The 138,343-nt window shown below is 39.7% G+C and overlaps 1 protein-coding gene and 1 pseudogene across 4 annotated transcripts; one reads left to right on the top strand and one right to left on the bottom strand.

Moving 5' to 3' along the window:
• Positions 1 to 23,511: 23,511 nt before the first annotated feature.
• Aftph (aftiphilin) lies at positions 23,512 to 84,211 on the bottom strand. 4 transcript variants are annotated; one of them, XM_063229515.1, is made up of 10 exons: positions 84,024 to 84,211; positions 58,475 to 60,399; positions 47,220 to 47,371; positions 44,260 to 44,386; positions 43,807 to 43,863; positions 41,503 to 41,625; positions 36,619 to 36,679; positions 35,014 to 35,097; positions 30,866 to 30,989; positions 23,512 to 24,643 (listed from the first exon to the last, which is right to left on the bottom strand). In XM_063229515.1, the coding sequence occupies exons 2-10, from the start codon at positions 60,365 to 60,367 to the stop codon at positions 24,499 to 24,501; spliced, it is 2,766 nt and encodes a 921-aa protein (XP_063085585.1). In that variant the 5' UTR covers positions 60,368 to 60,399; positions 84,024 to 84,211; the 3' UTR covers positions 23,512 to 24,498. The 4 variants fall into 4 exon arrangements, 3 of the variants coding, with proteins under 3 accessions (XP_063085585.1, XP_063085586.1, XP_063085587.1); XM_063229516.1 differs by lacking the exon at positions 35,014 to 35,097; XR_010040584.1 differs by lacking the exons at positions 35,014 to 35,097; positions 36,619 to 36,679.
• A 39,285-nt stretch (positions 84,212 to 123,496) lies between these two features.
• LOC100727850 (ras GTPase-activating protein-binding protein 1-like) lies at positions 123,497 to 124,839 on the top strand (annotated as a pseudogene).
• Positions 124,840 to 138,343: the final 13,504 nt, after the last annotated feature.

The following is a 138,343-nucleotide window of genomic DNA, read 5'->3' as shown; positions in this document are numbered from 1 at the left end:
CCTCACCCCCACGCGGGCCCTTGGCCTGTTCTGTCTTCAGCATTTACCATCTTAAGTTACGCGGGTATTCATTTGTTTTCACTTGCTTTCCTTCCTCAAGCACACAAAATCATACTCCTGATGGTAGAGAACCTTGTCATGGTCAACAAGCCTCTCAGAGGCCGGATGAGCCTGGACCCCAGATGCTTTATACCACCCAGGGAGGGGAAGTAGCCCACACGCACCCCAAAGTTGACTGATGTCTTATCTCCCCTGGCTCTCTGGTCAGGAATGGAGTCTGATTTACCTGACACAGAACAAGAGGGGAACCTGAGGTTTCCATCCCTGAGTGCTGAGGACCAAGTTAATAATCTCCACAATCATGTGGCTGGGCAGTGGCATGAACTGTTTAGAAAAGGGATTGTGACCAAGCAGGCAGAGGACACCGGTGAGACCTAGCTCTGCAACAGCTCGTTGTTTCCTTGGTAACCATTTCCTCCAGCCCATCCCATTCTTCACAGCAGAATAGCTTTCCTTACAATCCAGGTTCCTCCAGCGCCTGCTCTGGTCCATAGCCTTGAGCGGCTTCCTACTGCCCTAAGGAAGTAGTCAAACCCTTTGCCCCACCTCGGCCACGTGGCCCCGCTTGCTTCTCCTGGAGTTCCTGGTGAACAGTGCCTGCCCTCCTTCCCTTCCCCTCTGACCAACCCTACCCATCCTTTGGAGCTAAGGCCAAGCCCTGCCTTTTCTAGAACATTCCCGGCCACTTACAATATAAGCTCCCATGTATCTTCTGTCCTGCTAGGATTTGTTTTCTCAGCCTGAAGGAGTTTTTGGAGGATTCCTGGAACCTGCTTCAGAGCTCAGGCCTTGGAAGGACAGGAATTGAGCCCAAAGACTGAGGCAGACTTAGTGTGACTTGTTGGAAGGGGAACGAGGGGCGACCAAGGGGCTCCTGGTGGGAGAGGACCGTTGTGAGCAGTGTGTCCTCCGTGGTGGGTACCAGACCCCAAGAGCTCACCGGCTGGGCAAGGTCGGGTGTGGTGCCCTGGAGGAGGAGTCCGTGCAGATCTTCTCCTCCCCTTCTCCCCTCCCAACCCTCAGTGTGGAGCCAGCCGGTTTGACTCAAGTGGCAGGAAAAATGTGCCCCCCCTTCCAAGCTGCTGCACATCTGTGCCCAGACAAAGCCAGCTATTAATCCTAGCCTTTGTGTGAGTGTTTGGGTGTTGAATTCCACTTGGATCTGCCGGCTTTTGGAAGGGGAGATTGGAGGGGATTTAACAATGACAAAAGGAACCCACTGAGTGGAGAGGTGGGGGGCTGGAGCGCTAAGAAAACCAAGTGCATTCACTCTGGGTCTGGTGCGGGCTCCTGGGAGCCCAGCTTCCCAGTGGGGCTCCCACATTCCCAGGCTCTGAGTCACAGAAAGGGGGCCACACCCCAGAAGAAGTGCACCAGCTCTGCTGGCCTGACCAGGGCCTGCCTCTCATACCAGCTGCAGAGGCCCCACCAGAAAGGGGAGCCCATTGCCCAGGGAGCTCAAAGTGGGGACACAAGAGACAGGGACCAGAAAGAAGCCCAGAGCCCCAATCAGGGTGAGGGTGCTAAGCCCTCAGGAAGGAGACAACACCACACCCAGGTGAGGGCCTGAGGCGGAATAGTACTGGAGGCCTGGTTGAGTCTCTCGGGACTTTGTGACTCTTTGGGCCCAGGCAGCAGCTTAAGCTCCAGCGAATATCATCTGTACAAGTTCTAACTGGCTCCACAAGGCCACTGTGTGTGTGTGTGTGTGTGTGTGTGTGTGTGTGTGTGTGTGTGCGCGCGCGCGCATGTGTGCACGTGTGCCTGTATGCACACGTGCGTGTCTTTGAGTGTGTACGCGTGTGTGTGTTAAAGAAAACCAGCTGGCTGTTCTGAGGGGAAGATGCCCCTCAGCCCGGCCAGGTGTTACCTGATTAGCTTACTTAGCAGCTCTGGTCTGGTTGCCAGATTGGGAGGCGGGCAGCCTGGGGTGTGACCTGCAACACTCGGATCTGTCCCACCCCTCCGGTTTCGTTAATTTCATTAAAAAAAAAAAAACCAGTGAGACTCCCCATCTGCAGGTGCTTGACTCTAAGGCTTCAAGAGTTGTCAGGTTGCATCCCGAAGCACAAGTGATTTAACTCTGAGGGTGCAGGGACACACACACTAAGCCTCCTCTGCCACTCCGCTGGTTCATTGTTTTATGATACAGCTAGCTGAGCTCTTGTACTGCAGGGCTGAGCTCTGGGCTGGCTGCTGGGCAGTAAATGCAAAACGTTGTCTCCAACTGATGCACAGCTTCTGGGTTTATTGAACTATTTTCCAGTTGGTGCTTTATTCTCTATCTTAATTAACTCTAGAAGTAACAAGTAAGCCAGAGTCATTCACTCCTGTCCCCCACCCTCAGCAGTGGTGAAGGCAAGGCTGGCCCACCTGCTCTCACAGCTCCCTCCTGGCCTTTGGGGAAGGGCGCTTGGAGTCACCGGCTGAGCCTGTGCTGTCAAGGCAACCCTACTCCAGAGGGTTGGCGAAAACGGTGCGGTCAGTGCCTCTGCCTCCCAGATGGGGCCTTTTAGAGGACCATAAAGCTACTTCTGTTTCCCCATTTTATCTGAGGGATTTCTGTGCCTGGCTGTAAGGCCCAGCCCTGCACTGCCAGGGCACCTCTGTCCCAGTGGAGGGTCTGGGCTACTTCACCAGGCAGGGGGCACTACCGGTGAGCACGGTGTGAGGACTACAGGTGAGTGGAGCTGGCTTTCAGGCCCTGTGCGGTCTTAAGGGCCAGCGATCAACGAATAATGGTCCATGAGTTCTGAGGCCTTATGTGGCTCTGACCTATCCTTTGGTGGACTTCATGAAGGGAAAGGACCATGAGACGGAGGGTCAGGGGAAGGAAATGGGACACAGGTGGTGGGGAGGCCCATGGCAAAGGCGCGGCGGAAGACCTGGTAGAGTGGCCTCCCGGCAACAGGTCCAGGCAGAGCCCTGCTGGAGTCCCTGCACTGGGGCTTGGCTTCCCGCTTTCTCTTCCATGCCAGGATGGGCCAGCTGGGATTTGGGTCAGAGAATCCCTGCCCAGAGTCTTCCTGGTACCCCACCACCGGCAGGGAGGGATCTGGTTTCTCAAATCAAAAAGCACTCAGGGTAGAATGCACGCTAAGCCTTCTCCACTGCACCATCTCAGTAAAACCTGCAATCACCCCAGTGGCCCGAACTGTTACTATGACCACTGAGTAGGGGGCTGGAGCTCTGACCAAAGCCACATGGATAAACGCAGCTTGAGCCAGGTCTCCCAAGCTGGAGGGTCCCACCCTCTTCTGCTTTGCCAACTCCAACGTTCTCAGCCTCACAGTTCAACAACGTGGAAAAGGCCAGAAAGAGGAGGGAAATCCCATTTGAGCTTCTGTCATGGCTACTTGGTAAAAGATGACAGGCAAAAATGAGGCTGGCTGGGGCTGGGGATTTAGCTCAGCGGCATAAGCGCCTGCCTTGCAAGCAGGCAGTCGTCAGTTTGATTCCCTGGTACCGATAAAAAGGAAAAAGACAAAAAAGAAAAACGAGGCTGGCCGGGCATGGTGGCTCATGCCTGTAATCCCAGCACTCGGGAGGCTGAGGCAGGAGGATCATTGCAAGTTCAAGACCAGCCTGGGCTACAAAGTGAGCTCAAGGCCAGCTAGAACTGCATATCAAGACCCTGTCTCAAACACACACACACACACACACACACACACAAAAGCAATGAGGCAGGCCAGTAGGGGGATTATGTGGGAATTTCATTCCTCCAAGATAGTGACCATCCTTTCCCAGAAAGACAATTTTTTAAAAAAGGTTTTTTTTTTTTTTTGACAAAACTTAAATATCTTGTGTAGGGAAAAGCTAGAAAATCCAGAGAAATAAGAATAAAAATATGAAATATCTTTGTACTACTCAGAGGTGCCAACTACTAAAACCTCATGTAGATATACTCCCCCCAAGACAAGGTCTCCCTATAGCCCAGGCTGGCCTCAACTTGAGATCCTCCGGCCTCTGCCTTCCATATGATGGTGGGATTACAGGTGAGTACCACTGTGCTCAGTTCTTGCATATATTTTGGGAAGTTCTCTCCTAAATATACAATATACTTTCATACTGCTTAATGTTTTATTTTTTATGGTTTAATTTTAAAAAAAAATGTTAATATTAGTTGGAAACTTTTTTTTCCCACTGAGTAATTTATCTAAACATTTTCCCAAGTCAGTACATATTTATTCATATTTGATGTCTACTGTGTGGGGCGCTACTCTATGTCTGTGCTATAATTCATTGAACTACTGATAATAATGGTCCTAACGTTAAATATTTAGGAATTTTCTTTCTTTTTATTTTGGTTTTTTTGGGGGGGTGGGTATTAGGAATTGAAGTCAGGACCTAGTACTTGCCGGGAAGGGGCTGAGTCACTGAGCTCTATCCCCTGTCCCTCATTTTTTTGTTTTGTTTAATTCCTACTATGAGTAAAACTTCTAGTTAAAGCTCAGTCCACTTTTATCTATAATCTTAATGTAAAATTGATGGATCAAAAAGTGTGTGCCAAGCTGCCCTGCGGTTTACAGGTTACAGGCATTAATTGTCATCAGTCTGAACTCCACCGCCCCAGGCCCACAGTACATGCGCACACACACCCTTGTTACTGCTGGGAACATTCTTTCACTGTGTGTGTGTGGGAGGAAAGTTGATAATTTGATACATGAAATGCTATCTCATTATTGTTTTATTTAGTATTCCTTTAAGTATTAATTGGGGTCAGCAGACTTTCACGTGGCTGTTAGCCATTTTTATTTTGTCTTTGTGCCTGCCATTCCTTTGTCCAGTATTCTATTGGATATTCTTTTTAACGCCACTGACTTATTTTAGGTGAGTAGTTCTGGGCCCTAACATACTCAAATCACCTGCAAGACTTTTTAAAACAAGGAAGGAAGGAAAGGGGAGAGTTTCATCCAGGATAAATGTTCAGTGGAACCTCAGCATCAGGTAGATTCTGGAGCAATCTTGTGCCTCTAACTTGAGTCATGGTCGAGGACCCCTGTTATAAATTAAATTTCTCCCACTGTCTGGCTCCGAAGGCTTTCGCTGCAGCTCCATTCTCATTTCTTTGATGCCCAGTTTTCTCTTGTGAAAAACGGGCAGCGGAACCGTGAAGCCCCACAGTGCTTCCCCCAAATCCTGGGCGCCTAAGGAGGAGGTGGGGTTTGGGGAAGGAAGGGCAGCTCCAAGGCCAGGCTCTCTGCAGGTGGCCTGGGAACCCTGAGAAGAGCTGACCCAGGTGGTGAGACTTCATGTAGACAGCCGGGTGGAGCCAGAAAGAGGGGCTCAATGGTTACCTGCACCTCTGCAGGCCAGACGCACAGTGATCTTGTCCTCTCTGGGCTTCCGGGCCGAGGACTGGTGTCTGCCCAGGGCTCTTCATCCCTTCCAGAGAAGTCAGAGGAGTCCAGGCCCTAAGAATGGAATCCTTTGGGAGAGAGTCTCCCCCAGGCTCTGAGGCCTGGCTCGTGATGCAGGGGATCCCTGAGTGCTGTCCTGGCGCCCTCTCCACTGCCAGAGCTCTCACGGGGTCTGTGACATTCTCAGACTTACTTAAATCCACTTCTGAGAACCCACAGAATCTGCTCCCTGTGGTCTGTGCTGCCAGCCCCACTGGGAGACCGGATAGCTTGAAAGGGTCTTTCTGGGGTTCAGTTGGGAAGGTCTCTGGAGACTCCACGCTGGTGAGATGCTGCTCCAGGGTGCAGACTGCTGAGGCCTTGAAGAGGGACAGCAAACGTGGCTGCCGTGCCAAAGGTGGAAGAACATGTCCTGCAGCCTGAGACTCAGTGTTGTTGGTGTTTCAGGTCTGCAAGCCTGAGCCTCAGTTTCTCATCTGTGTGGTGGAGACCATCGTGCTGATATTTAAATTTGCCAAGAGGGCTAGGAAAGCAGTCTGTGATGTCCAAGCCAAGGCACCCCTCCTGCTCTCAAACCTCCTTTTCATCCCTAGTCACCCCCACTTACTTTGTTGCTCAGGGGCGCAGGAGCCCCCACCCAATGGCCTCAATGGCCTCTACCTTCCCCTGCCTCTCCCACCCCAGGGGACCCACAACCCCCAACCCCACCTCCTCTCCCCACTGCTCCCCACAGGTTCCGCGTCACCTCCCGGCACCCCTGCAGCTGTCCTGCCCAGACTTTAAATATTCCACAGTACACTTAATCGCTATTGAGCTATTACTTTGTGCCAGGGTCCATGCTCTGTCTCTATTAATTTACTAATTGTTCACAGAACCCTTTTATTTTCCCATTTTTCAAACGAAGAGAGCCAGACTAGCTCAGTGGAACTTGCTCGAAGTCAAGGATATCAGGGAGCAGGGCCAGGGCTCTGAGCCCAAGATGCTGCACTGCTCTGGTTTGTAGAAGAGACGCCGGCCTTCTCTTGTGTGCCTGCCCCGAGGAGCCTCCTTTCCAGGGGCTGCTCTCATGTTGGGATTTTCTGACCACTTCTTTTTTCCTTTGAAGATGAGTTCTTCCCCCAGGACAGAAGGGGTGTGTGTGTGTGTGTGTGTGTGTGTGTGTGTGTGTGTGTGTGTTGTTTGGTGGCCTAGGACTCCTGTGTTCAAATGTTCAAGTGATCTCTTACCCCGGCTTCCTGTGCCACCTTGCCCTCCTGTGCCATCCTTATTTGTATGTTTGTTTGTTTGGTACCAGAAATCGAACTCAGGACCTTACACTCATCAGGCAGGCACTGTGCCACTGAGCTATATCCCCCTGTTTTTCCCTTAAATAAACAATATATATTTTGCATAAAGTGGGCTTCACATAGTACCATTTTCAGTGCTGACTTTCACCCTACAGTGTAGGGGATATGCAACCTTTGAAAATGGTTTGTTGGGCTGGGGATTTAGCTCAGTGGCATAAGCGCCTGCCTGGCAAGCGTGAGGTCATGAGTTTGATCCCTGGCTCCACAAAAAAAAAAAAAGAAAAGAAAATGGTTTGCTTATTTATTTATTTGTTGCACTGCTGGAGATTGAACCCTGAGTTTTATATAACCAGTCTACCCCTGGTGTAGACAAACATGCTACCCTGTGAACGTGGGGACTTTTGATGGCTGTGTTAATTTCTCAAGTGATTGTGTTGTGCTTCTTTGCATTACTTTCCTGTTGTTCATTTAAAGCCTCTGATTACTCTCCAGGAGAATCTCCTGCATTGGAATTGTTGGGACAGACCCCATACAATTGGTTCTGAACAAACACTTGCTCTGTCCACCCCACATCTGTGGGCACCACTTAGGTATAACCACAGATCAGCCAGAAACCTCCCCCAGCCTCGCCCTCATCCCCGGTCCCCTGGAAAGGCTCGGGGGCAGGTGGTAGGATCACCCTGTGGGTGGCACTCCAGATCTTCCTTTTGGAATTTTTTTTTGTACCAGAGATTGAACTCACAACCTCGGGCTTGCCAGGCAGGTTTTTATACCAGTGAGCTAACTCCCTGGCCCACATAATCCTTTTTGATCTGGACTCCCATCAGGATTATTCCCTTGAGTTAAGAACAGTGTGGCTCAAAGCCTGTAGGTTGCAAAATGGACTTCCAGCAGGAGACATTCTGTACTGAGCCAAATAATTCTTAACTTTTCTTGGTCCCTAGGTTAACCTCTGTCACCAGTACAGACTCAGGCCTCAGTTTATAAGACACATTTACAAAGAGATGCATATGTTAGGTTTAACTGTCAGTAGGTAAGAAAATTCAATTATATTCTGAGGGGAGGGGAAGGCAACATTTACTTTTTAAATTTTTCTGCATTTTTCTAGGTCTGAGAAGTAGTTTCTTCCTATGAGTTGGCCTTTAGCGAGCTCTCGATCTTCAGGCGCATCCCAAACCTTGGAGAGCCGTTCATCCGGCCTGTGGAGGGCATCCTTCTGGCACGGCTCATGGTTCTCTTAGCAGCAGACTGGCAGTGTGCGCCACCCCAGCATACAAGCCCCTGAGCAGGAGAGCCAGAGCGCTTTGCCAGCCCTGTTGTAAGCAGTTCGAGATTTAATCTAAACAAATGCTAGGTGGATCAATTCTTTGAGAAAATTTGTATCAATCACCCCTTCACTCCTGAGTCTTGCTCAGGAAAAGCCATTTCTATTAAGAACTCAGGGCTGCCTATAGGAGCAGCTGTGTGTTTCACCAGCCGGGCACCATTGGGACCTCTTGGCATCTGAGCGAACAAAGACACCTTTGCTGCCCTCCAGGCGCCCCATCCAGCCTCCCAGACGGTGGATTCCAGAGCAGAGGCTCCAACTTCAGCCCTGGAGATGGGCTTGGAGGGCCTGGGGTCCCCAGCTGGAGCCCAGAGTTCGGGGTGGCCACGGAGTTTGTGTTTCCTGGGCGGGGTTTGGGGGTGGCAGCTGCCGCGGGTCGCAGGACCACGCCTAGAGCTGATCCAGGAGGCCAGAGAGAGGGACGGGGTCGGCATGGGGGTGCAGAGGCCCGGGGTTCAGGCGCCCCCACCGCCGTCACTGCTGCTCCAGGCGTCTGCACCGCGCTGGGTCTGAGGCACGGTGCAGCCGCCCAGGCAGGTTAGGGTCGCACCGGGGGACCGGCCAAGAGTAACGGGAAAGGGCGGCTCTGCAGCCATGGGGACTGGACCCGGCGGACTGAGAGATGGCTGTCATCTCCTTTCCTCTGCGCCTTCAAGCTGACTGGGTCCTTGCCTCTCAGACACCGCTGCCTCGGCTTCCTGTTCTCCTTCCCACAGGGGACAGAAGGCTTCAAGGGCACAGCTGTGCACTCCAGCTTCCCGCAGTTGGTGACTTTAACTGCTCACTTCACCTCCCTGACCTCAGTTTCTCCTTCTACAGGTTGGATGAGGGTGATTTCTGAGGCTCCTCCAGCTCCCGCGGCTTTGATTGTCTACCTTCCACACTTCCCTGTGATGAGCAGAGGGTCACACTGGTCTGGTCCCAGAAGAGAGGTAGAGTCAAAGCCAGGCTTCGGCTGAGGAGTCAGAAGAAAGGCAGGCAAGATGCAAGAGAGGCGGTGGAGGTGCCCGGTGGGCCGGGTGCCCCTCAGTCCTGGCCTGCAAGGCCTTCTTGGGAATCCCCTCACTGTCTGAGTTGTGGGTTTGCAGAAATATGTTTGCCAGGTAATGAGGGAAGGGACAGGAAGAAACATGCAGGCTCAACTGGCAAATCTAGCTGGGCAGGAGGCAGCCGTGGCTGGCCCTCTACTGGAGGCTGCAGGTTAGCGTGGCTCGGCTTCCACATTGCCTTTGGCTGCTGGGCCTCAGGATGCCCTCCCTGCTCAGGGACATGACTGCCCTTTGGGTTTTTAGCTCCTGAGCAGAAAGTCTGGCCATACACATGCACTTCCAAGACTGACTGGGTGCAAATGACATTATTTTCAGCTTAAACTCACATTCCTGTAGATTTATTCAGCATTCAAAAAGCTGGCTCTGTTTTGAGATGGAATCTCACTAGTAGCCCAGGTGGCCTCAAACTCATCATCCTCCTGCCTCGAGTGCGGGGATTATAAGTTGTTCCACCATACTCAGCTAGTTCTTAGTTTGTGAATTTGGCAGCAGCTTCCAACACAGTAACTCAAAGGCTGTCATGTGCCTGCCAGTCCATCCCTGCTCCCCTCCACAGAAAGAAAATATCCTCAAAATACCCAGATAGTGCAGGGCAGTGAAACAGAAATACCTCTCCACGTAGCTTAATGACACGTGTGTGTGTTAGTGTGCATGTGAGTGTGTGTGTGCACATGCGTGGTTATTACCTATTTGTTCACAGAATCTAGGTAAAGGTTAAATAACTAGCAAAAACAACAGGGATGCAGTTGCACCCTGAAGGTGGTCTCTGATCATTGCTCCCGAGTTTAACAACTTGACTTGGTTTTCTGGTTTTTGCTCTTAGTGTAAGTGGCACTGGGCATTGAACCTAAAGCCATGCCTGCTGATCCAGCACTCTACCACAGTGCCACATCCCCGACCCAGGATTAAGAATGCAAAGTTTCATGGCACGTTTTCTCCAAACATCTAGAGCAAGGGAATGTTGAGCCTAATTTGACTCCTTCACCAATTGGTTATGTCCAGGAAGTCAGCCCCATGCCGGACCCATCAGCAGGGCCCAGGGACAGACCCGTTCACATTTTACTTATTCTGCAGCTTCCATACCAACAAGGCTTTGGAAAATGGAAGAGAAACGGAGAAGAAAGGCGAGCTCAGCATGCTGGGTCAACAACGCAAACCACACAGAACATTCCACGGAATTCCCCCTTGAGGCCTGCTTTCTAGTAATGGCTCCAAGACACAAGACCCATACCCGCCCCCTCCCCCAGGTCTGATGGAGGCCATACAGTTATTACAGGGAACTTACTAGCTGGCTCTGCAAAAGAGCCGGGACCAGAAGGATGGGGCCAGCGTTTCTAAAGGACTGGCCATGTGAGAACCACATCTATTTAGCAGAAGTATTTGTTCAAGGGGACGCCATGGCATTGGCTATTCTGTGAAAGGCCCCCTCGAGTTCTGCAGTGTGTGGCCCCAGTACCTGCTTCCTGAGGTACCTGCTCGCACCTGATCTCTCTTGTAAATTGCCTACTTGTGTGACTCCTCTTGAACCCAGTCTCCCCTTGCCTGAGTCCTGGCACTTCTGATATTCACTCTACACCTGCAGAACAGTCAACAGGCACCTGTTCAGCACAGGTAGGACAGCCGGCCCAAGGAGGGGCACTGGATGTGGTGGGCAGGGAGCTGCCCTGTTGTATGTACGGAAGACTCTCCTCCCTGACATTCCCTGATCGGTGCAGAACAGGGAATGAGAATGTGTGTGTGTGTGTGTGTGTGTGTGTTGAGCTTGAAACCCGGGCTCCTTCTTTACCTCTTGGACCTTAAGGCACCTCTCGTAGGCTGAGGGCCCTGGAGATCCCTGGCTGATCCCTGGGTCCCATGAGCTGTCCCCAGGCCTGTACTGAGCTTTCTGGCCTTTCACCTACCCACGGCACCCTGCTTGATCCTTCCGTGGTCACCTGGCCTGGAGCAGCCTCTTGCCTTCTGAATTCCTTTGCTTCTACTCTGGCTCTCAGCCCTCACAGCTGGAGGCATGCAAAGCATGGGACCACCTTGGGCAAGTTGCCCAACCTCCGTGTTATCACGTGCAGCTTGGAGATGGTAACAGGAGAGATCGGGTACCATGGTGTGGCTCGGATGAGAGAAAGCTTGAAAGGTCTTTGGGCACATGCATCTAGAGCCGGGGCCTTTGGGTGTACATTGGTCTGCCATGGACTTCTGGGTGAGTTACTTAATCTCTCTGGGCCTTGGTTTTATTATCAGTAAAGTGAGATGGGACTCATGGCACTTATGTCATAGGACTGTTGGAGAGTAAATCAGCTAACATAGGGGAAGTGTCCCCAGTAGTGGGCTGGTGTTTACTACAAGCCAGGTGGTATCTCGCTGTCATTGTTATATCATTCATGTGGTGCTGGGTGTACAGGGAGCCCTCAAGAAATGATAGCCTGAGCCGAGTGTGTTGTCACACACCCCTGTAGTCCTAGCACTTAGCAGGACAATCACAAATGTGAGTCCTTTCTGGATAATTTAGCAAGACCTGTCTCACAATAAAAAATAGAAAGAGGAGGCTGGGGGTATAGTTAAGGGATATAGCAGCAGCCCTGGGTTCAATCCCCGATAATACAGAGAGAGAGAGAGACACAGAGAGGAAATGTATGAGTTGGGTGTGGTGTGCAGACCTAAAATCCCAGCTACTCGGGAAACCAAGACAACAAAATTGCAGGTTCAAGCCCAGCCTAGTCAACTCGTGAGACCCTGTCTCCTAAATGAATAAATTTTAAAACAGAAAGGAAGAAAGGGACAAGGCTGGTGTGTAATGGCAGAGCACTTGCCTAGCATGCTCAAAGACCCAGTCCTGCGGAAGCAAAAAGAGAATCCAAAACCAAATCCACGGGCCCTGCTCCGCAGTGGCCTGGGTGCCAGTGTGAGGTGGTGCAGAGCAGGACCCAGCACGACTTCATCAGCCCCGGTACCACCACAGCTGCCAGGTACCCCTCCAGGCTTTTGTCACCTTTCTTTTTGGGGTGTGGGGGCAGGTCACAAACTCCCTCAGGGAATGAATGCGAGCTCCAGACCCTCTCCCCCGAGAGTGCTAGAAGCAAATATTCCCAGCACGTTACACACAGTTTCACAAAGGTTCCAGCACCCCTGAGAGCCAGAGTGAGAAGCCTCACCCAGATGATGTGTGTCACTGTCTCATTTGCTGATTTTGCCCTGACAAAAACAAAAGCGAGCCTTCCTCCTCCTCCTCCTCCGTCAAGGGTGTCACCAGCTTCTCCTGGGCCTCCCTACCCCCACCTCCCCAGGGGCCTCTGGCCCAGTGCCCACCCCAAGCCTGGTCCTTGGCGAGGCATTGAATGCAGCACCTGTTCAGCATTTGAGGCTAAGAAAGAAAGTGGGGAGGGCACAGATTTAACATTTGAGAAGTCAGACAAAAGGAATCATCCTCCAAGTCAAGCACCATAATTCACAGGGCTCTTATTTGCCAAGCGGGACTAAATGGTATTTGTGGCCAAGAGGCCCTGGATTCACCCTGACTGTAGAGATCCAGGAGTTGCTCAACTGCTCAAAGTCCAAGGGAGGAGAGGTCCAGGCAGCCTGGGAGCTGCAGATCACACGGTCTGCAGCACAGACTTTATTATTGTTGACTAGATGTAGTTTTCCCCCTACTTTTCCCTGCATAATGTTAAGTATTTTTTGAGATTTCTAGTGTGTATTTCTGGGACAGTCTGGCCTCAAATAGTATCTGTTTACCTGATGTCCATTATGTGCTTGGGGCCAGGGTAGTTGCCTCAGGGCCCATTCATTCATTCATGTCAGGCTTATTTGGTGTATTTTGTATATGAAAAGCTCTTCTAGGCATTGGGAGTACAGTGGTGAATAAGGCAAGCAAGGTCCCTATTCTAGCTGGTGTTGTGGTACATCCCTGTAATCCCAGCACTCAGGATGCTGGGCCAAGAGGATTGCAAATTCCAGGCCAGCCCGGACTCCATGGCGGTAGTGGGGAATCCGTGTCTCAGCATTTGTAATCTTGGCAAGGGCACTGAGAATACAATAGATGTAAGAAATACATGTTGGATGGCAGTGTGTGCTCGGAAGGAGAATCCAGCAGAGGGGGTCCCAAGAGGCCTGGGGTTTACCTAGTGGACAGGGATGGCTCCTTTGACCGGAAGCCAGAGGACTGAGGAGTAAGCCCTCCAGGGGTCTAGGGAGGCCCAGCAAGGAGGAGGTTTTCTATCAGGGGCCCAGCCCTGGATGTTGGGACAGTCCAGGAGAAGGGACAACCTCAGTGCTTACTGCAGGGGCCATCTCGATGGCAGAGTTGCTGAAAAACCCCATACATACAGGTTATATGATCGGAGGAAATAGAGGGGAAACAGAGATCAGTTAAATGGCACCAGGAGACCATCAGATAAATCCAGAATATGGGACATTCTACAAGACAACTGGCCTGATCTCTTAAAAAAAAAAAAAAAAAGAAAAACCTCAGTGTTGTGGGTGTGGTGGTTCACGCCTCTAATCCCAGCACTTAGGAGGCTGAGGCAGGAGGACTGCTCCAAGTTTGAGACCAGCCTCAGCCACATAGGAGTTTAAGGCCAGCCTGAATATAGCAATCAACGTAATGAAAAATAAAAGAGTAAAAGGAGATGAAAAGAAACGTGTGGTTAACTGAGACGCAAACTCCTTGATTAGACCCTTGGGAGAACTCGGATATGGACTGCATCAAATGACGTTCAGGACTCATCACCTCTCTAAGGTGTGAGGTCATCTTTGGATATGATGTTGGTGTGGAGGAGGACATATGATGATTTCTATAATTCATTCCGAAAGCTCCAGCAAGTAAAAGCTAGGCTCTCTGAGGTTTGGGTTGGCTCAAGGGAGGAGAACGAGGTGCCCCCGGGACATGGCAGCTGTCCTGGGATTGGCCAGGCACTGAATGCTGGGCAGACCCTGGGCTGCGTCCTTCTGGTGTTCCCAAGGAGAAAGCACATCAGCACCCGCCAGCCCGAGGCAAGATGGGCTCTGTCTGTGTCCTCCCCACAATGTTTATAGCCCCCCTTGCCTTAAGTTAAAGCCAGAAAAAGCACTAGAAATTTAGGCTCACCATATGACAGTTTAAAATGTCGGCAAATTGCTAAGAGTCACCTTTTGTGGCAGTGCCCGGAAGGAGCCCTGAGACCTCCCTGGATTTCAGGGAACACTGCCAAACCCCCAGCCCATGTTCCCTCCATCCATCCTATCAGGGCCACTGCGTGGAGCTGAACCACCTCGGTAGCTTCATCAGCCAGCAAAAATGCAGGCTGCTCACGGCGGCGGCTTGATCAGAAGCTGCCGGCCTGCCCGGCCACCTTCATTCAGCTGTGCCATGTACACCTTTATGCCCTAAACAGCTCCCGAGTCCAGCAACAGACACGGTAGGCCCTCCTTAAGAACTTGGCAACTTAAATAATAATAATACTAATAATAACAATAATATCCAATGTTTTTAGAGCTCTATTTCCAAATGTGTAAGTTTGGCATGTGTACCATCGTCCAAATGTTGGTCCCCCAAATTTATACGTTGACGCTGCAGCAGCCAGTAATTGGGAAGGGGTGACTGGTGAGCCAGAGCCCCATGGATGGGATCGGCACCCTTGGAAAGGTAGCCTGAGGAGCCTTTCCTGTTCCTGCGTGTGAGGTACAGCAAGAAGGTAGCCCTGGGGTGGCAGAGCGGCTTCCCAGATACTGGATTCTCTGGCACCTTGATCTGGGATGTCACCACTGCTGGCACTTTGAGCCATTACTGTGTCTAGGTTTCTTAGTCTGAGATATTTTGTTATAGCAGCCAGAATGGACTGAGACAGTGAGCTCTTTTACGTCTCCTGAGAGGGCTGGTTTGTAGTTTTACTTTACGCCCCACCCTCATTCTCCAGCCCATTCTGGTGGTTGTGACATTCAGGACCAAGCGCCAGCGATCTGGTACCTGGGAAGCCGCTTCGCTACCCGGATGCTGCACCTCACACGCAGGTCTCACGACCAGGATGGGCAGTGCCAGGTTCAGATTCTGGCAGCCTTATTCTTGCTTGTCTTCTGGGTGCAACGCTTGGGCCACATCTTCTGTGCCCTCAAAGGCTCAGGATTCCTTTGGGCCAGGGGCTGGCACGGCCTAGGAAATCCCTGAGCTGCCTCAAACACAAAACCCAGCGTCCTTAGGTTCTTTGTTCCCTACTCAGCCCCACATTGAAACAATTATCTAAAATAATAGCTCATCCCTTTTCTTTCCCAGTGCTTTAGAAGTACACCACAAGATAATTAAAACTCGGCCGGTTGGCAAGTGTCACCTTCCAAGGGGGTGCCTGGGAAGACCCTTTCTCGAAAGGTCACCGGGTGGAGGGACGGACTTGGTGGCTGACACTTCCCTCCAGTGGGGAAGATGATTATGTCTTTAAATAACTTCGGATTTTTTTTTTTTTTTTTTTTTTTGCCAGTTATTAGGGAAAGGGACCTAAAGTAGCACCCCGCCAGCATCTGCAGTTAGGACTGTCACTTCATCCTGTCTTTGCTCCTCTTTTGGTGCTGGATTGCCTGTCATTTCCCCATCAGTGGAGCAGATAAATACCAGCTGTCACCGGTGGGCTCTGCCCAGATTTTCTACCCTCGAATGCATCCTTTCAACAGGTGTCTGGTGACACAGGGCCCAGGAGGTCCTGTCTGCCTCACAGATGTTAGATTCTAACCACAAAACCAAAAAAACCTGGGGTGGGAAAGAAATGTCCAGATTTTACTGAAAACGAAGCTCTCCAGGGCCGCTGACTCAGGAGTTTTCTTTCCAAACATCTGAAACAGCAAACAGATTGTAAATGAGGGGGGGGGGGTTACAAGATAGTAGCTGAGGGGCAGAGGTGCCTCCTGCTCTTCCGGTGGCTGGGCCGAGGCTGCACCAGCAGGACACTCACAGCCCAGAAAGGGGATTAAGTGGGGGCAGGGGAAGGGATCAAGATGCAATGGGGCATGAGATGAATGTTAGGTTAATTGGAAAAAGAGTCAAGCCTCCGCTTTGCGCCAAGGGAGAGCGTTTTCTTTTGACAGGGGTTGACCACTCATCTGGGCCATTCTCTTGAGCCAATGAATTAATGATTTCAACTAAGATCTAAGTTTGAGCTTTCGAGGCAAAAATAAAGTCAAGCAAACTGTAACCCTGGTCAGTGCTCTGGGTGATGTTTCCCATGACCAGAGCATTAAGTGGGGAGAGTGACAGTCCTCAGGAACGTGGCTTTCCTCACACTGAGTGAAAATACTGACTTCAGACAGTGTCTGTCCAGTTGAGAGCTAAGGCTTGAGTTGGTAATGGAGGCCGTCCCCTGTGGCTAGCTTTGGCAGTCATCCTCCTGAACGTGGGGTCTTGGGGTCAAGATGAGGGGCTGAGCCCCAGAACCACAAAGTCAGAAGAAGCTCCCCTATTCTGTCTGCCTCCACTGCCAGGCCAAACACAGAAGACACAAGTCTTGCTTTGGGTAACAGACAAGAGAAAAAGGACTGCGGTACAAGGCTGGACAGCAGTGGGCTGCTGGGCAGGCTGGCTGTCACAGGGAGCACGCTCTTAGGTGCCTGTGGAACACTGACTGCAGGTTAGGGCTCGCCTGTGAGCTAGTGATACCCTTTTTGAGGGGTCTTACTCTGAGCCTTCCCTGGGCTGCCCAGGGTCTGAGAGGCATCCTACGGATTCCCCGTGACTGTCCACTCTGGACATCCTCCAAGGAATGGTCAGGATGGACACAGGTGTGACAGTCTTTCCTGCAGAGGTGTATGCTTTTCAAATAGGGGCCGCCTGGTGGTGTGGGGTGTAGGACTGTACCCCAAGACAGGCTGAGATCATCCTGTATGCAGTGCTTACCTGCTGCTTGCACGAGGTGGGACAAAACAAAAATAGCATTTGGTAACAACGGAAAACCATAGGGTTGGAGTCAGGATTTGCTTCAGAACTTGGGAGAATTATTCAAGTCTGCAGTTTATAGAACAGGATTTATATTGGGAATATTAAAAGCATATATATGTGAGAGTGTGTGCTCATGTGCGTGTGCATGCACACATACACTTTTTAGTTTTTCTTTGCTTTTTTTGGTACTGGGAATTGAACTCATGACTTGCTAGGCAGGCGCTGTGTCATTGAGCTATATTATATCCCTGACTATCAAGAGTATTTGTAGATGAAGGCAAAGCATGGGTTCTAGGGCTTCTGTGTTTCCCTGAGGGGTTTATGCATCAACTGGTTTAGGAAGCATCAAGATTAAAGTCTGTCCATGTGCCAGGCACTGTGCAAGGACCAGGGGCACAAATGTGAGCCAGATACAGCTCTGATCTCATGGAGCTCACAGCCTGAAGTTCATGTTCAGGGAAGCAAGGTGGGTGGCAGCATGACAACCGCATCCTGCTGAGAGGCTGGTACTCTGTGTCCAGTGTCAGGCTCTGCGGTCGTCCTGACATGGGGGTGAGACTCTCCTGCCTCCTGGTTGTGATCTTGGAGTAGTTCTGGAATGTTCCCAGTCTTGCTTTTCCTTACCAATAAAACAAAGGTAAGTACAATGCTATTACCTCTTAGAATTACCGTCAGGGTTGAAGGGAGAATGTGCAAGATCCAGCTTCTGGTATTTAGTCATGCTCTTCATGAATGTAACAAGTTTCACTATGAGTGTTACAGGGTCAGAGGGTTTGCAAAGCATTCTGGGAGGTTTGGCTGCCAGCTCTGGTCAGTGAGGGCGGTTCAGAAAGCCTTCCAAAGGAAATGGTATCTGTAAGAGGGTGCGACAGTGTTCTCCTGGGGGAGGGGCTAGCTTGGGCCAGCCCTCAGGGGCATGTGGTAACCAACAAGAGCTCCCCGTATAGAGAAGGGGCAAACCCAGGACCTACAAGGTGCAAGAGGTTGATTTTGTCTAGGGGGATGGGAGTTGGGTGCATGAAGGACATTTAACTGGGAAAGAGCATTCATTCTGTCAGCATAGTGGAAGATTATATTGGGATGAAGAAGGTCATGCGTATTGTACTGGGAGGAAGATCTTGTGCAAGCTGTTACTGTCAACAGTCAGACTTAAAGAGAGGAGATGGGTATCTAGGGCTGATTGACAGGACTCCAGGAAGAGGAGTGGGGTAAGAGCGGCCATGGATATGGGCTGTGGGCAGCGGAGAAAAGGTCTGCCAAGGCCAGGGGGATAGTGGGCAGCTCCAGGAGGGCCAGGGGAGCCACAAAGAGGGGGTGCAGCTCCAGGGAGAGGCGAGGATGAGGATCTCCATCCAGAGCACTTGTTAGGAGTTTTGCTGAGGATTCTATAGAGGAAACAGTGTCGAAGCCGAGCACAGCCCTTTCTCAGGTGGTCACAGGAAGGGGACATCAGGTTTCCTCATTTTACTGCTTGACCTTTTTGATCTTTCACGATCTAAGCCACTGACTCAGGAGAGAGCTGGTGAGGTAGCAGAGGACCTTGATGTCCCATGAAGGGAGAGACCAAGGGCGAGGGCCAAACGAGCCAAGTTTATATCTCACAACGTCATTTAGAGTTTACGGTAACCACCACTTTATGCCATAAACCCTCATTTGGAAAGCCGAAGCTGAAGAAAGGGACCAATTTTTGAAAGAGATAAATTTATTTATTTTTTGGCTGGACTGGAGCTTTAACCCTGAGCCTTTGCACCGTGCTATGTATCCCCAGCTCCTTTCCATCTTAAAATTTTGAGACATGGTCTCACTATGTTGCTGAGATACAATGTGTAATCCTAAGATTACAGGCATGTATTACCAGGCCTCGCTGAGTGAGGTAAATTCAAAATAAAATACTATATAAAGTGATATGCAATATCATCTTCAGAGATGGTCCAGGCTGAAAAGGTAACTGAATGGTGGTTGACTGAAATAAAACATATGCCTTAAGGGCTGTTTTAATATTCTGGTGGCCAGGCTTTTTGACTTACTACTTTCAGGAAGACAAACAATCATATTCTTCTACCATGAGCTTTTTTATTTATTTTTATTTTATTTTTTGTCTTTTTCATTTCCATCGGTACCAGGGATCAAACTCACGACTGCCTGCTTGCAAGGCAGGTGCGTATGCCGCTGAGCTAAATCCCCAGCCCCCGAGCTTTTTTATTCTCATCATCATGCCATGATACTGACCTGGATGAATGATAAAAAATTATTATTATTGTCTTTTTCATTTTTATCGGTACCAGGGATTGAACTCACGACCGCCTGCTTGCAAGGCAAAAAAATTATTTTTTAAAAAATTATTTACTGAACATTTACAGTGTTCCAGGAATGATAAGGGGTTACCCTCCTTTATTGTTTTATCCTGGGGAGACATTGTCTTCTGCCTCTTACATCATCCTTATACCTCCTTTGAGTACTGAGTCACATAAACTCCCAAGTACGTAAGATTTTAGGAATCTGGATTTTTTTTTTTTTTTTTTTTCTGTACTGGGGATTGAACCCAGGACCCTGTGCATGCTAGGCAAGTGCTCTACTACTGAGCTACACCCCCAGCACTACATGCTGTTTTAGAGATTACCTATGGAAACGCTCAGGATAGCCCCTGAGATGCCCAGATGTGTGTGACTGAATTCCACAGGGCTTTTCCTGTTATCATGGGCGAGAAGAATAGATGTAGATGTCACTGGGCTGAGAAGCCATTATACCCAGTCTTTCAGGCACACTGGGCAGAGTGTTGCAGAGGTTTTTTTCTGGTCATTTGTGTTGGAGGCTTGAGTCACAGAAGGTATTTATAAATCTGTAGGTGACAAAGTTGAGGCAAGAGGAAGCCTGTGTGCTACGTAATGAAGTAGAGATGTGACGGGATGAACACTTAAGACAGTGGTCTACAGTGGACGTCGTGGAGGTTGGAAAAGGATGAATACAAAACTCTACTTTTAGTTCTAAAAACTCAGTGATACAAGCGGATGCTAGAGAACACCCCAGCTTGATGGCAGTCGGGGAAGGGGCTGCCCACACAGTGAGTTGCCATAGTCATGCAATTTAAGGCTACATTAAAAGCAATGTTTGAAATAAACACGAGCCCTGTGCCAACGGTGAGGCAACATCTGCTCAACCCTGGAGAGCACATTTTAAGAGGAATTTGGCAAACTGGACAAAGTCTAGTGACTGATGTGTACGGGAAGGAACACAACAGTGATCTTCAGATATTTATGGAAGAGGGATTAGCTTTATCCCAAACACCTTGAGAGTGGTAACTTGAACGAACAGGAGGTTACAGGGAACCAAGTTTCCACACAAAGTTAACGATCAGCGCTTCCAACAAAATACATGTGAGGGGCTGTCTTCAGTGGCCTGAGTCCAGTGAATCCCTGCAAATGTTCAGGCAAAGGCTGAGTCAGCCACTTACTGAGAGGAGAGAGGTAGAAGAGTGTAAACAAAAAGTGAGTTAAGAGAACTGGGTTCAGGTCCTGTCTCTGCTTAAAATGTATAAAATATTATGCTTATCAGCCCTATAAGGCTGTCGTTGTCTAAAGCTTTTCTCTACCTTAGTTTGTCTGTGGGCGGTGTGCCACATGAGCCCGCTCTCGGGATCAAACCCAGGGTGCAGCACGGGCTCAGCATGAATACTAACACTGAGCTATAATCCCAGCTGCTACCTCAGTGCTGGGTTCTCCAGGCTCCAATTCCGCATTTCATGGATGAACTGAGGCTTAGAAAGGGATTTGCCCAAGATGTTAGAGCAGCTATTGGTACAGCCGTTCCACACTCCTCTGACCTCCTCTCTTTATTTCTACCCGTGATATACTTTAGCACTTTACCTCCACGTAAACGCCTTACTGCCCTTGACAGATTCTTTTCCCTCTTGAAAAGATTTGAGGTACAGCAAGCAGCCTGAGACAGTAATCCTGGAAATAGTTTTCCTGTGCATGATTTTTCAGCCACACGCTGTTCACACAGGCTGACGTAGAATGGTGCCTGTAGACTTCTGGTTGCTCAGACCATCTATTGCTCTTCTTTCCTATTTCCAGAATCCATCTACTTTAAGATGGCCACCAAGAATAAAGGTATTTCCTAAGCTTTTTTGCAGCCAGATAGGATGCCACAACGAAGTTCTAGCCAGTAAAGGTAACTGGAAATACTCGGTGTCTCACAGAAAGCACCCCCACTGGAGGAGAACGCCTTCCTCGTCCTTCTCCCATGACCAGCAGAATGCAGGCAGATGGCCATAGCCTGAACAATGACCTCGGACCACGTAGAAGCTGCACGCTGACTCGAGCTCAGTCTGGACGACTCTGTAGGGCCCTCACTAGTCCTAGGCGGGTCCAGTGTTTCACTGGAGAAAAACTGCTTTTGCCATCATCATCCTTCTCATCAACTGTCACTGGTTATGAGACTATGGGATTATTTAACATATCACTAAAGAAAAGAAGAAACAATCCTTCCAATTGCATGACACATTCCAATTTCAGAAAACTAAAAATGTGGCAAAATTCTGTCTTATTATATAAATGTGGTATTTTGGATTTTTGTTACAGCCAACCTTAATCATAATTGATTCAAGACACATGAATGAGGTCTGCGGATTTAGCTCAGTGGCCTAAGTGCCTGCCTGGCAAGCATAAGGTTATGAGTTTGATCCCCAGTATATATATAAAAAAAAAGAAACATGAATGAAAAGATGACTTTCTAAAGAAACACACACACACTCACGTCATGTAGAGGGAAGTTTCTTGGTAAGAAACGACTCAGAATAAGAACAGGGACCTGACTCAGTTTAAGGATGTTTTCGTCTGTGCTTCCCAGTCTGCTTTAGATTTAACCTCAGCAGTCACTTACGGTGATTTGGACTTGGCCATAAAGTGGGGCAGGACCTTAAAGATAAGAAGCTGGTTTTAAAGTATAGAAGACATAAAGTTGATGGCTAAACCAGTATAATCTGGCCATTGGGGATCCCACTCCTTGGCTTTTCCCCCTCCCCAACTCTGCAGGGTCTTCCTAGTTCACTTCAAGAAAGGGAAGTGTTCCAGGTCCTTCCAGAAGGGCACTAGGAGCTTCCTGGCTTAATTTGAGCAGGGTGGAACATGAAATGGACCAGCTTTGGTCCTTGGTACTGGTGCACTGACTTTAACCTAGGGCAATCCCATATTAACTATTGTGACTGATATAGCAAAACCCAATATAACAGGAAGTCTGGCTTATTTAGAAGTGGTTATAAGAAAGATCCATTCTATGAATCATTAAGATAGGGTCATTTTCATCCCACTCAATCCCACTCAGTCATTTTAAAGTGCAAGATATTGCATTGTTAAGTGGTTGTTTCTTCAGGGTCTCCAGAAGCCTTTGCAGGGTTTGCTGGTAACACACTGTGCAACCATTTACTGACAGTCTACACATGACAAGTTCTTCTTTTGGAGGTGATAAGTTCTTTACATCTTTTAATACATCAATTCCATGAGTTGGTAGTGGTCTTATTTTGGTTAACGTAAATCAGGCTCAAAGTTATTAACTTTCTCGTAACACAACTGTTAGGTGGGCTTATTACCATTTGGCTGTCAGGTACTACAGAAACAGACCCAAAACTTTGGCTACTGACACATGTAAAGTTCGCTTAAGGAGCTATCTTATCTTCTTCCATCAGAAAGGTGAACACCTGGCACTGAATATGACTATTCTGAGGGACAGGCTTTTCTGAAAAGGAGGGAAAAAAATGTGGGGGAAAAGCATCCCATCACGCCAGGCCATTCTTATATTACATTCCGGCGGGCGAGCATCCAGTGGCCTGTGTAACAGCCTGCAGCCAGACTTCTGCTGACAATGGAGGTGCAAGAACATCCCCGAAGTGGGTGAGCTGAGCTGCTGTCAGCTGTCTGTCTGTTCCTTAGGAAATATATACCATCTAATAACATCTAAAACTTTAGAGATTTTCAGCTCATCTAATTTCATGCATATACTTTCTTGGAAAGAAAAAATATTTCTTATAAATCTTTATTTAACTGTGCCAATATTCTGAAGAACACATGTTCTTTTAATGAATCATGGGAATCTCTTTTACAATCTCCTGTTGTATGTATAAAAACAGCTAGCTAGGCATGGTGGTGCACGCCTGTACAGCCAGCGCTCTGAGAAGCTGAAGCAGGAAGATCACAAGTTGGAGCCTGGCTTGGGCAATTTAGTGAGACCCCATGTCAAGCAAATTTTTTAAAGGCTGAGGATATAGCTCAATGCAAAGGTCCTGAGTTCAGTCCTACTGAGGGGAAAAAAACAGGTTTGACCACTAAAAGTACTGATCCAATCTTTGTAGGACAGATTCTAATCTTCCTAATTTTAACAAAGCAGAATTCCTACCAAATATATCGCCTTTATTCATTAGTTTATAGTACTAAAACTCCATGTCTAAATGTATTATATTTTCCTCAGAAACCAAATAAAACTTTATTATCCGAATGCATCACATTTTTCCTCAGATATCAAAGTACAAAGACACCAGACTAAATTTCTTTTAAATTATTTTATTTTTGTGTAAGCTAAAAGGAAATTTACACACTGAAATCTCAAAAGACCTGGGCATGCACATTAACCTTGTCAGAGGTTCCTCTACATGTCTTTCTTTTTTCCATAGGAATTTCCCCAAACATTTAAAACCCATCGTTTTTACTGTATTTACAGCCTAAACCATAGCAATCTATGATTATGTCATTTTACACTGTGCAAAATCCTCAAAAACTAGTGGTATGACAGAACAACAACAAAAAAAATCAGTAACAATTTCATTGTAAGACATTCATATAATTTGGTCCTTCTCTAAATTAAACTGATGTAAAAACAAGACACAATCTCTTTAAACCCCTCCAATCAAGTGCCAACAATGATCTATATCCTATAACAAAAGAGTAACTGATGAAATGCCTTGAAAAAGGTCAAACAGCAATATGCCAGGTTGAAAAGATTTAAAAAAGAGCCCAAAAATGTTAACAAATGCCAGATCTGAAACAAACCCTCACACACAAAATTAAAAAAAAAAAAAAAATCAAACAGGGACTCCGGAGCTTTTATGACAGCAAAACTATTAAAGATAGGATATGAAAAATTAAGAGGCCACTCAATGCAATCCGAAAAGACTGAAGGGGATTTCACAGACAGTGGAGATTTGAGTTTTTAATTTTCTTTTTTTATTTCAAAAGTTTTATAAGAAGGACACCACCAGTGTATTTCACAAAGACATAAATGTATACACCCCAGCAACACAAAAAGAATAAATCTTCAAAAATGTTCACCCCCAATTATTTACATTTTTTTCTAATATAAATTTAGGACTTCGGTATGTAAATAAATATACATTACTATGTATATCTTTCTAGTGTGGCTTACCAACAAATCAGCTGAACTTGACTTTTTTTTATTAAGAGCAGGTATGCTTTTGATGGTGAGGAAGGGATGGAAGAGAAGAAGAGCAATCGCAACTGTCCAGTTCACAGCAGTATCAGTCTGCTTGTCCTTGGGAGCTTGTGGAAGGTGTTAATGTGGCTGGGAACATTAACACCTTGGCATGCATGAAGGTCAAGTCAGGAAGGCTGGCGATCACCTTGATAGCTTCTTCACTCAAGTGTTCTTCTCTTTTTGGTTTCCTATCAACAAATGAAAAAGGACAAAAGTGTTACTAAGATTTCTACACAGGTCAAACGGAAGAAAGCCCACTCTGAAGCAGCAGTTGGTGACTGCTGAGGCATCTTTTCCTCTGCTACTCCTCAATCTTTTAGTTCTTCTGTGTTCTGTGCTCCCTGCACCAGATGCCAAATCTCTTACGAGGAGCAATGCATGACCTCTTTCGGCGTGTACAGTACACTAATGCTAGGTATGCAGATACTTGCATGTATGTGTATATGGCTCACAGCTTTTTTTAAGGGTGAAAGCATCTACCCAGACATAACTTTAAAAAGCAACAAAACAGAAGTATAGTGCCAAAGCCCTAACAACACCTCACCCACCTGAATTTCTCTCAGCCCCCTGTAAAACTACCAAAGTTATCTACACATAAAGTGTGTGTGGCATGAGGCACCATGAGTCATTCTGACGTTAGGCTTTCTGTATCTCTAGTGGGGAATTCCAGGATAAAGGCTTCAGCCGGATGGGATGCAGGCAGTGGCAGGAGGGCTGGATGCAGGTGGGAGGCCAGGGGAAGCCATTTCCAAACCCTCTGAATCCTGTAGATCAGGGTTTTTTTTTTTTTTTTGTACCAGGGATTGAACTCATGACTGCACACTTGCAAGGCTGGCACTTATGCCGCTGAACTAAACCCCAGGCCCAATCAGGTCTGTTTTACTATACCTACCATGTGTATGAGTGAGCAGTTTGGAACCTAGCACAGTTATGAAAATCTCTTGGTAAGCAGGGCTGTCCTAGTAGATAAGCTGTAGAAAATGCTAAATGAGCCTCAAATGTTGCTCAAATTGAGCATGGTACTGTAATCCAAACTCTCTCCACCCATGTTAAATATACTGAAGGAATAGGTATAATATAATAGGTATAATAAGTTATTAATTTTAGACCAAAGATGATTTAAATTAACTGTGGAAAACCCAATTCGCTTTCATGATAAAGGACAGTTGGTACTCTGTTAGATATAATACGTCATGTCATTTCTTCACCTATTTTCTTTGTCCTTGGGATAGGGAGCAGAAGTTGGGGGTTAGGCACAGAGAGAGAGAGAGAGAGAGACAGACAGACAGACAGAAAGACAGTCTATTTAATATGTAGACTTTTCTGTTGTTATCTGTTTTGAATGGAGGCTGAAATTAGACTACAGAATGAATGTAAAACCCAATAGCAGTCTTCCAGGACTAAAGTTCTTCAATAGGTAAACAACTTCAGGCATATCAGTAGATCAACTAATATGAAACTCAATTCTAGTGTTTCTCAGAAGAGTAGACTAGCAATCAACATTTTTTTGTTTAAAACCAACATTTTCAAATGCACTTAAATGGTAGCAATACTGTCAGGTGAATGTTTGATGTGGAACTGGATACTTGCATCATTTCAAAGTCCAACTAGCTATTTTACTCTCTAGTCTGAAAGCAAAAAACTGGAAGCCTATAAGGTCAGTCTCCACCAAAGGTCAGTCTTAGCATCCCTAACGATGCAGACCGCTGGATACTAGGTGTCTTTTGATGTGACATGACATCTATGATGTCGTTTAGCCAAAATGTTAACTCTGCACTTGTAAGCCTTAAAGATATAATTTACAAGAAATCAGGGAAGCTGGGTGTGATGGTGCATGTTTGTAGTTCTAGCTGTGGCAGGAAGATCGCTACCAGTTAAAGGCCAGCTTTTACTACAAAGCAAGACCCTGTCTCAAAAGGAACCAGGGCAATATAAAGAGTGTTACTTGAAGGAAGCAAACAGATGCAAAGAAATCTAGAGCTTAGGACATTCAGTAGGATTCACGGTCCTTTAATGAAGTAATATTATTAAACAAAAAGCAAAAGGAATGGGAGAGAGACCCTATGTTAAAAAAAAATTTAAGGTTTATAATGGCCAGGTATAATAATCCTGGATTGAACACTGGTTTGTACAAAGAAGGAAGGACACAGCCGGCACAATGTGACTAGAGCTGGGTATTTCATGAAATGAAAATGCACTGAAATTAACAGACGTAGATCACTGACTACAAGTGTAGGTTCAATTAAGTATGGATTATGAAATCTCATTTTTGGTTAAAAAACACACATGTATATGTCCTTGGAAAAAGACCTGAAAGAATATTAAATGATCTGAATGTTAAGAATGTGATACTTTAGTTCTAGTTTCCTTTAATATGCCTTATTTTTTCTATACTGAAAAAAAAAAGCTACTTAAAACAATAACAAAATTATACCTAGCTGGACTTTTCCATTTGTGGAGTGCAGGTGGGTATAAAAAGGAGAAAAAAGAAGCTTCTAACAAGAAACAGTTGGTAAACATTATTCTAATATTTTTACCAATTTGTTTTACTTCAGAGATACAACCTCAGGAAACATGAAGGTGTATTTTAAAATTTCAAAAAGCTTACATAATTTATAGTTTGTGCATTTATTTGTAATCATTGCAAATTTATGAGAGCTAGTCTTAAAATGTAAGAAAGAAAAATGCTTGAGTAGAATTTGAAAATAGTTGTATCATGACCTTTTTGTCAAAGTCAAAGGCAATGACCTAACTTTGTTCTCCATACTAACTAAGCTCTACTCTTTTTGTTAGTGGAATACAATTGAGTCGAGAAATAAACATCTATGCTCTTTTTTTGTTGTTTATAAATAAGCACGCCAAGACTTTTCAATGAGGGAAAGTCAACGAACTGTGGTGGGCCAAATGGATACCCATATACAAAAAAATTAACATGGATCCCCTTCCTCATACCATATACAAACATTAATTTAAAATGGATCAAAGATCTAAATGTAAAGGTTGAAATTACGTAAAACTCTTAGAAGAAAACCTACATATACACGTTCCTGACCCTGTTTTCCACAAAAACAGCAGCAAGAGAACAAAAATTTATATATATTTGTCTTTCAAAGAATATTAAGAGTAAGGTAATCTGCAGAATGAAAGTAAGTACTTGCAAATCATATGTCTGATAAAAGTAAGAAAAAGTCTAGTATGTACATGTAATAATTCCACATGAAGAATTTGTAAATATTATATTTTGCAAAAATGTACCAAAAAAAAAAAAAAAGGAAAGTGGTCAAGAGATAGGTGCTAGAGGGGAGAGGGTGAAAAGGGAAAGAACATGAAGAAAGGAATTAAGATGTACTATGTACATGTACATTATGTTCTGACATTGAACATAAATGTTATTTACTACATACATGTACACAAACTTTAAAAAAGGCTAGTTAGTAGTTATAATACACAAATAACTCATGAATCGTCTAATAAAAGATAGGCAAAGGTAATTATTAGGGAAATACAAATCAAAATAGGTATCATTCCATACTCACTAGAAGGACTATAACCAAAAACTCAGACAATAACAAGTATTGGGGTGGGGAGGTGAACAAACTGGAATACTCATAAATTACTAGTAGGAATATAAAATGGTGCATTACTTTGGAAAAGTTTGACAGTTCCCAAATAATTAAACATAAGCGGAGTGTGATGACCTATCCCTATAATTCCGGCTACCTGGAAGACTGAGGCAGAAGGACTGCAAGTTTAAGGCCAATCTGAGCAAAATGGTGACATCTTCTCTTCAAAAAACGTGGTAGTGGAAGGAGGGCTGGAGATAGAGCTCAGTACCCCTGGGTTCAGTCACAGCACCACAAAACAGAAACAAGGTGCAACAGATCTACTCCCGAGAGAAATGAAAATATTTGTCCACAAAGAAACTTTTATGTAAGTGCTCTTAGCAGAATTATTCACAGTTAAAAAGTAAAGGCAATCTAAATGTTTACCAATTGATAACATAAATAAAATGTTATTTTGTCATACCACCTTAGAAGGAACTATATACTGTACATGCTATATGCATGGACTTGAAAACACAATGCTAAGTGAAAAGAGTCATTTTCAAACCATATACATTCTCAAAACAGAGTTGGTAACTTGCTTTCATTTTATTTTAAATATGAAGCTGGATAGGAATCAATGCAACATAATACTGCTTCCAGGATGTGTGCTACAGTTTTAAAGGTAAATGTAAAGGTCACGTATTTATTTTTTTAGTTCACAATAATGAAAATTGAGAGTAACTTCAAAGTGACAGGGATTGAGAACATTCCCTAGTGCATAGCATGTTCCAAGAATGAGTTAAAACATTAGAAGAGCAAGTTAAAATGTGGTTTAGAGCTCCTCCTAATGGCACACAGAATGAATTCTCATTACTAGGACTTAGAAAATTCTAGTTTGGATGTAGTGACCGCAAGGTAAAAAGGTACACAGTGAGCAGTAAGGTCATTCAGAAATAGCAGGAGAAAAGCCTATATAAAAAAAATCATCATGTTTCCGTTATTAAAAGTCAAATGTGCATATATAGAAAAAAATTTTATATGAGGAATTTCTAACTGGACGTGTGATACACTCCTGGAATCCTGCAATCTTAGGAGGAGGAGGATTGCAGATTCAAGAACTGGATAAACTCAGCAACTTAGATTTCTCAAAACAAAAAGGAGGGTGGGAGCTGGGTTTGTAGCTCAGTGAAAAGACCCTGGGCTCAGTGCCCTGGACTGAATGAAAAACAAAACAAAAACAAAACAAAACAACAAAACAGGAAAAGGTTTCAATTTGAAGACATACTTGAAAAGAGGATAAAATTACAAAGCAAACATTTCTCCAATATTTATTTTCATTAGTAGATGTTTGCAGTACACAATGATTATCCTCACTGTGGCAAGCTGACACAGCTACATAAAACTCTTAATTCTTTTTACTTCCACTCAGTTTCCCTTCTCTCTTTCCTCCTTTCATCTCTTGGTTTCCTTCCCATGTGTAAAAGACTCCCCTGTTTCCCATGATTTAATCTTTTATTTTGCTCTCTATTTATATTTTGAGTTTCTCATATAAGAGAGATCAGGTGATATGTAGGCTTATATGTCTAATTTATTTCACTTTATCATTATGGTCTCAAGGTGCATCCATTTTCCCACAAATGACTCAAATTTATCCTTCTTTATAAATACCATATTTTCTTTATCTATTCATCTGTTGATGGACATACAGGCTGCTTTCAAGATTTAGCTGTTATGGGTTGAGTGCCTTTAACTCTTTTAAGAAGATACCTAGAAGGAGAATAGCTGGGTCAAAGAGAATTTTTTTTTAGTTTTTTTAAGAGTCCAATTTTGAATTTAACATGTAAATATTTCAAGAGAAAACCATAATACTCTCTCAAAGTGGGCAGCTAACAGGTAAATATTCTTTTTTAAAACACTGAGGAATTATGAATGTGGAAAGCATAGCTGGCATGCTAGTCAACCTATATTTGCACTTGCAGTAATGATGCCAGGCTCATAATGATTATATGTCTATTAGGAACTGGTTTATTCTTTTTTTTGTTTGTTTGTTTTTTTCCTTTTTATCGGTACCGGGGATCGAACTCACGACTGCCTGCTTGCAAGGCAGGCGCTTATGCCGCTGAGCTGAATCTCCAGACCTGAGGAACTGGTTTATTCTTGTTAATATATCAAAGCAGTGGGTTACTGCATTGCTTAATTATGTAAAACTAAATGTTTCCTTGATCCTAAATATAAGCCCAAGTGACAATCCTTGTATTTGGTTTCAATACTGGGTGACAATCTTTCAAAGGCCATGTTCCTAAAGAAGTTCTCAGGAAGCTTGGTAAAGGACTTCATGTCCCAAGTCAGAAGTGCACATCGGTGGAAAATTAGGAAAATACTGTATCAGAGTGACCATATTTTATCCTGAAAGAGGAAAGATTAGCCTAGGAAACATCAGGCATTCCAAAGATGATCATGATAATTAGGAAGGGCAAATGGATAATGTTTACAATGGCTTCATGATCTCAATACTTAATCAGAATTATTCTCTGTAATACAGGGGGAAAAAAGACAAAAGAAAAGCTCATTTAATGGCTAGGGATATAGCTCAGTGGTAGAGCACTTGCCTGGAACACATGAAGTCCTGGGTTCAATCCCTAGTGGCACAACACAACACAACACAACACAACACATCTGTCAACTCCTTCTAGGCTCTCTGCTCTAATAAAGCTTGTAATTAAACATAATGTGATACTGTTTGCTGGACTTAGGCATTTTTTAACATATAAATATGAATTTTAACACACTGAAATACTGCCAACTTTCGTGCCTTTTTTTAACTGAGAACTGAAAATTATGGTGTAATCAACACTAGCTATTTACCTGGTAGATGTACTCGTCTTCTCTACTGTGGACATGAGTCTCGCAAATGCGTCAGTCACCTTGAGATTTGAGGTGGAGATTTCCAGCTTAGAGGTTGTTAACTCATACAACTCTGGATCCACACCTTATAGTACAAAATGACAGTCAGTGATGGCAAGCTGCATGAGTTCCTCAATTTGCCACAATACACAATGTGATAGCAATATTCTATAAACATCTGAGTCTGTTACAAGTACCACTATCTTAAGAACACTGAAATACTGTTATTTATTTTTTTAAACTATAAGCTGTCCTTTTTGGACTATGTATAAAACAGGAAAATGATTTTAACATTCCACTTTAGAATACCAATTAATCTAAATTTACATAGCAGATGCCTCCTAAATACCTCTAAAATATCTCTTCTGTAGAAAAACGCCCCCAGTTTTGGATTAGTAATATAAAAATTATCAATGTTCCATAAATAGAATACATATAATTTGTTAAATGACATTCTTCAATTTAAAAATGGCCTATAAACCTCATTTCTTGAACTTTCTTATTTCCCTACCTCCCAACCATTTTTCTTTGTTATTTTCTTCCACTGTAAAAGATTTGGAAGTTAACATAAAAATCTCAAACATGATAAATGATTTCTTATTTCCAGGAAATTCATATCTCCAGGGTTATATTTCTATCTTGTGCCTGAATCTGAGAGTCAACAGTTCAAATATCTAAGTAGAATAATTCAAAATACACTGAAAGCATTAGATTTATTGTGAAATCTATATAAAAATCTATCCCACTTGATTCACTAAAACAATTTTAAAAATATTTCACATTAGTATACATAAAATGCTGGCAAACTGAAAATTTTGAAAAAGTTTAATATTTTAAACTCAAGCTAAACTTTGGACAATGGAGACACTGAAATGAAAAATTCAGAATATGAATCCTATACTGTTGTTGATGTCAGCAAATCAGAACAGAAATTTTAGTAGTTTCAGGGTATAAGAGAAAATTAGATGGTAAAAAAATAATGTTTCTTAGCTTTTAAAATTTCTGTCTTTTTTCCCAGACAAGATTGTACTATGTTGCTCAGGCTGGCCTTGAACTCCTGGGTTCAAGCAATTCTTCTGCCTCAGCCTCCTGAGTAGTTAGGAATAAAGGTGAACACTATTGTGCCCAAGTAATTATTAAAATTCTGAAAAAAAAAAAGCTCGAAAGATCACATAAAATTATAGTAACTTATATAGTTATATGATCTAGTTCCCTCCTTTTTGGATATTTTGAGGTTAAGGGAAAGATTAAGAACTACCTTCTATTAACCAGCTCTGTAACATAAACACAAACCTCAGATGTTTACAGAAATTAAGCAAAAGCAGTTTTCACAGTTACCAAGTCCAACAAGGGAGGAAGGCTATAGAAAATGTTGACTCTCGCAAGTTTTGAATATTTCATTAAGGTATAGTTTCAAGATATACTTAAAAAGAACTTTGGTTCTCCTATACTAAGTATGTACATTGCAGTTAAAATGTAAAAAAATTGTAGATGTTTGCAATTGGACCAAATGAACCCAATGCACTTTCCTCTTCCGTTGTTCAAGATTAGATTCTGAGATACTAAAAAATTTAAACTGATGCCTACTGTACAATGCAGAAACAACTGCATTCTGACTGGCAAGCAACAGGAAAGTGCTAGAAAAACTTAGCTGGGTTTATAAAATACTCGCCACTTTGAGGTCAAACAGTAAAATGGCAGATTGAAAAAAAATGCAGCAGTATAAACTGGTGTCCGCCCGTAATCTCAGCACTCTGAAAGGCTGAGGTTGAGGTAGAAGGATCACAAGTTTCAGTTTAATCTGGGCAACTCAGCGAGACCCTGTCTCAAAAATTTAAAAAAAGGGCTGAGGATGTAGATGTGTTCAGTGTGATGGTCCTGGGTTCAATCCTCAGAACAGGGAAAAACAAAAACAGAAACTGCTCCCTCTCTAGCCCAAAATGATAAAAACACAACTCACCCTCAAATCTACAACTATTGTTAAATTTTTTAGAAACAAAGCAACTACCTATCAAACACTAGTAATTAGGGAATAATTTTTTAATGAAAGTTTTTTTAACAGAACCTTAATGAGGCATAGTTTAGTTACATAATTAAAGCTAGCCAACCAAGTTCTATGCCAACCTCTTAAGAATCACACACAAAATAATTAAATAACTGCAAGTTAAGACAAAATGACTTTCCCAGAAACAAGTCAGAAAAAGTGCAAGCAAGTAGTGAAATGGAACACTAAGGAAAGTGTTGATACCTGTAGCTTGATGGTTTTAACAAAACCCAATAGCAATAAAAAGAAGTCAAAACAAATTTATTATAATCAAATTTATACAGCAACTAGAGCATATTAATGAAAATTATGAACAGAAACAAGATCCCAAAGTAATGAGCACTACATTGAGCATGTTGATTTCATCTGCATTCTAGCTCTAAGCTTTTGAAACCATTTTCTGTTCTTGAGACTGTACTGAGTCTGATTATCAGATCATCTTTGTACTTGTTTGTATGGCCAGGATATTTGTGCTCCTATCGATGGTTTTTAAATGAATTTGAAATGTAAGCAAAAATTAAAACTAAACCAGATCTTAAGATATCCCCCCCAAAAAGTGACCTCATTTAAATTATAATACAATTTATGACAAAACAAAGCCGAGAACAAATTTGTAATGAGATTGATAATTAACTCTTAAAAATATAAAGGTGGTATAAAATTTTTGGTTGCTTCCTCCACTCCCATTAAGTACCATATTATGAAATGTCGCACTACCCTATCTCACTCAGATCATTCCACAGATCAGATGTATTTATAAGTAATTTAAGTAACAGCAAAATAAAATATCATCTTGAAGTAAAATACAAAAACAAAAACAAAAAAACCAGAGAGATTTGTTTTTCGTAAGCTTCCAAAATCTTAAAAATGATAGCTAGGGGCTTAGATTTGAAGACCCCAATCATTTTATTCTGGAAGGCCTTAAAGCTTCTCTGTAGCAAGATCAGGTTTCTCTACAAGATTTAAGAAAAGGCATAATGGAATCCCAGAGTTACCCTTGGCTGGCTTTGCTAGTCCCCCAACCCCGTCCCAATAGTTCTTTACGGTTCCTAACTGCTGGAAGTGGATGACTGGGTAGCCTAGCAGAACTGAACACAAGAAGCAATTCACAGGAACCAGGCTGGCTGGAAAACTGGGCACGGAAAGGGATCCCTACCAGGTGTTCTGGTTACTGGCATCTCTGTTAGCACCCCATGGTCATCAGTGATCAATGGGCATGATTACCAGGATCACAAGTTGGGATGACAGGGACTCATTAAAAGTCATATTAAATAAAATGTAAACATAAAAATGCCATTATAATTTTAATCTTTTATTCAGTCAGAAAATAACAAAATACATTAATCCTTTGGTCCATGAACTGAACTTTTGCAGGGCTGAACATTAATTTAACAGGCACTCCAGTAAATTTTAATTTCTAGCTTCTAGTATCTCACAGCAATTATTTTCTACTACTAATTTTTGTTAACATTTTGTTTCTCCATAGAAAACAGTACACTTCTGATTTAAAGGCTACATAAAAACAATAAAGTTCTATGTGGGACGATGTAACTATGTGCTAGTCTCCAATATTCTGCAACCTAATTATTTATATATATTTAGGAACACTAACAAACAACTAATTAAAACATTAGACTTTAATTTGTAAAGGTTGCATTATTACAGGACTACAATGTAAAGTCATTATTGTGTACTAAAATATTGTTGTTTCTCTTTTTCAAATGGCTTTACAGAGTTTTTAAAAATAAGGATACAAAATATCACTTTTCCCACTTGAGGGGAGGGCCCTGCCTTTAACTGTCTAAGGCCATTAGGGCTGCATTACTTTCAGAAACTACCTTCAGTTTTGAATATTACACTCTCAGAACATTTGCTTTAAAATATATTCTATATAAGTCATTTGTAGTAGTCAGATATTAGAAAATAGCAATAGAGTAAAGAAAAGTATTTAAAAAGACACTGTAGAGAATACAATCTACTTATTTCCTTGTTTATAGGAAAGTCAAGTGTTGTGGTCATGCTTTTAGTAAATTAACTAGAATTGTGGTTTTAACACTCTGCTGACCTGGGATTGTGGTGCTGCTGCTAGAGCTACTGTCATCCACGGGCCCAAAGAAATCAAGGTTCAGAAGAGTGGAACCTCCACTAGCTTGAAATTCAGTGACCATGTTGGTAGGCAGCCACACAGAAGGTAAGCCAAGGGAGGAGGGGTTATGTGTAAAAAGGGGTAAGACACACACTTGAACATGCAGGTTATAATTAGTAGTCATTACACATTTTAAAATCAACATTAAAACAATGTGTACAGTATTAGTTTTTCATTACTAAGGACATTTTTAAACAGTTTAATTCAATGTACATTTTCTCATGTACAATGTAAAGAATATAACACTTGGTAAGGTTTTTAGTTAGGAATTCAGTTCTTTCAATCAAAACTGGAAGCCATACCAGAAAGACCAGGAGAAGGCATACCCGTTAAAGGGAAACAATACTTTAATTTAAATCTAACATGAAATTAATGTACATTCTCAAATCAATCTCTCATGTTAGTAATGTTGGTTTCTAATTAATGATAAAAAAATGACAAAGTCATCAGTTTTAGGACAAAATACTAGTAATTAACTCAGTTTAAAGTAACGTAATAATATCATAACTGCCCTACCCTGATGTGCAACCTCAAGATGTACTGTTCCCCTTTAACTCTGAAACAATCAGAAATAGTATACAGTTTTTTAAAGACGTTGTTTGTTAATAAAAAGCATGATGATTTGACTAAAGACACCAGACAACAGCAAAGGTGCATCCAGGCTTTCCTTCAGCACTGTATTGTTCAATTGGATGCTTTCCAGATATCCTAGGACCCCACTATTAGGAAAAACTGATAGCATTTTAGGCAATGGCACTAAGAATTGCCATTGAAGTGATCACAACAGGAATTCTAGACAACAGCTCAAATAACTCAAGCACAGAAAGAGGAACATTATATACCAGGGTCCACTTAAAACTTGTGAATGCTAGAAACTAGCACTGTATGTTATTTTAAAGACCCTGTATCACTAGAAGTTACTTCTTTTTTTAGCATTGTCTTTTAAAAAACATAAGCAAAACCAATGCTCTATGGAACTGTCTTCAAGCATTTCAAGATAAGTTTTAGAAAAGGACCACGAAAATCATTCATTTTTCCATTTGCATATAAGTACTTTATAAAATATTATTAAATTTGAAAACTACTTTGAGCCAGTAAGTATGGACTTATTTGCACATTGTTTTTGGTTAAATAATTGTGCTTTGTGTTTGAAGCAGCCTCTAGCCACAAGACTTTGCATTCAAGAAAATTCCATGAATTAAAACTACAGAAAAACTTTTCAATTAAATAGGTCTTAGCTAATATTAAACTATCTAGATACTTGTAAAAAATAAAGCTTATTTTTATTTACGTAAAGAAACTAAAATTTTGCCTTGCTACTACTATCTATAGTCAGACATTAATAATGCTGATAATAGTAACAGCTTTGTTTCTTAGGCAATTACTAATCAGAAAGAAAGCCTGAATTTCCAAGATAAGAAGTTATATTTAAACAAAAAGGAAATCAGCAAAGCGAAGTCTGTCTGAACTTTGCAGCTTTCTTAACTCTAGCTCTGGTGCTAGAGGCTCTACGGAGAGACGTACCATCTAAAGGGTTAGTAAGGCCACTGCTACTCCAGTCAAACTGGACGGGCGGTAGAGACTCCTAGAGTTGAAACCAAAAAATCAAAATTAATCAGTACAGATTGTATCAACATAAAGAATACTTAAAAATAAAAACAAAAAATAAAAAGTATTATACCAAGATCATTAGGCAACAAAGTACCTAAAGACAAAACTAGGATAACTTATAATTTTAGAAAGTTACCTGCAAATATTAACAAAAACTAAAATTGCAAAATTTACACACTGTACAGTTCATTGAAACTAAAAATGGATTTTTACAATTTCTAACAAATTTATGACTGATTCTATGCCAAGATTTCAATCTATTCTGAAATCTTTCTTAGCTTGATCATAATAAAAACATTTTAAAACTCTATGATTTTTTCATGAAAGAGTTACATTTATCTTAAATAACTAGTCATTTAAAATTTCTTAAAAGACAAAATATAATGCCACAGAAAAGGTACTATTGAAAGTGAGATTTGGATTAAGACAGAATAACCTCTAGGTAACTACTTATATAACCTTGTAGGACTTGGTTCATTTACCTGGTCTCCTTAAACAGAAAATGAGAAAGTTCAAAAGTTTAACGTTTTCTAATTCTTTATAATTTTTCAAACTGCAAAATAAATTAAATGAGATCTACTTTTTCTTTTTGTTTTTTTTTTTTTTTTTTGAGACAGGGTCTTGATATGCAGTTCAGGCTGGCTTTGAACTCACTTTGTAGGCCAGGCTGGCCTGGGACTTACAGTGATCCACTTGCCTCAGCCTCCAGAGTGCTGCAATTACTGGCGTGTACCACCACACCCAGAGAGGCTTGAAGTTTTTTAAAAGACTTCTAACATCAACACATCATTGTGCCTTTTTTGGTATGCTTTACTGGTTTTTTGTTTTTTTTTTCTTTTGAGACAGGTCTTGCTATGTAGTTCAGGGTGGTTTTGACCTCACAGTATAGCCCAGGTTGGCCTTGAATTCCTGGTGATCCTCCTGCTTCAGCCTCATGAGTGCCAGGATTACAACAGTGTGCCACCACGCCTGGCTGCTGTGCTATCAAGGCAGGCTCTATTAAAACTTTTTATTCATATTTTTGGGGGAGGGTAGGTAAAGATAATATTCTGTGGAGGACACAGCAGCATGAATTGGTTATTTTGGAAAGCCTAATCATAATTAAATGATAAAATATATTAACAATGATAGGCAAATTCAGTATTTAATTGCTAAAAAGAGGTCCAGTCTGAGGTTAAAGGGGAAGATAGAAACCAAGTAAAATGCTAACGTTAGGGTTCCCAACGATAAAAGATGGTAAGAGAAAGTAAGTTTTTTGTAGGATGGGAGAGTTCTACATGCTGCTGATGGAGGTGGTTACCTAACTCTGTCCACATGATAAAGTGACACAGAACAATGTATGCACAATGCACCCAAGTAATAACCCTTGATTTTACACTGTATTATTAATATGCAAGATGTAACCAGGGAGATGTTAGTGAAAGATACACAGGACTTTTTATGTACCATATTTGCAATTTTCTATGAATTTATAATTATTTGAAAAATGTTGAAATATAACTTGAAGCAATGTGGTATGAATGATTTCTGCACAGACAACAGCACGAAGGAAACAAGGTCAAATAAAAAGAACAAACAACATGGAGATTAGGGACAGAAGAACTAGAGTCTGATTCCAGGGAGATCACTGAGGATAGTCTTCTCAAAACAGTTTCTTTTTTTTGAGACAAGGTCTTGCTGTGCAGTTCAGGTTGGCCTTGGACTCACTATGTAGCCCAGGCTGGCCTCGAATTCATAGTGATCCTCTTGCCTCAGCCTTTCAAGTGCTGGGATTAGAGGGATGCACCACTATACCCAGCTCCTTTCTTTTTTAATTAAAAACAGTGAATCATGGTATTGATCAGTTTTTTCTTCTACCTTTAAAGTTCTGATTCACAACTAAAACAGTCCTATCAAGCAGCCTAAGCAAAGAAGCTGCTAATAGTGAATAGCTATTGGATAACAGGTAGTCAGAAAATTCACTGGTTAGTAGTGAATAAAGTATGGTTTAAGTATTGCATTTTTTTTCACGGCCCTGGGGATAGAACCTAGGACCATGCTAAGCAACTACTCTACCACTGAGCTACATCATCAGCCATTTTAAATTTTGAGAGAGTGTTGCTAAGGTGTCCTGGCTATCTTTAAATTTGTGATTTTCCTGCTTCAGCCTCTCAGATAGATGGGATTACAGATGTGCACTAGCAAACTCAGTCTCCAATATTGATCTTACTAATAGAAATGCACCATAAATAGTGAGACCTTAAATTAGTGGATAAAGATAAAACTATCTTTTTATCAGAAGGAATCATTGACTAATTTTTACAGTTGAGCCATGTTTTCAGGTAAAAGTATCTTAGAAAAAAATACCGTGAACTGTTACTAATAAGCTCTTAATTCCTAAACCAGAGATGCCATGGATATTACATTGATAAATTCAAGTCAATTTGAGGGAAAAAAAATAAACACAATAAAACTTGATGAGTACCAAAACTGAGATCGAGCAGGCAGATCCAAAGCATGTAGTCATAGTGGGAATTATACAACTGTGTTAAATTTGAAAGCCACCATCCAATAATGCTTACCAAAAAAAAAAAGTATTGAATATGTTTTATGAAAAACAAACAAAAAAAGAAAGAAAAACAGACAGACAGATGGACTGAACCAGGTCTATACTAACACAATTTGCTATGCTTCTAGCACTACAGGTTGTTTCATTTGAAAAATACCACCACTGGGAAGACATAGAGTGTACGGCCAAAAAGGTTATGTATATGTATTATGCCAAAGACTAGTGATAAGCTAGACCACTTTATATAAAGAAAATCTTTATAATGCATTTTAGATGCAGGTATGTTTTTCTTTTGTGATCCTGCCTCAGCCTTCCAAGTACTGGGATTACAGATGTGCACCACCATGCAATGTGTTAACTATTTTAATCTGAGAAGGACAGAGCCAAGCAAGGATCTCACAATTCAGCGATAGGGGTCATGCATCTCAACACAAAAGTACTACACATGTTCTCAGGTCATTTGGAATATGCTTTTAGTCAAGTCTACATTAAATAAGAAAGATGACAAGATATACTATATGGATATAACAAAGTATCTTCTAATAAGATCAAATCAAAATGGGGCAAATGTTTAGCAACAACTATTTCTATTAAAATATATACTAACTTAATGTGGTTGAACATGAAGATTTAGTTGAAGGGATGAGAAAAGGGTAGGGAAGCAAGGAAAGCTCACAATAAATGTCTCAGGAAGAAAGCTGCATTTTTAGTAAACATACCAAGTAGTTATCTTCCTTTACCTAATCTGTAGGAATAAGAATGTTTGTGGAAGTAGAAATAGTAATGGGCTATGAGAAAGGTAATTTTGGAATCTGTATAGACAGGGCATGTACCTGGCAGCAGTTAATAGCCAGGGAGCAATATGACGGCAACAAAAGGAAGCTAAGGACAGATTCTACCTCCTAATGCATTTTGCCCAAGCAACCTTGTGCCTATCCATCAGTAAACCCAGGCATTGTAGAACAGGTTCCTTAGCCCACTAAGCGCCAGTAATAAGCTAGCTTTACAGTGATAGTTAAGCCATGCCCCAAAATAAACTACAGTGCACAGCAATGACATTACATGTTTCTTACAACACAGATGAGACAGTATTGGACCTATACTTTACACACTATTTCTACAGTATGTTCTCCAAAACACTATTATGATAGGAGTTAAGATTCCCCTCTCTTTGGCATCCCCCAACCCCAAGGACCTGCAGCTGAGAACATTTGAGAATTAAACTAAAATTGAATAGGATTATTTACTGCACTATTCTTCAGAAACCTTCATGTTTTTGTTGTGAATAGTATGTTATAAAGTATAGTATTTCCCCAAGTGACTTTGCCCTGGCACATCACTTTAGTAGACCACTGCTGGGGATCTGTGTGTAAGGCAGTACATATTTTAAGAAAGGTTCTACATTTTTATGTTAGATGCAGCTGATAACATTTAAGAAATGATACCCAGGCCAGAAATATGGTTTAGAAATGTTCATGTTCACTGAAAAAGGTAAAGCTTTTTTTTTTTGTACTGGGGATCGAACTCGCAACTACGTGCTTGCAAGGCAGACGCTTAGGCCGCTGAGCTAAATCCCCAGCCCCCAAAAATGTAAAGCTTTTAAACAATGTTTAACAAATACAGAATCAATTTCTGATTTGGTGTGGGAAGAGTAAGCAAGCCAAATTGGCCTGTTCCCCCCGCCCCAAGATAAAAAGTGAAAGAGAAGACTTTAATATTAAACATACTGGACTAGAATAGAATTTGTGCTTAAATGTGCCAGAGGTAAAAACAAAAAAGATAAGTCAAGTTTTGTTGCTTTCTAAAATTTCAGAGATTTCTAGGAAAACATTACGGCAGAATTGAAGGGCTGGTATAAATGCATTATTTCCTATTAGTTTTAAAATCCAACACTTTCCAGATTTGTTTTAGTAATTATGATCATATAGTGTTCAAACTGGAAGAGACGATAGAAGTACCTAATACTCTTCATACTCTTCATTCATTTTTAGGTCAAGAGACTAGGACTTAGATTAGCTTAGGCAGCTATGGTCATCCTGTTCTCAAATTGTGTATTTCTGTATTTAAAACCTAGAGATAATTTGCTCACTGTATTCCAAGTGATGTCAGTTAACAAACAAAATTGTGTCATTAAATCAAGTTTTTAAAAATATAAAACTGAAAGCTATGTATTAAGGAAAAAATCAGTATGTATATACATATGTGTCTAGACATGCATAAACACAGTGAACCCATTTGGATATTTTTACCTGGAATTGATCAGATGTACATGTGCTCATCTCTGGTGTCACGGTGGTTGTCTGACCAATGGAAGCAATTTTTTCTGCAGCAGATAGTGGTTTTAATGGTTCCTTGGTGGGTTCTAACATACCCTGCAAAAAGCACATTAGTCATTATTCAGAAAGGATTAACCCATAAACTTTTAAAGAGAATTAATCTAGCAGAAAGAAGAAGAAATAAAAAAGCCAAGTCATTTGGAAAGTACTAAAGACAAAAAAGGTCCATTCAAAATTTCATTTACAGAAAATTTTATAGTAACATAACAGGAACAGTTTCACAATAACCTTGCATTTAAAGTCAGATGTCTTGAAGAGTATAGATATTACTGTTATGCAAAGGTATTAAATGCAGTTTGGGAGGGGATGTAGTAGAAATACATCACAACTAGGTTTAAGAATTCAACATTTTTATGATGCGTAAGACTGAAACTACAGAAAAGAGCAAACTTTGTACATAATGATGCCTGGAGAAATAAGAGCACCAGAATCTTAGTATTTAGTTTCCTGATTGGCAAAACAGCCAAGTAGAAGCGAAACCATTTTACATGGCTTTGTTACAAATCTAACACTTTCTCAGGATGGGTACAGAAACAAGGAAAACCCCCGCACATTCTATTAACACTCTAAAGTATATAAAATAAATAACCCAGGCTAATGACCTAAAAAACGAAAGTTTTACATATTTAAAAATATCATTGGAAAGTTGGGTGTGGTGGTGGTGCCTGTAATCCCAGCACTCAGGAGGAAGAGGCAGTAGGTCACTATGAATTTGAGGCCCACCTGGGCTACATTGTTCAAAGTCAGCCTCAATTACATAGTGAGACCCTATCTGAAAAACAAAACACAACACTTGAGTTTAAGACCAGACTTGCTACATAATGAGACTCTGTCTCAAAAACATAGAAAAGAGAAAGGAAAAAAAAACAAAAAACAAAAAAAAAACAAAAAACAAGAAAAAAAAACAGACATAGAAAAAATAAATAAATAAAAAAGAAAAAGGAAAGAAAAAGACTTCAATAAAAGCTAGAAAAATGAAAGGGAAATACATAATCTAAATATATTCATTATACAGGCTCTCCCTGATGTTGTTATGCAAACAAAGGAAATATAGCTGACAAACAATTACTAGTGCCTGCCAAGCTTTCTAATTTGAACTATCATTTAGCCAGTGGTTCTCAAATTATCTTTAATTTCCAACTATTATGTCAGTTTCTAGGAAATGAGATATGCAAATTCTCAAACCACACTTTCTTGAATAAGAAAATTCTGGAGATGCTACCCAGTAATCTGTGTTATCACAAGTCTCTCAGGTGCTTTATGATCGTTTCAGGTATGACCCTTCCAGATAAGATCAAAGATACTCAACAGTGGCAAAAATTTAGGTGGTATTAAAACTTTACACTAAAAAGAGTAAGTTTCCAAATGAAAGACATCACCAGATAGACATTTACACTGATTAAATAAACTGACATAGAAGAGTAGAGGGATCATCATTAAGCTGTTTTAAAAATGCAAGGTAACTATTTACAAAGGAGCAGAAACTGACAAGAAAGCTCAAGTACAGAAAGTTCCACTAAATGCAAAAATGTTCCAATTCAATACCAATAATTAGTATTTATTCACGGAAAAGGTTTGTAGATGAAAAGGTTAAATCTCATAGTAAATGTACTTTCACATGTACTTAGAGTGGCAAAACTTAAACTCAGTGCCAGGAGTTATTTACTACCTGTTGTATCTGAAAAAACAAAATTTAACACATTGCAACATATTAATGGAAAAACTAAGAATGAATTATATATCCTGCTAACTCACTTCCATTTATTATAAACTAGTATTTCCAAACTTTTATGTATATCCATAGCCTAAATATTGCATTATTTACTATTAATAACAACTGGATTAAAACAAGAATCTTTAAGCCTTTAGGTATTTCGGCTTCATTTTAAAAACAGGTTTACAAAAGAAAAAAAAAAACCTTCAAAGATGCATTTTATAAAGAGCTGTAAGCACGTATCTATAAGACTGATTAGACTGAAAAATAATTTTCAATCTAAAATGCAACAGTATCTATAATTTATGTAATATAAAAAAATGCCGAGATAAAGATTTGAAGAGTTTTATGAAATCAAACATTATGATACATACATACACACATACTTACGATTTCAACATGCAATGCCTCTTAACATATACTTCTAAGTCTTGCTGTCCATGATGGTTTTACAGAGTAAACACAGTAATGATAAATACATGCAGACACATTTCTGTACTTACCAGCCCTGCTGCATACATGGGCACTATAACAGGCTGCTTCTTATTGCCAGTGAAGAGCTACGGATGTGAGAGAAAGAACATATACTGAGAAAATAGTTTAGAGAATGGTTTGTCATGTAGTGAAAGTCTCCAAAATGTTTACAGTGCTTATTACATACATTATAAATGATGAATCAAATAGTGTTAAATTGCCCATAAGGTTATAGTCCAATTCTTTTAGTTAAGGGAAAACACAAACAGCTTTTTCTAAAAATAATAAATACTTCTTGGAGAAACATTTAAGTAGACTGATGTTTAAAAATCACCACAGTCAAAATAAAGGAACACTTGAACCAACAAAGATTCATTTTTCTGAAAAGCAGCTTATCAGAGAGAGCTTGAACAGAAGTATTAAAAAGTTTTCAAAACACCCATAGATCGATTAAAGAGTTTTTCAAAGTATAACAAACTCACAATGTTTCGAGTATCTATTCCCAAGGAACACAAAAGTTTCTTGTTGCTATGGGAGCCACCCCATTGGTATCTCAAACCATGTGCATCATGGATATCTTGTAGCTCTGTCCACACATCCAGAAGTTCCCTGCAAAGGACAAGATGAAGACACCAACAGGTTACTCAAGAGCTTTTACCAGGAATTCTACTTTTAATATGACTATGACATATTACACATTTCAAATAAACGTGTTTAACATGAGTATATTACTGTTATGTGAAGTCAAAAGCCAACATTTAGCCATTTAAAAAGAAACTAAGTTAAACGCTTAAGAAACAATATGAACACGTACTATCCCTTTTGTATTATGCAACCAAAAAACTTCATAGGAAGAAATTATTCAGCATTCTACCATCTTAATATAGATATGATTTGTGTTTTCTCAGAGTCTTGAGAGTCATTTATTTAGTTTTCTATGCCTTCTTCAGATCTGAAGCATGTCCTAACTCACATATGTAAAGTAGTTGCCCTTTATGTATGCTTCCACTTTCTGTGGCTTCAGTCACCTGGTCTGAAAGTGGTCAGTCGTGGTCTGAAAACACTAAGGTAAGATTCAGGAAATAAGTAATTCCTACATTTTAATTTGGTACTATTCTGAATATTAACTTTACTTCAACTTAGCATATAGTCATTGGTATCATCTTGCATTATCACAGAAAAAAGGCAAATATTGTACAATGAAGATATTTTGAAAGAAAGATTACTCACACAAGTTTTATTACAATGTTACTTTATATATTTCATTTATCAGTTACTGTTTTAAATCTCTTTCTGAGTCTAATATATAAATTAAACTCTATGATAGGTATGAATATACAGAAAAAAGTATAGTAAGTATATGCATAAGGAGTTTAATATAACCTGAAATTTCAGGCATCCACAGGGTTTTAGAACATATTTCCCTTGGCTATGGAGTAAGTCACAGACTACTGTGACTTTTTCAATAGCTGTGAAATGTTCTATTATGCTGATACACCATCATTTATTTAGCTACAACACTATAGTTCTGAAGTTATTTTTATTATTTGGTTCTGACTGCTAGTATGGTGTTATCTATATTTTATGGCATGTGTTGTTATATGGGTATATTATTTTTTAGGAAGCATCTTTGGAGGTCAGGCATGGTGGTGCACACCTATAGTCTAGCACCACTCTGGAGACTGAGGCAGGAGATTTGCCCTGAGTTCCCCGTCAGCCTGGTGATATACAGTGAGTTTAAGGCCAGCCTGAACTACATAATGAGACTCTGTCTAAAAAAAAAGAAAAAAAAGACGGAAAGAGATGACTGGGTACAAACAAACAAACACCTTGTATCCACACACAGTTTCAAGATAAAAAACCAAATTTGCTGTTTATCTTCTTTCCTCAGAAATCACCCACAACACCAAGAAACTGAAAAACAATCTCAATCTTCAATGAAATCAAGGGATACTTAAAATCTTGTGGCACCGAGGTCACAAAAAAGATGAAGGAGGTGTAACTGACTTGGATGAATGCAAGGAAATATCAGCCGAGGAAAAGGATGCTTCCAGAGGTCAAGAGTGATAGAAAGCAAAAGAATGGCTCAAAAATAACTTTGAAATTAAAATCAGAAAACCAGTCCAGACTCTCTAACATTCGTAAGTAACAGGAGCTCCAAAAAGAGAAAACAGACCATGGGGTGAAAGTAATTGTCAAGGTTGTAATACAAAGAAATATAAAATGATGGTCCTACCCCTACTCATCAGTACAATAGGTGAGAAAGATACTTCACTGTGAAATCTCAGAACATTAGCAACAAACTTACTACACTGTAATGTAGGCTTACCATCAGAGTAAAATAAAATAAAATTTTATTTCTCATGTATTTTTCCTTCAGGGGCTTATTAGAAGATGTGCTCCAATGAAATGAGACCTGACTGAAGAGAAATCTCCAGAAAACACATATAAGAGGCCCAGACTGAAACCATTCTAGATGAGAACAAGACTATAAAGGGGGTTTCTATTGGAGGGGAGAGGGGCAAAAACTAAAAACAAATAGAAAGATGGCCTGACAGGCTTGATCACAAGTTGTGATAAGAAAACACCTGTTTGGAATATTTGCAGAGACTTTACCAATTGAGCATCCCTAATTTGAAATGCTTCAAAACTGAAAAAAATTACTTTTGAGACTGGAAGTGTGTGTGTGTGTGTGTGTGTGTGTGTGTGTGTGTGTGTGTGTGTGTATGCTGCCCAGGCTAGCCCTAAACTTCTGGGCACATATGGTCCTCCTGAGCAGCAGGACAAAAGGCATGTGCCACTGTGTCTAACCAACATTGGAAATTTTCTGAGTATCACACATTAAGGTTCAAAAAATTTTGGCTTTCAGTTTACAGATTTTCAGAATAGGGCTCCTCAAAGTCCAAAATAAAGTTGTATAAAGGAAATGGGATTTTAGTAGTGAACAAAATTTACATAATTATAATACTCAAAATACCAAAAAAGAAAATTAATATAAAGCAGCAATTTAAATACATTGGGAATATAAAGGCAGAATAGCATTTATCATACAAGGTAGTCCTCCCCCTCTCTGCTTTTTGAGGCAGGGTCTTGCCATGCAGCTTAAGCTGGCCTTGAGCTCACTTTGTAGCCCAGGCTGGTCTTGAACTCACAATGATCCTCCTGTCTCAGTGTCCCTAGTGCTGGGATTACAGAAGTACATTACCACGCCCAGTCAATCATACAACATAGTTAAAAGTATAACACTCACTGATTAGAATACTGATTTGTATCAAAAATAGCTCAAAAGCAGAGAAGCAAGAAGTTTTTTCAACATAAACTAGCACATGAAGAAACTTCAACATAAACTGAAGTTTTAAGACCATTAAGGTCCTGATCATAAAGTTGTAAACTAGCCTTAAAACAGCTAAAATTACCAGACCACACACTATGTACTACTTACCCACTTTCAGCTAAGGCCTCGCTTGTTTTTTTTGGCAAGGTGCTTGTCTCTAGCAAGTGTTTCAGGGAAGTAACTTCCTCTTCAGCATCAGGGACAAGTATGGAAGGGAAACATCCTTCGAAAATTCGTTCCAGGCGGTTTAGTAAAGCTGTCTGCATCAAAACACACCCCCCCATGCAAGTTTATTTTCATTAATCCAATTTTACTAATGTCGTAGTCTAATCATTAACACACATACACAAAAACACCTTGTCTACTGCTGCAAAAGAGGGAAACCAGCACTCATTTAGAAAAATACTAAGTGAAAAGAACATAACTACTCATAGAATAATTACTCTAAATGGTTACCTTAAATGATCATAGTGACAGTATAGTAGCTACAAATATAGCTATACATTGTTACTGGTACTTTACACATATTATCTTAATTCATTACAAAATTTTACAAAGAGAAATTACTAATCTATTGTATAGTGAGAAATTAATCTCACAATCTGAATAATCTGCCCAAAGCCAGATCCAAACAAAACACTAGAAAGCACTCATATTCTTTCCACTGCTTCTGTGTTCTAGATTTAAGAGTAATGAGACTGGATGCTTATGAAAATTATGGTACTGTAGCTATAAGAACCTTTTTCTTGATTATAAACACTTAAATTGTGAATTTTTGATGTATCTCTGTTGCCAATATTACAACCCAAAGTAGGAAAGAATGTCTCAACTTTTACTGGTAAGTCCAACAGCTCACTTATCATTTTGATGTTCATTTTATCTTCTGGAAACTCCATTTCTCTACTCTTTTTTCTAGCATACATATACATGATTTTGAACAAAAACTACCTTCCCCAAGTAAAGCTGTATATTCCCTAGAGTATTTCTACTAACAGATAAATTTGTTGGCATTTTGAAATTTTTTACTAATTCAAACTTTCATATTTAGGTCACTGTTTTGATGTCATCAGGAATACAAAAATGCAAGCTGAATACTAATTTGTATTTTCCCAACTGTATTTTAGATGTAACAGTTTAAAATTCAGCCCAATCATTATTTAAGCATCAAATAGGAATACAAACTACATTAAATGTACTACTGAATTGGTACCCAGTGTACAAGAAAAATGCTACAATACCTCCTGCCAAGTAGTATGTGCTATATATAGGCAGCAACCAAGAAACAGAAAAAAAATAAAACATTTTTATAAATATATTTTTCAAATCAAAATTTCTTTTAGAAGCTGTACCAGAGCAAAAATTGAATACAGCATAATTAGTCTCTGGGTACGCTTCAGTTAACTTTACAAAAGTTACTCTAACATCATTATATTTGTGTGTGATGGGAAAAGGGTTTCACTCTCAATTATGAACCCTAAAGTCAAGGGTAGACTCGAGATCCCAAGGCTTGTGAAACCTGAGTGCGTCAAGGGGACCCGGTACCTCCTCTCTTCAACAGAGGGGATAGACAGATACTACTTTGAAAGGGATCATGTAACTACCTAATTGGAAACCTGATGAGCATGTTTCTCCTGGGCAGTAAAGGTAAACAAAAGCTCACATCTGACCAAATTTTATTTCTTTGTAAATTAAACTTTTCTTGAATCCTCTTTGTTATTCTTTTAAAAGGACAGGAAAAATGTTTATCACCAAAAGAAAGAAATGGCCCTAAAAACCATTCAGTAAAGAATATTACACACAATTACCAGGTCTTAGGTACAGCAGTAAACAAATTCTTGAGTGAGTGTAATATAAAGAAGGAAAAGACTACATTAACCTAATCACCTCAATTTTTTATTCTTTAAACCTTTTTCTATAAAGACATAAATTACATGGGAAAAAACTGTGTGTGTCTTTGCACACGTGTAACGACACGTGTAATACTGCAGGATCAAACCCAGAGCCTTGAATATGCCAGATAAGCACTATACCTCAAATCCTCAGCTGTTTTTATTCCGAGATAGGTCTCTAAAATGCCCCACTGGCCTTCAACTTGGATCTTGAGTAGTGGGGATTACAGGCATATGCCACCATGCCCTAGGCTTACATGGAAATTTTAAAAGAAAGTTTCATGTATCTTTAGGATTAGATAGAAAACTCGAATGCTTCAAGTCTTTGGTTGAATGAGGTAGAGCAGAAGTCAGTCATCTTTTTCACAGACAGCCAGGTAGTAAATATTTTGATTTTTCAGGCTATTTGTAAACAAGTATAAGTATGGGTATGCTGAGTGAAACTTTATTTACATAAATTGGCAGCAGCTGATATTGTCCTCTGGACCACACTTTGCTAACCTCTGAGGTGAAACAATAAATAAATATCAAATAACTATAATGCACAAAATATTTCCTGCTGCAAGGGAAGCCCTCAATTCAGCAAGACAGTGTATCAATTTCCAGCTATCTCTGAGACCAATTTGATGGTAAAATCATCCTGCAAATATAATTTCTCACTATAATGTTGTTCATGACAATAAGTAATGTCACATTTCATTTATTAGCCTGTGGATGTAGCTCTGCAGCACAAGTACCTGCCTGGCAAGTGCAAGGTCATGAGTTTGATTCCCAGTACCAAAAAAAAAAAAAAAAAAAATCATTTCATTTATTAGTAGTTAATTACAGTAAGTAAGTGGCTGATATAATTATATCACTTTAATAGAGGGTTGGGACAGCCAGGAGCTAAGATCCAACTTATATTTACGATCTGTAGCTATCAGGGTCTGTCTCACAGGGCAGATGATGAATTAAAAGGATTAGAAATCTGACACCTTGTGAATGTCAGAAGTGGCAACTTTTGTAACTACTACAGTTATTATACAGGTATACATGCAACACTGGGCTGCTGAAGAATAATATAATGAAGTCAAAGCTCACTAAGTGAATTCTCTTACCACTATTTAACATTCTATATCATAATGAAAATATATGTCTCAGTCTAGCAATTCTTATCACAGTAGTATATAATAAAAAATTAAATCAAAATATTCTGCATCCTCCCCAAGATCTTTCCATTAAGTGAGGAAAACACTGGTTTTCAAGAGTCTATTTTTAAAGCGCTCCTTATTTAAAAAAAATCGGTTACTGCTATTCCTTGTAGGATTTAAACTTCGGATACTGGTGGTGGTTTAATGGCATTTGTGTGTTAAGTCTTGACTGCATTGTGAAACAAGGTGTTAGAAGTACACAACAGATGTGTTTTAAGTCTTTGCTTTCCCAAAAGCACAATATGTTAAAAGTTAAAAAATGTGATGGATCAGAGTTCAAATAATTTGCTAAGTAGAACAGGTGCAAGAATACTACTAATATCATGCTCAGGAGAAATTAAGCTGCCTTGCAATCCAGACAGGTTTCTTTCAAGAACAAATATTCTAAGAGACTAATCAGGAACTAAAAAACAAAACCAAAAAAACCCTGTGGCTCTGAACATAAAAGGTAGTATCATATTGAAACTGTAATCAACACAGTAAAATATTACATCTGAATATATCCCATTATCTATAAGTAACAGAGAAATTTGTTTATATTACATAAATTCATGTTACTCTATGGCTGGCTATCATAAATTTACTTCTGATTTTGATTCACTGGGGCACCACCCAAATTTTAAACTCTTTGTAGCTCAGAAAAAAGACTGCATTGAACAGGGACACTAATATATTTCAGAGTGTGTGGACTTACATTAGGTATAAAATTTCAAAAAGTATATTACATCTAATTAATGGTAAGTCAGGTGGTCTAGTGTCCTTTTGTAGTAAGATAGCAAGTGTGGAGGAAATACCAGCTTAAGGAAGGGTGGAACTAAATTTCACAAAAAGCAAAAGATGTTCTCTGAACATATACTACAAAAGCATGTTATGGAAGCATTGTAGTTGTTCAATATGGATGCAGAGCTGTGTATGAGACATTATTCTAAATATATATATTAACCCATTTAAGTCTCAGAAGATACATGTGAGGGTGGTAAGAATATTATTTCTATTTTCAAGATAAGAAAAATGGAACAGAGATTAAATTAATTTGCCTATGATCACATAAATATTAAATGGGGAGATTGAATATGAACTCAGGAAATACAGTTTTCAGAACAGGTGCTTTTCTTTATGTTATTATCAAAGCACTTCTAAATTCAATTTCTGGAAATTACAGAGGTTTAGAAGGCAAGGACTACTCTCATTCTTGAATCTCTAGTAGTTAGGTTCCTGCATAGGTAGTAGAGGAATGTTAACTAAAGCAAAGCCCAACAAAACTGTAGCACATTAAACCTGGATGTACTCTAAGGTTTATAAAGACATTAGAAGTGGAAGAATAAGAGGGGAAAAAATAACTTCACCTTAAAGCTGGGATCATTATTTATGAAAGTATATCTTAATACAAGCCATCTGAATCATTTTTATACAGAGGCAGGGTATATTTATATAATAGTAACATGTTCACAACAATAGCTGAATGCTTTCTATGTATCACTATATGTTTGACAACGTATATATATATACTTGATTACTTTAATAAAAGAAATCTTGCCAGGTAAGTATTATTGTCTCATTACAGCTGCACAAACTGAAGCACAGGAAGATTAAGGTCATTAACCAGTTTTACTGCTGATATAATGCAAAGCAAAGATTTGATCTAAAGTCTGACTCTGAAGCTTACATTCTTTTTACTGAGTCAAGCTTTTCTCACTTTGTTTCTCAAACATTTCTAGCCATTAGATAAGGCATCCTTGTTAATCGCACAAGTTTTGACTATACTTAAAAAGCAAACAATTTAGGGGCTGCGGATTTAGCTCAGCGGCATAAGCATCTGCCTTGCAAGCAGGCAGTCAAAAAAAAAAAGCAAACAATTTCATCTAACACATACATATTTCATTTTCAACAAAGTTACTTGTAAATTTTTACTAAAGAGTCAGTACTGTACTCTAAATGAAATTGATGTTAACAAGTACACACATATTACATTTTAAATATTTAGCTAAGAATATAAAATAAATGGCAAAAAACTAGATAAAATATTATTTACACAAATTACTTGAATTTTAAATGTCTCTAATTTCAAAGTACAAAGAAGAGAAAGTCTCCAGTTCTCCTGGAATATGGAATAAAGAAACTGGTGACTGGTTAGCTGAATGGTAGTGCACATAACTCAATCATGTCATTCCATTCACAAATATACCAAATTCTAAGCCTGGCAAACAGTGGCGCACTTGACCATTAAACATTTTGAGAATGAGGGCTCTGATAAATACAGGGTGGAAACTGCATGCTCTTCAAGATAGCTGCCAGACCTCCTTTATTTTTCTCTATTAGTGCCCACTGTTACGACAGAGTAAGGGTGGTCTGCTACTTGCACTGAAGTGCACTTGTATTCAAAAGCACTCCTACCTGTCAAAACCATCCTAAGAAGGGGAACTAGCCTTAAGCACGAGCTTTTGCTCTCAAAATAGCTTGAAGAGAAAGTATATTGTCAGGAGCCAGAACTAGAGTTATTTCTACACAAATTCTGATTTGCCTCTTACTTGTTTTCACTGTTAACCAAACAATACAGGTAACAATGCAATTTCCTACGACTCTGAAGCCTATTTTTTCAAAAGTTCACTTTTGAGATTATTTAGTAAATGGTTAATGCTTTCTACCAGCATGACTAAGACCTTTGTTTTTAATCACTTTACTGAATGCCTAGGACTGACTTACACAGTAGGCACAGAGCTTAGGGCCCACAATACATTTAGGGGGCCCAAGAAAATGTTTTCCTATCTAGTATGAATATACTAATCTTTATAATAGCTCATAAAATACAATTCTAAACATCTTATGGGGAAAGGGTTCATGAAAGTCATAATAAGACCTTGGCTATACCACACATTTCAAAGGTACACTAGATTTTACAGCTTTTCTCTGTCAGGTTAGTTTCTTATTTCTCATGTATGTATTTCCTACAAGGATCTTTCATTACCTTGAACATCGCTATAATTATTTTTTAATTTTTTCAAACCAAATTAGGTTTCTGGGAAAGCAAAAATTATTAACTATCCAATGGTATGGTTCAATTCATGAAAGGGGGCAAAGCAAAAGTGTATAAATTTGTGTTTACTCATTATCAGTTATGTTCTATTTCTATGTCTGACGATTGAGGAAGAAAGTCCTGGAGTATATAAATAGTCATTTTATTTTATCTATTGATGCAACTAAACCACATTTTCTTTCTTTCTCTTTTTTTTTAATACCAGGAATTGAATTCAGGACCTCACGCTTGCCAGGCAGGCACTGTGCCACTGAGCCATATCCCTGTAAGCCACATTTTCTAATGCAGGGCTTCTCAAATGATACTGTATGTTTTAGTCATAAACCAGTTACAAGTCTTCCAGAAATCCTGAAAGCTGTATAAGGACATTCTGTGTTTTCTCCTGTGATGGTTAATTTCATACATCTGACGAGGCCAGGGATGCCCAGATATTTGGTCAAATCTGACAGTGGTTCTGGGTGAGACTGACACTCAATATGGCAGATTGACTAAAGTAGCTGGGCAACACTCAGTTGAAGACCTGGAATAGAACCAAAATGCTGAGTAGAAGGGAACTTTTCCTGCCTGATTTCCTGAGTTATCAGTCTTTTCCTGCATACCAGCTCAAAATGAAAAGCTGGCTCTTCTTGACTCTCAGTGCTGCAGTTCTGGGAACTTACACTGTTGGTCTCCTGGTTCTCAGGCCTTCACATTCACACTGGGACTGCATAAACTCTCTTGGGTCTCTTCCTTGCTGCGTATTCTGGGACTTCCTAGTCTCCAACAAATTCCTCTCCTACCTATAGTCTACCTATAGGGATACACATACATCCTACTGGTTCTTTACCTCCTCACACACCTCTATTTTGTAACGGCTATGTCAAAGTTTAAAAATACTTAGTATACTGCAAATTTAATTCAACTTTTCAGAGGATTATGTAAAAACAGCATTTAGAATCCCAATTTCTGGTTTTTATAAGACTATGTGTATCTTCTTTAAAATATCTTCTATTTTAGCTAACCCTATAAATTGCTTTAACATCTTTCCAGTTAGTTTTTCTTTCTTGCTTAGTAACAGAAGTTGATTAACATCAATAGCTTTAATACTGATAACGTTAGGTCTTGCACTCAGGTGGAAGTCTAAAAGAAACATAAAATCCACCAAGCAATTTAATCTTCCATTTCAGAGGATACCTTATGCCTCACCACTATTAAATATTAAGTAAGATATCAAGCGCAATCTACACTTGTGTACTTATCAATCCCCAATTTCAAGCTATATAAAGAGTGGCCAATTGTAATATTCACCATGCCCCAGAAAGATGATTTGCGTCTGCACAATTTCTGGAAAAAATCTAATAAAATAGTTCTATCTATTTTTAAATTAAAGACCAGAATGTCAAATTTTCTGAGAGAAAAACAGCAAAAGAAAATGTTACTTAACGTAAGCAAAGAGTCATAAGGCCCAAGTCTTAAGTCTTAATTCCTTCATTTTGTTGCTCATTTCTGTTTTTAGTCTTATATTCAAATATGCAGCCACGGAAGGAAGGATGTGCACAAATCTTAGGTAGATGATTAAATGAAGATAAAAATGTGGAATTCGTTACATTTAGTTTGAAAATGCAGACTTTCTGGTGATAAATCAGTAACTTAATCTGAAAATAGCACAAGCCAAAATACTGGTGATTTTCTTCTTTTTTGTGATACTCTCAATTTTTAAAGCTCTTACATCTTCAGTTAATGACATTTTTCCAGAAGTATTATCACTTTCATGACTAATAAAAAAATTACTCCTTTCCTATAAGTAATTTTTAATATGGGAGAGTATCGGTACCTAAATTCTCCAGTAACATCCATAGCAGTATTTTAAAATTTTACAAAAATTTTTAAATGCAATGGTTATCGTATTATAGATTTTGCTGTGTACTTAAGAAAAAGGCATTTTAGGGGCTGGGGATTCAGCTCAGCGGCATAAGCACCTGTCTTGCAAGCACATGGTCCTGAGTTCGATTCCCGGTACCAATAAAAAAAAGAAAAAGGCGTTTTGGTTACTTTAATTAAGATTTCTTTCTGAAACATTAAAAGGTTAAAAAAAAAAAAAGAATATTGTTAAAATAACACACATAATTGCCGGGGGGAGTAGTGGTACTGTTTTGAAAGTAAGAAAGCTTTTGTTGTTGTTTTGGCTTTGTATTATAATTGGTTTTGTTTTTTTGGAAACAGTCTCACTATGTAGTTCAGGCTGGCCTTGTACTTGCAGTGATCCTCCTGTCTCAGCCTCCAAAAGCTGGGATTACAGACACTGGCCGCCCTGCCCAGCATTTTGGCTTTATTTTAAACCTTAGCCCAAAAGGTGAAAAAGGGTTCTGACTGCTCCCCTTTGAACAACAGAGATCTTTCTGCTTGTCTCTACCACTTTAAAGAATGTAAACAAGAGAACGAAACATATTGAATTCTGTTCTTAGGGAAAAAATCATTTGCTAAATGGAGAAGAATATCTTCTTATAATAACTTTCATGTTATTGATCCATCCAAGCCTTGATTACATCCAGGCTTGAGTCCATAGTTAAGAGTCAATAAAAATTTTTTTTATAAGCTTAAAAGATTTCTTTTTGTTTGAATTCCTCCATTTAAGTAATAAATTAGACCCAATAAGGAGCCATTCATTAAATTTTTAAGATATCTCTTTGGTCAACAAAAAAAGGTGGGGGAGGGCCTAAAAAATGGAACCTGGAGAATGTTACAGACATGTACCCTCTGGGCAGCTGCTACATATCAAAAATAATGAAAAGCAGAGGAATCTGAAATGAGGACTATACCGTTTGTCTGAATTCACAAAACAAGAATTGTTTCCTATGTTGTTTAATCAACTGAGTATTAAATAAAAATTCTCTAAAAGGCCCCTTACAAGGTTCTGTCAAAACGTAATTTGGACTAACTCACTTGGTGACATTCTGCTCAGGACTCTAATTGCATAACATTCATACTACAAGTCTCCGTCACAACTGCAGGATAAGAATGAAAGTCACTATTCAATCTTTATCCACCTCTGACTCAGTAACTTTGTAGGGCTTACCCATCTCCCTGTAACTTTCTCCCCACAAATTTCTTCTAGCTTCTTCAGCAGAATCTCTCCCCTCCCCAACATCCATATCCAAATTATATTACTGCATTGAACAATTTGACAAAAATGAAAGCCTATGGCTAAAACCAAAGTATCTCAAAAAATCCTAATGCTTCTTGCCACTTTTATGAACTTTCTGTTTTACTTTTACAAAACAGATTCATATTATAAAATTTTTGTATTTTGGATTTTTTACTTATCATCTAAAAACTATGGAGTTTTTAAAAAGTTGAGTCAAGACTGGAACTCAGATCTGTTAGCTTCCATGAAGCTTATGTTTTATCTCCTATTCCTAGCTATCAAATTATATATAACTCCAATCAACTTGCATGATCCAAGAAACTCCTATTTGAAGCAGTCTACCTTTTATTTGACACGCAGAATCGAACTCAGGACTTTGCACTTGCCAGGCAGGTACTGTGCTGTTGAGCTACATCCCTGGCCTCAAAGCCATCTACTTTTAAAAGCTCATTATCTGATGATGTTAAAAGTTCTAAGCTACAAAGTAAAGATCATTCAATACCTGTGTCACCCTTTACTACTGCATTGAGATGAAAGTAAATAGGGAAAAGATTAGGTCAAAACCAAGAGTCTTCATTTTGCATTATAATTAGTTCAGTTCTTGTTTAAAATTGTAAGGTTCTGTCTCAATAATAAGTACATTAGCCACATATGTAACAACTGAATAATAGATACATTAGCCACACATGTAACAACTGAATTAGCAAACTATTCAGACAACCAAGATCAACTGAAAACAATTAGATGTGTATATCAACTGGTCATACCGTACTTCCTCTAATATCTTAATGTGTCAAAGGTACTAAAATAATGGTGTAAAACCATATTGACTAACACCAAGTCTGGAAATACTTCCAATTGAAAATGGATTTTTTGGAGCCAGGGATTTAGCTCAGTGGCATAATCATCTGCCTGGCAAGCACAAGGTTGTGAGTTCTAGCTCCAGTACCCCCCCCCCCAAAAAAAAACAATAATAAAAAAAGAAAATGGATTTCTTAGCAAAGTTAACTGGAGAAATAAAGTGTGCAGACTGTAGTATTTTTAAGCCTGTGAACTTGCTGTTATATATATTAATCATCAATATAAAGCAGTGATTTTCACCCTTGTAGCACTAGGGAAAGGTAAAATCTATCACAGGGTACAACTCAAGACTGGAAAACCAGTGGAATGTCAGGCTACAGCTCTAGGGTATTTTAGGTCAAAATAAATATCAGTGAAACTTTACTGAAAACTGCAATCCCAACACTCTCCGAGGCTAAGGCAGGAGAATCACAAATTCAAGACCACCCTGGGCAATTTAGTGAGACTTTTTAAAAAAAAAAAAAGAAGTAAATAAAAAGGGCTGGGGCTCTAGTTGAGGGCAAAGGCCCTGGCTGTAATCCCCAGCATCCCTTCCCCTCAAATGATAAGATCTGAATTTACTTTTTTTTCATAATTCTTTTTCTATCTAATCCAATAGAAATTTCAGCACAAGATGAGGCTTCAAATTCTGTTTGGTCTCTCTGAAAACAACATTCTCGTCAGTTTTTTGGATCTTTCTTTTTTTCTCAGTACTGGTGATTTGAACCAGGGCATTCCCAATGAAATGCAGGCCATCCCTTTTTTATTTTTTAGGCAGTCTCTCTCAGGATGGGCTTAAACTTGAGATCTTCCTGTCTCAGCCTCCTACAGGCATGTGCCACAACGCTGGTTATATCCTCAATAAACTGATTTCAACAGTCTTTTTTTAACCTAAAACTAAAAACAAACAAAAAAAAACCCCCTTTAAACCTCAGTTTAATTTTCTTTGAAAAAATACTATAAAAGTAATACTGAAGGATTCACCAGAAATAGCTATTAGTAACTTTTTATACAAATGTTAATGACATTTACCAAAACTCCAACTTGATGAATTTCTGCAACTAATGAACTCATGGGGATAAAAATTTTTCCAAGCTTTCACACAAGACTATCCTTGCTCAAAGAGTTGTGAAAAATACACAATCTACAAATTGGGCAAGCCTCACACATCATAAAGACCCCTTTAACAAACAGATAGTCATTTGAAAAATACTTTTTAAAAATCTAAAATACAAGTCTTCATAACACTTAAAATATCTCACAAAATAGAGAAAATTAGTAAGTACCTGAACTGAAGTGGCTGATTCCTGTAAATTATCACTAGCAACTGTTCCTTTGGAAGCTGCTAAGGGGACACTGTGCATCTTGGGGGTTCCTGGAGTCTCAATATTTTCATCTGTCCTATGTGACTGCCAGACTTCCTTTCGATGGTGAGCTTCAGTAGCCTGTTGGTCTTCAAAAGCAGCCCAAGAACAACCATCTTTTTGCTCATCCTCAAAAGCATTCCAATCTACAACTTGGCTAGGACCAGCTGAACTGAAGTCTGCAAAATCATCAGAGTCTTGAAAAGCATTGCAGTCATCTTGAACATTTGGCACAGAATCAAAGTCTCCAAACTCACTTTCTTGCCCATTTTTCAGCTTTGAAACAGGTTCAGTGCCTGTTCCACTTGACCTTGTCATCTGACATTCCTCTGATAAAGTATCAGAAGTCTGTTTTAGGTCTGAGTCAGTAAATATCATTTCCTCTTGGCAAGAAATAGCACTTGTATCCCCAAATTCTCCAAAGTCATCACCTGGTTCACTGAAGTGTGGAAAGTGCTCTAAAGACTCTTCAAAAGTGACATCGCTCATTGAATCTTGAGTACCAGTAATGAGGGGTGGAGTGGTACCACTGGCTGTGCCAAAGTCACCAAAATCATCCTCATTGGTATCATTGCAAGTTACAAAGTCATTACTACTATCACCATTTTTTACACTTACAGAATCATCCAAAATATTTTCTTCTGTGGGATCAGTGCTTAGGCTTTGGAAGTTAGTAAACTTTTTTTCTTCTTTGGAAGAACCAATTTCGACAGCATCAGAAGTTTTAATAGAAACCATGCATAGCTCAGCACATTTAGCAGAAAATAAATCAAGTTCTTCTTCAGTTTTACACTGTTCTCTGTTAATGGCTTCTGAATTACCAGATGAGTCTACCAAACTCCATGACTTTGATACCAGTGTTGGGAGGCCTTGTTTTTCAACACTGAAACCTCTGTTAGACACTATACTTATTTCTGAAACACAGATCTGATCCTCTCCATCAGTATCTCCTTTATCATCAAAGCTTCTACCCAAAAACACTTCTTTTATAGAATTCACTTCATTGACTCTGTTAATTTTGTTGTTTTCCTGAACAGTTAGTATATTGCTATTATTTAAAACTGCACATTCTATTTCTTCTAGTTGTATCCTTTCCTTTTTGGAAAATGTGGCAAAATCTGCAAATTCTTCAGCAGGACTAGGCACAGAGTCTAAATTATACTCAGTGCTATGTGTGCTAACAGGCTTCTGTCCCTCTGAATCAGCTACATTGTCCAGATCATTTGTTCCCTGAGGATTTACAGTTTCCAACCCTGCAAACCCATTTGTTAGAACCTCCGGACAAGGAAGTTTTTCCCCATTGCAGCTCTCTAACTGCTTGCTTTGATGAACTATGTTTAAATCAGTTCTAAAATCTCCTAGAGAAAAACTTCCAGGTGTTTCAGCATTCCGTTTCTGTTCCACTGGTTTATTTAAATCTCCTGAACTTTCCATGTCATCAATGGAAGTATCTAAAGTTTTTGATGAAATTATTTCTTTGCTGGTGGCAGAAAGTAAAACATTAGACTCTCCTTTCACAGAAGCAGAAAGTTCAGCAGTGATGTCCTTATCATTACCATTTTTCACAGACTTAAAGCTTGTAAGGCTATCTACATTTTCTGAGAAATCATGAATTGGCATAAAATGATTTGAAGGTACAAACTCTTCCTTGGGACGAGTATAATCTGGTGTATCAAAATCGACAAAGCCTATGCCAGAAGGGCTAACTTCTGAAAATCCACCAAATTCCCCAAATTCATCATCATCCTCCTCCTCTGCTCCATTATCTAGTGGTGGTGGGGATGAAGAGTACATTCGAATTATGTCTGGCTCCATTTTTCAGTTGCTTTCAAGTAATTAATTCATACCTGAAAAAAAAAAAGATTTTTTTTGAGAGGACAGATTGTATATAACAAGATCTTTCAAAATTCAAAGCTAAGTAAAACAGTGCAAATTCATACTCTTTCTTTTGTATTTTTAAAACTCTTTTTTCCTCTTAGGTGAGATTATTTTATAATGTATAATTTTTTTTTTTCTTTAACCATGTTACCAGAGGTGTGGTAGTATATTAATGAAATCTGGGAATTCCAGAAAATCTTAAATATAAACTTAGAAATTTTTCTCTCAGATACTTGCTTATCTTGCTGAATTTTCTTTAAAATTCACTGGCAACTCAGTGCTTCCCTTAAATATTTGTGTGCATTCTTTGTATTTAAAAAAACATGAAAATGTTAATGCTAATTGCTACAAATATTTTCTCCATTTTGCTTGTTAATGTTTATTTCTGACACAAGTTAACGTTTTAATAATTAAACTTTGAAGAAATTTCAGAGATTACAAGAAATTGCAGAAAAACAATTCTCATGTATAATCTGCCCAGGTTTTCCCAATGGTGATACAGTAAATTACCATAGTACAGATGTGCTTTGATTTACAATAGGGTTACATACACCCATCATAAATTGAAACTATTATTTTATATACAGACTACTATAGCTTAGCAGTACAATACACTGTGGAGTAGCAGTTATCTTATTGGTTATGTGGCTGTCTGGGAGCTATGGCTTACTGCTGCTCTTAACTAAGTATCCTATCTATTTTGTTAAACTGAAAAGGATCAAAATTTCATGAACACTACCTATACTGTTACACCAAAAAATGATCAAGATTTAAGTCATTTGGTAAGCTTAACTTCCTTAAAAAACTGCCCAACTATTTTCTTAAGATAACTTTTATGGAGTCAAATCAATAGTCTTTTCGTTTGTAATTTCTATATTATCTGCTATCATATATGCTTATAATTTAATAAATACTTTTATTTTCTCTTTTAGGTTTTAAACACTTAATTTTAATATATTTAGAACATATTTTGGTGTATAATGTAAAACAAGGATCTAAGTGATTTGTTTTCTAAACAGCAAAGAAATAATTATAACCCTATTTGTTAAATAACCCTCCTCATGCTAATTGATTTATGATGGATTCTTTTCATATATTTAATTCTTAAATGCAATCTGTCAGGGTTATTCTGTTTCTCTGTGCTAAGGCCACAAGTCAAATCTAACATTAAAAAGAAAGGAAAGACAAATAACCAAAGATCTAGAATATGACTGGCCCATAAATAATGAATTGATACTTGCTATAATTCACATTTGCCAAGATAGATACATGAGGAAAATGTCTGCTACAAAACCCAAAAAGTTTTAAAAGCTACAATAAAAAAAAAAATCACAATCTTCTAATTCTTAGAATAAAGTTTCCTATATTTCAGCTTTAGAGTGAAGGTGCTTAGAAATTACATAGTGAGACTTAGGAGTTTAGGAAAATGAGGCATAACTCTGCCAAAGTTCATATACTTGCTGAGTGGAAAAACGGTTCATTCAGTGAAAATTATTTGAAAGAAATGTACAATTCTGAAAAACTAAAAGTCTCCATTGTAAAATACCTATTAAATTGTCTTTTGTGAAACTAGTACTGTAACATGTATTATTTTCCTCCCTTGTCTATTGTCCTGATAACCTTTTCCAATGCTTAGTGACTAAGGTAATTTGATCTGTAGCAGTTTTTCCTTAATTATAAGTTCCTATTACTTAAAAACACTCTGGCATTGTCAGTGAGAGTATGGGGAAAGGAATCCCCACACACTGTGGTCAGAGTACAAAACGTTGCAAGGCAAACTTTTTTATTTTAGATCTAAACAATACTCCAAAGAGACCTAAGCAAATCATGCAGCACTGCCACAATATCACATTATGCAAACATTAACGATTCATTCCTTTTTCTAAAATTAAAAGGTTTCATAATGATGGAGACATGTCAAAAGAACACAAAAGCCAGCTTGAAGGGGATCCTTCTTATCAAATCAAGGACAATTTGAGCATCAAAATAAAGAATAAATTATACTCAGTAAAATAATCTGAGTCCTCACAGATGTAAACATGCAAGTGAGCATACTGAAAGTTAAATGAAGAACAGGATACTTGGATAGTTTTAAAATGCCTTCCACAATATACTTAATTACAAAGAGGAAAAAAGCTAACTTCATAGTAGCTAAGCCAGGCACTGCCTTAAGTGATTAACTTGATCACCATCAGTAATAGAAATAATGAACTCACACACAATGAGAACGCAGGAATATTCTTGTCAAAATATATTTGTTTCCACCAAGAAAGAAGCCCAAACTAAGATTTACTCCACAAAATAATTAGCCTGAGCTGGGCATGGTGGCACATGCCTGTAATCCCAGCACTTGGGGGCCGAGGCAGAAGGATTGCCGTGATTTTGAGACCAGCCTGAGTTACAAAATGAGCTCAAGGCCAGCCTGAACTGCATGTGAGACCTTGTCTCAAAAAGCAAAAACAACAAAAAAAAATACTAGCCTGTAACGTTACATTCAAAGTATCAAAATCATCAACTGTAACCTGTAACCCCAGGACTGTAAGAGGCTGAGGGAGAAGGATTACAAATTCCTGATTCTTTTTTTTTTTTTTGTCTTTTTCCTTTTTATGGGTATCGAACTCACGACTGCCTACTTACAAGGCAGGCGCTTATGCCGCTGAGCTAAATCCCCAGCCCCAAAATTCCTGATTCTTGGAATTAACTTTTTTTTTTCTTTTTGAAGGTTCAGTATATGAAACTGTTCCTATCCCTGGGCAATATAGCGACTTAGCAAGATGGTGGCCCAAATAAAAACAAAAAGGACTGGAGATGTTGATCAGGGTGAGTGTCCGGAGACTGTAAATGCCCAGTAGGTCTCCCAAAACACACAAAGTATCAAGGACATGCAAGTTAAGGCAAGATTGAAGAACTGTTTCACACTGAGACACAACTAATTAATGCAATACTTTTCAACTGGATTTCCTTTCTATAAAGTTCAATATTAGGATTAAGATGACTATAAAACCTGAAGGCCTGGATTAGATAGCAGCAATGTTAATTTCTTGCTTGTGATAATAGTACTGTGGTTATGTAAGAGAATGCCCTTGACTGTAGGAAACACAATGAAATATTTGGGAGTGATGGGGTATTGGGTTGGCAACATATTCTCACATTATTTCAGAAAAATATGTTGGTGGCACAGAACTTACATTTTATAAGTATGTGTTTCAAAGCAAAAATTTTAAAAACTTTAAAGTATTTAGGGAATTATATCTGTACATAAATTTAAAAATAAATGTTACTTATACTACTTTATTTTTTAAAAAGTGGCTACACATAGAAACATAAAATTTACCATTTTAAATATATAATTCATTGGCATTAAGTGCAATTATATTGTTGTGCATCAGTTACTATTTTTTTATTTTTCTTATCAGTTACTAATTATCTCTAAATATTTATTGTTTTATTTTCCAAAATATCTTCTATACCTAATTAAACGACTATTTCACTTAACACAAAGTCTTCAGTGTTTATCCATACTGTCCATAGCACATCTCAGAAGTTCATTCCTTTTTAAAGTTGAATAATACTGCAATGTATGTCTATGTTACAATTTGTTTATTCATTGGTCCACAAGACCCTTGGGTTGCTTCTATCTTTTAGCTATTGTAAATAAAGCTGCCATGAGCATAAATATATATCTTGTTGCAAAAGCTTTTTATTTTGAAATAACAAAAGAAAGTTGCAAAAACAGTAGAGTTCTGTGCATCTCTTAAGCCAGGCCCTAGTAAAGGTGATATCTTATACAACTCTATTACAATAGCAAATCAGACACTAACAGTGTTGTAAATTAACCAATATTTTCTTCAACAGATTTTATTAATCATTTAAAAAATGACATGCATCTATTTGTGCTAGTGTGTAGAGTTCTGTTTCATTTCATCTCTTATGGCATATTTGTATAACCACCACCATCATGATAAAGAACTGCCCCTTTTTGCCCTCCATTCTTACCCACTGGCAACCACTAATCTCTTATTCATTAGTTAACCCTTAAAAGTTGAAATCTTTTCCCTCAGTGTAACACCCCTGCAATCTGTCCTGGTTGTTCATTTATCAGTAAGTCAGCCCTCCTTGTTGTTAAGTATTGTTCCACTGAACAGATGTAGTACGTTGTTCACCCACTTACCTGCTTAAGGGCATATGTTTCCAGTATTTTACTACTATAACCAGTATATATAATAAAGATGCTGAGAACATTTATTTACAGGTTTCTGTATAAATGCAAACTGTCACTTCCCTGGGATAAATGTCCAAGAGTGTGACAGCTTATAAAAGTACACGCTTAGTTCTCCAAAAAAGCTGCTATTTTCCAGAGTGGCTGTACTATTTTATATTTCCACAATATCATTCACTCATTTATTTATTTGCAGTACTGAGGACCGAACCCAGAGAACACTGAGCTAAATCCCATCCTTTTTTAAGACAAACTAGCTTTGAACTTTCAGTACTCCTGCCATAGCTTCCCAAATTAGCTACGATTATAGGAATGGGCCACCATGCCCAGTTTATAATATTTTATTTTTAAAGAACCATCTGAGATGTCTTTTTTTCTAACAATCCTCCCCCACCCCCCTTTTTTTACAGTGTTACAAATCAAACCCAGCACCATTTTAGGCCAGCACTCTATCACTGAGCTACATTTCCAGCCCTTTCTAACAAAATCAGTAGTTTAATGCTTTTTCCAAAAAGTTTTCCTTGTTTGAAAAATTAAAATAATTTATTGGTTCAAGGCATACTTAAACATCAGTTGTTAATGCAAATACAAAGATCTGAATTAGGAAATTTGTAACAGCACAGGAAAGTTTCTCTTTCCCTCTCTCCTTGGCAAGGGATTACTCTAATTCTCCTTCTAGATGAGAAGGCTCTATCATCCTTCTAGATGATAGGAAAAACTTGACCAGCTGCATATTCCTCTTGCAGGTCTTGGCTTTAGCCCAACTTACCACTCAGAAACCTAGGAGAATGCCACTACTCTTAGGTTTCAGCCAACAATCCAGTGTGGAAAAGGCTCAAAACTTTCTAGAAAATTCCTGTGTTTAGGGCAACTCTACTTCAATAAAAAAAAAAAAAACAACAACAAAACCTGTTAGGTTAATGGAAGAACTTACAAGTTCAGTTTAACTTAGATAATGTACTTTTTTTTGTTTTTACATAGAAAATATGGGTTTTAAATAATTATTATTTAACTGGGAAGGAAAAAAAAATGGATGAGTCTACAGTCATCCTGTGCCTTACACACAGCAAGATCATTGTTTATTTTGTCCTTTCGGCTACACTACTTACTCCACACAAGGTATACCAGTTATTCAATCTCTTTATAATCTGAAAAAAGATGCACAAGTACACGTATGTGTAAGGGGTTGCAGTCAATTTGTCTTTTTTTTTTCCCTTGCACTGAGGATCAACCTAGAAACATTTTGCCACTGAATTACATACAGCCCCAGTCCTTTTTATTTTTAATTTTGAGACAGGTTTTCATCAAGTTGCCCAGGCTGGGCTTGAATTTGCAATCCAACTGCCTCAGTCTCCAAGTAGAGATTACAAACATGCACTAATATGGCTGACTTCAATTTGTTATTTTTATGCCTGATTATTTCAGCACTTGTTAGAGGTAGATCAAAGAATCTGGGGTTAGGAAATTGTACTATAGGAAGTCCCAAACAAAGGGGTCAGGGCACCAACAATCAGCAATGGACTTGAGCCCTTGTGCCAATTTGCAGCTAGGGAAGCGGGGCACACAGTGGGTAAAGAAGAGTCACTATAAATCTTACACCAGAAAAAAAGCTGCACTTGCTTAAGGACCTCTGGCCTGAAGTTTGAAATGGTCAGGGAAAAGAAAAGATGCATGAGTGGGCTGAGAGCTCTGGAGTCAAGAGATCAGATGGGCTTAGAAAGAAAACAAAGGAAAGAAAGAATGGGGCCCAACTCTTATCTGAGACTACTTGGCCTTTTAAAAATAGTTTCTCAAGAAGAACAAAGTCCGAGAACAAATTTAAATTAACAGATATCAAGACTTGGTTTATTCCCATATGGTCATGTGATAACAAAAATGCCACTGCGGTCACAAGGAAAGATAAACTTTTAAACAAATTATGTTTCATTAATTGCTATCCACATGGTAGTGGTGCGGGGGAAATCCTTGATTCTATCTCTTACAAAAATAAGCTTAGAAAGACATAGGCCTAAATGTGAAAGGTCAAGACAATAACTTTCCAAAAGAGATTACTTCAAAGCCTTAGGGAAGGCAAAAAAATTTTTAAAACACTAATCATGACAGAAAAGACTGATTAATTGGTCTACATTAAATTTATAATGCCTTAATGCCATTAAGAAAGTTAGAAAGCAAGCCATAGCTTGGGAGAAGATATTTGCAGTACATGAAACTGCCAAAGAACTCATATCCAGAATATACAAAGAATTCCTCAAATCAATGTGAGACAACCCACTAGAAAAATGACCAAAACATCTGCACAGGTATTTCACAAAAGGGAGTACACAACTGGGCAGTAACATATCAAAAGTCATCATGAAAATGTACACTAAATCACAATAAGATACAATTAAACATTACTGCAGACTAAAATTAAAATCAAGTTATTTTAACCATAATCATTTGGGCAAAATTTAACAAATTTTTTGTTTGTTTTTTGTTTTTTTGAGATGAAGTCCCACTCTGTAGTCCAGACTGGCCTCAAACTCAAAGCGATCCTCCTGCCTCAGTCTTGAGGGTGCTGGGATTACATGTATGTGTCATCATGTCTAATCAAAAAAAAATTTTTTTTTGAGAATTGTTACACTTTATTGGTGAGGGGGCAACTGGTATACATATTTAGAAAACAATTTGACAATATTTGCTAAAACTATCTAAAACCTTCAGTACCTGGCACATTTTTTACACCACTAAATAATCAACTATCATTACATTTTAACTTTCACCGACTCTGGGTCTCTAGCTACAAAAACATAAGTCAATGTTTGCTTATGGTACAAACACTTACATATTTTCTAAATTTTAGAAGGCTCTAGAAGAATAAGTCACTCAAGAAAATATTTGTAACTACACTTAAGATAGAAGAAGTTGATTTCATTGCTAATTTTCATAATTAATTCCTAGAAAATAACAACTTGACTCATATAAGTAAACTATATATTGCATAGGTTTGGGTGAGCCTGATGACAAACCAAAACCACATTTAAACCTCTACGTTAAACCTACTCAAGAGACCAGGGGTAGTCTGTTAAGTGATGGGAGCTCTGAAGAATAGGAAAGTACAACCCAAAAGTTCCTGTAAGTGTTTTGAAGTAAGTTGGCTGTCTCTCCTGGCCAATTAGAGGAAAGACCATAAAAATAATGAGAAGATGCCTGGTTAGGGTAAAAAAGATACTTCACAGGTAAGAAACACAAGTATTTCCTGTATGTTCCTCAAAGATAGTCCTGATTCCTTCCTATTCTTTCATATCCACACAAAGTACTGTCTACTCTACTGGGCCTTGGGCTTACATTTGGTGGTGGTGGTGTTGGTATCTCGAAGTAAAAGGAATCTCCCAGAATAACGCATTAAGACTTTCTTCCAGACAAGCTAAAAGTTTACAGTCCACACTCCTCACCAAGAAAGAACTCTCATCCTTTACAGAGCAACAGTCCAGCAACATCAGTTTTGTATATCACTTTTAAGACTGCAAGACCTAGATTACAAAATCCCACTTGACCTAGGACCTTCACTCTTTACTCGCTCTCTTTCCTAAGACTGATGTGGCAGGTGGAGGGGACCACATGTAGAAAGGATACTGATCAGAAAAGGAAGAAGACAAACCACTTCTGAAGGCATGGGACTGATTCTCAGAGTATAAACTATCCTAGCAGGGTATATGTAATGGCTCAAAAACATATGCAAATCCTAATTTTTTATCACAGTAAGTCTGACATTTGCATTTAGTGACTTATTAAATCATTTAAGTAAAAGAAAAAAAACTGTCAGTCCTACTTTTCTTGTTGCCAAGACAAAATACCCAATACCTAAAGTTAAAGGAGGAAAGCTCACAGCTGGTAGAGGTTTTAGTCAATACCTGGGTGACTCCAAGGCAGGAAGGCAAATGGCAGAGGGGCAACAGATCCTGGTGGCAGAGGACAACAAAAACAATGAGAGAGTGAGACAAGCCTCTTTTGGTGCCTTATACTATATCTATCCTACTGGGATTAGGGCAGTGGCTAATCCAATCAGCGGACTCATCCAGCAATCTTGCTTCCTTAATTCTAGCACCCTTAATCCCAGTATTGTACTACGCATCATTCACACACTGTACATTCAACCATCTCTGAAAAAAAACCCTGTGACTACATGAGGCTTTGGGGGGATATCTAGACACGAACTGTAACACTATGTTTTCTTTAGGAAGGTGAATAAAAATGTTATACAAGAAATTAACATCAATTTTCATCCAAATGTTTAGTGTTGTAGTAGCTCAAATTCTTTGAAATCTTTAATGTAATATCCTTATGAAAATATGAAGATTCAAAATGTTAATGAATCTTCCCACCCTGCCTACATTTTTGCCTGCTTAAGAGTCATAAGAAAACAGAAGCTGGGTATAGTGGCACACAACTGGTAATTTCAGTAGTCAGAAGGCTGAGGCAGGAGGATTGAGTTCTAGGTCAGCCTAGGTTATATAACAAGTTTCAGGTCAGTCTGGACTTCACTGTGTGACCCCATCACAAATAAACAAACCAAAAATCAAAAGAACAATACAGGGGCTGGGGATTTAGCTCAGTGGCATAAGCACCTGCCTTGCAAGCAGGCAGTCGTGAGTTCGATCCCTGGTACCGATAAAAAAGATTAAAAAAAAAACAACAATACAAAACCAGAGCTCCTCCTCTGAACCATATGAAGATTTGTATTTTAGTCACTTTTTAGTTTTCAATATATCTTGAGGACCATGACACTCTAAATTTGAAAATCTACAATAATGATAATTTTTTGGGTAGTTTGTTCTCAGTGAATTACCTCTACGTAATATATATAGTCCCTACAAATAGATGCTTTTAGTAAAGAACTGAGAATTTTTTTGTTGTTTCTTTTCAGGACTATCTTCTTATTAACATAGGCTGCAAACTTTATGCCTACTTAAACTTCCACAGTATATCAAAGTCGAATTATTTTTAAAAGATCTCATAACCAACTTGTCAACTTACAGACAAAACCTCAAGATATCAGTGACATCAACTGTATGTCATCAGCAACTGGATAAAAATATGAAGTATAATTTAGGATATTTGTTAAATATTCTACATGTGCTTGCTCTTCATTTACATCAACATCAAGATGATTATTTTGTATGCTTACTATGTTCCAGTACTACAGAAAGAACATTCACAAATTATGTCATTTAGCTCTTACACCATCATGAGGTAGGAGTTAGCTTCATGTTACAAATGAAGAAATAAAACAAAAGAGGTTAACTTCTCAACATAGCAAACTAGTAGATTGTCAACTAATTACATGCTAGTCAAATATTTGATGTCATTTAAATCTTGTAGCAATGACTGATTATAAATATTCAAATTATAAGCCCCCATAGCTACTTCAATTTGAAACTGAATGATTTTGAAAAGGTTCTGCAATAATTTGGAAGGAGAAAGGCAACTTTTACAAGCTAAGATGAAATAAAAAATACCAAGAAGCAAAACTTACTTCAGCATGAATGGACGTAACAACAAATGTGAATGAATAATGAAAATATGCAGGAGAATGTCTTTACACCTAAGTTGACCATCTTCAGAAACCAATCTACTGAAACTGACAAAATTTTCTGTCTTTTTTACTTTGATGTTATTAAGGTCCAGTCACAAAAGTACAAATATCATGTATGTGTAATGTTAATTACAGTACGAGCAGCTACACATACTCACTCTTTAAGTGCTAATTACCTTGTCAACCGCAATAAGAGTTATTTTAAAGAAGCTGATTTTCCAAAATTCCTCTGAAAAAGTTCCCCATGAAATGAACATTTTAACCCATACAAATCCAAAATAATATTTTGTGTTTAGGTATATCACTTCATATAAAAATAAAGAACATAAATAAAATCATCAGATTGCACTAGGACTGAACCTCCAGATTTTTTCCACTAAGCTATATCCCCAGTTCTTTACTTTTTGAGGCAGAGTCTCACTAGGTTGCCTGTCGCAGCCTATCAGAGCTCTTGGATTACGTGTGTATGCCACCACACTCAACTTGGATTGCTCTATCTTTAACTTGTCACATCAACTGACCACATTTGAGAGTTTACTAATTATTTCCCTCCATAGCTGCTTCAACTGGAAAATGAATAAACAACACTGATAAAAAGGGCAACAAAATAGAAGCACCAGTGAAGACAGATGCATTTATCTTTGGAAAACAGATTTTTTCCTAGTGCCCTCTGCTTCTATCGTATAGCAGCATAATAAATTAGCCACTCTACCTTCATAACTCCAAAAATTTACAATGCAAACAGCATCTAAAAGGTAGGAAAACCTAGGCTGATTTTGTGTCTCCTCACTAAATTCTTGTTAACATCCACAACTGTGAGTATAGATAATCCCAGGACCTTCCCTTTTCCTTTTCAATTGCTGCTCAGGGGCTCTTTGAACTTCTCCATCACCAGTAACACTGCAGCCCATAAATGTTCAAGATTCTTTCATCCTCAAAACAAATCAGAACAAAATAAAACAAAAGCCTGTCCTTTTCTGCCCTTCTAGCTCTCTTCCTCACCACTGAGCTTCTTGAAAGAGATTTCTCTATTCACACTTCCTAACCTCTCACTCAGTGAGCACACTCAGGACATTCTGGCTTCTCTGTGTACACTACTGAAAACAGTTACCTCACTTGAGGTTGGAAGACTGCATTTTGCCATTACTATTGCATCTGCAAGACCTGAAAACATTACTGCCCTTCTTGCTTGGGCATTTATTCTCCAAAATGCTTAACATAACCCACGTCCAAACCAAATAGATTTCAATAAACCTACCTCTGGTCTCTTAGTGCATCTCCAAAGTAAGGAAATACACAGGTAAATCAGTGTGATCTGAGGGTGGTTGGTCTGAAGTGATGAGTATGAAAAAAAAAATGTAATTCTTTGTGCTGGAAAATGTCTAAAGAAAAAGCAATGAAAATGATAGCATTTAATGCTCAAGCTGGGGGAAAATTGCTAAATGACAAAAATTTGTGTGTTTTTAAGAAAGCTGCTAATATAAATATTTACTTTGATTTAGGGTAATGTCTCAGCATAAGTAGAGAGGTGTCACCAGCACATGATGCTATTCTGGAAAGCCCACTAATTTCCCACAATCTCTTTATCTGCTCCCCAGCAATTGTCTACACTAGCTCATGAAAATTTTCCCACCGAAAGTTTTACAGTCAGCTGACATAAAAAGCTGTCAAGCATTGAAAGAAAAGCTTTTGCTGCATAATTTTAAATTAGTATTTTAGTCAAGATTGATGAGTTAAACCTCAAGAGCCTAAGGTAATCTGAGGAAAACAAAAAACCACCCAAAACCCAAACCAAGTCAAATTCACAATATACTGTGCAGACTTCAAAAATAAAGACATGACTTAAGTCTGTAACTAAAAGATGAACACCTCTGCAGACATTTGGCAGCTGCCTTTCATCTGACGTGCTGTTCTTCATACAATCATAAACACCTACAATGAGAGCAATTCATAAAAAAAGAAAAGCAACTATTCCAGGTCCTAAAAGTGCACCTAAAAGCATTTAGAACTATCTGAGCTAACAGAAAAGGAAGCAGGCAATATGCGAGGTAACCTAAAATTCACAAATATAGCCTTAAAATAAGGCCTATACAACAGCCAATTTACCTTACCTAAGTTTTTGCCAGATGCTCTTAGTTTCATTCTATTCTGCTCTGACCACTCATCAATTAAAGAAAACAAGATGACACAGAGGCAGATGAAATGAACAAAGAAACAGAAAATAAACCATTCATATGTGAGTCATAGATTTAAAAAAAAAAAGGACGACATTCAGGTGGGGGCAATTAACAGAAAGCTTTGCTCAAATACTGTTCATAAGTGTGTATATGTGCGACACATTCAAGTAAAAGTCACAAGTGAGCCTACCTATACTGATCACCCCATGAAAACTATGAAAGGAATTCTGTGGCAAACAGATTTCTAGCTGTTTGACCTTTAACGTTGTTTTTGCTTGGTTTAAAGTTTTACTGTGTCCTCACAGTAAGAAAGACTAAAAGCTAAAAGAAAAAATAGGCACCGAAATAGCTACCAAATGCTTTTGGATGATTTTTTTTAAAGAACACACACATAAAATACAACTATTTTGGCAAATTCTAATGATTTTCAAAGGATCAGGGATTTAGCTCAGAGGTTTAAGCGCCTACCTGGGAAGTAGGAGTTTGATCTGCGGTACCAAAAAAAAAAAAAAGAAAAAGATTGTAATATGTATACCATTTTCTAATGATTTTCACTTTCAAAGGGTTCTCTTTATGAATTGTTTAGGTTCACTAACAAACTTTTTGGTACAGCATATACAACACAAAAAATTTCTAAAATGTACTACTGTATGTATGTATGTATATATAATGTGTGTATATGTATGTGTATATGTGTGTATGGCCCCATACTCCATAACAAACAATTTTTAGTAATGTATCAAAGTTTCTAGTGTACACGTAAGTATGCAAAGGTTATTTTCACAAAAATGTTAATTTCAGTACTGCTTAATTTAAAAAAAGCAACTAAAAACTTTTGCATCTATTAAAAGTAGCTAAATAAAAAGTTCATATATTTAAGGAAAAAAAGATAAAAGCTACATTGCATTAGTAATAAGGGAAAATTCTCAAACACTTTTAAGAGAAAACATTTCTGACATTGTTTTTAACATTTTTTTAAAATTAAGTTTTAAAACTGGTACAATTTATAGAATGGTAAAACTGGTATGATTTAAAATTAAGTTTTAAAACATATGATTTACATAATGATCGTATTCAACACAGGAAATTTGTAGCTGTATATGATATATCTTGATTTGAAAGACATTTTGTTTTATTGATTTCTTCTCCTTCAATGGATCTGCTTCTTCAGCTTACTCTGTAACTGCCAAGTGTTTTGTACATCTTGGCTTCCCTGTATTATTATCCCTGTGAAATCTCTTCTACCTTTTGTTTTTATACAGTCAGAAAGCCCAATTTCCATCTGCAGGCTGCTTGATTTTCAGATTTACCTATCCAAATGCCTTTAAAAAATGTCTTTATCTGGATGCCTCAGAGAGATTTCATATTTATCAACTCCAAAACTGAAGTGTATGTATCTCTACTCAAAAGCAGGAATCACTTGTTCCTATAAAATATTCTGACTTACAAGTCTGGAAATCTGAGTACTTTCTCTGACTACTTCCCCATCACCAACTCCCTTCTACAAACTAAACAAATCACAAGGTTTTACCTCCTTAATATTTCTTAATATCTGTTCTAACATCCAACAACTAATACCTTATTTCAGGGCCTCAATATTTTTGGCTAGGATGACTGCCAACCCCTTGAAATTATTTTAGTTAAAATGGCTAAGATATTTCCTTTTTGCATCAGTCAGACAAAACCATCTACTTCTCCACCAACTCCACATTACCTCTTAAAGTTTTCAGACCTGCCCTTTCTCTAGAGTAACTTCGCAAATGTCCAATGGGTCCATTTACTAAGTCTTCAAAACTCTTTTTGGGAATGAAGTTTTCTGTGAAGTTGGGGAAATGAGATCATTTATAATCAATGAGTTACCATGTGATCACAGGTATAAGCAGCAGACTCTGAGTGGCTGAATAATCTGTTCATGGTTCTCAATGAGATAAGTACAGAGGGTGGAGACCTCCCATCCATTTTTATTATGTCAGATTGTCTGCCTGAGTTAATCCTCCTTCCTTACATCTATCTTTGTTATTATTCTCAATAAAGTAGTAGACTATGTTTCTTTCCATGTTTTTCTTACCTTTTAGGCTCTAAAACAATGGTTTTCATTCTTAGCTTTGTATCAACTTGAAAAACATACAAGTAGATTCTAACAGTTATAATTTTTAAAATGTTTCAAAGATGATACTAATGATTAACCAAAGTTGAAAACCACTATTTTAAGCTTTGAGATAAATATTTCTAAAGTCTTGAAACCACTGATATAGGTAAATCAATGAAACAGTACTTTTCTTATAAAAACTGTTTTCTTATATCACATACTGTATACTTTTTAGTTTTGCTGTACATTTATCTGAGAATATCATTCAAACATTAACATTTTTTAAGATTTTAAAACCAAAGAATTCCCAACATTAAATTTTCAATACTTTTTTAAAAAATGAAATTCCAAAGCCGAGCACATACATTCTTGCATGATAGTGGCTGAGACAGGATCAAAAGTTCAACTCTCACCTGGGCAACTCAGTGAAATCCTATCTCAAAATAAAATGTAAAAAAGGGCTGGGGATATAGCTCAGTGGCAGAATTGCTCCTAGGATTCATCCCAGTACTACAAAAACAAACCAAAACACAAAAAACCTAAACTAAACAAACACTTAGAAAATTTAGTTAAAGGGCCAAATTTAATTATTACAACAATTCTTGAAACAAGTGTTCAACATAACTATGGATTTGGGGAATGCCATTTCAGAAATACTTAATTACTATTTCTACTAATCATAAAACTCATGACAATTTATTTGTTTAAGCTTGAGTTACATTTATATAATTTAAATGTCATAATATTCTTAGAAAAAATTAAACAGTGTTATTATCGTTTCAGGTACAGATATCTTTAAGAGATTAATATTTGAACAGTAACAACAATAGTTTTTCTCAATTTTTTCCAGAAACTAAAATCACTGGTCATCTGATTGAAATTTGAGCTTTTTATTTAGATGTAAGACTTTCATCATGCTTTAAGTAAACTTCTGAAACTGAAAGCTGTATCTGTTTATCCATTATAATACAGGAGAATGAAAGTAAAATATGAAAAAGGATGAGAAGTGGTGACTTGACCAGGATAAGTAATGAACACTTGATGTTTTGTTTGGACCTGTGATAAGAGAAAGACTAGAATTTTGACATTTGAAACAGTTGGCAATTTTTTTTCCCCAAGGAAAAAAGATGCTATCAAACATAAAAAGATGCTATTCAAAATAATAAAAATTATTTTAAAAGTTAAATTATCTCTTAATTACTAAATCTATTAGCAAAATAGAATTTTACATTTAATGTTAAGTTTACTATTAGGTATTTTATCTTTTTTTTCTGCTCATATAAATGGGAGTCTTCACTTCCATCCTAACTGGTAAGTACTATTAACATAAACTAAAGCACACTGTAGTTTTATAGTGTATTATTATGTCGTAAACAAATTCTAAGTAGATAGATTGACCTTTTCCTTTCTGCTTATGTCTTTGCTTTTTCTTATTAACTGCGCTAGCCATACCAAGTTTCAGAGTAGCAGAAACAGTAGCCACCTAGTATTCTACCTTAACAAAGGTAATGCCTTCTGGGTTAAAGTATATATGTTTTATCACATTAGAGAATTATCCAGTAATTCTTAAATTGTTTTTTTTTTTTTAAATCAGGCGCTATGAAAAACATCAGATTTCTTTTAAAAAGTATTTTTCCAGTATTCACATTGCGATAATTACATATATTTTTCCTTAAATCTTAATTCAGGCTAGCCGTGAACTTACAGCAATCCTTCTGCCTCAACTTAGATTAATTAATGTAGCAAAAATACCAGACAGAACAACAATCTTCAGCTTGTAAGATGGCTAGGAAGACCAGTTATTTTGCAGGGAAAAGGTAAATGCTTCTAAATAATCACAAAAGCACTGTATAAGATTAATTGGACTAACTTAATACAGTCTACTTTCTTTATCTGCAAATTCTGCATCAGCAAATGCATACAATTTGCTCAAAATATTCAGAGAAAAATGTGTCTGTACTGAACATATAGATTTTTCTTGCCACTATTTCCTAAATAACATGGTATAAAATTTACATAGCTTTTATACTGTATTAGGTATTATAAATAATCTAGAGACGATTTAGAGTGTGAGGACATATATAGGTTGTATGTAAATATACCATTTTATATAAAGAATTTGAGTGTCCATGAATTTTGCAAGTATATGTGTATGTGTGTTCTGGAACCAATTCATAGATGTAAGAAATGACTACATTTTTCCAGGTCTCATTCAGATTGATTCTCAACATTCCCTAAACATCTTCTCTACCTAAGGCTTACAATTACCGTATTGTAGGGCTCCCAGATTTCTCTCTATAGTCCAGCTAATTCTCTGCTAGAACTTTCTACTTGAACTCCTCAAAGATCTCAAACTGTAAGAGGATAGGGATGTAGCTCAGTGGTTAGGGAGCCTGCCTGTTTAGAATGCAGGGGACTCTGGTTGCTGATACCTTCTCCTTCAAAATAAAACAGAGCTCAAGGTCTTCTTCCTCATACCTTGTGCTATTTCAGGGTTCTCTAAGTCAATGAATGGTCCCCATCCCAACATCCACTCAGTTACTGGGCCAGAACCTTGACAGGCATCTTTGACAAAACTCCTTTCCCTCCACTATCTCTAAAGAATGTTTTACTCATAAGTCTGGAGTATCTTTAGCTCTTTCAAGCTTCCCTAACTCTTACTTTGGTCTAACCGCCACTATCATCTAAATTAGTCTCCCTAACTAGTATTCAATCATGCTCAATCAAGCAATCTTTTTAAACATGGTCATGTCAATCCACAGCTTGTGATAAAGACTCAGAAAAAAGTCTTAGCAAAGCCTATAAGCCACTGCTCTCTCTCCAATCATACTCCCCCTTTCCTCAGTTATTTTCAATGCTTTTAGCTAGGTTTTCTCTCAGTTTTTCAGAGGCATACAATAACATTCCCTTGTGCCACCGTCTTTGCACTTGAAATCTCATTGCCTAAACATTCCTGTACATTCTTTGAGTTAAAAAATCAAGTTTCCTAACACCTTCCCCCAACTCCTCCTACACATTTCTTTCAGAGCAAATGAACTGTAGTAAGTTATAGTTTGTAATCAAACACAATTTAAAAAATTATTGTACATACCATAAAAATATACCACCAGGCTTACATGTAATATGTAAATTTAAAAAGGACTATTAACTATTTTCCAGAAATTAATCTTATACTATACAGTATTTCTTCCACATAGATAGTAAGAAATCAGTGTCAGTTCCAAAGCAGCACTAACTGAAACAATAAAGCCATACAGCCACCTTTAAATTTTCTGATAGCCACATCAAAAAAAAAAAAAAAAAGCAAACAAACAAAAAACAGATGAAATTTTGTATTTACTATATCCCAAATACTCAAAATATTATTTAATCTGTGACTAATGTAAGGTATTATTTCACATTAGTTTTAGAAATGTGCTATGTATTTTACACTTTTATTTGGCGGTAATGGTGAATAAACCAGGGCTCTGTGTACGCAAGGCAAGACCTCTACCTCTGAGCTACACGCCCGGCCCTACACTTTAATTTGGATTAGCTTTATTTCTAGTGCCACATGTGTCTGGTAGTTACTACACTGGCAAACACTATTCGAGAACACTGTGTTTGTTACAGTTAAGGTTCTTGCAGCTTAGAAAGAGCGTTAAGAAAAGGATGATGCTAAGTAAGCAAGTTCAACTTTATATCCAAAAAACATATCTTAGGTTTCAATCCTTCAAAAAATTTAAACCTTCTACACTGCTGAAAAGTCTAAGTCCAAAACAAAAATATAAGTAAATAACTGTAAAACTGCATATTTACTATCATCATCAAGGTGATTAAAGGAAGAATGGTACTCAACCATTGCTTTTAACAGTGATTTTATACCACCTCTGAGAAAACACGGAACTTAGCAACTGCTTTTGAGACTTCATCCTATGGAAATAACAAAGACAAAATAAAATTTTAATACAAACTTGTACCAAGATGCTGTGATAATAAAAACTAGATAAATTCAATCAGTAAGAAAAAGCAGAAATAACTTCAAAGTCACTTGATGGCATTCTACATAGTCATTAAAAATTTAATTTTAAAGTTTACTTAGTAACACTGGAGAAAGCTCACAATTTAATAGTACATTTATGTCATATGACTCATACATGTGAGTACAGTATATGCATATGCATGACACACATACATATATAAAGAAGGGGGAAAACTGAAGGAAAACAGAAAGCTAACCATTTTCTGATGACTAGTGATACTTTCCTTCTATTACTACTTTGGACACAGATTTACTGAACGCTTCTTGGTGCCAGCCAGACATTAAAATGATGCATCCCTGCCATCAAAGGATATGCCAGTTTTCTTTTTACTTTTCCACAATTTTCAAAATTTTATAATAAGCATATTAAGTTTTCATAATCTTAATAGGCACAAAAATACAATATGGAATGAACACAGATTTGGGCAAATCAGATGCACAGTGCTGGGTAAACTGGGGAACAACTGAATATGGCTTTGAGTACTTTAGAGGACCAAACAAAGCTAAACAATTTATGAAACAGTATACACGGGCCAGGGATTTGGCTTAGTGGCAGAAGCACCTGCCTGGCAAGCGTGAGGTTATGAGTCCAATCCCCAGTATCAAAAACAAAAATACAAAACAAAGCAAAACAAAGTATACATAAGATTTCATTCGATAATGTATAATTGTATTAAAATGTATAGAAAAATATGTACTATTATATAAACTACTAACTGTGGTATCTCAGTTTAACGATTTTTCTCACTTGTCTATTTTTTATTATGCTTTTGTTACTGTAAATAAAGTATCTTACAAAATTTATATGCATAGTTGATTGACCATCTGCTATACTAAAACTTAATAAAAGGAATCACAAGCTTAATGAAACTTACTTTTAATTAATGGGAATGGCACATGACAACAGTAATGCAAGACAGAATACAAATATCATACGAAATAAAAATGTGGCAACCAGATTCCAATAAAAAGATCCCACTTGACTGGGAAAGGAAGAACGAAGAAAATGATAAAATGCTTCATGAAGGACAAAGAACATAAGATAGTTGTTTTGTTTTGCGGTGACAGAGATCATCAAACCTAGGGTCTCACTTCTAGACAAAGGGCCTACCACTTAGCTGCTAACCCCTAGCCCTGGAGAATGAATCTGAAATAGGAAGGATTTAATTAATAGAGGAAGAGGCAGGCACTAAAGATAAAGCCAGAGGCCACTGACAAAGCACAGTCAGAGTTTTGATTAGAATATAAAATCTATGAAAAGAATAGGCAGCAAGGTATTGAGGGCCTTCAATTTTCAAAAACGCCTTAGTAAGTTTTTGAGTTCAGCAATGGAAAGGATTATTGGGGTACCTACCATTTTCTCTTCACCTCTAATGCTACCACTTTGGTTCAAAACATGATAATCTCGGACCTGTGTCACTATAACCACCTGTAATGAATCTTTCTGCTTTACTCTTGCACTCCTATGGTGTATATACAGCAGCTGGGTTGGTACTTTCATTTGGGGACAGGGGTGCTGGGGATTAAACACAGGGTCAGGTCTCTAGCCCTAATGGATCCTTTTTAAGATACAAATTAGCTCTTACTCAAAAACTATACAATGGCTTCCCAACTCACAGGGTAAAAAGTCAGTCACTAGAATTTCCGTAATAATCTAGTCTCCAACAATGCTCTCCCCCAACTGACTTCCTACCACTAGTCTGCTTGCTCACTCTATTCTAGCCACCCTGGGCTTCCCTGCCAGTTTTTATAATATTTCAGGCATGTATCTGTTGACCACTCTTCCCCTTATTCTCTTTGCTTCCTTTAGATCTCAAGCCTTCTCTGACCTTACTCTATATAAAAAGCAAGCCCTCCCAAACCTTAGACAATCTCTTTATCCTAGCTGCAAGTTAAAACAACAACAACAAAACACAAACGCTCTTAACATCTTTTTTTTCCTTTTTTTCTGGTACTGAGGATTGAACTCAGGGCCTCACACTTACTAAGCAAGCACTTGAACCTATGAGTTAAATCCCTGGCTTTCCCGTTTTCTTCACAACACTTAACATCATCTGGCATTTTACTTCTAGCATATTTGTCCTCCCCCCCACACACACAAACAAGATACATATACACAAAAGCAAAGGCTCTGAGGGTAGTTTTTTACTGTTCTTTGTTCATTTCAGTATTCCCAGTACCCAGAACAAGGCCTGATATATGGCAGGTGCTCAGGTGCTCATTTGTTATAAGAATGAAAGAAGATACCACGGTGTTAATTAGTTGAAACAGTTTACGATGCACTGTATTTATAACATGTAGTGAATTTATTTGAACTCATTATATAATTTTCCAATGGGAACTATTTACTAATACAGTGCTTGTAAATAAGTTTCAAGCATATGGTCTTTATTTATTAGCAGTTTATTTCTAAAGGCTTGTCTTTAAACTAATCATTTCAAATAGGGGTGGTAGAGACATTATTTCTCTCAAAATAAAAAGCAGTGACTCCTCACCTTCTCTCTTCCATCCACTGAAGGTACTAACTTTTCCCCTTCCCCAGAGAATAGGTCTGATTCACACACTTATGAGCCCTAATCCTAGGGTGAGACCACAAATAGAAACTAGAAGTAGAACATAGGTCAGCACTTAAAGACCCCTAGTAAATTCGTTTCTCTGGCTCCTCTAAGTAAAATTAACTTAGAGGAGCCAGAGAAACGAATGTCTTAATTCAAATATTTTTAAATTAAAAGTGCCTGTATTTTAAGAGGAAGTCAGCACAAAATAATACTAACTTTTCTGTTCCCTTTTTAAATACACAGTATTGAAAGACAGACTGAAAGTTCATATATTTTAATATTAAACACCTAAACTGTAGATTTTATTATGAAGAATTTCAAGTATATAAGCAATGTTGGGGGAAGAAAATAAGCGATACAGTACCCCTCTCAACTGGGTTAAATCTTAATCTGTTACCCCATCTGCTTCAGTTATATTTTAAAGATTATAAAGATAAACTTTAAATTGTATGGTCCCTTTCTAGAACCTTCATCCCTCTCAAGTTCTCTAAAGATAACGTACTGTGACTTGATGTTTACCATTCTTATGCACATTTTTATACTTTTGCTGCATATTCCACAAATCACAGTAAACGTGGTATAGTTCTACATGTTTTCAAACTATATAAATGGTATTATTACATTTCAGTTCTGACATCTACCACCTGTTCTGACTTTAGGTAAACTATCACCTATATGCCTCAGTTTCCTATCTGAAAAACATAAATAATACTACCCACTACCTTATATGGTTGATGAGATATAAATGAATCGATACTGTTAAGAAAGCACTTTTAGAAGTATCTTGGGTGTAGCTCAGTGGTAGAGCACCTGCTCAGCATGTAAGGAGGCCTCAGATCCATGAAGGAAAAAACAAGTATTCTGCTTCCAGAGAGCAGTGTAAGTATTTGCAATTACTATCCAAAGCTCAGAAGGACTTTGACTGTGTCTGCTATAACAATATACTGATTAAAAAATATATATATACTGATTGAGAAAAGGTTAATTAAAGTGACATATGTAAATTCATGTAATGCCAGATAGTCTCACAGTTGGATTCAAATGAAAAATACAATGTTTAGGCTGGGAAGGCTCACTACACTACATAACAAACTGAAAGTACTAAAAATAGAAAAAATGTTGTATTTTTAAATTTACAAACTGTGCATAATATTGAACTGGAATTTAAAGTACTGATTTAAATTGATGATTTAAAAATATTCAAAGACTTAGCCACCTCCTTTTATGAGATTTGGGCAGAGAGATGGGTGAGAAGGGAAATTCCTCAATGAGATACTATTTAGAGACTGTTTTGCCTAATAAAAGAGGCATTTTCACCACTTTTCTCATCTAATTTTTTTGCTAACTTTACGCAGAATAAAATTTACAATAATGCTTTATAATAGGATTCACCTAGTTTATATGGTTTTCAGAAAAACAAATGGATCCTGCAGAATTTATCAATGTCATCTTGGGACTTTTTTTTTTTTTTTTTAGATCTTGGACATTTTATCTTTGTTTTGACACAGGATTTTTATTAAAGTCGCTAGGGCAAAAGATCAGAAAACATCCAAACTCAATATATATGAGTCCCACTGAATTTCTTTCAAGAGCTTTTTAATAACTCAAAACTGTATCTGCGTTTTGAAGACCAAATGAAATACGTCTAATTCGACACACACACAGAACAAGATCTAACGAGAATCTAGTAAATAACATTTGCTGGGCTAGAAGTTTTTTATGCAGGATCTATCTTCTAGTCTGTGAAATATCTCAATAGAGAACATTTAGAAAACTACCAGGTATCTTGTTAACAAAACATACCTCTACAAAGTGCTAAAAATGACTACTACAAAAGCCAACCTTTAAGTTGGAAAGCATATAAATCCATGAAAAGTGTGCTAAATATATCAACATGAGTTGAAAAATGTATTTCCTCTAGCTTAGCATATATTTCTATGTCTAGAAGGCTAGCTGCAAACTGTAATTAAATGTAACAATAAGGGTAAACTGTGCTGCCCTCCACAAAAAAACCCCGGTATATGAGAATGCAGTCTATTAAGAGATTTATGACTTAGGAAAAGTTCACAAATAAAGTTCTACCTTACTCTTTCCAAAGTGAGAACTTTGAAACAGAACATTGCTTCTGTTTCACATCTCCCCCCAATCTAGTAAAATGTATATGTATAAGTCAACCCAGTATAATATTCAGTGGGAAATCAAGCTTTAACGAATAAACAAATAGGAAAAAGGCCCAAATACTCTCTCTACCTTCTATTGGCAAAAGAACCCCATTTCCGCTCCCCCTCCGTCCTCCGCCCAAGCAAGACGCAGCACCTGCCGAGCCCGGCGCTCAAATAATGGTCTAACTTTTTAAACGCAATATGAGAAGACGACGCAGATGATTTCTTGAGGAGTCCCAGAAGACAGAAGAAAACGTCCTCCCAAAAAGGGAGGCACGGGCTTTGGGGCCGTCTCTTCTGCTTGTTGGAGAATTTAAAATTCGCTTGCTTCAGGGACCCTTGAAAGCTGCACCCTCCGGTAGCGGCCGGCCTCGGGCCTCGGAGAAACAGGCAGTGTTTACACCTGTCACGAGGAAGAAGGAGGAAGCCCGAGCAAAGCCCCAAACTTCTCAACAGCTCCTGGGAGGGAGCGGCCGGCGCGGGGCTGTGGGTAGGTGGAAGCGGAGGGAAAGGGCGAGACCGTGGCTGCCGGGGAAGGAACGGCTCACACTCCCCGGCCGGTGCCCGGGCTGGAGAAGACGATGCCGGGCGCCGCAAACAGCTTTCCTGCAACCGCCGCGGAAGACAGCAGAGCCGGAGCCCGAAACCTGCAGGCCCGCAGAACCGGCTGGGTCCCTACAGCCCCAGGTCCGCGGCGGGCAGGTGCTTCAGGCCAGCGCGAGGGCTGGCTGTGGGCCAGGTCTCCGCACACTAAGCCCGGAGCGGCTGAGGGAGCGGAGCGGCAGCGCTTACCTGGCTCGTTCGGGGCGGCCGCGCTGGGCATGGCTCAGGGGCCCGGGGAGGAACTGGCTCCCCGAGGAAGGACCGGCTATTCGGAGGTGGTGAGAGCGGAAGGCAGGCTGTTCCCGGGCCTGTCAGTGCAGCAGCGCCGTGGACGCCCACCCGGAGTTTCAGCGCTGCCGTGGGACCCCCATCCCAGTACCCTCCGCCCTCTTCCGCCGCCGCCGCCGCCGCGGCCGCCTCCACCTCCTCCTCCGCGGAGGCCCCCCGCCCACTCCACACACTCTCCCATCATGCAACGGGGGAACCGCTGCCGCTGATACGTCACTTCCGGGCGCAGGTAGTTAGGTCGGGGCCGGGAGCTGGTGGGTGCAGCTAGTGGGCGGTGACACTAGGGGAATTAATGTCAGGGAACGCTCAGCCTTGCGCAAGCGCCATGGCGCCGAGCAAGGGCAGCCATTTTAGGTACGGGCAAGTTGCCCTTTCCTTTTACTTCCCAGTCAACCTGGAGTGGGGGATAGACGTTCTCCCTCCCTCCACCGCCCGCTGAGGCGGCGCTCCAAGAGAGGGACAAGCGCTGCTCTCCGCTTATTAATGATCTGTTCAAAACTGAGCTACATCTCTCGCTTTCCAAATAAGATTGTGGTTTACAGATATACGGCCAGATCTTTTACACCAAAAAACCTACTGAGCCCCACAACGACGTTCTCAACAGGCTTCCTCTTTTTTATGTAAACCTACAGAACAGGAAACTGACAACAAATAACAAAGAAGTGATTGTTATATATCAAAATTAAGATGAGAAAGCAACATCCATAGTAACATCATCTTCAACAAAATAAAAACAATAATCTGAAATTTGGCTAACCGATGGAGGTGGTGGTGTTTCTTTATTGTTCTTCAAATTAACTTATACATTTAAACGCTTTTCTCTAACAAAGATCGTAAAAAAGTGTGTTTCCATCGTCGGTCCTGAGCAGTTCCCGTGAGTTCTACCCCCTGCTCCTGACACCAGCCGCTGTAAAAATCACACTAGAAGACTATCCGATTGTTATTACCGTCTGGGAAAATGATCTCAGGTTTCTACCCCCAAAATCAGGAGTCCTGCCAGGTCCTCATTTTACCCCCATTTGCCAAACCTCTGCATCAATAATTTGAATAATTTAAAATAGTTCCCCAAGAGCAGAGCTCAGCAGATGCACAAAGAAACAAGGATGGAAAACACCCTTCGGCCACCGAAAAGCATCCACCCCTTTGAGTGAAAGAATTACACAAATCTACACAAATCGGAGGAACGGTAAGGACAATAGCAGTTCATCACGGTTTATCCCGCCTCTGCAAAGTCCTAGACAAATTAGTTGGAGCACGGAAGCAGACCCGATTTGTCTGTTTACATTTCCATCGCTGTAAAATATATGGAGACTGCATCACTTTAAATTACAGTACCAAATGCTTTGTGGTGTTGCTGGATATTTTTGTTATTGCTCAGTCATCAAAGTGAGAAAAATCTACATGGTTTGTCAAATTTACGTATTCCTCTTGTATTCGCCCCCTGCTGGCTTAGTGTGCAAGTTTTTTAAAAGTGTATGTATAACTACTGTGTAAATGTCTATAGAGTGGAAAGAAAGGAAAAAGTGCGTGCGTGCGTGTATGTATCAAACTGGGCACAAACTGATTTTAAATAAACACATACTTGTTTTCACTTGCTGTGAAACAGAAATATTGGAATAAACATAAGACAAGATCCTAAAGCAAACCCTATGGTATGGAAATGTTTAAATTATGAATTTAAAATATTAATAAATTTAAAAAGTTTTAAACATCAAAACACTAAAAAGAAAACCCTACTTTTGGGAAAATATCTTCCTGACTTCGTATGTAATATTTGATTACAAAATGATGGGTTTTAGCAGATAAATTCACTTAAGAACAATTCAAAAATCAGTTTCCAACTTTGTCAAAGGAAATTGAGTAGCCCTTTAGCCAACTAACTGGTAACTATAATCAACCAAGGCGTTATTGGTATTCTTATGTGTAATTCTGAAGACAGCACTCTAATATTTACAAAATTGTATTCTAAAAGGAAAGTTTGTGGATATTTTTAAGATAATAAATTTGTGATAATAAATTTAAGATAAATTTAAAACACTGCTTTAAAGTCAGTGATATTATAATTTTTGTTTACCTTTTAAACATGAGATATAGCCAAGCATAATAGTGTGTGGCTCTAACTCCAGCACTTAGGAGGCTGAGGCAGGAGGATAGCCAAGAGTTCATGGCCAGCCTGGGCTACATATTTAGTTCAAAGCCAGCCTAAATTACATAGTGAGACCTTGTCTCAAAATACTACTACTGATATGATATATAATGTATTATCTGAGGTTTGGCATCAAGTAAAGAAAAGAAAAGACCAGTTAGCATTTGTTAAGTTTATTTCTAGTTTAACACCTTTTTTTGTTTGTTTTTCTATATAATTTGTGGACTTTTATATATATAGAATTTGAACCTTTCAAAAATGTGCTAACTGACAAAGCCAGGCATGGTGATACACACTTATAATTCCAGCACTCAGGAGGCTGAGGCAGGAGGATCGTTGTGAGTTTGAGACCAGCCTGAGGTACAAAGTGAGTTGAAGACCAGCTCGAACTGCATAGTGAGACCCTGTCTCAAAAAAAAAATTACTGACCAAGAACATTATTTTTGTGAAAAACCTGCATCCATCTTTAACTTTCTATGTTTTCATGAGCATAGAGAGTTCTTTCTTTCTTTCTTGCTTGCTTGCTTCTTTTTGAATCAGGGTCTCTCTATGTAGGTCGGACTGGCTTTGGACTTACTATATAGCTCAGGCTGGCCTTGAATTTTCAACAATCCTTCTCTTCTGCCTCAGCCTCCCAAGTGCTGGGATTACAGGCATGTAATAGCCCTGCCTGTTATTCAGTTCTGTATTCTCATTATCAGGAACATGGCCTGGCACATGATTAATGACAATGAATATTTCTTCAGTAAGTGACACTCTTTTAAATCAGTGGAATGGATATTTTTAGAAAAAAACTATTTTAATGTAATTGTTAATATCTTTCTTGATATGTTGCTATTTATCACATCTTAATGGTTTTATAATTATCTAGGTATAATATCAGTTTGTAATTCTCTTCTGGATTATTTTTGTAACTTATCTTTGGAATTTCACATTTAACTGAACACCTTTGTGTATTCAGTGCTGTGTTGAAGGACTATTACAAAGAAACTATTGATTCCTGGTTATAAACACAAGTGTATCGTCTAGTTAGAAAGACAAGAACAATATCCCTGAGACAATCACCACCTTGAAACTCCGATTCTATCAAATGTAGAACAATTAACTGAGGAGCAGCCTAGGAGTGACAGTGATGCTAACTAGAGTTCAGAGAAGAGGAAGAACCATTGGAAAGGGGGGAAATGACAGATACCCGTCTGCCTCAGTGTATCAGATTGGTTCTGCCGAGAGATACTTCTCCAGGCTCCTCAGCACCCAGTGCCTTCCACAGCACCAGCCCTTCCTTCCTAGGGGTGCTCAGAGCACGCATCTGTCAACTTTATGCCATTCCAGTGACCTGTGGTGTGTGTAGGCACTGTTCCCCGCTGTGCCTCCTAGACTCTTTCAGGCTTCTCTGGAGCTTTGAATTTGATACCTTACTTTGAAAACTTAAGAAGAGTTCTCCTATTGTTATTTCTCAGGGGCCCACCACTTTTTATTTAATATCTTTAATGGTCCATGTTCCTCCAACTCCAGAACTATTCTCCTGGCTAGCCCTCCTCCAAGTCTTGGCTGATCACAGTGGCCCCACTGAAATCACCAATAGAACTGTCCCATGTCCCATTAGGAAATGCTTAACTGGATCAGTGTTGCTGAGCGGGAAGCTCTTCCCTCTTGAGCTGGTACATCTTCCTGACTTCCCTCATAGTTTGCTGCTGCAGCAAGGCCTGGGACATTGTTTGCTGTCAAAAAGAGAGGCAACTTGGTATATGAACAGAAAATTTGTTTCAAGTGGGACAGACGCAGGTCCAAACCTCAGCAAAAGGATCAAGCCTTGTTATGAATTTTCCTCAATTACAAAAATCAAGACAATGTCTCTGCTTCACAGAGATGCTCTCCAAATGAGATGAACTAATCTATGTGTGTGTGTTTGTGTGTGTGTGTATACACAATAGTCCAACATGAAGCCAGATATTATAGTCCCTTAGTGGAAAACCCTATTGTTACTAATTGACCTTTCCCTCATATCACTGAATCTCAATTGGGGGCAATTTTAATATAACTCCTCTTCCACTATCATGTGACATTTAGCAATGTCTAGATACACTTTGGGTTGGCATAAGAGAGGTGGGGGTGCGAATGGCCTCTAGGAAGTAGAGGCAAAGGATGCTTCTAATTTTCATACAGAGGGCAGCTCCTCACATCAAAGAATAATCTGGCCCAAGATGTCAGTGGTGCTGAATTTGAGAAACCCTGCCCAAGACCATTCTAAAGCTGCTGTTATTTCTGCTAATTCTGTGCCTTGGGGCCACTAATCCTGGGTTCCTTGAGTGTCTGTTCCTGCTCCTCCAGACTCAGACTCACTCCTGAATCCACACTGTCACATGGGTTTTTCAAAGATCAACAGGGTAAGATTCTCTGCTGCCCGCTTACCCTTCATCAGTATGCTAGTGCAGACAGAGAGAGTAATTCCAGTGCTGTGGCCTCTGAACCCATTTAAGTATACCCTGACTTTTTATGCCTTTGGAGGTCCCAGGAAAGATACGTTGTTAATGCTTTTCCTATTAGGAAATTAAGCCAGACTTTTCTCGCTCTCCAAAAGGGAGACCTGGGTAGAGACTTCTCAGGATGTTTCTTTTTTGGGGTAGAAGTGTCTTGTTCTCATAGTGGGCAGGCACTTTGCCTCCTTTCCTTAATACTATCAACTCTCTCCTCTTAGATGAGAGATTCTACCCAAAACTAAGGGCTAGAAACAAGTAGACACCCACTACTATCCCACCCCACCTCCTGCCTCAGGCTGGGTATCATTTCTCTTCACACCTTTAGTCTTTTTGTGATCTGTTGTAAATTATTTTGCCTCCTCCAGCCTGGTGTACATTATTTTTGCTCCTTCCCCATTCCCAAACTACAAGACAAAGGTAACTGGACACAGTGAGTGTCCCGATATGATGCAAGGCAAAGTACACAGATCACAGACACACAGATCACAGAAGTGTACAATATTCTTGCCAAATATATCCAAACTGGATCTACATAAGTCTATAAATCTAGTCTCCAGTTTACAGGAAATACTGGAGGAACAAGTTAGACAGGACCTCAAGGAAATAATCATGCAAATGTAATACATGGGTTATTCTACAAAACAAGGTACTTGGTCTCTGTAGGGACTACTGAAGTTTCTACAGTAAATAGAGACTTAAGAAAAATATCAAAAATAACAAAAGTGGCTCTTGATAGGATCTTCATTTGAATAAGTCATTATTAAGGCTATTTGGGGAATAACAGGGAATCTGAATATGGGCTGGCACTTTTGAAAATTTATTGTCAACATTTTAGATGTAATAATAAAATTATGGATATATATGAATATATTTACTTTTTTAGACATGCTTATAATGTTATATCCATAATTTATTTTTAAATGGTTCAGGAAAATAAATATATGCAGGGTTAAAGCAACTATTACAAACTACTAGCAACTATTGAATTGCATCTAGATGGTGGATACTTTGATGTCTATTCTGTTATACATTGATGTACTATTATTTCTATTTTTCTGCTATCCTAAATATTTTCTTAATGAGAAGTAAAATAAAAGTATTAAAAATGCCTGAATGGACAGATGAGATCTAGATTTATTTTCAAATTATTGCAGTCCTTAGGCAATCTTTGTCAAATACACATTTCCCACCCTGGAGCAGATCTTGTAAACAATGATCTTGAAAAAGGTTTTTAAGATGTAGAAAGGAGAAAACAAACAAGGATGGCAACTTCTGAATCAATCGAAATTAGTTTAAACCCTCTAATGTGCACAAATACAGTAGGATTACAACTCTACTCAACCAGGAGCACTTCTAATGCAGTGTTAGCATGAGAACACCAGGACTTATATTATGAATAGTGCACCATTTAAGTGGCAGTATCAGCTCAAGCCCTCTCAGTGACTTTCCAATACTGTTTCCGCTGTTTGGAACTCCCTTCTTGATTCTTACAATTGTCTTTTTGTTTTTCTTTTCTAAGGCCCAGATCCCCTTTCCTGTGCATGGGAAAAAAATCTCCCACTTATGAATCTAGATTGGAGACAAAACCTACCTCCCAGGATAAAAGTTGAAAATGCCAATGTGGTAAAAAATGGCTTCAAATTTTTGGCTATTCTTCATTGCAAGAGGAAGCTTCTTTGTCGTTTTCATAAGTGTATGCTAGCCTCTGGCTTGTTTTGACTAACAGAGTAGGTGCAAATGGTGCTGTGTAACTTCCAAAGCTAAGCAGTAAGAAATATGAGGCTTCCAACTTTATTGCTTGGTATATCCCCTCTCAGAGATACTATGTAAAATGTGAGCCATCTTTGAGTGGAGGCCACATGGAGAAAATCAACCTGCATTAGTTGCCCTCCCAGCCAACAGCTATCCATTTGAGTGAACCATCTTGGGCATCCCAGGTACATGAGTCTTCACTTGAGATGATTTCAAACCCTGCAGAAGAACTGTGAAGTTGAGCCCAGTCAATCTACAGAATATTGAGATATAATAATGGTTGTTGATGTTTTAAGTCATGAAAGTGGTTTGCTATATACAAATACATGTGAAAATGGCAGATACCTACTTTTCTAGCTTACCTTGCAAGTAAGTGTAGTCATGTGACCCATTCTGGGACGATCAGATGTCACTGCCCCACATTTTGATCTAGGAGCTAGTGACAGATACAAACAAGAACTACAGAGAACTTTCTTCTGATGCCATTGTTAGCAGTTGTAGTGAGACCACACTGAGGAGCCAGGGCTGGTTGCTGTTTAACATCCAGTGTGGGTGGTACAGGCCAGACCAGCATGAGCAGCATTCTCACTAGATCAGATCTCTGATACGACTTTTGGAGATATTTATGACTATGTGGCCTCTGAGCCTTTGAGTTTTTTGAGTTATGTGGGGAATTCTGTGAGCTATTTAACATTATTTTAACAAGTTCTCTTTCTGCTTAATCAGACCATGTTGATTTCTATTCCTTGTGACCAAGAACTCTGGTAGATACTTCTCTTAAACCAGTGGGCTCCTATTTTTTCCTTTACATAAAATTCAAAGTTAAAGAATCACTCCTCCTGAATGTCTCTTCAAAGTCCCTGTAGTACCTTAAGCAAAAATTTTGTGTAATTAAAAACTCAGCTATTAAATCTGGATTTGTTGGTATATCAGAATCTTTGGTGGGGTATTGGTAGCTGTGTCATTCAGAGTTCCATGTGTCTTAGAGACATGAACTAAATGTTGAGAACAATTAAGATAAAGACCATTTGTTTTCCTTTGGTTATTAGCTGATCATTTAATCACTTAAACATTACCTACCATGTCCAATCTTGGTGTCAGGTGCTTTGTAGGCATATGGATGGCTGGCATATTCCATCCTACAAGAGTTTGTAGCCTGATATCAGATGCATGCAAAGTTTTTATCTATATTTCATGTGATTTTCTATATGCTCTGTAAATCAAATAAAATAGTTATTAAAAACAATTCCCTCTAAGATCTATATGATCCTCATGGATCTATATGAAGTGTATGTGAGATGCTATAAAGTGTACAACACACATTAGGACGTAGTACCAGCAAAAAAAACAAATTTTTTTTTGTCTTTTTCCTTTTTATCGGTACCAGGGATCAAACTTACAACTGCCTGCTTGCAAGGCAGGTGCTTATGCCACTGAGCTAAATCCCCAGCCCCAAACACATTTTTTTTTAAAGACAGGATCTCACTATGCAGTTCAGGCTGGTCTTGAATTTACTATGTAGCCCAGGATGACCTTAAACTTACAGCTATTCTCCTGCCTCAGCCTCCCAAGTACTGGGATTACAGGCATGCATCATGATGCTTGGCTCAGTACTCACAAACATTACCTTCTGCTGCTACTGTTGTGGTTACTTCAGGGTATTGGCTGTTGAAAGAAGAGAGCCAATTAACTGCATGGAGTTTGAGATACGTAAATTTTTCTAAGACAGGATGGCATACCTCTGCGTACTGCAGTCCTCGGGACTCCTGAGCATTGAGTGGACCCATGTTTCAGGTGTTGCAGGGCCTTCTTACCTGTGGCTCGTGAAGCAGTTCCTGAAGTGAGGCAGTGTTGAATCTTGGGTTATATGCAGGTGTAAAATAGAACTTACGAAATGCTAATACTAGGGATATGGGGATTAGAGGTTTTCACTGCCGGGAGCTTTTCTGACCTTACCATGTTGTTTTTAATCCTCCATCAGTCTCATACACAGATAATGCATTAAAGCACTGATCTTACCACAGCACCAGCTGAGAGGATCCCAGTTATCCATATTTGTAATGCTCAATGTGAAGAAGTGTTACTAAAGTTCACTCTTTCCAGCTTCATCACAGGTCAGCAATCTAGATCTAGTCATGAAGATTGCAAGTATGTCAGCCAGAAAGGATAACACTGGTGAGATATTTCTCAAAACTCCCTTTGTTAAGAGAGTCTCTGTGAATTGCTAGCCTATGGATCACCTGGACATACTGGCCACTTTCCTTCTGCTATGGTTTTATGCCAGTCCAGCTTCTGCCAGCTTCGACCTCACAACTACTTCCAGAGTCATTGTTTATATTACAATTCTAATTGTGTCATTTATTACCAAAAATACTTTACTAGTTTCCCCCCAGCCTGCCTAAATGACAAAAATAGAACCCTTTTGCTAGTAAACAAGATCTTTCATATTTTTCTCTCAACTTCTTGTTGTGTTACTTTTTGATGTGCATTCAATTACATAAAATTCCTTAAACATTTTTTAAGCATGCATGCATTTTCCCAATTGATTCCTTCTCCCTAGACCACTCTTTCTTTTTCTACCTGATTAATGGCAATAAGTCCCATATGACTTGCCTAGATATCACCTTTTTTGAGATGATGTTCTAACTCTTCAGTATGAAAATGTTATTTCTCCATGCCCAGAGCACACTGGATAATACTTACCGTATGGCACCGTGATAGTTAAAGTCATTGAAAACAAAGATAAGATCAGGGAATATGAGATATTGACATAAACACAACCAAAATTAAACACACATGTTGATAATGTCCAGGGAAAAACCAGTTTATACCAGCACTGTTCAAACTTTAATATCACCTGAGTATCTTGTTAAAATGCCAAACTGAACTCAGTAGGTTGGGAAGTAGCCTAAGACGCTGCACTTCTAAGAAGACCCCAGGTGATGCCATATGCTATTTGAGGTACACACTGAGGAGCAAGACCACACTACGTAAAGGACACAGTCCTAGGTGCTTGGGATTCTAAGAAGTCCGCAGAGTTACTGTACTTCTGACAAGAGGCACATGTTTAGTTGAAGAGCTAAAATGCACATATAGAAAGATAAACAAGGTTCAGATAATACCCCACTTTTAAAGTTCCACTTTTCTTTTTAAGGTCCAAGGATCTTTTTTTCTTGTTTTGCTGTCTTTTAGTATAAGATTAGATTCACATATGGCAAGAGACCAAGCTATACATATCCAGAGACACTGAAGATCATGTATATTTATAGAAAATGGAGACATTAATTTAAATGTTTTAGCACTCGTTATACATTATGAAGACGTTTAGAAAGTATCTTTGCCAATAACTCCCATGAACAATTTTATCACTTGTGCATAAGAAACAAGTACGAGTATTTATTAAGCTCTGTTTGTAATAGTAATATAATGAATACAGTGTTCCTGTTCACCTGTATGGTGATGTAGAAATGAACTGCAGTGCTTAATACTTAACATGAATAAACTAGATCTACATAAACGCTGATAACCTAAAAACAACAAGGAGGACTGAAAAAGAGATCAAGAAGACAGGCACAGTAGTGCAAGCATGTCATTCCAGCTACTTTGGAGGCTGAGGCAAGAGGATCACTTTATTTGGCACAGGAGTTTGAGGCCAGCCTAGGTACCAGAGTGAAAACTCCTTTAAAAAACAAACACAAAGAAAGTAATTTGTTAAAAGATACACATAGCATAAAACTGCCTATAAATTTAGTCATGCAGCAAGACGTAAGCAATTTTACCATATAAAAGCTAGAGACATACATGAGAAATATTGCATGCTAAGCTTCAGCATAACAATTTTCCAGTAAGGGTGATGGGAATCGGGAAGTTGGGCTTATTTGAAGTTTGTTAATATGTGAGTAAAGGTTCCCATGTCTTCCATTAATGTTGATTCTGTAGGGGGCAACCTGGTCATTCCATTTACCCTCCAGATTGGGTGTTTGCCAAAGATGGACTATCGGGGACCTGGCTTAGGTCCCCAGTATTCCAAACCAGTGTACTGCAAAGGCTTAAATGAGATAAGTGGTATGACTTTTGGGGCTCCAGGAGGATCAAAACCCTCTACAGAATGCGGAGACTCTGGTGGCTAAGACAGGAAATGCCTCTGGGTAGCGTATATTTATTATCTTTTTCAAACAACACAAGAAACTGAACAGACTTTGGGAATGGCTCAAGGACTTCGTAAGTATCAAATTACATTAACAAGGAGAAGCATCTTTGGAGAAGATCTCCATGTTGCACTTCACTACACGGATGAAATGCCTGAGGCCACAGTCTCTATTTAGTCAATTGGAGTTGGAGCCAGGTGTCCTCAGCTGTGACCTTATCTTGCCCCAGCCGTACAGCCATTGTTCCGTTTCCAGTTTCAGTGGCTCCCAACAATGGACACTTTATGTTTTCCCAGCAGGCCCTTTCATCAGGACAGTGTTTCACGCGTCACTATGTCTTTCTTTTCCAAGTTTGCGAAGCAAGTCGTACAGCGAAATGATGGTAAAGTATTGAATCTTGGGATGTGATCGGGTATCCAGGAGAATCTATAATATCCATATGCTCAAGATCTGGGGATGGTGGTTCCCTGCCCCTTGCTGGTGAACTCTCTTCTTGCTTTCCACAGTGAAATTCCTCAGAACAGCAAACATTTGTTTTTAAATTTCAATTCTGAAAAAAATTTTCAAATCAGGTATCTTCTGTATCCTCACAACGTCTGCTTGTAATTCTTCATACTTGAAAACTGCATAATTAAAAATAATGCAAAAGCCAAGAAATAGCTCTTATTACAAAAACAATTATAATAGAGATAATACAGAAAAAGGGAAAACGTCTCCTACCCCAACTCCATGATTCCGCCATTCAGCAAGACCAAGGACAGCACCTTAGAAGTATGTAAATACATGCGAGCACGCTTATAGTCATTTTTGCTTATACAAACACAGATACTGTTAACAATAAAAGACAATTCTATAAATATTATTTTATGACCTATTTCTTTTATCTTGGAAATGTGTTTAAATCCTTTCCAATGTAAATAAATAAAAGCTCACTGTGCCTCTGCAGTGGTGTGTTGTATCTCACTGAATGGTGACACTTAGTTAGCTAACCAGCCCCCTGTTGGATATCACCAGCAGCACTGTAGTAGCTCTCTGTGTACCTTTCAGGTTTGTGCCATTGACTCCCTGGAACTGGAATTGCAGGATCAAAGAGTATGCACATTTTAGATGATTTATGCTCCAATTTCTTAAATTTAGAAATAAAAATGCCTTATGAATGGCAGCTTAGATAATCAACATTCTATGATCAAAGCAGAAAAACTTGAAGTTATCCTCAACAGAGTCACAGCAGGTCTTTATAATAAGTATAAACATGTCACAGAATGTATCACTCAGCAAAGACTTAGCTACAGTAGACATGTGTAAACTAGAGAGTAGAGGTAAACATAGTGTTATTATCTTGTTCATGAGAGAGGAACCTCGGCTTGCAGCCTCTGAGTAAACTGGTCTTTTCCTCTAGTGGGAAAGGAAGCACAGACTGCCACAGTTTGGTGACACTGCCATGAACTCTTCCTCACACCAAGCTACCTTCTGGGATAATTTGATTTCTCAGACAAGTTTGTCTCAGACATGAAGTGTTGAACAGAATACATCAGCAGCTGGACCACTTGATGTTTATCTTTTTGAGGTTGGTGATGGTACAAAGTAATTAATTGACACTCTAGTTAATCTTTCGTATTTGTGGCCAGCACGGATCCTGTTACCAGAGCTTGGTCATTCCCAGATATCTACTGGACTAAGAATGGAGAACCCTTCTCCGAGGAAGACAAATCTGAAATTGAGATATCACAAAAACCTACTGCAAATATTAAGTACAGTGGCAATGTTTTATAAGTGTTGTCATTACAACCAAGAAGAAACAAAGATGCTTACTAACATTTCTATTCTGCATTGCATTGGAGGTTCTACCAACATGGTAAGGTAAAAAATGGTAAGGTAAGAAAATATAGTCATGGGGGGGGGGGAGAAACAATCAAGCCAGGCATTATGGTGTACACCTGTAATCCTAGCACTCGAGCGACTGAGGCAGGAGGATTATGAATTTGAGGCCAGCCTATGCTACATAGTAAGACCTTATCTCAAAAAAACAAAAACTAAAGTTTTAAAATCCTAAAAAATATAATTAAAGGCTGGAAATATAGCACAGTGGCAGAGCACTTGTCTAGCACACGTGATAGCCTTGGGTTTGGTCCCCAGCATTGGAACAACAACAATAAAATAGTAAATATGAATGGCTATAAAGAAATTCTCCAATATTCTACAGACAGTTATTAAAGGGTACCAAGGTTTCTGGACATAAAGTTAATCTTTGTATTTCCATACATAACGAACAATGAGAAAAGTATAATACACACATATATGTACAGAATATATGTGTATATACACTCATATATATATATGTATTTACAGTACAATAGCAATAAAAGTACAAAAATTGTTAGGAATAAATCTAACAAGACATAGAGAAAAACCCATGGAGGAAAATCATACATCTTGATTGAAATACACTGAAACCAACCTAAGTAAAGAGATACACTGTGTTTGCAGAAAGGAAAGCTCAAGCTGGTAAAGTTCTCAATTTCTGATGATTAAGTCTACAAATTTCATTAATTTCCAGTAAAATTCCAAACAGGTTTTTCGTCATTAAATTTAACAAGCTCAGGGGAGAGATATAGCTCGGTGCACAATGCCTGCCTGGCAAATTCAAGCTCCTGAGTTTGAATACTGGTATCAAAAAAATTTTTTAAAAGTGGATTTAAAAATGTATCTAGAAGAGCATGGTCTTGTACACTTGTAATCCTAGTACTTGGGAGGCAGAGGCATGAAGATCACCAAGAGTTCAAGACCAGCGTGGACACTAGCCTGAACTGTATAGTGAAACCTTGTCTCAAAAAATAAAATAAATAAAATAGATTTTAAAAAAAGAAAAGAAAAAATATATATCTAGAAGAGCAAAAGGTCAAGAAAAAAGTACAAATTTGGAAAACAAGATGGGGTAATATATTCTAGAAGACCAAGCCTTATTATAAAGCTATCATTTTTGTATATTGCGTATTAACTCAGGCATACAAAAGTGAACCAATGCAATAGATCAGTGTTCCCAGAAGCGAGCCGCACAGATATAGAGACCTGATGAATGATAGCATTGTCACTGCAGACCAGTAATGAAAGAATAGACAAGGGATCAATGGTACTGGAGAAATTAGGTATCTGAATTTTTCATTCAAATATAAAACTAGAATCATACTTCATAATAGATGAGAAATTCCAGGTGAATTAAAAACCTGTATATGCAAAGCAAAAAATTTAAACTTTAGGAAGACACAGAATATTTTTATGACCTCATAAGGAAGTGTTGTTAGAATAAATCATTAAAAAAGCACAAGCCACAAAGGAAAAGATTGAAAAATCTGATTACCTCAAAAGTGAAAGCTTAAATCTTAGCCAGGTGGTGGATACCTGTAGTCTCTGCACTCAAGGAGGCTGATCATAAGTTTGAGCTCAGCTTGGGCATCTTAGTGATTTAGGAAAGGCTGTCTTAACATTCAAAAGAGGGCTTGGGAGGATCTATCTCAGTGTGAAGGCCCTGTCTTCAGTTCCGAGTACTGAAGGAAAAAAAAAATTAAAAAGCTAAAAATAAAACAAAACCTGACTAAACTTCAAGAAGGCAAAAGGCTGAAGGCTGACCCTCTTTCCCATCTCATTTCTCTGCTGTGAGTGTCCGCTTTAGCAGGGTCTGTGCTAAAGATGGGTCATGCCCATCTCCCCAGACAGAGTACCTCTCTGTGTGGAGCCAGCTACCCAAAGGCATCACTTCTAGCTGTTGCTAATTCCTGGCTTGCATCTTGTACCCTCGCTTGGCATCTCAGCTCCTCCAAGACTGTATAACTTGTTCTCTGGGTTAAGCGCCCCCTGTGGAGCTCTGTCTGTCTGGTTCCTGCCTGAGCAATATACTTTATGGATACTTCGCATTCTGTCTTCTGTTGGAAACAGAAGCATGCTGAAGAAATAAACAGACTACAAGGCCTCAGAAGAGCAGGAGCTAGAGGCAAGGGCGGCTCTGACTGAGTTCCCCTTTTCCGCAAATGTTAGAAACCGCTGAGAGGATGTGGGTGCCCTAAAGATACCAACATCTGCCATCAGTCCAGTTGGGCAGACCAGTCACCAACAACAATCCACCTTAAATCAGAGGACACAATCCCGATTCTTTCTGTGAGAAGACACAGAATCAGAGAATGACATGTGGATTGAAATGTTAAAAATGCAGCTTTTTATTATAAGTCTGCACTATATTTTAAAATATTTTTGTGACTCTAAATTAAAATACCTGTTATAAACAGTTTGGAAAATACAGAAAAGACTATATTTGGGTTTGAAATTACAACAAAAATCTCCAGCGGTGTATTTTCCCTTAAGAAAAGTGTTAGTTTATGTTAAATGGAACCTATAAAGGAAATCACTTGTAATAAAAGATTTTGTTGATAGACGTTGTGATGCACACCTGTAATCTCAGTTGCTTGGGAGGCTGATGCAGGAAGATCATTGTGAGTACGAGGCCAGCCCGAGCTAGAAAGGGAGCTTAAGATCAGCCTGAACTGACAACAGAAATCCTAGTTAAAAAACAAAAAGAAAAGCAAAAAAAAAAAAAAAAAAAAAAAGATGTAAAAAGATTTTGTTTACTTGTTATAAATATGTGCTGCTCTTTGCTGATAAGGAAGCTGAAAAGAAGACCTAATGAGGGCTGGAGGTTTAGCTCAGCAGGCATAAGCGCCTGCCTTGCAAGCAGGCAGTCCTGAGTTCGATCCCTGGTACTGATAAAAACAACAACAAAAAAAGACCAAAAAAAAGAAGATCTAATGAACTTAAACAACAAGCCTTTGTACCCTACTACTGGGTTATTCATGAAAGTCTCAAATTAGAATAAATTTGTCTGGGCACTGATATCCACCAAGGTACAGATTTCTCTGTTGTTATTAATTATCAAAAGATAAGAATACCCTTGTTGTCAAAAGGCTTTTCTACGGGATTTACCTGTGTGCACTGTAAAACTATAACATCAGTGAGGGCAAAAAGCCTGGTGACTAAATCTCAGACAGCCATGGAAGACAACAGAACAAGGGCAGCCAATGGTGATGGCTTGTAAATTACCTTTATTCCTCACACAAATATAAATGCACATTAAATTAAAAGAATTTTTTTCTTCCTCTCCTACCTTTCCCTGGGGCTTTCTTCTTCTTTCTTTTTCCTTTTTTCTCTCTCCTCCCCTCCTCTTCCCTCTCCCCTCCCCTCCCTCCCTCCTTCCCTCTCTCTCTCTCTCTCTGTCTCTCTCTTTCACTTTTAGCAATGGCAAAGTTTATTTCAGAAAGGAAAAATAAAGAGTGAGAGGGAAACTGGCACTGCAGAATGAGTGTGGGCTGAGTAAATACAAAAAGGGCTGAGTGTAAGATAAAAGGACAGGCTGCATGGGGAAACAGCACGGACTAGCATGGGCAGCCATGACACCCTCTCTGGGGTTTTCTTCTTTAAGGCCATATAGTGTTTAGGGCCATACAGACAGCAAACACTGGCACTGTTATCTTCTGTCTGTGGTGGTTTGAAAATAAATAAAGTTGTAATGTTTATAAACTTAAAACTCAAGGAGTTTTGTTGCTTCTACCATAGACACACACACACACACACACACACACACACTGAGCTGAGACATTTGCTTTAGAAAGTGCTCATTGTGTCCCAATATTACAATGACCTTCAGCATGGCCTCAGGACACCCCAAGGCAGCTCCTCACTTTGTGTCGCTGCCCAGCCCCCCCGCCCCCCAGAACTGGCTGTGGTTCTCCTCACTCCCCCACATCCTTGTCTGGATGGCTCAATTTGGACCCAAGCTAGGCCAGAGCACTTGTTTTCACTCAAGCAAAACTTTAGGGGTGGGATCTCCAGATATGTATGTAGTTTTTGTTTTGTTTCATTTACTTTACAAAAATGGAACATCTTACTCCAGGCATAATTTCGGGAAGATTACATTTTTAATTGAAAAATATGCTCTAGGAATTTCCCCCATCCATTCCTACAATGCTCCCCCACCCACTTTTCCTCCTTCAGCAGCTACATAATTCTCCCTAATGCAGCTGACTATGACTTTTTAAAAATAAATTTTTATATTGTCTAATTGTAAGGTGTCTTCCTATAACAACATTATGATTTCTTCACGGCATACTTTGTCTGGGGAGTGGGATAGAAAGTGATGGAAAGAAGGCTGTCGGTTTGGAGCACGTTGCATGGCCAGTGAGTGGTTTAGGCTGTAATGAGAACTTGAAGTAGTCAGAGAGCACTTTCCAGAGCAGCTGGCCTCCCTGAGGTGGGCTGGCAGTGAAAGAAGAAGAAAGCAGAGACAGCAGTTCAGGGGAAGAGACAACTTCTAGACCCAAGGGCAGGCCTTGCTCATTATTATGTGATAGAAGTTTTGAAATTTTAAAACTAACTGGCAGCCTGATATCACATTGGGACAAGATATACTCATCTTGCCCACCAGGTAACTGGACTACTAAACCAAGTCAGCCTCAATTGGCTCACACAGTTCCTTTAAATAGATTCCTGATCCAGGTCAGTCCGACCATGCCCAGCTGCACTATCTGTGTACCCCCACCAAAACTGTATACTTTTTTTCTAATGTATTTCAAAGACTTTGACTCATCCAAAGGCAATGACTGGGGCTGGGGATTTAGCTCAGCAGCATAAGCACCTGCCTTGCAAGCAGGTGGTTGTAAGTTCGATCCCCGGTACCAATAAAAAAACAAAAAAAAGGCAATGACTAATTTAATCCAATGAAGACTCACACAATTTTAAGCTTCTATACTTCCTACTTGCAAAACCTATATAAACGAAACCCAAGACTTAGCATGAAGACAAAGCATGCCTTCCTACGAACCAGGCTCCACGATGCAGATCAGGAAGAAACTCAGCAGAAGACAAACCATGCCTTCCTACAAACCAGGCTCCACCTTGAGGACTTGGGAAGAGACTCAGAAGACAAAGCATGTCTTCCCATGAACTAAGCTCTGCTGTGTGGATTGGGAATAGACTCAGCAAGAAGACAAACCATGTTTTTCTTTGAGCCAGCCAGTGCATATGCTGGGAAACCAGAAGAGCATCATCCCCTTATGCCCCCTGCCATGGCAAGCAATTGGTTGATATGAAGGAACTCATGGTGAAATGGTAGCAACTGAGGTGAAAGGAGTATCTTGATGGTTGTATTGTTTGGTTGACTTTGCAGGGCTGAAGCTGGTGGTCTGGGCATCTGATTGGAGGATGGAATGTACATTGTGGCAACTGTGGGGGATTTCCTACTGTCTTGTTTTTGAAATACAATGTTTTATTCCACTTTATTGTTTTGTTTTATTCCTGTGTCTGATAACCTGAACAAACTATTATGAAGATAGCAATGTGCAGTATCACAATCATTAAGTTCTATCATCTTGTTTTGAAAACCTATATAGCTGTTGTTTTTTGTTGCTGCTGTTGTCCTTTTGCTTTTGTTGTTGCTATGTTTTAGGTTTGTTTGCTTCTTGATTTATCATTTTTTTGTTTTTTTCCTCTTTAAAAGAAAAAAAAAAAAAAAAAAAACTAAACCCAAAACTGGCTTGGGGCTGGTTTCCACCAGCCTTCTGGCATAATAAAAATTTGCCTTCCAACTTCTTGTTGTGGAGCATCTTTCATTCACTTCATTTTGCATCAGTTCAACAACTAGTTATACCTAACAGTTATCAATGTGGCCCATTAGAGAGGCCCAGTGTTAACACAAATTTTCCTAACTTAATGCTTTACCTACTGGCTTGAATATGTCTTCATTTGGGAAGAGAGCCTAAGACCAACTTGTGAAGCGTCTCTAGTAGCATATGAGTTCAGACTTTAATTCTCAGCTCAGAAGTTTGCTTTGCAGCTACTCAAGTGTTCTTAGGAGATAAACAGCACAATTAAAGACAAACCAACCTGGGGAAAGAACACAATGTCTAGTTGTGCTTCAACCTAACTGTTTGTCTTTATTTTTCAGGAGTACCCCATTCCTCTCACTTAACTCCACATCCTTTCTATGGTCTTTGGTGGGCTGGTACTGAACCCAGAGTGTTCACACTGAACTACATTCCCACTCTGTATTTGTTTATGCTATTGAACTTTCCACAATTATGTCCTCATAACATCCCCATTTTCACAGCCTTGTTAGTTCCTTCTGTGCCTATTTGCCTTTGGTGGATTCATAATATAGCACTTAACAGAAATTCCAAAAATGAATATGACTTTGCCCCCAAAGCCTGACTTTTCTTAAAGCATTTAACGTTAGAGTTACTTTAAAGTTTTCTTCTCCACAGAAACACTTTTTCAGTGATCACTTATTTGGAGATTGTTATTTCCTACAAGGTACGTTTTGCAAACAACAAGTAATGTCAGTAATTGTAGCAAGATATAATTTAACATTATTTGTATGTATTAAACTACATATCTTACTGAAGTTTAGCACTAGCTTCTCATAACATGTCTTAGTTACTTGCTTTTTGCTAGTCCTATACTAGAGGACATACTCCTTTGAGAGGCTCGAGATGGATTAACATGTAATGATTGCTCATAAGGCTGTATGCCAAGAATGATGGTACTGGAAAATTATCATTTGGCTACCACCACAGTCATAGCTACTCAAAGAAAGACTCACCAATAAAAGCTAAAATTAGCTAGGCACGGTTCCATACAGACATGGCTAATAATCTGAACACTCGAGAGACCGAGGCAGGAGGAATGCCATGAGTTTCAAGGCAGCCTAGGCTACATAAGCAAGTTTAAGGCCAGCCTACACTACATAGTAAGACCTCATCTTTTAAAAAAAAAAAGCTATAAATTAGTGGGACTAAATATGATGAAAAACAAGATATTTACACAATCTCAAAGTATCTCCTAGTGAAATATTCATTAAAAAGGTAAAAACAATAATTTTATAGTGGAAAAGTCAGATAGTTAATCAGTTTCACTGATTAATCAAAAGGAGAATGAACATTAATGAGACAAAAAGGCACCATGAAAAGAAGGTTACATTGTTTGTAGAGTATTCCTGAAAGAAGCAAAATTTGTTTTTGTTTTTGTTTTTTTCAGGCAGAAACATCAGACAAACACAAACAGAGGCAAAGTTTCCATAACAACTTACCTGTCCTCTTAGAAAATTGTCAAAGTCATTAAAGGTAAAGAAAAAGAAAATCTTTCAAATTATAGGAAACTAAATAAAAATAACATATATAATAAACGTAAATTACATTTCTGAATTGAATCCTGCACCACAGGAAAGGATTACAAGTGAGCAACTGGCAAAATCTGAATAATGTCTGTGGATTAGCTAATACCATTGTTTGAATGTTGGTTTCTTTATTCTGGCAATTATACCCTGGTTTTACAAGAGAATATTCTGTATTTAGAAAATACACAGTGAAACACTTAGTAACAAAGGACCATCATGTCTGTAATATTTTTAAATTTTTGAGAAAAAATTAAGTATTTGTAGAGAGAGACAAAATTTTTAAAAAGGAAGTATGGGAAAATGTTAACATTTGAGGTATTTAAGAAGAGCATATGAGCACCCTTTACATTGTTTTTATAATTTTTTAATATGAAATTATTTTATAATGAAAAGTTTTTAAAATCTCATAATAATAATACTTATTGAAGACAATGGGTACTTGTCAAGGTCTTACTCTCCAAAGTACTTTATATGTATAATATCTTTTAATCTTCCCATTAACCCTGTGTAGTAGGTTCTCTTATCTTCAAATTATGGACAAGGAAATAGGTTTAGATAGTTTAAAATACTTGGCCAAAGTCGTTGTGTTAGTAACATTAGAGCCACAACTGAAATAGAGCTTGTTTGATTCCAGAGCTCATGTACTTAACCTCTGGGTCGTGTATATAATTACTGAAGATGGCTTAGATAAATCAAGCCACCTGGCTGGGAAGCTGGAAAATTTCTCAGTGACACCACATCGTAGATATAAACCTAGATGGCTCTTGCAGAGACTAGATGCACAGTTTCTAAATGCAATTTTAAGTAAGGATAGGGAAGAGACTAAATACTAGGGAACAAGAGAATTTCTATGTTAGTGATGATAGAAATTAAAATTGAGGGAAACAGCATAAATTCACAGGCAAAATCTTTAACTAAAGAGGGAAAGGAAATGGGGAAGGACTATGAGCTTGAGGAGAACAGCTGAAGGAGGCACAGCATAAGGGGCTCATTAACGAAATAAAGGGGCCAGCTTTTATTGGGTTGTTGGGGTCACGGAGAGCCTGGGTGATTGTGGCCATTAATTGTGATTATATCCACTTGAATGGATTAACAAATGCCTGGCAGATTAGTAAACACAGTTCTGGGTGTATCTGTGCATCACTGACATGTAGGCCAGCAAACCGAGGGGGAAGACCCACCTTAGTCTGTGGTGTCACAGTAGGCTTGGAGCCTGGAGGAGCTAAAAAGGGAGAAAGAAGGAAATGCTGTCATGTTGAAGAGCTCCAGTCTTTCCGAGTTGGTCCATCTTTTGCTGCTGTCATTTTGAAACATCACTCTCAAAGTCTTCGTGTCTTCAGTGTAGACCCACATTGATGACCCTCCAATGAGCTTCCAGGCCTTGGATGTTAGATTTGTGCTACATTCTTGATCCCATTTATTCTTCGCTTCCAGTTTCTTGGCTAAGCTCCTGCTGGATTCTCCTGCTTTCCACTCTGTAAACTTACACCAGCCAATAAATCCTTTTACACACACACATTAGTTTTGTTTCTCTAGACAACCCTAACTATCACAAATTTTAGAACGAAGACTGGTTCCGAACAAAGAGAATTGTAAGAGTGAATTTCGCCTGTCGGTTTAGTGGTTCTTGAAACTGGCTTTCTAATTTAATGGGACCTGAAATTGCCATGGTTTCTCTTGGTAGAGATTACTGATTGTCTGTGGTATGGGTTGTTTAAAGTAATATACAATGTAGATCCATTTGCTTATTCTCACTTGTGATTTATGAGATGCAAGGAATTTAGAGATTTTATATACAATACTTTTGAACATTTTTGTTTATTTATTTATTTTTTTATCGGTACTGGGGATCGAACTCACGACCATGCGCTTGCAAGGCAGGCGCTTATGCTGCTGAGCTAAATCCCCAGCCCCACATTTTTGAACGAATAAGAAATATAATAATGCTGATTGGTTGCTCTTAAGATCTCTGGACAAAGTAATAAAAGGACAATAATAAAGACTCAAGTTCCTAGCCTTACACACACATAATTGTTATGGCTTGTATCTAGATGTCCTCCAAAAGCTTCATATAATGAAGATAGGTGGGGAACTTCAAAGGTGGCTAGATTTAGGCCTGTGAAGGTGGACAAGGGGGTAGATGGTGAGAGCCCCACCCTGGGCATGGGTGGCACCAACTATAGGTTTGCAGCCTGTAGAGAATATAAAGGGAGACAGGGCGGGCAGTCTGGCAGCTGTTGCTACCACTTGTTTGCTCCTGCCTCCTGTCCGCTCTGCAGTGCCCCCCTGCCTTGCCTTGGAACCAGCCAATTACGGCCTGAAACCTTTAGAAACCGAGTTGAAATAAACCTGTCTTCTTTTAACTTTGGTACTGAGTATTTTTGTCTGAGCAACAAGAAAAATGACTAAGACAACAATCTAAAGAGTTCTAAATGTGTCTCAAGGAAAACCTCTTTTTTAGCTGTAGGACTGAAGTTGCCTAAAAACAAACACAAGCTCTTATAATACAATTGGTTGAATTATAGTGCCAGTTTAATGCTTAGCCTCAAAGGGCATGTGCAGTTGAATTGAGGGCATTGATCAGAAAATAATGATATCCCATGAATTGGGATAGAGAAGTTTGGGGGAAACCGGATGAGGCTGAAGAAATTTAACTCCTAAATGCTAATGAGATTATTTTGCTAAGGGAAGAGATTTCTCTACTATTATTGGCAGAGGCATTCCCTGTGGTGTTTCTTCTCCACCTATACCTGAGAAAACTAATCTTGTGTTGCCAGTGAAAACAGTAATGACCTTTCCTTTTTTGTCTCTAAATCTATAACCAGGTTCAACTCTCCTAAAGGTAAGTTACATAACATGACCCATGAGGAAGTATATACTACACTCGTAAAGAATTTCTTGAGTTTTATACAGAAGGACCATACCTTAATATGATAAAGCCTATTTATGACAAACCAACTTGCATTATAATAAATGGGGGACACTAAAAACATTCCCCCTAAAATCAGGAACAAGATAAGAATTCCACTATTCTATTCATCATAGTACTTGAAACATTGGCCAGAGCAATTAGGCAAGAGACAGAAATAAAAAAGGGTAGATATAGGAAAGGAAGAACTCAAATTATCCTTATATGCATATGACATGATACTCTACATAGAAGACTCAAAAAACTCCACCAAAAAACTCTTAAAAATAATAAACTTCAGTAAAATAGCAGATACAAAGTCAATACACAAAAATTATTAGCATTTGTATATATCAACAATGAGCAGGATGAAAACAATGCCATTTGGAGTTGTTTTAAGAAAAATGAAATATCTAGAAATTAACCTAACCAAGGAAGTGAAAGACCTCTACAAAGAAAACTACAGTACTTTGAAGAAGGAGATTCAAGAGGGCATCAGGAAATGGAAAAATGTTCCTTGCTCCTGGATAGGCAGAACCAATGTTGTCAAAATGGGCATACTTTCAAAATTCTGCATACAGAGTCACTGCAGTCCCAATCAAAATGCCAACAGCAAACTTCACAGATCTAGAGCAAACAATTCTAAAATTTATATGGAACCAGAAGAGACCCAGAATAACAAAAATAATTTTGGGCTTTGGGCTTCTTAGGGCTGAACATGAGTTACAAAAGGACAATGCAGGAAAGTGACTGGATAATGACTGGAGGCTTCTAGACAGTGTGCCAGGGTGTCTGGAACCAGCTGTCTGAGAAACTTGCAGCTGAATGACCTGGAAATCTTGAAAATCTCTTAGTTTTACTCTTATTTTAGTCAATCATGAAGAAGGATATATAAGTAAATTTAGAACTGATAAACCAGTTTAGAGTACTCCTAAAGTGCACCCACAGGCAGAGTTGAGCAGTAATATGATCTAAACTTTCAGGTAATAAAGAAAACAGACACAAAATATGTAGTTAGACTCTGGCCATTTGAAAGCCCAAGCAAAAACAGTCACTGACTCACTAATACTTTTTTTAGTTATATCTTATTCTTAGTCTTCTGGATCTACATGAGAAGACTATACTTTCCAGATCTTTTGCAATTAGGCAAAGCCATGTGACTAATTCTAGCCAATAAAATATGAGTAAGATTGATGTGAATCATTTCCAAGGTGACTCACATGTAAGGGCCAATATGACTCCTCCAAGCAATCTCTTCCCCAGATCCACAGAGGGAAGTAACCTATATCCTAGGGTCATGAAGTAGGGATGCCTGGAAGAATCATTCCTTTCCTGTTGGATTTTCTATGGATTGAAAAACAAATCTTGTGTTAAATTAAACCACGAAGCTGCCCTATACACCTGTCCAAAGCCTGGCCTTGCTTAGATGTAGGCGTAAGGGTTTGGGTGCCTGGAGGAGCATGGCCAGCAGCTGAAAGGAAGGAGCTGACACTGAGTCCAAAGGAAGAGACTCAGGGAGAGGAGGGCAGTACACTGAACTGAAGATGTATGTCCTATTATAGGAAAACTCATGATATAAATGTATGAGTGTGTTATGATTTATACATTGTGTCAACTTGAGAAGACTAAAAGCTTAACTAAAGGATTCAGTAGCTCAACATCCTGGGGTGTAGAGGACTAGTCATTAGCATTCTAGGATAAGGTTCACGGTGTCAATTTGAGAAGATCAGAAGTTTAACAAGTGATTGGGAGGGGAGCTTAGTTTGGAACATTCCCAGCCTGTTCAAGAGGAGAGCAGGCAGGTGGTGTGAGTGCTACACCCATCCAGGGGAGTAGCCTGCAAGCAATTAAAGGCAAATGAGGAGGGAATGATTGCTGGTTCTTTGGAGAAGCTCCAGTTGGACCTTGTCTCTTGGCTTCTGTCACAGGCTGTTTGGCTTTCACCCGGGACATTTCAAGTTTCATCCCAGACTCTTCAGCCTTCTGTTGTTAGATTCTTCAGTGTTCTGTTGCAGACCGGTCGGTCAGCCTCCTGAAACGGACTTTCACGGGGCACTGCAGTAAGCTCCCACCCTTGGGCTGGACCTTCAGCCTCCAGCATGCACAAGCCCTTTGCACGTTCACTCATTCAATTTTGTGGCTGACCACTGTAAGCCAATCTTGTAATTTCTTATATTTTGTATATTTTGTGTTATATCTGTTTCTCTAGTAAACCCTGATGACACATAGTTCATTATTTTATTAAGTAGTTTTGGGTCAGCATTACCATAGGTCTTCACTGAATTTTTTTTTTTTTTAAAAGAAAACCTGGAAATCCAGATTTTGATGTGAAACTCTCTATTTTTAATTTCTGGCAGGCAATATAGATTAATCAAACCAAACAAAAATTAAACACAGGCATCCTTGCTCTTTGCCAAACACCATAGATGCAATGCTACCGGGAATGCCCTTTCCCCCTCAGCTCCCACACACAATTCATGTTTCTTCTTTTCAGGTCTTTGCACACAGGTCACCTTCTCAGTGACTCTTTAAAACTGTATCACCTCCTTCTTACTTACGAGCGGTTTCTTTCCTCCCACAAAGACAATGATGTATTTTGTTCCGGGAGATGGCCTACGATGGGCATTAAAAACAAAAAAAGCATTGCTAATCCCAGGGAGGAGCCTGCCGGCCTACGTCCTCACAGCATACAGTGACAGCAGTCTACTTTTCATCTTGTCTCTGCTATAAATCCCGGATTTGTTCACATCCAAGTGATCTATCAAAGTGCTGGCTGGTGAACCAGTCCCAATCTTCACATTCTATGAGCCAGAAGACATTATCTGTTGTTTTTTAAGCTCGTTTGAATTGAATTTCCATCGAAGTGAAGGAGGAGGTCTGACTGGTAGGATGAGAAGGTGTTTCACATTTCTGAGTCTGTTACCACTTACAAAAAGGTCTGGCTCAGGTTCAGTGAGTTTCAAAGTCCTTCCAAGATTTTAACGTTTCAGGCTTCTAACACATTTAAAGTCCCCATCTATACAGACTACACATTTTGACTATGAATTTGGCTCCTTGGAGCTGCATGGAACTCCCTCCCCGTTCACCAATATTTTAACCCTTAGTGCCTCTGCTCACAACTGGTTTGGCATTGGTTGCTCTTGCCACATTCAGGCCTGCCCCTGTTAGCAAAGACTTTGTGTTTCCTGTCTAGTAACTTTCAGTGCATCCTCCAACACCACCCTCAGTGGCACAGTTTCCTCACTGACTCCAACATCTTTTGATTTCCATTTGCCTGTCCCACTTTTTTATTTCCTGCCTTGCTAGAGTTATGTCAGTCTATAGCCTGCAGACCTTTAGGTCTTGCAGTCCAGAATCTTAACATGTCTGTAGTTCTCTGCCTTCTATTTTTCTATGGTATGATTAAGAATCATCCTTTATCAACTCAGGTCACTTCACAAATATTCCTTTATTTACAAAAATTGCTCTTTTCTTTTTTTAAAATTTTATTTAATGAAAAACTAAAAAAAAAAAAAACAGAAAATAGGCAGAAATAATACATATGTTCAGAGAAAAAAATAAACAGTAAGAAATCACTAGTTGATGTTTACATATTGTCGTTTTACAAATAGTTGTTCAAGGTACAAAAATGGAACATGTAAAGTGGGAATTCAAACAGCAAGACTGCAAACAGTTCTGTTCAACTGTCCAACAAAAACTTACTAACATGTTTGTCAATCCTATACACTTAAACATACATCCAGTTATACATACCTTCATTTATGTTTAGATTAAACAAACTAAAGCAGGTTAAAATCATTCTCAACAAAGAATAATAGTATTGCTGGATTTCACATCATGACACTCCGTGATCAGCACTGGGTACTGTAGTGTCTTTTTTTAAAATTTAATTTAAAGAAAGACTAAACAAACAGAAAACAGGTAGAAATAATACATAATTTCAAAGAAAAAAATAAAGAGTAAGAAATCACTAGTTGATGATTACAGATTGTCTTCTTACAAATAGTTATTCAAGATACTAAAGTGGAGCATATAAAGTGGGGATTCAAACAGTGAGACTGCAACCAGTTCTGTTCAACTATCCAACAAAAACTTAGAAATATGGTTATCAATCCTATACACTTAAACATACATGCAGTTATCCATATCTTCAATTATGTTGAGATTGAATAAACCCAAGCAGGCTAATATCAGTCTGAAGAAAGAATAATACTATTGCTGGGTTTCACATTATGACACTCCAGGATCAGCACTGGGTATTTTAGGGTCTCTTTTTCTTCAAAGTATCTGTTCATTTCATCATGTGTCATAAGATCAGTTCTCATATACTGTTTATAGATTCTACACATGCATGAGTCTTAACATGTATTTCTATCTTTTCTATATTAGAGGGAGAAACAAAACAAAGCAAGACAAAACAAAACATATTCCTATAAACACATGAAACAAAATAAACATATAAGACCATTGTACAAAGTGTTCTACCATGGTTCCTGTGTTGTCTCTTGTTACCTCCAATAGAATTGGCTATATCATCAGACATAGTATAATTGAATATGTCAGTACATAACAGTATTAATAAAAACACAACTTTGTATATAGTATAAAACTTCAAAAACAGGCAGTTATCAAACCAGAATGTGTATCGTAGAGTCTTGTCATCTTCAGTGTAGTTGCCTGTACTCTCAGACTGATACTATCAATCATATCAGCTTTGAATAAAATCTTCTCTGCCTCATTTCTGTTATGCTCTTTTTTTGCCATCAGTTGTCTACTTATCTTCTTCATTCTCTTTTCTGCTCCATTCATTGAGGCCTCTCTGCCACTGTTCCTGGAATCCTAGTACTTTTCTCTCTCTCTCTAAATGCCCTGCAGTATTCTCTGTGGAGTTGGATTGGTGGTTGTGAATTTCCCAAGTTCCTCTTTGTCTTGGAAGCATCTTGTTTCTCCATTAATTTCTAGAGAAAGTTTATCAGGGTATATCAATCTGTGCTGGAGGTTATTTTCTTTCAGGGCTTGCAATATTTTGCTCCAGTCTCTTCTTTACTTGATGGTTTGTGCTGAGAAGTCTGCCGTTATTCTGATGGGCCTTCCTCTATAGGTTATCTGTTTCTTGTCTCTAATAGCTTTTAATATTCTATTCTTATATTGAATTTCTGGGATCTTGATTATTATATGCCTGTTTGTTTTTGTTGTAGGTGGCTGGAGTTCTGTATGCCTCATACATCAGAATATCATTTCCTTTTCCTATGTTTGGGAAGTTTTCCTTAATTATTTCTGTGAATAACCTTTGTAGTTCCTTTGTTTGTACCCCTGCTTCTTTATTGTCAAGTTATAGATTCTTTTATTATCTTCAGGCCTTTGTATTGTTATTGCTTGTTTCCTTGTTATTTTTAAAAGGTTTTCCCTTTCATAGTCCCACATTGCAAAATTGTCCTCCAGTTTGGATAATCTATCCTTAGTTTCTTTCAAGCTGATTTGCCATCTTTCCATAGAGTTTTTAATTTCCTGGTGATCTCTTCGAATCTGCTTCATGTATTCTATATATTTTTTAATATTCTTCATCAAATGGTTCTCTCCTTTGTTTGAGTTCCTCTCTTCTTCCATCTGTGTCTGCTTGAGGGGTGCTTAGTATCTCTTTTATTAATCTTCTTATATCTTGCTTTATTTGGCTAAATATTTCACTTTTGAACTCATCTATGAGGTCCCGAAGACATCTCTTTATGTCCACTGGTGCTGTTTCTGATAATGCATGTTTGCTTTTCTCATTCTCCTTTATATTTACCTGTCCTGGGTCAATGTTCTCAGTGTTGGGGACTTTTTGTTGTTGCTTCCTCTTCCCATCTTTTTTGCTTCTTCAAGGAGGCCCCAGTTTTTCTTTGTTGGTTACAATTCTTCAGAAGCGCACTGGCTAGATGACCCTTCACACTGCAGTGTGCTAGTGAGTTGCAGACCGGGACAGCGTATGCTGGCCCCTTCCCTTCAGATCAGTCAAGTGCTGTGGCCTGCACTGTATTACTTTATGCTGCCTCCCCTCTGTGGCAGCGGCTGGAGTGCAGTGATGGCAGACTTTGAGCTGCCTCTCCTCCTGATAGGGGCAGAGGTGGCAGGGGCAGGGGCAGCCAGTGGGCAAGTCGCTCCACTCCCCCAGCCTCCAGCAGCCGGCAGCGACTGGTCTTGCCAGAGGCACCTGAGGTGGTGGCTTTAGCGCAGTGTCTAGGGGATCAGCTGCTGTGGTGTGCACTGTATTTCTTTTTTATTTTATTATTATTATTTTTTATTGGTACCAGGGATCAAACTCATGACTGTCTTCTTGTCAGGCAGGCACTTATGCTGCTGAGCTGAATCCCCAGCCGCTGTGCACTGTATTTCTTTGCACTGCCTCCCCTCCGGGTCACTGAAGCTGCTGTGGCCTGCACTGTCAGTCAAACTTCTGAGGCTTCACTGGGTTAGTGTGGTTAGTGTGCACCACCGCTGTAGGGACTTGTTTTCGGATAACCTATTGGGTCTCAGCCAGGTCATGTGACCCAGGCCTAGCTCACTCCACCAATCCCAACAACTGACTGAAGTAACTGCTGCCCTTGTACTTGCCAGTCCTGCCTGATCCCAGACTGTTGTCCGCGGGTGCCCCCCTACTTATGGGATGGCTCCACTCCTGTCACTCACCACAGGTCAATGTAGGCTCCCCGCCAACTCAGCTCTCCTTTTGGCTCGCCAACCCCTGAACTCAATGTCGAAGCGGCAGGACCTTGGATAGCTCGGCAAGTCATGGTGAGACCTTGGCAAGTCACGGTGGGAGGTCAGCTGGTCAGCAAGTCGCCTTAATTTCTTCTTGGGATGAGAGAATTCATCTCCCTCTGTTTGGGGCTCCTCACTCTGTATTATGTTGAATTTTAAGTTGACTATCTCAGGGAGCCTCTGTAGCCAGTTGTTATCTAGCCGCCATCTTTGCTCCTCTCCTCTGCTTTATTTTGTTTAAATTATAAAAGAATCTATCTGGCTCGTTGGCAGGACTGGAGGAAAATTTAATCTCAGTCACTGTTAGGGACTCATCCTTCATTTAAGAGCCAAATAGAGGTCCTGAGGATCTTACCCAGAGCCAAATATTTGGAGGGTCCCTCCATTTCAGGGCAAGCTGGTTACTAAGGATATAATTAGATTTCATTCTCAACTGTGACCCACAGTTGGGGATGAAAATAACAATAATTAACATTTATAGAATGTTACTGGCATTCTGGGGACTTAGTGCTTAACATAAATAGTTTTGTATGAGATACTAGTCTTTGATCTAGAATATTCTTTTTCTCAATAACTAACACTTGCTCCTCTCCTTCAAATATGCTCAAATATTACCTTCTCCATGAGGCCTATTTTGAACACTTTTATCTATGCTTTACCTTTTGTTCCCACAGTATGTGTCATCTTCTAATATTCTATATTATACGGTACATGATTTACTTACTTATAGGCATTTATGGCGTAGTATTTTTCGTAGCAACAGGATTCCATGGTTTCTCTCTTTCTGGCTTCACTAGAATATAAGTTTTACACGATAGCATCTTGTGTCTTTTTTTTTTTTTTTTTCTTTTGAGACGGGGTTTCACAATGTAGCCCAGGCTGGCCTTGAACTCACAGTTATCCTCCTGCCTCAGCCTCCCAAGTGCTAGGATTACAGGCATGTACCACCACGCCCATCCGAAAAGGAAGCTTGTGTCTGTTTTTTTCTTTTGAGACCAGGATAGCATCTTGTTAGTTTGTTTGTTTCTGTCTCTCAACCCCTAGAACAGTACCTATACATTTCAATAAATAATTGTGGAGTGAACAAATAATTATTTTACAGATCAAGAAACTGAGGCAAAAAGGTAACTATTCAGTGTCATATAGCCAGCAAGTGGCAGAGCTTAGGGTTGACTCGAGACAGTTGATGTGTTTATACCACTACACTTTCTTTTGGGACACTTACATCTGATGTACCTAGGCACATCCCCTGGCCACTCCTGCCCGAGGCTCTGCCAATACCTTGGGATACTGGGAAGCCCAAAGTGAGAATCCCCATTCTCAATGAACTTATGAATCTTCCTCTTCACTTCAGTTCAAACTTTCATCCTTCCCCTACATACTCCCCACTTCCAGGATATCTAATAAAATGTCTTCAATAAGACCAGCTTTCCCAGGGCCAGGGCTGGAGATTTGGCTCAGTGGTGTAAGTGCCTGCCTGGCAAGCGTGAGGTCATGAGTTTGAGTTTGATCCCCAGTACCAAAAGAAAGAAAAAAAGATCAGCTTTCCCTTAGACCAGGAAAAGAGTTTATTTTCTGGAAACACTAGCTTTCCACTCTTCCTGAGGCCAAGAAATAGAAGAGTTTGCCACTATTTTGGAATGAAGTGGGATCACCAGAAAACAAAACAGAAGTATCTCTGAGTGTGTGTGTGTGTGTGTGTGTGTGTGTGTGTGATGTGTGACAAACACTCTGCTTCCCTTTTCACTCCGGCTCCTACATCCTCTCTTCCTCCTTTTATATTTCCTGTCTCATGTCAGGCACCAATACCTATGGAAGCATCTCTGAGACAAGCAAGCCTGCCCAAGCCCCCGTCTCTGGACGGCAGTATGAAAAGGATGCTCCATTGATTACGGAGCATTTCCCCCACTCCGTCCCCGCTCCATCCGGCTGCATCATTAGATTAGCGCCTCCTGGGGAAGGGACTCCTCCGCAGTTGGTGAGGAGGAATAGCTTTCCCATTGCTGCCCACTGGCTAAGGAAAGGATGGGAAACATATGTAGCGATGCTTTGAAACAAAGGAACATTGTAGAAAGGATACACACTGGGGTGGAGAAAGACTTTCTGTGGCTGAGTCAGCACCTCAGAGTGCATCTCTGTGGACAGTTTATCTCATTTATCTGTTCTTTAAAAGAAAGCTATGTCTTCAAAGTACAGTCTCCCCTAAGGGACCCAGTCCTCTGATGATGTTCACAAAAATATTAATAATGATGTTATTTTTTTCACATTTTTTCCTTCCACCATCTTCCTTCTGGGAAACCAACACTATGAATGTTGGGAGAAGAGGGGACAACCCATGCCCTTCACTGCACCCTGTTAAAGAGACTCCAGTGCAGTGAAAATCTGAAAGACACTGTGACATATGACCAGGCTAAGAGGGACGTGTTTCCATCCTTGAATGTTTCCTGTCTTTTTAGTGACTTCCTATCTTTCTGTGATTGATAGATTTTTTTTGATGCTGGAGGTTGATTTAAAAACAAACAAACAAACAAACAAACAAACCCACAGCTGATCTCTTCATGCCCCTTCTTCTAGTGACAATTGTGAGCAAAAAAGAGAAAGCTGGGTGCAACATCACTCCAAGGAGAGGAGGACAAGGCAAGGGCATTAGAGCACCTGAGTAACGGGCTAGAGCTCTGCAGTGACCCAGTTACAGGTCTGGAAAGGCCAGACTTGGAACCGAGTAGGTCTGCAGAGCCCTGAAATCCAGAGTGGGCATCTCTGAGGACCCCAAGAGGGTCTTGGGGTCTTCTATTGGCATCCCTTTGCCTCTCAGGTGATTGGGGAGGATGCAGTGGGGGGTGGGGGGTATTCTCAATGTTTTCCTTTGTACAGAGAAGAGGAGTATAATCATTACCTCTGAAATGCTGTGATTTGAGGTTGAGTGAGGCAGGAGAGGCCAAGTATCAGCTGTCAAATAAGGGTCCAGGTGGCCACAAGGCTTTCTCTGGAAAGATGATTCCTACTCAGACGCCTGCTGGCTTGTTAGGGTTTGGACTGAAGGACACCCAGAGGTTCTGAGAATTTGCCTCTCTTAATAAAGTTCCCAAGTGATGCTGCTACTTGAATCTGGGGGGCCACAGGCTGAGCTGTCCCTTGCCCAGCTGAGCAAAACCTCTGAGCGGAGGCTTACCCAGGTGAAGTAGTCAGCAAGGACGGCAGCCTCCCCAGCCAAGCTTTCCTTCCACCTGTAGGGGTCAGCCTGCATCTGTCTCAGCTCAGAGGAAGGACGAAGACACTGCTCACTTCTGGAAAACACTTCTAGTTCTTGAGGGACCTGGGTCTACGGATGCTCCTTTAGTTTAACATTCCCTACTCCGGCTTTACTACATGAAATCGGACAGCTCCAGCACATTAGCCTGTCACTGTGTAGCGGTAGCCTCTGAGTGTGTTTCACTCCTTAGTGTTTGCAGTGTCAGTCCTGGCTGAGTGCTAAGGCTGTTCAGAGTCTCAGTAACTCTCCAACACATAGCAAAAGAGGCAGGAAGCAACGGGAAGTTTTAAACATGGTGCTGTTCACCGATTATTGATTCTGAAAGTAAGAACATCTTGAATCTGGGAGGAAGAAACTTTTTCCTGTGAAAAAATGTGACCTCACGAGGGTGGCAACACTGGGACTGGCAGAGGCTGCAGGAGCAAAAGCCAGACAGCAGGGGGCGCTTCCAGCTGTACTCCTTAGCTTCCTAGGCAGGTACACCCTGTCCTGCTCTTATCAAAACAAAGAAACAAAAACCATCACCACTACCACCACCATCACCACCAACAACAATAACAAACTTCTGTATTGCTGGCTGCATTAAACCATTTGAAATGATGTGACAGTAACAGTACACAAAGAACTCCCAAGTTAAACAAAGTCTTTTTGCTTGTGAAGTAATGACAGCCCACTAAGTCCAAAGTAGACTGTTCCAGAGGATAACAGCTCCCCCATTCAGTAGCTGCCTGGTTAATAATCCTGCCAAGCATGGAAGAGGAAGGCATTCTGGGGACATGAAGGTGCTTCAGAGGTTCCAAGCAAGGCAGAAGATCAGAGGAGACTAGGCTGGTTGGAAAAGGAGATTCCTCTCCTCACTCTATCCTTTAAGCTATAGTCAGAGTCTTTAAGGAAAGATCCAAAGATACTCACCCTAGCATTCAGGTCATCTACCGTCACATACTAGTTGTCTACTACTAACAGATTTCCATCCAGCCTCTAAATGTTTACGAGATGTGAGAGTATCACCTGGGTCCCACTATAAGTCAGAGTTACAAGTTGGGTCTCTAAGGGTAGCACTGAGCATACACTGGTTCATTCTCATGCTCTCTCAAAATTCCACTGGTGCCACAAGCTATGCCTATTGAGGGCAGACAACTTCAGGTGATGCACTGGGAATCAATCCCCTGGAGCCCCGGAGCAAGAGCTAGCCCTCCTCACCAACGTGTCCCGTCACCCATCCTGGTAACCAGGTATGTAAATGAAATCTTATCATCATTATAGGGGGCTCTTTTCTTTTTTCTTTTTTACATGTGTTTCACCAAAACAGTTCCCAAATGTTTTATCACTGCTTTTCCAGACTAATTCTTACGTGGCTGGAGATTTAGCTCAGCGGCATAAGCACCTGCCTTGCAAGCAGGTGGTTGTGAGTTCGATCCCTGATATTGATAAAAAAGAAAAAAACAAACAAACAAAAAAAAACCACAAACAAACCCAGACTGATTCTTGCTTTAGTAGTTTGATTCACAAATTCATCTGAATACAAAACTTTCTGGTTATTTTTCACTCTTTCAGTATGACCCATATTTTAGCCAGTCAAGAAATGCTGATTCTCCCTCTCAGTATCCATTCTTTCTTCTCTAAGAGGGCCAACTCAGAATTCATCTGGATGGCTACCAGCCTGTCTTCTCTAATTCCATCCCACTGGTTCCAGATGGTTTAAAAATGGTATCTCTTATGGAGATCTCCTGTTAAAATCCACTGATACCTCCCTTGTGCCAGTGGGGTGTCCCACTGCACTGCCACTAGGGTCAAGCAGGTATGAATAAATGAATAAATGAACAACGAATGAATGAATGAGTAGGAAAAAAAGATGTGCAAGAGGAATAGGATAAGAAAGTGGTTTTTTGTTTGCTTGTTTGAATTCTAGTCACTTGCGAGTTCTCCCACTGTGATCCTAAAAGTTCTGCCATGTTCCATTCTACTTCGGGTATGCATCTTTTCTTTTCCACTCTTTGCAAAGATTCCCAAAGCATTTTTTACTACTACACTAAGATTTATACCAATAAGAAACAAGGCGTCACGTGGCCAGTCCATGTGGCTTAGCAGACTGGCCCCTAGAGGTCATTTCTGTAGTCAGCTGAGTACTATCAACAGATCTTCTAGCCCTACGCAGCCTTTAGCTGTAAAAACAATGTGGTTTTGGAAGTGAGGAGAGGCTTCCTTTTTAAATGCAGACCCTTGTGTAATATTCACCTTAGAAAAAGGTGCTGTTGAAGATTATTTTCTCTCACTACCGGGGACTGAACCTAGAGCCTCATACATGCTAGGCAGGTGCTGTACCACTGTGCTATACCCCCAACTCCTTGCTTAGTTTCTTAAAAATCTCTAGTTACTGTGATTTTGTCCTTAATATGTGCATTTGTCAGGGGGGTTGCAGGCCTTTGCTGTTTTATTTGACAGGATCTGACAAGTAGCCACTTGTGGTGTCCCTGATGCTGAGACTGCAGTGTCTCAGTGGTGAGGAGGGAGGAGCTGGCTTGTGTTTACACTCCCAGGTAACCGTCGTATTTACTGTCTCTGGTCAGTTTCCAAACCAGCAGCACCGCACCCGTTAGCACAGCGCTCCACAGCTGGCTGTTGATGGGTTGTTCTGCTGGTCGTGAGGAATTGTTACTTTTAGCTTGAGCAATTGGTGGTTTCATCTGAGCATCAGCTTTACTATAATCTCACGTCAGAGTTTCACCTGACAGAAATCGCTAAAGCTCAATCGGGCAGCGAAACCCAAAGCTGAGGTGTGTCCCGATCAGACTGTTTTTTCTCTTTTCTTTCCTGTTCTTTTTCTTTTCTTTTTGGGTACCAGGGGTTGAACTCAGGACCTCATGCTTGTCAGGCAGGCGCATATGCCACTAAGCTAAATCCCTGGCCCATGTTTGTTCTTTTTCTTGATTGTTTGCTCAATCCATTTGGATTTGTTGAACTTCTACTGTGTGTTTAGCATTGATTCGGCTTCAAGAACCTAAAGATAAAGTATGGTGTTGGATATATGCACAGGTGAATGGAATCCCAGGCCATTGGGCTAGAGAGCTAGGAGGCAAGAATATAATGTGATATAATATATAATATAAAATATAATATAGGGGACAAGAAGGTGGACGGCAGTTGAGGAAGGTTTGTGGAAGAGTTGATGTTTGAGCTGGATGTGACAGGAAAGGGAGAACATTTTAAATACAGCATGTACCAGGTACTCTGCCTGGCACTTTACCTGTATTAACTCATTCAGTCATCACAACCCTTCAAGAAGGGAACTATTATTATCCCCATTTTACAGGTGAGGAAGTAAAGGCATATAGAGGCGAAGTCACTTCCCTAAGGTCACACAGCTAGGAGGTGAAGAGGCAGGGTTCTGAGCAATTACCAGGTACACAGTAAACATTAGGCCTTATTATAATGATAATTATCGATTACAGGGCTGCTGCCTCTAAAACCTATGCCCTTGACGCCTGTATTACTGCACTCCAACAATATGTGAAAGATACATATATTTGGACCTTACGTGGGATCACTAGAGGGTTGAATCCGTTTTGATAGCTTCCTTACAGCCCAAGTTAAAACTGAAAGCCTTGTTTAAGCAATAGATGAGGAAGAGTTGGTCCTTGGCCCCCACTGACCCAAAAGTGAGTCTTTTTCTTTTTTTCTGCCTTTCTCTTTCTTCAGGCTGCAACTTCTGCTGTCTTCACTTTGGGAAAAAAAATCTATTTCTTAATGAATAATTCGATATGTTAAGTAAGAACCTTAGAACTGGCAATATGGGGGAAAAACATGGGGATGATTTAGTTTAGCACCTTGATATTACAGACACAAAAACTGGCTTAATTAACCAATATCCTTGATGTCACAAACGACAGAACTTAACTATCTCAAGTGAAAAGGGGGGAGATATTTGTTAGCTTTTGGAGGATGCCTCTCTGGAATTAAAAAAGATATAGTGCTAGTTGGTATTTGTGCTCTCCATTTAATCTTGTTTTTTGTCTCTGTTTCTGAAGGTAATGGCCTCAATTGTTTCTAACGCAGTTAGAATTTCTTCACATGGCTGATAGACAATATGGCCACAAGGTGCCCAGGTTTACATCATTCCATAGTAGTGATTTTAGATGAAAGACAGAACTTTTTCTTCTTGTTTTAATATAGCTGTGTAAATTTTATTGTTGTAGTGTATCTGCATGCTTGGGTGGCATGGTTACTTTTGCGGCAATGACTGTGCCAACAGGATATGCAGGATGATTCACCAGACCTGGGTTTCATGTCATCCCAGCATAGGAATGGGGTGGGGTGGTGTGCATTACGGGGGGCAGTCCCACCAGAATCTGATGCGAATTTTGAGGAAGGAGAATGATCCTTCCCAGAAAGGACAGTGAGGTAATTAGCTTCCAAGATTGTCCCCAGCAATTACTACCTCCTGCTATCCAGGTTGTCATGTGTTCTCTTCTCCTAGAGGGTGAGATAGACACGGCGACTCACTTCTACTGGATAGAATATGGGAGACATGATGGCATCACTTTTGAGACCTTATTAACGAAAGCCTGTGACCTCTTTTTCCCTTTCTCGTGCACATTCTGATCAAGGTATCTCCCATGTAATAGGTTGCTCCATGCAAAGGCCCGTCTATGATGAGGAGCTGAGAGTGTCTCTGGCCAATAGCCAGCTGGCAAGTGAGGCTCTCAGTTCAACATTCCACAGGGAAGTGAATCCTGCCAGCAGCCATGGAGGGGTCCGGGAATTGGATTCTTCTTCATCTGAGCTTGGAGATGAAGGCAGCCCTGGCTGCTACGCTGGCTGCAGTTTTACGAGCACTCCAAGGAGGAGCCGATTAAGCCCCTCCTCCAGTTCGCACAGAAACTGTGAAAGAACAACTGTGCTTACGTTGCTAACCTCTGGGGTAGTTTGTTATATAGCACCTACAAGAACACTAACTACACCCAAACCAGTGTTGATCTCTTATTTTTTCATTTTGAAATTCTGTATCATCATTTTTATTCTTTTGTTTGTTTAAAAAAAAAAAGGCCACCCGAGAAAAGGTTCATAGAAGGGAAATCTGTTGAGAGGGACTAACATGGGCCCAGAACTTTTTAGGCTGCGTTCCATGTTGGGTCTCATTTAATCATTGCAGCAAACCCTCTAACGCTGGTTTTATCAGTCCTGTTCTACAGACAGGGAAATTGAAGCCTAGCAAGCTGACGTAGCTTGCTCAGGATTACTCATCTAGAAAGGGGCAGAGCTGAGACACAAGCAGAGCACACTCATTCCACAGCTGCGTGCAGTCCCCGGGCAGGCAGGTAATTGATTTTATCCCATAACAGGTCGTGCCGGGGCATACAGCACTGATTCCAAAATTAGGCCTGTTTGACTGTACACCTTTCACCAGATTAGCCTCTTCTTTTTGTACTGTGCCAACAGGTAAATTTCTAATCAGACCTGCTGCCAGCTAAACAAGTCCCCTGGGAAGGAATCCCTGCTTCATTCTCCGAGTCACACTGCTTCTGTGCTGCCCAGAGGCTGAGTGTGCCAGGGAGAGCCCCAGGATCCCTTGTTTACTGGAAAGGTGCCAGCACAGTGGAGGAAGGTGACCAGGAACTTCAGGACCCAGAGAAAGTTCCCTGACGTTCATTCCAAGAGGCAGGGAAACAGAGCTGCACAATGGAGTGGAAAGGCTGTTTGCAGATATAAATAATTCCTTTACTGAGGTGGCTGAACATGACAGCAAGACAGAGTTCTCATCCAGAGAAGAAGGGAAACCATGACAGAGACTAGGAAAGGTAGAGGCCTCATTTCAGAGATGGAGGAAGGTAATTTTCCTGAAATGCTATTCTGTGCTATGTGGCTTGTAGCTGGGCTGCCCATAGCAAAGCATTTTTAGAATACCACACAGGGGACAGTCTTATGTCTAAACCTTTAAAGCTACATTTTAAAAAGGTCTATCAGTTTTTCCCTAAAGGGAGTCCTTCTGATAAGGGCAATGGATAATTATTAATCAGGATATCAAGAAAGTGGCCTGAAAAAACCAAACCAAACCAAACCAAACCAAACCAAAACAAAATATTTGGAACCCGTTTCTCACCCAAGACCTGTGTTTCTTCCTTCCTGTGTCACTCTTGTCTAGGAATCCAGCCATGGCTCAGGTTTGCAAATTTAGCTCTTGTGCTCAAAGTCATGATTGCCTTGCAATTGTATATTTTTTTTAATAAAAATGCAATTTATAAAGTTAAGAATAACCCGTTAGTACAGACCACAACATGGCCTTGCCTCACAAATTCTTTTTCCTCCCATTTATATTTTCAATATTCCTAGGGGCTGGGGATTTAGCTCAGCGGCGTAAGTGCCTGTCTTGCAAGCAGGCAGTCATGAGTTCGATCCCCAGTACTGATAAAAAAAAGAAAAAGACAAAAAAAGATATTCCTTGTTAATTGTCACAATATTTTCCTCATTGCAAATAGGTGATATCTTTCTATACTCAATACTGAGAACCTCCCTAGTGTGTGTACTGATAGCCCTATTTAAAGAAAGAAAAGGATTTGGATGTATGAGATTTAAAGGCAGAATTTCTGCCTTTCTATTTCCGGGAGAAGTCACCCAATTTTTCTTTCTATCTGACTTTAAAAATTTCTCCAGGCGAATGCACTTGCATGAGGGATTTCTGTCACGTAGCAGAGCTTGTTCGTCACCCACTCAGCCACACAGGTTTAACTGACCAAAGCAATGGTGATGGAGAAGCCTGGTCGCCTGCTGGTCTGGCAGGAATGTATGAGACAGTATTACACCCTGCTAAACCAGGCCACAGACATGCTGCATCGATTTTAAAGAAAGAGCTTTTCCTGTGTCCATGGGGGACTGGATTCAAACACAATACCTGCAGATGCAGTCTATGGACTGAAAGAAATTCATAGGAAAACGATGTCACAGAACTTCATCACCTGCCACACCAAGGTCAGTCACGTGGATGCACATGCTGCCCTGATGATGGTGTGGTGGGTGGTCTGGGTAATGAGACTGCACTCCAGCAACAACCAGGCTTTGCAGAGGTTCATTCAGATGTTTGTCCTTGATCCTGAGGCTCTGTTGCAAATAAATTCTATGTACATAATGATATCTCTCGATACTAAGATGAGGTCTTTGGTGGCTTTGTCACTGAATCTCAGGAGGAATCGGAGGAAGTAGAGGAGCCTGAAGAAAGACAGCAGACCCCTGAGATTGTACATGATGATTCTGGAACTTTGTGCTATTAAACTATCAACAATGCCCTGAAAGAACATTTAGAAGAACCCATGGCTGAGCCAGAGCCTGATCCTGAACCAGAAGCAGAAGAACCTGCACCTGAAATCCAGTCTGAGCCTGTTTTAGAAGAAGCTACTCCTGAGGATGCTGAGAAGAGTTCTCCAGTGCCTGCAGACATAGCTCAGACAGTGCAGAAGACTTAAGGACATTTTCTTGGGCATCTGAGACCCGTAAGAGCCTCCCTTCCAGAGGAGCTGTTCCTGTTACTGGGGTGCCATCTCACATTGTCACAGCCCTGTCCATAGTCTAAACCTGAATCTCAGGTTCCACTGCAGAGGCCTCAGAGCCCTCAGAGGGAACAAAGTGTGACAGTAAATATTTCTCCCCAGCGGGGACCCAGACCAATCTGTGAGGCTGGGGAGCAAGGTGACATTGAATGCTGGAGAATTGGGAGACATCCTGACAGCCACAAGCTCTTTATCAGTAACCCGAGCCATGAGGTGGGCAAATCACAATTTAAAGATTTCTTTCAAAAGTATGGGAATGTGGTGAAGATGTGTATAAACAGTGGCGGGAATTTACCCAATTTTGGTTTCGTCGTGTTTGATGATGCTGAGCCTGTGCAGAAGGTCCTTAGCAACAGACCCATCATGGTCTGAGATGAAGTTCAGCTGAATGTGGAAGAGAAAAAGACCTGCGATACCAGGGAAGGGAACTGTTGAGCCACCTGCGGGGACCTGGAGGCCCTCAAGGGGGAGCCTCCCGGTGGAGCAGCGGTGCAAAAGCCCAGCCGCGGAGTAGGGAAGGGGGTTGCTCCAAGGCAGTGAAGTGCTCTTCACAGACCTCCACTGAGCACAGAGCTCCAGCCCCTGTAGAATGGTGAATTTCTTCAGCCGTCCTTCAGTGTCTGCGAGCGTGACCCCAGTCTGTTATAAGCTGCTTCAGTTTGTAGTTTTACTTCTTTTGTGTGAAGGATGTGCTCTCCTTCCCTTTCTCCTCTTTCTCTTGGCCTTTCAGTCCTTTACCTCTGATTCTGTGGAATGATATTTTAGGAATAATGGATTTCTAAAGAAGAAGAAGAAGACCAAATTTCCTTGCTTACTTTGCATATACAGACTGGATTTTTTTAAAAAACAGCCTTTCCCCCAAAGGAATCTTACTACTGACAATTGGTCTGTCTCATTCATTGAAATATTTATTACTTATTCTTTACATGTTTCACGAGCCTCTGAAAAGTACAGGATTTGATAAACATTTTGGAGGCAGAAAAAAAATTTCAGTGGTGTATTTCAATCCCGATGGTCCTTGAATTCCAAAGTTTTCTGTCCTTGAAATGTTTTTCTACCTCCTACCAGATTTCCCATGGCTCCCTGTCTGCTGGGACAATGTGTGACTTGTGGAGGCCAAAACTTCCTGATGTGATAGCTTTTTAGCCCCAGAGTAGATCAGATATTCTTGCTCAGCTCCTGCAGCTGGTTGCATTCTTGTGAGGCTTGCTCCACTCCAAGAGTCATCAATGATGGTACCTGACCCTTATTGAATACTTGGTATAGTCCTTCCTTGGTATGTGCAGGGGTATCCTGTTTTGTTTAGGGTATAACGACAAGAAAAAAGTTTACATGTTTAGTACAGATGTATTTTTTTTTCACCTCACACTTTTGATCTTTAGTTGGTTGGATCCATGCAGGTCAAATGTGCGTTTTCATCTTCCTGGTTAATCCTCAGTAGACACTTGTCCTGCTTATCAGCCCTGCTTTACAGATTATGATACTGTACTGAAGAACATAAAGGTTAACTAATGTGTATCCAGCTGTGCTTTTGCACATGCTTAGCCTTGTTCCAGAGTCTGTGTTCTTCAGCAGGAAGCTACTGGCTGACCCTAGAATTTAGCCCATTTCTTATGAGTCACAGTTAATTGAGTCAAGAATGCTATATAGTAAGATAATATAGACGTCCAATAAATTCTATCCCAGAGTCATCTGTTGAACATTTACTAAGAAAGCAAGGCACTATGATAATTCTTAAGGCTGGAGTATGGGTTTGGTGCGGAGATGAAACAAGTTAATGACTTACTGAATAACTAGGAAAGGAATTCTTTTTATGAGAATAGTGGATTTGACCTGAGGCGAAATATGATGTCTTTGTGTCCTCACTGTCTGGTTCTTCTTAAACGCTGTCCTGTCCTTCCTTCAGTTGCAGAAGCTGGTCTTCCACCCAGGACTTCCTCTCCGTGTGTAGAACTGTACTTGAAAACAGGTCACATGCCATGAGTGCGAGTGCATATTTGAATGCATTGTCTGGGTGAGCAACTTCAATATTTATTAGTCGTGTGCCTCTGTAGAAGCCATAGCAGGCCATAGTATCTCCAGCCTCACTGAGCTTACACTGTGATAGTTGGAGGTAGACATGAGTCCTTATAATAGCGTAAAATGAAATAGGAACCCTGGAGTGGAGTAAATAAAGTGATGCAGGACCCCAAATTGACTACTAACAGCCATTAGATTCTTTCCTGGGGTAATGGAAATGTTATAAATCTTGACCGGAGTGTTGGTTGCTCAGGTGTTACCTTTGTCAAAGTTCAGCAAAGTGTGGTAAGGAATACCTGCTATTTTTTTATTCATAAATCTTACCTAGATTTTTTTTTTTTTTTGGGTCTAAGAAGTAACAATTTAGAAAGGAACATCCCATAAGAATATCTCTAGGCAAAGAGGCATGCCCAAGTGCACTAGAATAAACAACCAGTGGAAGAACTATTTGTTCAGTACTTACCGAATGTCCTAGAAGTGCTGATAACTGATCTAACACATATCAATGAAGAAGACAAAGGATCCCGTCTTTAAGAGCTGGGTTTTAAAAGGCCCCTTTAAAGTGAGGGTGCAGGGCGAGAGCTTTCCTGCCTTAGTAGATCTTCAAGAGACTCAAAGATCCACAGAAAAGCGAGGTTGGTGAAAAAGGCTTGAGCACTAGAACTGCTTTTTCAATAGAGCCCACAAAAGTTCCAACCCTAACGCCAGCGTCCCCCTGCGGCTTGGGAGGGCAGCGTCCACACAGCCTCCCCACCTCTGACTGCGTGGGCACGGAGCAAGCATCCCCGCCAGAGGTGCGGTCTCTTTTCAGGCATATCTGCCAGCTGGCTGGGCTCTGGCCAAAGCCAGTGAATCCAAAGGTTGGAAACTCAGTTTCTAAGAGCTGGGAGGGACTGGGAGGTGTCAGTTCTAAAAACCAAGCCTATGTGCTTAAAAACACCACAGAAGGGATTTCTTGGCAGAACCACTGGGAGTTGGATGGTGGTATTGTGACTCATGGGAACCCTGGGTGAGAAGGGCCATCTGAGAGGTGATGTGAGTTCTTCTGAAGTCGTAAAATCTTCTTCCCTTGCTGCTTCCCTTCCTCCATCTTCCCTTCTCTCGTCTTACCTTCCTTCCTTCCTTTCTACTTTCTAAGAATTTCTAGGTCTTAATTGTACAGCAAATGTTATAGTATTTTACAAGATATATAATAGAGGGCAACAATGAAGCAACATATGGTCATTGTTCTAAAAAATGTAAGTTACATGTAACCTCTGAATTTCCAAAGATAGCACAATTTATGTAATACATTGTAGTTTGCAGTTAACTTTTTCTTCCCAGTAACAATAGCTTTTGGTGGTAGAATTGGGCTTCAGGTTGTGAGAGTTGTCACAATGTTTCTCATCTCTGCTTTCAAGTTTTGCTCTTCACACAACCCCATTTTAAAATCCTTTAGTAGTCTTTATATTGTCTTCTTTTGGTTCCAGAGGTAAAAACATATATAGTGCTTTCAGGTGAATTTGAAATCTTCATCAGGAGGTTGACTAAGAGAAAGGAATTAAATTCAAAGAGTATCCTTGACAAATGACATGATAAATTTTAGCAATGTTACAAAAATGACCCAAAACTCCAAATGAACCTCTGGGGTCAGTCAGTGTGGGAGTTCCTCCTTTGTAGACTGGAACCTTTCTCAAAAGGTTGTGTCTCCAGGTGGCTTACCCAGGGAGCATGGCAAAGAAAACTGGAGAAGAAAAGACACAGCAAAGAGAGATCGTACACTGTGGGAATTTAGAAAGCTGATGTGGAATTGGCAGCTGTACTGGAATTGACAGTGTTCCCCCCCCCCCTGCAAATTACAGGTAATAAATAATCTAGGGTTTGTGGATTATGTTGTCTCTGTCAAAATTTGAAATCTTCCATGACCGTGTGAAAGGAACCATAAACACTTAGTATGGCAAGTAGGTGTGGCTGTGTCTCAATAAAACTTTATTCACAAAAACAGTCCATAGGTTGTATTTGCCGCTCAGCCTGTTGTTTGTTTGTCCCTGTGTTACTGGTTACATAATGGCTGGGTCAAGACAGCTGAAAGCAGGAAAATGGAATTGAAAAATGAAGTCAAAGGCAACTCTGTTCACCAAAGCCCTTTTCTCTTTTGGATATGTGGCGGGGGGGACTGTTTCTCAGATAGGTGGACCATGTGACTAAGTCTGAACGGTGCAATGTGGCAGAAATGAGGGCGCCACTTTCAAGCCTAGTCCATTATAAACCTTCAAGAGACTCCTATGTACTCGCTCTACCTTTAGCTGTGGGCTAAGTGCAGAGCACCCTGCATCATCAAAGGATACAAAGTTGCAGTCCTATAGCATAAGCAACTCTGCAAAACTCTGCAGGATCCAGAGAGGACCCTGAGACTGTAGAAGGAGCAAAGTTGGCTTCCCAGATAACAGGGTTAACAGAGCTTTCTTGTCAACATTATCAAAGTTTGACATGAGCTAGATACTGATTTAAGTCACTAAAAGATGTGCATTTGTTTGTTATACCAGCCACCTTCATTGTAACCATGCAAAATTCAAGTATCAAATTACTTTGTGCCACAGATCCTGAAAAGTGCAAAAATTGGATGCAATGTGTGCTTTTATTTTACATATTTATTTTTAAATATATTTAAGGAATACAACATGATCTTTCAATATTCATTTTTCCAGAGAAATAATGACTACAGCAAATGACTACATCACCTCACATATTTGTGTGTGTGTGTGTGTGTGTGTGTGTGTGTGTGACTGTGTGTGTGTTTGCGTGTGCGTTAAGAGTACCTAAAATCTACCAGCTTAGCAAATTTCTTTTATGTGATACAGTATTATCGACTATAGTACTCTTGCTATATACATTAGTTCTGCAGAGTTGCTTACCTATTTGACTGCAACTTTGTATCCTTTGATGAGCACCTTTCTTTTCTCTGCCCTGTGACATGCAGCTCTCAGGTCTTTTTAATTTAACTTTTTAAAGAGTGCACATGCAAATGAGATCATGCAGCATTTTTCTTTCCAGCGTATTTCACGCAGGCATTTCTGGACATTTCCTCCAGGTCCATTCGTAGTGTTGCAATAGTAGAATGTACTTCTGAATGTGGGGTGAGTGTGGGGTTGAAATCAGCAGAAGTATTTGAAATTTGGGATAAAAACTTATCCCAGTCAGACCCTGAGATCTTGCACTACTTGTAAAGTCAGGGGACCTTTTCTCTAAAGGAGTTTTTAAATGCCTCATATAAAATTAGTCTATTTGATTTTCACAAAAGCTTTGTAAGCAAAGATATTAGAACTGCTTAGTTATGAAAACAGAGATTAAATTAAGCAAACGGGGAATTTTTGATAAAAATACAGAGGAATTCTCCTGGAATTGGAGAATATAGCTCAGCCTGAGGTTGGCCCAGGCTTAGGAGCTAGCACTCCAGCTGAGTGACCTGTCTTTCAGTTTCGCTCTCTCAGCAGGCTGCTGTGTCCTTCTCTAACCCAGTTTCCTCTACTAAAGACGGTGGCTGGGGTTTGATATGGTTTTTGTGTTCTAATGCCCATTGGGATTAAAGGCTGAATCCTATGATGGCATTGTTTTAATGCAGCGAACCTTTGGGAGGTGGAGCCTAATGTTCCTAGAAGGAAGTGAGAGAGACAGAATCTAAAATCCTGGCCTTGCATCCTCTGTTTCTGGTTTGAGGTGTCATCTCTTGCTTCTGCACTTGTTTCTGCCATTGCTCTGTATATGACTTGATGCAGCTGAGAACTTGATACAGCTGATGCAGTGCCAATGCCAGTGCCATGCCACTGAGCTGGCAAAACTGTGAGCTAAGTAAACCTCTCTCTACTTCATAAATAGTTTATCTAAGGCATTTTGTTGTAGTGACACAAAGCTGAAAAAGATAGGCATCCTAGGAGTTTTCATTTCTTCCTCTCTATGGGACCTGATTCTCCTGGCATCCATTCCGAAATCCCAAAAGAAAAGTCTTGTTTGTCCTTCCCTAAGGCAGTTTTCAGTCTTGGCTCAATAGCTGTGCCCAGGGAGTCTGTGTCACGGGATAAAAACATGGTTGCTGAGGCCCATCTTGGGATAATGAAGGAGCCTTAAAAAGGTCATCGTAAGGGGAATGAATGTGACCAAACTATATGCACATATGAAATTTTTTAACAAGTTTATATATTTTAAAGAAGAGGCTCATTATGAACTAGCACCCTCCTCATGTTCCTCATTCAGACAGAACAAATATTTTTTCCTCACTTAAAAGCAATAACATGGGCAGGCAGGTATTATTGTTCTCATTTTTTTTGCATAAGAACAATGTGGCACAGAAAGCTTAGTGGGTTTTTAAAAAACCACCCAAACCAATCAGCAGGGCTTGAATAGGAGTCACCTTTGATTCTTCCTTTAGTTGCTACATCTACTTATGACAGATATTCTTGTTTCTGGCATAATCAGTATTTGCCTTTCATATTAACAGAAGTTTAGCCATCTCTAAAAGCAGGTCTGATTTTTGATACTGCCCTTTCAAACATTTTGGTTGATTTGCCATGCAAATAGGACTGAAGTAAAGGAAAAAGAGTCAGGAGATTTAGGGACTTTTAGTACTACTAGAGCAGTTTGCAGACTAGAATTCTTTGAAAACCTCGTGTATAACTCACATCTCTGGATGGCAGCCTGAAAGATACCTAAGTAATACATTTTAAAAATAATTTTTAAAAATTACACAGGTAGCAATAGATTAAACAGTTCTAGTGGATAGGAATCTCAGCACTCAGACAGAACTGACCTAGCACCACACTTGCTACCAGGAAGTTACTCGATCATTATTTATTAAAGGATTAAATGAATTCATATTTTATGCAGAAAATTAAAAATACTGAAAAGAAAGACAAGATTCACATCAACCCCACCACTACCTCTTAAAGCATGTTCTTCATGCATTTTTTATAAAACTAAATTTTTAGTCTAGGGTTATAGCTCAGTGATAGAGCACAGGTATAGCATGTGTGGACCCCTGAGTTCTTCCCCAGCACTGTATGTGCATATAATACACCCCCACATACACTCCAGAAAGAAAGAAAACCCTCAAAACAAAACCTACATGGCTGACAGTGCCTGCCTGGCAAGTATGAGGTCGGGACTTTGATTCCCAGTACCAAAAAAAAAAAAAAAAAAAAAATACATGGCTATGCATATATCTCAGTGGTAGAATACTTTGCTAAAAAGATGATTTTATTATATATACTATCTTATTTCCTTCCTTCCCACCTTCATTTCTTTCTTCTTTTTTTCCTTTTTCTTTGCAATATTCTGGGAACAATATTCTGTAGTGGCAGCCTATAATTCCGTCACTTATTTATTGAAGCTATTCTTTTCTTTTATGTGGCTTCCAAATTTCCCCCTATTCTAAACAAGGCTGTCGTAAATTCTTTGGCATCTCAGTCTTTGAAGATCTTGGACAATTTCTGTGGAGTAAGTTCCTAGAAATGGAATTCCTGGCTTGAATACCATATGCATTTTAAATGCTTTTGATTTATTTTGCCAGATGACCTGCTGGCAAGGCTGTGCCAAAGTGCTTCCACCAGCAGTGCGGGGGAATTTCTGTTTTCAAAGGTATGATTTTTTTTTTTTAAAGTTCTCTTCTGCTATGTCAATTTGTTTTTAGGAAATTTGTCAGTTCTTCTTGTCCTTCTGCCTGACATCTTAATGCTCCAGGGGGCAGCATGCTGTTGAGTACTGGAAAAGACTTTGGAACCATGAGCTGCCCTTTGAAGTTCAGGCAAGGAGCAGGAAAAAAGAAATCTCAATGATTGCACCTTCTGAAGCTCTCGAAGTGCTACTTGACAAACAGAATGATTTTACAATGTTTTTCCTAGGAGCTCTTTTGAGGTAGGGCCACAGGATTCAGTGATTACAGGAAATGCATTGATCAGCTGAAGTGTAGTGTAAGTCTTCTTCCTAACTGGTGGTGAGATGGTCGTGAGTGGTCCAAAGCCCTGGATGACTAGGCTTTCTATCAATGACTGAAAACCATCAGTGAATTAAGAACCGAATTTTATTATATCAAATTGAAAGAGTTTTGGCCCAGACAGGACTCTGTAGCCAGAAAAGCCTCAAGCCAGAACCAGGGAGCTCCTATCTCCCCCACCCCTAGGGATTTACCTGTGACTCTATCTCCCCCCACCCTTAGGAATCTGCCCCTGGCGCCAAACGGGTGCCAGTGAGATACCTGTGCATCTCTAATGGCCCTAGGGCACTACCCTAAGCTTAGGCTACTTATATACCCCCCACCCCAGGTGTCCACCAGAGAGAAAGCCGGACTCCAGCGGTGGGGGGGGGGGGGGAGAGTGTGTTTGGTTTTCTCTCTCCACATTCTCAGAATAAAGGTCTCTTTTATTTTATACTTCTCATCTTTTGGATGCACTATATAATCTTATCACTAATGACAAAGCCTGCCCCTTAACATTCACAATGACACATATCTAGGCTGCCGATTTTATAGACGAGACCATTAAAACCTTTCACAGCATAGACAAATTGCCCTAGGTCACATGGCTAGCACTTGGCTGTTTTAAAGCTGGAAATCAGTTTCCTAAAACCTTATTATCACTGCTCTGTGATGAATATTCTCCTTCTCTCCATCTCTGCTTACTTTCTCTATCTTCAACAGAAACCTTGCTGAGGGGGAAATCGATTCCATAATCAATATGCCAGGCTCATTTATGCAGCAGTTCCTGCTCAGATGGCTGCTGTGGATGCTGGAGCCAGTCCGTCTGCCTGTACTTTGGGGTGAGCATGATAAAGCCAACACCTTCCGCCAGCAGGAGATGGAGCTCCTTTCGTTTTAAATCATTGAGATTCTAGGGCTGTACGGTAGTGTATGTCTGAAGTGAAGCAGTAGGGGACATTGGTTGGGAGGAAAAGTTACCAGCAACAGAATGGGCCACTCTGTCCACCTTTACCTCCAAGACCCAGTAATTCTTGACCTTGGTATCTACTATGATTTAACACTCATACATTGAGGTACTGGTCAGTTAATGGAAAAAGTGGAAAGCTCATCTTTTGTGAGTACAGGTGACATCAGGCTGTGAGGACAAATGTCACGTATGACACTGAGCCGCAGATGCCCTAGTGGAAGGAATGTGAAACTACAGAATCCACCAGCCTCCGTTCTCAGCCTCCATGACACATGCACATGCAGCAGACTAGACCTATGATAGGTACTGCTGCTGTGACTTGATGGATTTGGTCTCCTGCCAACAAGGGGCCAAATGTACGCACTGTCCTCTCTCGCAGGGACTGCCCAGGGCCCTGTTCAGGGTGTGAGCATGAGCCGTGATGAACTCTGGGAACCTTGGAGTCCAGCATGCCCACTGTCCTTTTCATCCCACCCCGTTCTGTTTGCTGAGCTAACTTGGAAAGCTCCTTAGGAATTCTTTCCTGTTCCATAGGGATGAATAGTCCTTTACAAAGTGGAGAATTCCAGACCCCATGGGTAGACTACTCTTTTATGCCCGTGTCTGTTTGCAACGTAGACAGTGAGTCCACCTGGCAAAGTCGGCCCTTAGCACTTGCCTTGGGATGATTATGGCATCCTTAGGTACCAGAAATAAATCTATTTCTTTCAACGAACTTTGTGCTGGGAGCGTCTTTGTGGGTCAGAACTGTCTACAGTGCTTCCTGCAGACTGGCGTGGTTGCATACAGCTTCCAAGTTTGCCTGCCAGTGCTTCCTCTCAGCTCTCTGCGTTTTTGCAGGGCATCCGAACTGACCCAATAGTGCTCTTCTCTCTTTGTGCATCTGCTTTTCCTACCTTTGAAGCAACATTCAATTTCTTGGGGGCGGGGTTCATCTTCGCTACTTCCTAAACTAGAATAGTTCTTGAAGACCAGGCATGCATTAGGAGCACCCAGAGCCTTTCCTATAGAATTGTTTCAGCAGCCATGGGAGCTAACTCCTCATGTTCTTCCCTCCTTTTCTTGGTTTTTTCCCTGCAAAAACTCTTGGCCTAGCAAACTCTGGATTCCATCTCTTCATCTACCTAGCAAAATTATGTGATTTTAATCAGATTATTTCATCTCCCCGGGCCTCAACTTTCTCATCTGTAAAATGGAAATACTAGAAAACCTCGAGAATGAGCTCCATACCTCTTGCTAATCCTCTTCCTCACTTGAGACCTAGTTCCAATCCTTCAAGGCCAGTATTATTTCTACATTCTTTTAGAGGCAGGGCTTTCTAGAGGTAAGGCCTCATTTTCAGAGTGCGACCATCCTCTGGAGAGTTGGCCATATGCCAAAGCATGATTCTGGGGTGTTCACCACTCTCTGAAAACCATCAGAAACTCAGACTCGCTTGTCTCATTGTGGCTGTGCCGTTCTTAGACATCTTCCTTGCATACAGTTAGTGCTTAGGTAGGATTTTCTCCATTTTAGGCCATGGGCCAGGCAAGGTAAGGTGTATCTTAAGTTGGCTGTGGTTTGAACATTGGGCACCTTTCTGTTTTATCCTTTTGATGAGGGCAGCAGGTGGTGCCTCATCCACCAAGTTTTTCATTAAAAGCCAAGGCACTATCTCCTGACCTCAGAAGGCTCCAGTGCTTTGCTTGTTTCTTAACTAAGGAGTTACTTTTTTGTAGAAAAGAGAAAATCAGGCTTCCTTCCTCTCTGGATCTCTAGATTGGTTGTAATAAGTTCTAGAATAAATTAGAAAAAAGAAGTGTACTTTTTGGATAAAGAGGAAAGCCATTCAGGTGAATTGAGGAGAGCTTGAAACCAGGCAAATACAATCTCACAATCTTGTATTTGCAGATGACTTAAAATTTGCCCCGAAAGCAGGATGTGACAACATCATGACTGACACAAGCTAATGCAGGAGTTTTCCTGATGAGGAAAACCTGAAATGAACACATGAAAAACAAAGAAAAAAAAAAAAAACCCAAATCAAACAACTACAAAAAAAATGGAGTAATTAGTAAGGCTCTCAGGACTCCCCAGAATTACGCTGAACAAGCTCCTTAGGGCTTTAAATGGTTGTTTTCCATCTGGATGAAGCTGCTAGATGCACTTGGGTGGCTTGATGAAATAAGGAGGCCTGTCACTGCTGTCTTCCCAGCCACTAATTAGTGCCTTCCAGTCATCCCTGGGAGGTGGTCAGGCATTGTGCCTCTCCCGAACCCTATCTGGCAACCAGAGGCCAGTGCCTCCAGGGACACCAGGCAGATAGAGCTGATGCGGGCCATTCATTACTCTCCTAAGCTGGTTCCCACCTATTTGTCCTAACAGAGCCTACCAGGCTTGTGACAAGCAGTGAGTGTCCAAGTCACAGCAAGCAAAAGTCACCTAAGCTCCTTGGATTTGTTTTTTGTTTTTCTTTTTTTTTTTTCATCAGCAATACGAGAACTTTGTGAGTTCTCCAATTCAGGTAGATTATGAACTCTTACAGTAAGTGCAATGTGTACTTCAGTGGTGGAACACTTGCCTAGCGTGTGCCAAGCCCTGGGTGTGATCCCCAGTACCTCAAACAAATGAACAAACAAACAAAAAGCAGAACATAAAATATTATATGAAGCGGTTGTCACCTTGAAGTCCTAATGGTGATGCCTTGCGCCCTCCTTATATGCCAGGCACTGTAATCAGAGCCCTGTGGCCTTTTTAAAAAAACTTAACCCTTACCATAATCTTATCAAGAAGACTCATGCAACTCCATATCACGAATATGAAAAACGAGGTCCCGATTTGTTGAAATTAATCTAAGAAGGTCACAGCTGCTAAGTGGCAAGATTTGGGTCCCAACCTACTGTCCTTGTGCTCTTGTCCTTGGCACTCAAAGACACTGACATCCCTGAGAAAACTGCCAAATTCAAAGACATTACCCTAATTGCAGAGACAGTCCCAGATAATTTTATTCCTGAGGAGGAAGGAAAGCCAAAGAGTGTTTTCCTCTTTACTGTGTAAGGACCTAGCATCCTGCTGTCGTCCACAGAAGAGATTCCACTTTGGAGGGTGATCCTGCCTACGTGGAGGTCCAGTGGTGATGCGGGATGCTTCAGTGTGTTCTTTCCAGCTTTTATGTCCACTAGGTTGCCAGCCTTGCTTGTTCCTTCTTACGATGTTTATCTCCACTCACCCAGGAACATGCAGAGAATGTCTGTGGAAAAGAAAATAAAAGATCCCAGAGCTGAGTAGCACTCTCCAAGGTCCCCCTACTCCCCTGCAAGCAGGAGCCAGGACCAAGCAGTTGTGCAATTACTCTGTTTGCTCTTTAATCCATGGCAAAGGTTGCAACATGGCAGCTCCTGGGCTAGATCTAGACTCCTAGTGATCTACAGGGGTAAAATTACCTGGACTTACTTACAATATTTAATAGATATTGGCTTTTATTTTACAAGAGAATACAACTGCTTTGGCAAGAAATATCTATCTTTCTTTTATGGCAACAAGGGCTGGTCTGTGTGGCAGCTGCCCACCCGGCACATTTTACCTGTTTATGTTGCCTGCTTGATCCTGTTGGCTTTTGGATTTGTGATGTCTGATTTATCCCAGCAATGGATTTTGTTACCTTAGTCTTTCTATTCAATTCCTTCAAAACAACAAAGTATGAAACTTAACAAATAAGAAAAGCTCAAACATTGTCTCAGTAGTATTTCTATTTTTTTCTAATTTGAAAAATTAAATTGAATATTTTTTTCAAATATGATTATGTTTGGGGTTCCCATAGAATCCAATTTTTTGCCCTCTGTCCATAATTCGAAGATTATTTTATCACAGTTTTTCATAAAAATATAATAAATCTAATAGAAATTTCTGGGTTCTTTGTTACAATTTGCTTTGAAGATCTGGATGTATGAACCTCAGAGGAAAGACAGTCTACCGAGAATGCAAAATTCCCAGACAACAGCAATGTGGGAGTTATACTAGGGAAATGGTATTGGGTCTTGACCTAGATCCCCAGTCTCCCAAACAAGTATGCGGCGAAGGTTTAAATAAAATGAGACAATGGTATGATTTTAGGGCTCTAGGAGGCTCAAAACCCTTTAGCTGAGTTTGAGTCTCTGAGGGCTAAGACTCTGAATTGCTCATTTATTAGGTCTAACAACAACGGGTGGGGAAACTGAGGAAGGTGCAGGCAATGAGCAGAACTTTGGGAGTCACTTTAAGGACGTCTCCAAGTAATGAATCAAGTCAATTTAGTAGAACCGTCTTATGAAGACATGGTAGAAGTGAGACTGTAGGAGTAATTCCTGCAGCTGCAGTCTCTATCTACTTAATTGATGTTTAAACCAAGTGTCTAGCTGTGGCCTTATCTTGCCCTTTGAGGTATCTCTGGCCTCACAGGCCACTACCGGCCTCAGCCAGGACCAGTGATTCATAGAGGTTTACTTTCCGTGAATCAGCTCGTGTCGCCAGGCAAGGGGCCTAGATCTAGGACAGACTCACAGATAAACACAGAAAGCAAATTAGTTAAATTTTTTTTTTGTCGGTTCTGGGGATCAAACTCACGATCTCATGCTTGCCAGGCAGATACTTATGCCACTGAGCTAAATCGCCAGCCCCAATTAGTTAATTTTAAATCCCGCTCAGAGCTGTTCCGTAGTGGTCTCCAACATCTCCTCTCTTGTTTTTGTAATAAAAGCTGGATCAGGATAAGTCGTGGTTGAATGTTGTCTAGAGGTCTGCCCATCTTCACTCCTCTTTGACAGAATATGAATAGAATAAGGAGCAACACACAGATTACTCCAGATATACCAACATAAAGCCGGAAGTGTGCCTTCAGATAGTTGAACGGATTCAATTGATCTAAATCATCAGAACATTTGTCACAACCTTGAATTTTTTCATCAAATTTTTGGTTTTGTTGGGACATTGACAATACCTCTTTTTGGAGAGCATTAATATCCATAGTAATATTTTGATGGATAGCTCCTTGTACTTTTTTTATATTTTCCCAAGGATGCATAGATTTGTTATAAGGCAAGGGAGTTATGCAGAAACCAGTGGCCTTGTAATGGCATTTTAATCCTTATAAGAGT

Source organism: Cavia porcellus, unplaced genomic scaffold (assembly GCF_034190915.1).
Source record: "Cavia porcellus strain 051 isolate PalLab524CR breed Dunkin Hartley unplaced genomic scaffold, mCavPor4.1 scaffold_18, whole genome shotgun sequence".
Lineage (NCBI taxonomy): Eukaryota > Metazoa > Chordata > Mammalia > Rodentia > Caviidae > Cavia > Cavia porcellus.
Note: the sequence above shows the minus strand (reverse complement) of the source record. Positions and strands in the feature narration are given on the sequence as shown.

Coding starts and splice junctions, on each gene's coding strand:
- Aftph (XM_063229515.1), bottom strand. CDS start 60,367: ATGGAGCCAGACATAATTCGAATGTACTCTTCATCCCCACCACCACTA. Junction 30,990..35,013: donor CAGCAGCACCACAATCCCAG/GTCAGCAGAGTG, acceptor TTGTACTATAAG/GTGTGGATCCAGAGTTGTAT. Junction 24,644..30,865: donor AAGACGAGTACATCTACCAG/GTAAATAGCTAG, acceptor ATTTGTTGATAG/GAAACCAAAAAGAGAAGAAC.